Below are 108020 nucleotides of genomic sequence, written 5' to 3'. Positions count from 1 at the left end.
AAAAGTTCATAAAGGGAAACATTCTGAATAGGTTTGATGAGTATTATACTAAATATAATGCCTCTAGTTGTTCCAAAGATTTTTTAAGATTCGACCTAGTGACCTAGTTTTTACTCTTTGTGAACCACTTTTACAAGCTGTCAAGGTTTGATCAAGGGGATCATTCTGACCAAGTTTTAACATAATCTGACCAATCCTTACCATATTTGGTTTGGACAGAAAAAAAATGTGATGGAAGGACGGAATGATAGACAACTCCAACTCATTACCAAAACTTTTTGTTCGCTGGAGGAAAACAAAATGGACAACTCAAAACAATCCAGTGACATATTTACTCTTTTTATTTAATCATTCATTATGACCTTCTTTAAAGACCATTAAACATAGGACACATATGTGTGACACATTGCATATATTAGAATATTGGTAAAAGTTCAAAGTAAAGTCTTCACAGATCTAAAGACAGCAGATACAAATACAAGAAGCATTTTGAAGCGAATTGTATAAAACTTGGATAAGTTGTAAGGATAATTTTCATATTTAAATGATTTGATTGGCTAATATTAATTTTGAATAAATATTGACTAATCAATGAAAAAACTGGCCAACTGTAACCAAACCAAGGACTTAACCATTTGTATACAAAAGAAGAAGTTTAACCATACAAAAGGCCTATCAAACAAATTGTTTGTTTAGGGTAACATCTCCATAATTATTAGGTACGGCTTGTACATGTAGGTATTTGTTTATTACTTTTGTTGGTGAAATATGCTTAATGTTCAGATCGTCAAACCGTGATAGCTTGCATGTTTGGCCACCAGCAGTTTATAGATAATAAAAACACAAAACTATCTCGAATTTGAAGACAAAATAATGTATCTAGTCATTATTTCAGGAGAATATATGCATCATAGTCTGGTTGAAAATCAGAAATTGAATATAATCACTGGGGTCTGCGGCTTTGTTAGGTAAGGTAGGGCTACCCTTAACAAACATTTCTTTGTAAGTCCTGACTTTTAATGATTGCAGTAATGTATAGAATAGTATTTAATTTTGATTGGTTGATCATAATACACATATAAATCACAAATGCATTCAGTTGAAGACATGAGTGGCACTGATTCAGAAAGAACACGTGTGTTTGTAAGAAACATACATCTGTATATGTGTATAACATAAATGTATATGTGGCCAATTGCAGAAGTATTATTGCAAAATGCAAAAAAAAAGAGATTTGTTATGACAGCTCATGAAAAGGTTATTAATACAATATTTCTATTGATCTTACAAACAGATAAACAATATACAGGAGAACTTTCTTAAATGGTTACATATTTAAGGATCAGAAGGAACATACATTGTTTTGGCTGTAATGAGTTGTAATAATAAGTATTTGATGATTTCTGATGGTTGATTGAAAAATAACAGTGAAATATATCCTGATTAACTAGTAGTATGAAACAGTGCGTAATATAAAACTAAAGCAAATTTCACTGTTTCTCTCATTTGAGCCCGCTTAACTGTAAAAGTGAATGTAATACACACAGAGCAGAAGTAAAATAAATTTTGTCATTTGCAGCTATTTCACGATAGTTCAATTAAATATCAATTACGGTAATTATTTTTTGATAAATCTTAAGCAAGGAATAAAAAGAAAAAGTGTTTGCCTGAGTGTAAAATTACAATATATTTAATTTTCTTACTCATGGCAAAGCCACTTGTTAAATATAGCTTTTGGTGCTTGGTTAAATATATTGCTATCTTACACTGAGACAAAGAATTCCTCTCTTTGATTCAGTTAAATACCATGGTAACCATGAGAAATAAAGTCACAAAACTTATTACAATATTTTTTTACTAAAATAATTGTTGAGAATGTGGAATATATTTTATTAAGTTTAAAACTTAAAAAAATGCTTTTGTATATTCGTTAGCAGGATGGTAATCGATCAACCTTTAGATATGGTGAAATCAGTGAAAGAAAAAGTTAGAACACTTTAAATTTGAGGTAAAAGTACACCTTCAACTCAAAGTATTAACTGTGACAGGGTAATTTAATGAGTAAAAATAGGAAAGTGTATATAAGAGTTATTTTAAAAGCAGGCAAAAAAATAAATATCTCTTGCATAATATATATGCATTTTGTACAATTTAACATAGTAACATTTGGTAAAATATCACAATAGAATTTATATTTACAAAACAACTCACACTTAATGCTATATACTTACAATGTATATACATTTATTAATTGAGGAGTTTAAGAGCATTTAAACTGAAAAAGTGTCAAAAAGACATATATGAGACAAATTAATTGCATTTTAGCAAATTAACAATAAACATGCACATAGTATGTACATGTATTAATGATTCCAATAGCAATCACTATGTAAAAATGAGACCATGCATTAATTATCATACACATGGTATGTACATGTATTAATGATTCCAATAGTAATCACTATGTAAAAATGAGACCATGCGTTAACTATCATACACATGGATTTTTGCAAGCTTGAATAATACATGAAAAACATTGCATTACAGCCATGCTATTCTGTTTAAAATACAAAAAGTTGATGAAATAAATACAAATGAGTTAATCTTTAATTTGTAAATCTCATAATATCATTGCAAAATACTATCTCTATTTTTGACATTTCAAACAAACTTGGACAGAAATAAATATCACTTCTTCCATTATAATTTTGATGTCAAAATAAAGATATTTTTTAATTATATTTTTGTTCAATCAAGAATCAAGAAGAGTAACATAATCATGGGGGCCGTTTTTTAATACTCCAAGGATCAATTTTGCACCTCGGAAGGATTTAAAACATTGCAGTACTACTGTTGAAAATATCTCCTAGGACTCTGCTTGCTCCTTGGTTTCTTGACAAAATTATACCCAAGTTTCTTCACACAATTTTCCGATGTAAATGTTATCGATTTGATGGCAACCATAAGAAATTATGCAGACAAACAGCCATAAAATTATATAACATCATTTTTATCTAATGTTTCACTTCTGCCTATAAATATTCTCAGTTCAACCACCTAAATTATGCTTCACTACCAAACTTAGATGATAAATTAAATGACTTGAAGTTCAAAGTAGCCAACATGGACCGAGGCCGTGGGCGTTCCTCCAACTCCAATCTACGGGGACGTGAGACCCCGCCCTGGAGCTCGCTAGAAGGGGTCTGGGACCTAGAGGGTGTATCTGGACTTGACTCCTGGCTCCCTGACTTTCCCGTGAGGAGGGAGACGGACGATCGACTGGCACGAATTATCTCCATGATCATTGACTTGCAATCACAGCATATACTCATCTGAGGGCCTGGTATAAAGAAAATACAGAAAATTTATTCACCTTAGCAACAATAGATAGTTTGTCTGGCCTTAGCAGACGGACACACAAATACCGGTATACCTGTGACCCAAAGGTTTTTCAGCCTTTGTAGTGGTCATCATTCTTTATTTCTTTTTTCATTGGCAAGAAAGTAAAAGACACACACACACACACACACACACACACACACACACAAAACTACTACCCTGCCCTCAAAATGTGGGTCTTTGAAGGCCAAACAAATAAATTCTTAATTGTGGTCTTCTGCAACATTTTTACATGAAATACGTTAGTGCCTTGCCCATTCTGCTTGATAAATGTTTATGCAGCTCAATTTTATTTAGGTTTTTAAGAGAAGGTAGCAAGTGGATTCCTTTTACCCACTTACATTGTACAAAGATGTTTACCTCTACAAATAAATTATCCAGAGAAATGGAATTACTGCATGTATACATCTATAAACATATCAGCATTGTTGACCAGAATAATAAGTTCCATGCAAATTATATCTTAGATTCTTTCTTAGCTATTGCCAAGGTTTATATACTTTATGTGGTCTGTCAACATCCTGCCACCCACCTTTCAGTAACGCCCTATTTGGCGGGGGTCTAGAGCCGACCCCAATGGTGTGTGACCTCTGTAGACTCCTCCTACGGGCAGGGCGGTCCTCCCCCTCTGCCCCTGGGGTAGTAACGTCATCCTCAGGGCCCCTGCTGGGAGGTCGTTCAACAGCACTTGTCTTTCTAGTCTGGACGGGGCTGTGAGGAACTGAGCCAGTACTGCAAGATGAACGACACTTGAAAAACTATTGAATTTTTAAATGTCTGAATTTTGAAAGCAAACAATTTGTGTGAAATGAAAACAGAATACTTGATTCAATGGTAAGTATCATTGAAGGTTCAATTTTGAATTATTTCAAGCTTGGCAACATTTGAAATTGACTAGTTTTACAAACAACATTTTGAAACTGGCAGATATTCAACATTATTTTGTAAATCAAAGTCTGAAAGAATTCAATTTTCAATAGTGCTATTAACATAAAATCAGAATTAGCTGCACACATATCTTCCTTAGTGTTGAGGGGAATGTCCTTATACTAGAATAAGTGAGTGAACCGTTAAAAAACACATAATATAACCAATTAATGGCAAAATGGAAATATGGACTTGTTTTTGTCAGAGACTTTCTAACTAATTAAAGCAGAATGTGTCCAGCGATCCCATTGGCTAAGACATGAGCATAACACCAATGGAAATTTATCTTTTACTTAAATGCTCTACCTGAAGTCAAATTTACATAATCATCATGAGCCATTGTGCCATTACAGAATTTTTTACACTAAATCTTATATATGTTTACAACATGTAGATGACAATGCTTAATATGAATTCAAGTTATGAATAAATTATATGAAGGTTTGTTATCAATTACATGCATAAATTAATATCTTTAAAAATAACCCTGCATACAAAAATACAAAGAAATGTTTTAAAAACAGATCATATCTCAACATAAAAGAATATGCCCTGATTTCTTATTCAAGTCATAAATTAATATCTCCACTTAAACAGTCTTCAGTGTTTAAACCACTCAAGGTCTTACTATTTTTAGTAAAGACTGTTTGGTGATATTTCACAAAAAAACAACGTTTCTTTATCATTCACTTGTGACTTGGCTTTTTTTTTAATTTGCAGTCTGGCTTGATTTTAAAGTGATTATTGGCTATGCAGGATTATGAAATGTTTTTTATGTATAACAAAACGCAGTAGAAGGAAAATTATGACTAAAATCGCAAAAACTGTTGGAAATGGCTGGACAAAGGCAGTAAGATCCTTGACTCTGTAGCTGGTCTGTTACATCCAAATTTTGCCTGGCCATGCTCCTGACTAGTGCAACAAACAAGAGTGATATGGAGAAAACGCCAGCGGTTGTTTATAGTTGGTTAGTTAAATAAGGGGCACAACTCAAAAAAAAAAAAATGGGGAGTTAATGGACCTACTTTACTTGGGTGTTTTGTCTTTGGCATTATGATCATCAAGTTTATGGTTTATGGTTTTATATTTACACCTCAACTTCCATTCCCTAAATGAACTGCCTTTCGGCAATTGTGTTAATCAATCGATGAACGCAACATCTTCGGATATGTTCTGATCGCAATTCATCACATAACAATATACATGAACATTTTTTATCTTGTTATTGTTTGTATTGTGTCAGCAGGTGCCGTAAAATATACATTAACATTTTAGTGTTAAATTACGATTTGTTAAATGTATCGTTGCCGTAAGTGTTTCAATTTTACGTTTTTAAGTGATTTCAAGTGGTTTATCTTTTCCTGCTTTATTGTGATGTCAATTGATAAAACGTTTCTGGTTACAGTCGGGTCATTCTATTTACAGGATGGGTATTAAAGAAAGGATTACTGAAAGGTTTTCTTAAATGAAATAAAGCATTTTTTTAACAATTCTTGAATAAAATAATGAACTATTGGTGTAAATATAAGTAATGAATTGCGGGATTGATGTCATTATCGGGGATATGAACGCAATTTGGCTGGTCAAAGAACGCTTGGAGTCCTATGGACTCCACACACTTTGACCAGCCCAAATGCATTCGTACCCCGATAATGACATCAATCCCGCAATTCATTCCTTAAAACACAGACTATGGCAATACCTTAACTGTCTTATTCTTAAACAAAGAGCAGAAAATGTGAGTGATCCTGTAAGAAGCCAATCAAGCTGTAATGAATGTGTTCAGACTAAACCTGACCTTTCATAGACCTTGAGAGCCTCTAGCACTTCTGGGCTCAAGGGCACCGGGCTTAGTGTGTACACAGGGATCTTCTCAAAATGCTCAGTGGGTACATTCATCTGAAATAGTTTGGTACAGTTTGGTACAGATATCATAAAATCATGTAAGGACCAACCGAGTAAAAATTAAAACTGAAATTATTTTTTCCGAATATACTCATGTAGGTTTTGTTTCAGAGATGACTGGGTTTGAATTACACATCTAACAGTTTACATACTTTAGTTTTAAAATATATTGTGCACAAATCTACTGTCTAGGTGTTACCTTTCTAAGACAGTAGTTACAGATGGTGCGTCCACAGAACTTGCACTTTGTCCCCCACTGGCCGAATATTGTAAACTTGGTCTTCTTACACGTGAAACACAGCTGCAATGCAACAGAATCATTGCTTATTTAGGCTGCAAAAGTAAATGAATTATTGAATATCAAGCCAACAATTTACAACTTTACATGAATGTCACTGGATTGACCCTGTGACTCTGCTTTCAAGTTAGGTTATCTTCCATTTAACTCATAGACTCTAACCACCATATATGTTTCTATCATGACATGAAGCTATTATGCATATGTTTTCAAGAAATAAAATTCAAATAAGGTATTCAAACAACAGTATTCTTGTAATCTCACAAATCTGTAAATAGTTGAAAGTAAATGCTTAAATGAAATTTAAGTCTCAACTTTGTATACAAATGTAGGAGAATAAAAGTTTTTAATTTTTGCTTATATGTTAATCAGCTAAGTGCTGAAGATGCCAAAGAATACACAAACTGTTAATTATTACTACCAAAACATGCATTAAATAGTGAATTGATAGTAAATGTAGGCCATTTACATTTCATCCTTAAATCTTTGTACACATTATAATCTATATGAAGTACAAGCACAAAAGTAAAGTCAATGCAAGCATACCTTTCCCTTGGCAACCTGTGTATAGAGGTCGTGGTCGGGGATGAGGGATTCGAGCTCTGCACGTGTGAGTACCGTCCGTATGTGTGTGACCTCCTCTAGGGTCAAGGACAGGCACTCAATAGGGTTCTGCCATTTGTGCTAGAAAACGGGGAGAGGGGAGGTTACTCAAAATGTCATTTCCATAAAATAATTGGATTTTGAGCTTAAGTTGTTAAGTTTAAGCTCAACAAAGTAAAGTTGAGCTTAGTAGGGTTATGTAAACAAAAGAAATAAGTTTCAACAAAAAATTGAGAATACAGTACAACTTTTAATCAATCAACTCAAAACTGCTATATATTATTTACATTTAAAAGTACATGCTCAAATCTACACAATATTGACCAATATTTCATTACTTAATCAAACTATATTTAATGAAAAAAACACTTCTGCAAGTAACTAAAACTAAAATAAACTATACATTACAGAAAACAAACTGAAGGAATGCAACAAAATGCACATGAAATAATATTAATAGGTACAGAATGTCAAATGAGGTGTGATATTTTAGGGATATACATGTACAACTGCCATAGCCCCTTTTACCAAGAAAAAAGAATTAAACAAATCTTTCTCTAATACAGACAGAACACACTGTGCCAAGAAAATACTAGGTCTGTGGTACAGAAAAAGATGAAATTTGAAACTAACTAAAGAAAATAACTCCATATATAATTTTTTTATATACATGTATGTAACATTTTCCGAATGAATCTTATATCAGCTATATTTACACTTCTTTTTTATTCATAAAGCAGACAAAAATGCTTTAATAAATGAAATTAAAAATTTCAAAACTTTTGAAATCGACCTACATGTGTACATTCACTAGAAAATTCATTTCTGCTTATTGAAACAAGATTCATGGAAAGTAAAGACCAGAGAAAATAGTTTTAAGATTCTCATTCGGATGTTTGAAAATAATATAGGTGATATATATCAATTTTGGTGATGTTTTGACAAATTTCGCGGAGGCTGATTTTTAAAAACCATAAAATCTCAAAACAGTTGAACCTGTTTTTTTTTACATATGCGGAAAGGTATAAGAATCTAGAAATTATTTTCTCCAGTCTAATGTAGGAAAAGCTGATGATACTCACAGACGCTGGAATGCTGAAGAGAGAGCTGGAGGAGGGAGGGGTGTTAGTATCGAGGTCGGGGGAGGAGCCAAGCCCCCAACTTACATGCAGCAGGTCCGCAACCTTAAACTCTGCCTTGCTGGTCTTAATCACTTCCGGAATCTCACAGGGCTCATGTTGCACACCGTCTGTTGTTTCAACACCATTAATTGTGTTGTTAGAGCCCGAGTGATGTGCATCGACTGGGTCGCGGAATTCAGGGGGTGGAATTATGACAAGCTGGTTTGGAATTTCATTTAAATGGTGGTTTTCGAGGTCAACTGGCAAGTTATGTGAGCCTTTCAAAGGTTTAACTTCTGGCCTCAGTCTCACTTCTGAACTTGAGCGGATTACTCTCCTAACTTGCTTGAATTCATGCCTGGCAGCAGATCTGACTCTTTCCTTTGCTGCGTTGTCTTTTTGGCTTTCCTCTACATCATTCTTTGGTACAGTTTGTTTTGGCAATGTTTCTTTGACTTGGGAATGTTGTGGCTCGGAATTTGAATTATTTTCATCACTCATAGAGTCTGTCTTAGCTACAACACCTACTCTTCTAAGCCTTGTTTCCTTTGGTTTTGCTTCCGAATCTGACTCATCAGAAACTGGCTTTGTAGGAATTTTCAAACGTATATCCGACCTCTCCGTTCTGATAGCAGACTGTCTAGAAAGCCTGACAGTCTTTTTGGCCATATCTTTATCACCTTCAACTCTATCAACAACACCACTTTGTCTTTCAGAAGCAGCTTTTACACCATCTTTCATAGTTTGCAGCTCCCCTGTAGAATGTCTTGAAATTATGGGAGCTCTTTGACCAGATCTGGCTCTTATAATGTGTTCTCTCATTCTTGATTGCCTGTTAAAGTCCAGTTCAGTAGCTGGCCTCTCTCTCTCAGATCTCCTTGCCATACCTAGCTCACTGGCTGGCCGCTCTCTGTGGGACTCAGTTCTAGACAATGCAGAGTCAGTCTTTTCACCTTTCCTTACACTTTCAATTTTTCTGAAAAACTTCTCCTCTTCCTGTTTTATCAACAAACGTCTTGACTTAGTATTGCTGATTTCTGGCCTTGACCTGGCTCGTATGATACCAATTCTGGACTTTGGCACAGAATTCTCTTCGGAACTTTCCACTTTTTCTTCAGAACTTATCTCTTTGGCACTCTGAGATTCCTGCAATTTAGAAACAGCTGGTTTCCTACTTTCCGTTACCGACTTACTTTCTATTACTGGCCTACTTTCTTTAACTGACCTACTTTCATCCTTGCTTTCAGACTTATTTACAGAAACAGCTGTAGACATTTTACTTGAATCATTTTTTGTTTTCTCAATATTTTTTGTAGCTCCAATATGTAATTCAGATCTAAATTTTTCTTCGTGATCACTATTAGAATCATTATCAACAGTTTCCGACCATGCAAGTTTACTATGTTTGGGATCACGACGAACATGCTTTGCCCGTGCAGTACTAGCATCGCCTGCTACGCTGGCATGTCTTTGCATATGTTTTACGCGAGCATGGAGTTCACGTGGAAGAGCACGAGAATTATGCACAACACTGGGTTTAGGGTCACTTACAACAACAGCATGCTCGAATGGTCTATCACTTACAATACCAGCATGCGAATGTAGTCTATCTTTGTTAACATCAGCATGAGAGTGTGGTCTATCATTAACAACATCAGCATGTGAGTGTGGTCTATCAATAACAACCCCTGCATGGGATTGTGGTCTTCGGTGTCTATGTTGGTGCCGATTTTGGGATGATACTTCACTTGAACTGTCCCTGACATGCACTGACTGTGTACATACACTTTCACTAGAAGCACATGACTGACGAGCTTTGACAACATTTTGAGTGGAATATCTACGAGAACGTTCACTGGGAATATTAGTGTCTTTAGTGCTATCAACACTGTGGGTCTGCGCAACCTGGATGGAATGTCGTCTGGGAGATTCAGCCCTCAAGTTGGTTTCGCTCTCACTTCTTGGTGGCGGGAAGGAATCATTGCGTTTCAGGGAGCGTGTCTGAGGGGAATCACAACGTGTTGCTATGTGTGTTTCATTACGTAGACAAGACCGGGATTTACGAGGAATACTACATGTAAATGTCTGTGATCGGGACAGGGATAGTCGTCGGGCGGGTGACTCAGACCTGCCTGAGGACATGTGGGGTGACTGAGATCTTGGTGGATGGCCTGCAGGAGAGTAACTTCTGTGCGGATCTGAAATGGCCGCAACACTGACAGATCGGGATATACGTGAAGGTTCACTGTACAACATACCATGCATATCATCGTGCACCGTTACAGATCCATCAATCAGGTTGCCATGCGATTTTGACAGAACACTATGGCCTGCATGCATTAAATGAGATTTGTGTCGAGATTTTGTGCAAGAATGTGCCGATACATGTGGTTGACAGTCTTCACTAGATTGAAGCCTGTCTCCCGAGTGTTTTTGGCGGTACGACACAAGTTTAGATCTCGATGGTCTCCGGCATGCACTGTCACGATTAAAACCGCTAGAAGTGACAGTTTCTTCCTCCTCGTCTTCCTCTGCAACTGATGCATGCTGGGACGGTGCAGATACCTTTTGGCCGTTCTTCGTGTCACATGACCCGATGGTGTGCCGTCTGTGTAGAGACTGCTGACTAGGGCTATGCTGAATGAGATCCTTCGCCACTGAAATGACATGAAAAATTACAGTACAAAAAAAACTAAATAAATACTTCAAAACTGAACCTTGTACTCCATACTTGTAACTAAATCACGCCAGTCATAGATCTTCGAATAATAGAAAATCTTGAGGATTTCTTGAAACAACATGGCTGTTTGTCTTAAAGATGCCAACAGTATGTGCTCAAGACCTATTGGATGAGAGGTGGACAAATGTACCATCATCTTACCAGCTTTCTTCCATGTTCTTAAATATATATTTACGTTTATACTGTTTCACACAGCTTAAGCTTAGATCCAGGTGCAATCTTCCGGGGGTATAATGTGGCCACAATTGGACCTTACAGATCTCTAAGCATAATTGTCTGGCAGGAATAACTGGGCCTAAACAGGTCTTACCAGCTGCTCTCATTGTGCGATAGTCAGGTGGGGTTAACAGAGACATAACTGGTCCTAAACAGGTTTTACCAGCTCCTCTCCATGCATGATAGTCTGGGGGAATAATGGGGCCTAAACAGGTCTTACCTGCTGCTCTCAAAGCGCAATTGTCAGGTAGGGTTAAAAGAGACATAACTGGTCATTAACAGGTTTTACCAGCTCCTCTCCAGGCATGATTGTCTGGGGGAATAATGGGGACATAATGAGGCCTAAACAGGTCTTACCAGCTCCTCTCCAAGCATGATTGTCTAGCGGGAATAATGGGTATATAACTGGTCCTAAACAGGTCTTACCAGCTCCTCTCCAAGCATGATTGTCTAGCAGGAATAATGGGTATATAACTGGTTCTAAACAGGTCTTACCAGCTCTCTCCAAGCATAATTGTCTAGCGGGAATAATGGGTATATAACTGGGCCTAAACAGGTCTTACCAGCTCCTCTCCAAGCGTGATTGTCTAGCGGGAATAATGGGTATATAACTGGTCCTAAACAGGTCTTACCAGCTCCTCTCCAAGCATGATTGTCTAGCAGGAATAATGGGTATATAGCTGGTCCTAAACAGGTCTTACCAGCTCTCTCCAAGCATAATTGTCTAGCGGGAATAATGGGTATATAACTGGTCCTAAACAGCTCTTACCAGCTCCTCTCCAAGCATGATTGTCTGGCAGGGATAATGGGTATATAACTGGTCCTAAACAGGTCTTACCAGCTCCTCTCCAAGCATGATTGTCTAGCAGGAATAATGGGTATATAACTGGTCCTAAACAGGTCTTACCAGCTCTCTCCAAGCATAATTGTCTAGCGGGAATAATGGGTATATAACTGGGCCTAAACAGGTCTTACCAGCTCCTCTCCAAGCGTGATTGTCTAGCGGGAATAATGGGTATATAACTGGTTCTAAACAGGTCTTACCAGCTCCTCTCCAAGCATGATTGTCTAGCAGGAATAATGGGTATATAGCTGGTCCTAAACAGGTCTTACCAGCTCTCTCCAAGCATAATTGTCTAGTGGGAATAATGGGTATATAACTGGTCCTAAACAGCTCTTACCAGCTCCTCTCCAAGCATGATTGACTGGCAGGGATAATGGGTATATAACTGGTCCTAAACAGGTCTTACCAGCTCCTCTCCAAGCATGATAGTCTAGCAGGAATAATGGGTATATAACTGGTCCTAAACAGGTCTTACCAGCTCTCTCCAAGCATTATCGTCTGGCAGGGATAATGGGTATATAACTGGTTCTAAACAGGTCTTACCAGCTCCTCTCCAAGCATGATTGTCTAGCGGGAATAATGGGTATATAACTGGTCCTAAACAGGTCTTACCAGCTCCTCTCCAAGCATGATTGTCTAGCAGGAATAATGGGTATATAACTGGTTCTAAACAGGTCTTACCAGCTCTCTCCAAGCATAATTGTCTAGCGGGAATAATGGGTATATAACTGGGCCTAAACAGGTCTTACCAGCTCCTCTCCAAGCGTGATTGTCTAGCGGGAATAATGGGTATATAACTGGTCCTAAACAGGTCTTACCAGCTCCTCTCCAAGCATGATTGTCTAGCAGGAATAATGGGTATATAGCTGGTCCTAAACAGGTCTTACCAGCTCTCTCCAAGCATAATTGTCTAGCGGGAATAATGGGTATATAACTGGTCCTAAACAGCTCTTACCAGCTCCTCTCCAAGCATGATTGTCTGGCAGGGATAATGGGTATATAACTGGTCCTAAACAGGTCTTACCAGCTCCTCTCCAAGCATGATTGTCTAGCAGGAATAATGGGTATATAACTGGTCCTAAACAGGTCTTACCAGCTCTCTCCAAGCATAATTGTCTAGCGGGAATAATGGGTATATAACTGGGCCTAAACAGGTCTTACCAGCTCCTCTCCAAGCGTGATTGTCTAGCGGGAATAATGGGTATATAACTGGTTCTAAACAGGTCTTACCAGCTCCTCTCCAAGCATGATTGTCTAGCAGGAATAATGGGTATATAGCTGGTCCTAAACAGGTCTTACCAGCTCTCTCCAAGCATAATTGTCTAGTGGGAATAATGGGTATATAACTGGTCCTAAACAGCTCTTACCAGCTCCTCTCCAAGCATGATTGACTGGCAGGGATAATGGGTATATAACTGGTCCTAAACAGGTCTTACCAGCTCCTCTCCAAGCATGATAGTCTAGCAGGAATAATGGGTATATAACTGGTCCTAAACAGGTCTTACCAGCTCTCTCCAAGCATTATCGTCTGGCAGGGATAATGGGTATATAACTGGTTCTAAACAGGTCTTACCAGCTCTCTCCAAGCATAATTGTCTAGCGGGAATAATGGGTATATAACTGGTCCTAAACAGGTCTTACCAGCTCTCTCCAAGCATAATTGTCTGGCAGGGATAATGGGTATATAACTGGTTCTAAACAGGTCTTACCAGCTCCTCTCCAAGCATGATTGTGTAGCGGGAATAATGGGTATATAACTGGTCCTAAACAGGTCTTACCAGCTCTCTCCAAGCATAATTGTCTGGCGGGGATAATGGGTATATAACTGGTTCTAAACAGGTCTTACCAGCTCTCTCCAAGCATAATTGTCTAGCGGGAATAATGGGTATATAACTGGTCCTAAACAGGTCTTACCAGCTCTCTCCAAGCATAATTGTCTGGCAGGGATAATGGGTATATAACTGGTCCTAAACAGGTCTTACCAGCTCTCTCCATGCATGATTGTCTGGCAGGGATAATGGGTATATAACTGGTCCTAAACAGGTCTTACCAGCTCTCTCCAAGCATAATTGTCTGGCAGGGATAATGGGTATATAACTGGTCCTAAACAGGTCTTACCAGCTCTCTCCAAGCATAATTGTCTGGCAGGGATAATGGGTATATAACTGGTCCTAAACAGGTCTTACCAGCTCTCTCCAAGCATAATTGTCTGGCAGGGATAATGGGTATATAACTGGTCCTAAACAGGTCTTACCAGCTCTCTCCAAGCATAATTGTCTGGCAGGGATAATGGGTATATAACTGGTCCTAAACAGGTCTTACCAGCTGCTCTCATAGCATAATTGTCTGGCAGGGATAATGGGTATATAACTGGTCCTAAACAGGTCTTACCAGCTGCTCTCATAGCACGATTGTCTGGCAGGGATAATGGGTATATAACTGGTCCTAAACAGGTCTTACCAGCTCTCTCCATGCATGATTGTCTGGCAGGGATAATGGGTATATAACTGGTCCTAAACAGGTCTTACCAGCTGCTCTCATAGCACGATTGTCTGGCAGGGATAATGGGTATATAACTGGTCCTAAACAGGTCTTACCAGCTCTCTCCATGCATGATTGTCTGGCAGGGATAATGGGTATATAACTGGTCCTAAACAGGTCTTACCAGCTGCTCTCATAGCACGATTGTCTGGCATGGATAATGGGTATATAACTGGTCCTAAACAGGTCTTACCAGCTGCTCTCATAGCACGATTGTCAGGTGGGGTTAACGGAGACATATTGGGGCCACTGATATGTCGTCTGCCATCCTCATCTGTCTCCGATATGTACGAATCTGAGTCATCTGTTGACACCTGGAACATGACAAAGAATGGCCTGAATGGCTGCTCAATAATCTCCAAATGTTTGTTGGTGGTTCTCCGTCCAAGACCTTTTCAGTGGGATGCATGGTCGAGGTAAGTCTTATCAACATGACTGTATAGATTGCGTGAAGACTTACATCAGAGGTAATAAACATTAAATTAACTCATATTCGGGTTTTTAATGTGTCGATGGGCGGACAGCATACAAACAATATTATAAAGATGACCTAGGTTCACGTTTCTTGTTTGATAAATAGATATCTTAATTTTGACTCGTGACTTAGCTCAAGATTTTTCGTGATTATTTGATGAAGAAAAACTCCAAAGATAAGTATGATATATTGTATTTTTATAGTTATTTTCTGGAATTTTTGGATTAAAATGTTTTGTAAACAATTATTAGTTTCATTAACAAAACTACTTGTAGATGTCTATAAAATTTCATTTATTTTGGAAAATCTATATCTAAATCTGTGGTTCTAAATTAGATCTGAAAAGATTTCCCATTTAATAAATCAATTTACACTAGAACAAGAATGCCACAGAGTGGATGCCAACACCAGTCTGTAGTCTTTGAGGTGAAAAAGGGGCAATACTAAAAAATAAAAATAAAGCCAGAGTAATCGGCCTTGCTGTACTAGTGTGTAATTGTCCCTGGCAACATGTGACCCATTTCAATGAAATATTTTAAACAATTTTAGAGTTATGGCCAAGGTTAAAAGATTTGCATGCTGACACCACCATAAAGAACTTTGAAGCTATGACAATAACTTGACTAAATTTCTCCATAAAAAATAGGAGCTACAAAGAAAGTACTACAGATGTTTCAAGTCATCAGAATGCTTAAACAGATACCACAACTTTGAGTCATGTGATACAATGTAAGGCAAAAAGGTATCAACCCCTGCCAGGCTGTGTCTGTTGTATGATTGGTTTGATTGGTTACAGGTTATAAAACAGCACTAAGAAGGTTATTCTTTCAATCTACTACAGAAAAATATTAATCAGAATATAACACTGATGTCATCATTCACTCAATATTTCCTTGAACAAGAGCACTACAAGTGGATTCCAGACAAGATTAAAACACCTTACTACATGGGTAGGTAGCTGTATGAAAGAAAGGGTACGCATACAGTCAAATCCTGTGGGGTTGAATTCACTTGGCTTGATTTAATCGTTGACTCAAACTCGATTTAAAGGAATGATTATTTTTCTATTGAAGGTAAGTATTCCTTCTTGGCTCAAATTTTCCGAGGCTGGGAGATCAAGCCAACAGGATTTGACTGTACTATGAAATCATTTATTTTTTAACAGAATTTCATATCATTTCTGGTTTTCTTTTCATATTAAATTCAGACTTCCAAAACCCAAAAGGATGTCACTCATTCAACTTTTACTTTAGATACCATTGACGTACTTTTTTTAAAGTACCGAGTATCTCTTAAATATATAAAATCCACAAATAAAATAAATGACTTCACATTTGTTTTACAAATAAACATCTAGTAGCACCCTGATTTTCTAAAACTTACCATCTCACTTCCGTCATGCACCTAAAGGGTCCAAACATACAGATTTCAGTACTACATTTCTCATCATTAATTAACATTATGGCTTATCAGACAAGGCATTCCTTATACCATGCATTTTACAGAACACCGGTATACAATAAAACACATGGAAAATAGGCAGCACATAAAGGCTTGGACACAAAACTTGCAGTTAACAAGCAGACGACACATTTAAGAAGTTTTGCACATGCCAACTGAGTACATTAAATACCAAAACGTAAGAACAATAAAGCAGAAAGGCACACAATGTGACATTGTACGGCACATTCAGACAAGCCCCAAAACTCAAGCCAATTGTATAAAACTGCACTCTTTCTTGTGTTACTTTTGCATGTTAAAACCATTTAAATAGTAAATGGTACTAAAGGTTTCATTTCCAAATTTAATGTTTAATTGATAACCTATATTAACACTTAAGTTTAATGCTGGCAGAAATTCTTCATCTTCTGAAAAAACATCTCCCTTCGAGAAAAGATCTCAATAAATAAAAAAATAATGGTATGTTATGTCTAAATTTTAGCCAATCTATAAAAGGGGTTTGGTTTTCTGTATTCATGTCTAATAGCCAGTTTTATACAAATGCTTGTAAACCAGTCTACAACTCTGTTTGTACCTGGAAAGCAGCAACTGGTTTAATGACTATTCTGGCCGGAGGTGGGCTGCTCTCATCTGACGAGTCATCGTCATCACCTAACCATGTTGGCTTACGAACTGAAATAAACAGTAGAATTAATGAACTATACATATTATAATTACACGTATTATAAATATTTCTCAATGCAACTGATTTTTTTCCCCAAAATTGAAGCTCCGGATTTTGGACCAAAATTTCTCTGACACTTACATTAGTTTAAGTGTTGGTCAGTAATGGCGGAATTATTTTTTTAAATAAAATTATTATTAAATATATAATTACTTTCAATTTTCAACCTCCTGACCATTACATACACCTGTGTATGACGGTTAAGTTGGGAGGTACATGTCATTGGTAGTTAGGTATTCCAATATCCAACTACCAAATATTGGTTGTTCAAATATTAAACTACTTGCTTGTTGCCAGTTGAGTATTCGAATAATTAACTACAGAGTAATAAGATTATCAGATGATGTTGATATCATGCTACTCCACCATTTCCAGTTTGTTATTTGCGAATATCTAACTACCAACCAGTTGGTATATAGAGCAAATAACCAATTGGCAATTTTCAAATATCCAACTGGCGAATGAAGAAAAAATACTTAAATACAACAATTCTCAATTTCTCAGGAAGATACATCTGTGTACATGCATAACAAATTTGGAAAAAACTTCTGACTGGAAAAATACACAATCCGGCTAAATAGATATTATAAAGAATGGCAATATATGTGTCTTTGTTTTTCAAGAAATACAATGTTATTTTATTCATTCGCAGAAACTGTGTCTTAACAAATTGGGAAAATACTATACATTTGGGGGGAAAATGGACACATTTTCAGGGCAAAACAGCCTTTAATTGCACCAAGAAAACTCACTGACAGTTTGTTTATTACAGACAGACGATAATGTTTATGATACATTTACTTTTTTTCTGAAACATTATAGTGCATTTCACAGAAACATGCAATCTCAGAGGTTAACTAACCAAGTTTTCAGGTTCAGTTACAGACTACAGCATATAAAACAGAACCATTCACCAGATGTCCATCATAGAAGTTCATTACACAGGCATCCAATGAAAGGGAGATAACTTCCAAGATATAAGTTTAAAGGTGCACTCTTACTCCCAAATAAGATTTACCAGAATTAATACAATTGTTTATCATACCAAAAAGGATGAATAAATGTCAAAAACCATGATTCTTATGAAGGATACCGAGTTTAGTTTGAAAGAAAAGTGAAGAAAACATGTTACTTCTACCTTATGAGACGGTAGTAGATCACAGTAAATCTTTTAGCACTCACCAATCATTTAATATTTTTGCATTTTCAGATATTAAATACACAACCTTGTTATCAGTAATTAATATTTTCTATAAATGCATTATTTAGTAAGTAGTTAACGGTTTATCACTCAAATTTTACGTTTGTTATACATGTGTATGTATTAATTTTGAATAAGAGTGTCACTTTAAGGATTTCATTTCTTCAACCCTAAAGTTGTTAGAGAGATTAAGTCCCACATACCAACGACTTTACCCTTCTTGACCGGCCGAAGTTTTATATCCATTTTGCATATTTCTTCCATCAACTTTTCCCGCGTATCCATCTCGCGGACTGGTTTTTCCTTCAGTTGCCGACGTGTTGCCTATAGAAATACAGTAAACACATAAAACTCAATAATATAACCTGTTATATATATGTTTTCGCTAATTCAGAAATAGTACACACAACAGAGGACCTCCTTGCATTATACTGACTGACCAATCAGCCCACAAGTCTTCAGTCTGTTAAGCTTAAGAAAATTTGAGAAATCAGGGCCTGGACTATTTCTTATACTATACCATACTTTATTGCTTGGAACTTAATTTTTATTTCTTCTCTTCAACAAGGAGACATCGATTTCCTTCTGTTAATCATGGAAATTTTAATTCAGAGAACAGTTTTGTTTCAAAAGGAAATTGAAAAATATTTCCAGGCACTATTTTTGTTGTAAGGCCTGATTAATGACATGGTGAAAATTATACTGTTTACAGTTTTTACTGACACTTATACAAGTATAGAAAAGCATAATTATGTATATAGGTATAATATACCCACTTAAAATAGTTGTAAGCTGTATTCTTCAAGAGTAATAAATGCTTATGATACTTTACGTTGGCAAAAAAGATCCACCAAAAAATGAAATGTTCACACAATGAACCTACAATATATGTACAGTAAAAACCCTATATGCGACCACCCCATTTTCAAGCCAACCATGCTAATGAGACCAATTTTGTTCAGATCGATCTTTTTCCTCTATAATTAGATGGTTGTAAACCCTAAAAAAAAGGCGAACTGTTTTTCAGTAATACAACCACTTAATCCAGTTTTTTTTTTTAATTAATCACATGTTAAATATGCAACCGCAGGCAATATCAAATTGAACTCAGTTCATTGAATTTTAGAAAAACTAGAACTTTAAATTACCAAGGTCAGACTAGAAAGAAAGAAAAAAATCCACATTTGATTAAAACTAATTATTTTGTAGACACAGTTTTTAGGAACAATACTAATTACTAAGTCCTAGAGTATTGTGTTTTGCCCTTCTAAACACTCAGACACTCATGCTATGAGATATAACAAAAAAGATAATCAGTCTGCCACAAATGATTATTAATCAGAACCATCATACATGTGTACCTCAGAAAGATGATGTTGCTGAAATGTGTAGCAATTCTAAGCAGCTTTTTACAACATCCAGAGAAACAGACACACAGAAAAAATGCTTATCACCACAAAAAAACATGTGCAGAATAGAGTTTAACTTTCCAATGTACACCACAAAAAATCATCACAGATTTTCACTTTCCCATGTATATGTTACTAGATTTTAAAGACACAATCTTATTTAATTACAATTAGTTTAAAACCAAGTACAAAATACAAATTATAACAACTTCAAGGCAATTATGTTAGCATCAGTTCATCTTTTTTTACTTTCAAAAAGGAGGTATCCAAAAAATTCAATGTTTTCTCCTGGAAATGTAAAACAAAATCCCACAATTTCTTGTAGCGAATGCACGGTATATTGCTGCACATGTGCACGCATGCTTCCTCACATTGCAATGCACCTATAGCAGCTCACACAAACACAAATTCTATAATCTCAAACCATCATCAGTTGTTGTTTTTTATTGCCTAATTTACAACCCTGCAGGATGTACCTTTACCTTTGTTTTAATGGAATCGGACAATTCTTATCATAACATCCTGAAAAACAGTAATGATCCTTCACTTTTCAGAAAAAATAAAAATCTGTTCCTCATGCCACAAATACCTGCTGTAATTAGGACTAGTAATCTCCCTTTGTTACACAAATGCCATAAGTATTGGTGAAGGAATGCTCAATTAATTCCTTACAGACTTTAAAGTCAGTCTCAAACATTACTCCAAATCTTGGTTTGTTAAGTTATCACTCAAACTTCAATCTATTTCTCTTTACTCCTTTTACAACAACTTTGTAAATTTAACAGAACTTATTCATTAGTTTATACCAATTTAATTTAGATTAATTGATATGAAGCACTCTGGAGTCCGTTTCCTGAGTAGAAACCAGTACTGATGTCCTTTATAAGAGGTCATGAGAAAGCTACCTATGCTACTAGATGTGGATACCTATGCTACTAGATGTGGACACCTATGCTACTAGATGTGGACACCTATGCTACTAGATGTGGACACCTATGCTACTAGATGTGGACACCTATGCTACTAGATGTGGACAACTATGCTACTAGATGTGGACACCTATGCTACTAGATGTGGACACCTATGCTACTAGATGTGGACACCTATGCTACTAGATGTGGACAACTATGCTACTAGATGTGGACAACTATGCTACTAGATGTGGACACCTATGCTACTAGATGTGGACACCTATGCTACTAGATGTGGACACCTATGCTACTAGATGTGGACAACTATGCTACTAGATGTGGACACCTATGCTACTAGATGTGGACAACTATGCTACTAGATGTGGACACCTATGCTACTAGATGTGGACACCTATGCTACTAGATGTGGACACCTATGCTACTAGATGTGGACACCTATGCTACTAGATGTGGACACCTATGCTACTAGATGTGGACACCTATGCTACTAGATGTGGACACCTATGCTACTAGATGTGGACACCTATGCTACTAGATGTGGACAACTATGCTACTAGATGTGGACACCTATGCTACTAGATGTGGACACCTATGCTACTAGATGTGGACACCTATGCTACTAGATGTGGACAACTATGCTACTAGATGTGGACACCTATGCTACTAGATGTGGACACCTATGCTACTAGATGTGGACAACTATGCTACTAGATGTGGACACCTATGCTACTAGATGTGGACACCTATGCTACTAGATGTGGACAACTATGCTACTAGATGTGGACAACTATGCTACTAGATGTGGACAACTATGCTACTAGATGTGGACACCTATGCTACTAGATGTGGACACCTATGCTACTAGATGTGGACAACTATGCTACTAGATGTGGACACCTATGCTACTAGATGTGGACACCTATGCTACTAGATGTGGACACCTATGCTACTAGATGTGGACAACTATGCTACTAGATGTGGACACCTATGCTACTAGATGTGGACACCTATGCTACTAGATGTGGACACCTATGCTACTAGATGTGGACACCTATGCTACTAGATGTGGACACCTATGCTACTAGATGTGGACAACTATGCTACTAGATGTGGACACCTATGCTACTAGATGTGGACACCTATGCTACTAGATGTGGACACCTATGCTACTAGATGTGGACAACTATGCTACTAGATGTGGACACCTATGCTACTAGATGTGGACACCTATGCTACTAGATGTGGACAACTATGCTACTAGATGTGGACAACTATGCTACTAGATGTGGACACCTATGCTACTAGATGTGGACACCTATGCTACTAGATGTGGACAACTATGCTACTAGATGTGGACAACTATGCTACTAGATGTGGACAACTATGCTACTAGATGTGGACAACTATGCTACTAGATGTGGACAACTATGCTACTAGATGTGGACAACTATGCTACTAGATGTGGACAACTATGCTACTAGATGTGGACAACTATGCTACTAGATGTGGACAACTATGCTACTAGATGTGGACAACTATGCTACTAGATGTGGACAACTATGCTACTAGATGTGGACACCTATGCTACTAGATGTGGACAACTATGCTACTAGATGTGGACACCTATGCTACTAGATGTGGACACCTATGCTACTAGATGTGGACACCTATGCTACTAGATGTGGACAACTATGCTACTAGATGTGGACACCTATGCTACTAGATGTGGACACCTATGCTACTAGATGTGGACAACTATGCTACTAGATGTGGACAACTATGCTACTAGATGTGGACACCTATGCTACTAGATGTGGACACCTATGCTACTAGATGTGGACACCTATGCTACTAGATGTGGACACCTATGCTACTAGATGCGGATACCTATGCTACTAGATGTGGACACCTATGCTACTAGATGTGGACAACTATGCTACTAGATGTGGACAACTATGCTACTAGATGTGGACACCTATGCTACTAGATGCGGACACCTATGCTACTAGATGTGGACACCTATGCTACTAGATGCGGATACCTATGCTACTAGATGTGGACACCTATGCTACTAGATGTGGACACCTATGCTACTAGATGCGGACACCTATGCTACTAGATGCGGACACCTATGCTACTAGATGTGGACACCTATGCTACTAGATGCGGACAACTATGCTACTAGATGTGGACAACTATGCTACTAGATGTGGACACCTATGCTACTAGATGTGGACACCTATGCTACTAGATGTGGACACCTATGCTACTAGATGTGGACACCTATGCTACTAGATGTGGACACCTATGCTACTAGATGTGGACACCTATGCTACTAGATGTGGACACCTATGCTACTAGATGTGGACACCTATGCTACTAGATGTGGACACCTATGCTACTAGATGTGGACACCTATGCTACTAGATGTGGACACCTATGCTACTAGATGTGGACACCTATGCTACTAGATGTGGACACCTATGCTACTAGATGTGGACACCTATGCTACTAGATGTGGACACCTATGCTACTAGATGCGGATACCTATGCTACTAGATGTGGACACCTATGCTACTAGATGTGGACAACTATGCTACTAGATGTGGACACCTATGCTATTAGATGTGGACACCTATGCTACTAGATGTGGACACCTATGCTACTAGATGTGGACACCTATGCTACTAGATGTGGACACCTATGCTTTTAGACCACTCGCACCTTGATGGGGATTGAACCCACAAACACTTTGGTGAGAGGTGGACACCTATGCTATTAGACCACTCGCACCTTGATGGGGATTGAACCCACAAACGCTTTGGTGAGAGGCAGACACCTATATCACTAGACCACTCTCACCCTAGTGGGGATCTAACTGTCAACCTTTTGAGAAGATACCACTCTCACCCTTAAAATCATACAGTACATTGTAAAAATGGAATTACATTGTTTAAGCATTCAATCACAAGCTATAAAGCTAAGGGTACTGATACCTGTGACAAACCATTTAGGTCAAATGTCAACCCAGAAAGACAACAGTTAAATTATTACAAAATGGAATACCATCTCTGAATTTGATATGCCACATATCTATAGGTGCACTTCTTCAAAGGTGCACTTCTTCAAAAGAGGTATGTATACCTCTAAATAATTATGCAGATGTGTATGAAGATACCATTGACCTAAAAATGGTACATCATAAATACATACCGGTTTGAGTGGAGGTCGGGAACGTATAAAATCAAGTATCACAGCATGCGCATCATTCTTGAGTTTCGGCGGAATGTCTCCATTCACCTGAAGGGGAACATGCAAATGAGGGGTCAATCAGGGGAGGGCAGCCAGCAAAAAATAGTCAAGTTAGTTTTGGAGTTTTCTCCCTTTTCCTATTTGAGTTCACTGCCTGAAATCTTGTCTGGTGAAAAAAAATGTCCATGTATAAAATCAACCCATGCTTTATGTAAATAAAGTGGTTTTCCAAGCATAAAATCAAACCTATATTTTATAAAAATTAATTGTTTTTTTTTTGTCTTCAGATAGGATCTAATATTGTTCCAGTTCAAGAATCAAGTCCAGACTATAATTGATACTTGAAGCTGGTTGTTTATGTTTGAAGGTTGAAAATGTGAAAAATAAAATAAATTGATCTATGTTTTGCAAATGTAATTTCTAATTCCTAAGATTGAAATCAGTATAAAACCTACAATCTCGTTAATCAACATAATTTTTGCACCCCATAATGTAATAAATTAAAAACCTGGGAATATAAATGCAAATGCAATATGTATAAAATTGAACATCAAACCAGCCAGCGTAATGATAAACAAGTGTGTCACGAATTCAATGCTGATGCTCGTCTGTTCTTATTTTGTCAGTCAAAAGGGGGCGTAACTCAATGACAACCAAAGCTAGAGTGGGGGGGCGTAACTCAATGACAATCAAAGCTAGAGTTATGCACCTTGCTACACATCTCCATATTGTCTCTGGCAACAAGTGCATGAAGTTTCTTTTGAATATCTTGAACTGGTACGGTCAAGGTTAATGTTTTTTAAGTTTCAAAAAACTGACAAGATAAAAATAAGGTAAATAATTTATTGTAATCTAGAACCTGATAAACAGGTATTTTGGCAGCTTTTTTCGTCAATTTTTCATGACTTCAAAGTGCAACTTGACTCTATCGTGCACTTTATTATAATGTAAGAAGCTGTTAAAATGTAAAAACATCCTTTTAATATTCTACCAGTAGTTAAACCACATGCTTAGGTTACAAAAGAATTCAAGCATGCCCATTAATTATAAATTTTATAATGCACATCTTATACAGATATGAAAAAGATGGGGGAGAAAGATTAAATTTTAAGACTAAATGCAAATTTTCCTCATATTGTGCACTACATGACAAGCATAAAACTCAAACAGAAAGATTCATTAAATTTCCCGTCAAGTGACGAAAATATTTAATGTTAATTTGCTTGTTTTTCGCATAATTGTTTATGAATTTTCTGTCTGATGATTTAGAGACGTACTTCTCAACAATATGCTAAAAACCACAATTTCAGTATTCACAAAACATGCTAGAGCCATTCATCTTTGACGAAAGAATATATGATAGATGGCAAAAGAAGAAGCCAAGCCATAGGATCAATCTTGCATGGGCAGACATGGTAATCTTCCTTGTTTTTTATGTTGTTTTTGTTTTTGTTTTGTGCATAAACAGAATTGCAAGGGTTGATTAAACTGGAAGATTCTGGTGCGCGTGATAGGGGTTCATGGCATCTTTGACATGTTTGCAAGAAAAAAACATTATTCATCGAAATGTTAATGAGTTTGATAATACAAAGTGATGTTTTTGATAAAGGTCTGTCTGGGGATAAGTATTTGTCTGAATTTTTTATTTAATAACTTGCCTGTTATGATCGATCATATCTTAGACATGATGTCTGCCCAAACAAGATCAATTCTATAGTTTTGTACACATATCTCTAAAAAACATATTTTTAACAGCAATTTTAAAGCTAAAATTTGTTTTTTTTTGTTCAGTGTAATAAACAAGAGTGCTGCCAAGCAAATGCAAAAGCTCCTCTGTTTTTTGTTGTTGTTATTTTAGTTGAACAAGATGCATAACTTCATAATTTTTAAAGTCATAGTAAATGATCTTGCTGTATGTTTGTCTGAAATTTTGTTGAATATCTTGATTGCTTTTTAAGCTAAGGCTAAGTTTGAGATTTTGCACTATGACAATGCTGACAACACCAACAATGCCAAGGCTATCATAGATCGGACATTTTTTCTTCGAAGACATATCTTAGAGATGATCACGGTAAAATGCGTCATGTAGGTTCGTTTCCTTTATGAAGTCATACATACAATAACAACTCACAGGAAGTTACGTTATGTTAGTATAAATACATTTCGCGTGTTATGTCAGTACATCACGTAACGTTATGTCGCGCCAAAATCCCAACACCATACAAGCTAAGAAGGAAAACCGTTGCAGAAAATGTAAGGGATTTCTTCAATCTTATTCTCATCCTTATCAGACAGACTTAATGATTATTTATAGTGTGTTGGCCATTTTTTACCGTCTAATGAAAACACTCAGATTTTAGTCTTAACTTTTAGGCTGAATCTGATAAAAGTGTATCGCTAAGCCAAGGAAATTCCTAAATAGTTATACCGTTATCCTATTGAGCTTAAATCTGCCCAGCCGAATATCTTCTAGGAGAATCTCGAAGGGGGTCAATTCAAACTCCACAGGGGGTAGATGGACCTGCTCAACCTTTTTCAACCTGACCCCGTGTCTTAGCTGTCGCATTATCTGTACCCACAGTCGCGCCTGTAATGAGGAAGAAAAACTTGTGGTTCAGGAACAAGTAGAATAATCTTTGAGATGTACTGTCTACAAGGGCATACCTAGACATACTCCAGTTCGCCCACACATACATATCAATTTTGGTCACCCCAAAACGACAAGTGCTCATATCTTATCTTGAAATCAGGAAGAAAACAATAAGCTGGTGTATATACAAGTAACATTTCACTGTTACAATTTGAAAGACTTTCACGTGTGGACACCTCTGTAAAGTGTACAAGCATTCAGCTTAAAATGCTTTAGGAAGTCCTGGGTCAATCAAAACAGCAAAATCATCAATAATCCTACTAATTTAAAAATAAATGGGCACTGACTTTATTTTCTCACAAGAATGTGTTTCTGTTCTTTGTGTATTGCCTTTCATTCAAATGATTTGGGGTTTTTTCAATAAAAATATAAAATAAAATGCAGATTCATATAAAACAAGAGATGTTTGTCAAACATTATGCCCCCTGAGCGCCAAGTTGCCAGAAATATTTGGACAATTGAATGAAATATGCATGGACTGAAATGACAGCTGATTTGTCATTGGATGCATATGAGGCAGGTCATCTACTGGTCATACCTAATCTTCATGTCAAGTTTGATGACCATAGGTCCGGGAATTGTTGAGTTATCACTCGGACAAGCTTTGGTCTTCCAACAGACCGACCGACATGTGCAAAGCAATTATATAACCCCTCTGCTTCGAAGGGGGGCATAATTAAACTAGATGTTCACTGAAAACTGATACTTCAACTCATGCATTTAGTGACATATAAATTTCTACTGTCTACTATATAAGAAAATAAAATATGGACAATCAGAAAACCTTTTTTCAGCTTACAGTCACACTGACCTTGACCTTTGACCCACTGACCTCAAAATCAATAGGGTTCATCTGCTGGTCATGACCAATAAGCCTACCTAGTATGAGGTCCCTGGGTCAAAGCGTTCTCAAGTTATTGATCGGAAACCGTTTTTCATGTTAAGGTCACACTGACCTTGACCTTTGACCCACTGACCTCAAAATCAATAGGGTTCATCTGCTGGTCATGACCAATACACCTACCAAGTATGAGGTTCCTGGGTCAAAGCGTTCTCAAGTTATTGATCGGAAACCGTTTTTCATGTAAAGGTCACACTGACCTTGACCTTTGACCCACTGACCTCAAAATCAATAGGGTTCATCTGCTGGCCATGACCAATACACCTACCAATGAGGTCCCTAGGTCAAAGCGCTCTGAAGTTATTGATCGGAAACCATTTGGTATTCCGACCGACCGACAGACAGACAGACCGACCGACCGACCGACCGACCGACCGACAGGTGCAAAACAATATACCCCACTTTTTTCAAAAGGGGGCATAAATATGGACAATCAGAAAACCTTTTTTCAGCTTACAGTCACACTGACCTTGACCTTTGACCCACTGACCTCAAAATCAATAGGGTTCATCTGCTGGTCATGACCAATAAGCCTACCTAGTATGAGGTCCCTGGGTCAAAGCGTTCTCAAGTTATTGATCGGAAACCGTTTTTCATGTTAAGGTCACACTGACCTTGACCTTTGACCTCAAAATCAATAGGGTTCATCTGCTGGTCATGACCAATACACCTACCAAGTATGAGGTTCCTGGGTCAAAGCGTTCTCAAGTTATTGATCGGAAACCGTTTTTCATGTAAAGGTCACACTGACCTTGACCTTTGACCCACTGACCTCAAAATCAATAGGGTTCATCTGCTGGTCATGACCAATAAGCCTACCTAGTATGAGGTCCCTGGGTCAAAGCGTTCTCAAGTTATTGATCGGAAACCGTTTTTCATGTAAAGGTCACACTGACCTTGACCTTTGACCCACTGACCTCAAAATCAATAGGGTTCATCTGCTGGTCATGACCAATACACCTACCAAGTATGAGGTTCCTGGGTCAAAGCGTTCTCAAGTTATTGATCGGAAACCGTTTTTCATGTAAAGGTCACACTGACCTTGACCTTTGACCCACTGACCTCAAAATCAATAGGGTTCATCTGCTGGTGATGACCAATACACATACCAAGTATGAGGTCCCTCGGTCAAAGCGTTCTCAAGTTATTGATCGGAAACCATTTGGTATTCCGACCGACCGACCGACAGACAGACCGACCGACCGACCGACCGACCGACCGACATGTGCAAAACAATATACCCCACTTTTTTCAAAAGGGGGCATAAAAATCATATATCATCAAATTTGTATCACATTCAATTATTAAATTTACTTTTATTTGATCTTACACAAGTACGATGCCATAAATCATCGTTCAAAATTAAATCCAAGGACAAGGATAAGTTACCCAATCGTTTCTCTCCAAGTCATCCACTGAGGGCTGGTCGTCGCCCGTTGATGCCAGACGCTGAAATATACAACAGAGTCGGCATGTTGTACGAAATAAAACTCACCCACTGCAATAATGTAATTATGTCATTAACACGAGGTTTGATCTAGTAATTGTTAGCCTGGTTTACAGGGAGATCACATGGTTTACTTAACTTCACATGATAAAAACATCCTAATTGCATAATGAACACCAGTGTCAAAATCCCGGTCATTAGGTTGTTGTTATTTTTATTGTACCACTTCATTAGGACACGAAAAACATGGGTTCCAAATGTCGTATGGGGGTTTGGATTTTTTTCTGCGCTACTTTTTTCTACCATCTTGTCGTTAAATGTACTCTTGGACAATTAAGTGTGTGGGGGGGGAGGGAATAGTTAATGTATTCATTATCATTTCTGCAATGTGAGTTCTGGGCATACATAACCATGCATACCTTTTTTTTTCACTGATATTCAGATTATATGTGACATGATGATATCAATCATTTCTGTATTGCTGAATTTTTGAATTTTTTTGAAACATGATCATCAATTTTAGGGAAAAACAAGAGCTGTCACAGTATGTGACGAATGCCCCCGATTGTGACATTGACCTATGAACAAGGTCAGTACATGAAAAGTTGATCTTGCCTTTGCATGTCAAATACATATGGCAAGTTATTTTAAATTGCCTCTAAACATAAAAAAATACCACCCATAGTTGACAACCGACACTGTTATGTCCTTATATATGCAGCATTCCATTGTGAATAAACACCCAAGTGTGACCTTGACCTTTGAGATAGGGACACGGGTCTGTCATGCGACACGTCGTCTTGGTAAGTGGAACACATGTGGCAAGTTATTTTAAAATCTGTCCATATAAGGGAAAGTTACAGCCCGGACACGACAACTTATACTCTATGTCCTTATATGCAGCACTCTGTTGTGAATAAACACCTAAGTGTGACCTTGACCTTAGATGTAGGGACACTGGTCTTGCACGCGACCATCATCTTGGTATGTGGAACACATGTGGCAAGTTATTTTAAAATCTGTCCATACAAGGGAAAGTTACAGCCCGGACACGACAACCTATACTCTATGTCCTTATATGCAGCACTCCATTGTGAATAAACACTTAGTGTGACCTTGACCTTAGAGGTAGGGACACGGGTCGTTCACGCGACACATTGTTTTGGTATGTGGAACACATGTGGCAAGTTATTTTAAAATCTGTCCATACATGGGAAAGTTACAGCCCGGACACGACAACCTATACTCTATGTCCTTATATGCAGCACTCCATTGTGAATAAACACTAAGTGTGACCTTGACCTTTGAGGTAGGGGCACGGGTCTTGCAAGCGACACGTCGTCTTGGCATGTGGAACACATGTGGCAAGTTATTTAAAAATCTGTCTATACAAGGGAAAGTTACAGCCCGGACACGACAACCTATACTCTATGTCCTTATATGCAGCACTCCATTGCGAATAAAGACTAAGTGTGACCTTGACCTTTGAGGAAGGGGCACGGGTCTTGCACGCGACACGTCGTCTTGGTATGTGGAACACATGTGGCAAGTTATTTTAAAATCTGTCTATACAAGGGCAAGTTACAGCCCGGACACGACAACCTATACTCTATGTCCTATATGCAGCACTCCATTGTGAATAAAGACTAAGTGTGACCTTGACCTTTGAGGTAGGGGCACGGGTCTTGCAAGCGACACGTTGTCTTGGTATGTGGAACACATGTGGCAAGTTATTTTAAAATCTGTCCATACAAGGGAAAGATACAGCCCGGACACGAGTTATTGAGCAGGACACACGGATGGACGGAAGGACGGACGGTGCGATTTTAATATGCCCACCTTCGGGGGCATAATAAAACACTGGCAAAATAAAGACAATCCACTGTATATACTTATGTAACATCAAGGGAGCTTGGGCTGAATACATGTGTAGGTCAATTCTTTGATAACAATGACTCATTTACATGAATACCATTAATATTTTAAAGATCAATTTTTTTCTAAGTGAACATATGCTGATTTTTTTCCAAATTGAGACTAACTTTGGACATTAATTCCCGTTATACTAGCATTCATTCACACATCTGTTATGGGTATCTTTCCTACCTCATGTCCACGCGCAATGTTGTCAAGGAAGGTAGACAACTCCGAAGATTCGGTAGCAAGGGCACGACACACTGCCCGGTAGTGCATCTGGGCATTCTGCTGGCTGGACAGGCGACGTACACACATCTGAAAAGAGGATAAAAAAAAATTGATTTACATTGTAAGTGCAAGATAAAAAAAAAAAACCAAAATGTTTCTATGTTCACAAATGTGCATCTAGAAGGAACAAATCATTGTTCCGCAGGTGGTAACTTTATCATTATGCTATATATAAAGTTAGCTTAACAGTTGACTGTATAATGCTGATATATATGGAATATCTGCATAAGCTAAGATACACAAGAAATGAGTCGATAGGCTGTGTTTGTTACATAAGCAAGAGCCATTATTTTCTCCATTCTCCATAAATGTGTAGTGGGAAATGAAATTCTAGGTGCACATCTTCATAACCTATATAATATTCCGCCAAAGTTTGTTGACTGAGAGAAACAGTTCTGGAATTTTTACCATAATGCCACTTGTTGCTTATTCAAGGGCCATAATTCTGGTGCAGCGGTAAACAAAACCGGAGGTACACAACATCACCCCGTTAACTTTCCATTAAACTTTCATGAATCAAGGTTATATAAAGTGTATAGAGTTTTGTGCAACACAAGTTCACATAATAATTACGGAATCATGGACTCACGGACAGACGCTCCAACATTTCTTCAGAATGTGTTTTTTTCTTCTTTAAAAGTAGCCCCTAAAACATGTGTTTTTTTTAATAGAAAAAAAAATCCAAATAAACTCATAAATACTAACCCAAAAAGGAAACACCCCCTAAATAACACTAGGTTGGCCCGCACACTGACCTGAGGGATGTACAGACAGACAAGGGCAAATCTTATAATACACCCCTCATTTTTGTGGGGGCATAAATAATACAGGTCATATCAAAAGTTCCAAATTGCCCCCTGTAATTGTTGATAAAATTAAACATAAGAGAGGAAGGGAAAACATTTACACAATTAATGATACCCATCTAAATCTGATCAAAAGCATGGTCTATAAAATTATGTTCTATACACTGGGACCCAATGACACGTTTTAATAATGATGGCAATGATATTTTTAAACCGTCATGAAATTTATTATTTTTAATTTTATTTTAATATGTTCTTTTATGAAGCCACACCAAACAGCAATTAACTGGCAACTATGTACTTATATTTTGAGATGAATTTGGTAAAATCAGGCATCAAATTACACAATATTCAATAGCACTTACTATCACAAACAGAGCTTTTTCTGTCACACTTTTTATAAATTATTTACAATATAGCTTGTACTTTTATTTTTGATGATATTTTATTATTGACGTAAGCATTTTGTTCACACACATTCGAAATAAAAAAAAATCAGACCTTATAAAACATGAATGAGACACTTTAAAGTGATATGATAAGGTCATTTTTTAAAATATTTAAATTTATTTTAACCTTATATGATTATTTTTTGATAAGGTGTTATGACATATGTTGAAGATATTTGAAGATGCATGGAATTTGGTACAAACCTATATCTTAAGTAAACAATTAAGTGAAAAAGTCAAATACAGGTTTTATCAAGCGCCCAAGTTTTAGTGCAAACAAGATCCGTGAACAGCCCTCGAGGACACCATAAATATGCTCAAGTGTGTACAAAATATACCCGTATCTTGTAGTACCTGTTTAAACGACTCTTAAGGTAATCAGACCAAATTACATATCAAGCAAATAAATAGTCTAATGCGAACTTGTTTTTTTTTTTAGAAACAGGAACCTTAATATTGAGAATGTCCTTTCCAGTATATTTAGTACTCTTGAAATTGAGATTTATAGACATATCACTTGGAAGGGATTTTATGGGTTGAGTGGGCACAATTTACCTCCTGATTATGTTTTTTGAACAAGCATGTTTTGTTATGTTCATAGAGAAAAAATATCCTCAAATACACCCCCCCCCCCCCAATAAAATTAAATCCTGGGACTTCCTTGCAAGTTAAATGAAAGTAAATCCTGGGACTTCCTTGCAAGTTAAATGAAAGTAAGTATTAGCTGCCATATAGTAAGGAAATTAATACTTCAACTTCCCCAAAATCAAAATGTCATTCAAACAACGGCTTTAACTCAAGCAACATTTACAATGCGTATGATGTATAAAGTAAGCAACTGTAACAGTATCTTCCACTTAAAATCCAAGGACAGTTACTCCTGATTCCGAAATAAGTTTCGACTCAAAGGAAGGGGCAAATTTCAAAGGTAATATGTCCGTCTGATTCACCCCTGGATTACTAATGGAAATAATGCAAATGTGGGATTATTATTTGTACAAGATGATTCAATGTAGTTGTAAATGTATAAAAATACTTTTTACATCACATAATTGTCAGAATATGTGTAATGAATGTAAACAATACAATGGTTTAACATACTTTGCACACAACAAAGTAAAGTATTATTTATTCCTAAAAATCCTCGCCTGTTGATTTTTATTCGGAATGTTACGGGAATACAACATTTCTTTTGTTCGGCCTTATAAAATTTGCACTACTATCTTCATTTGTAGTCTGAAAACTTAACAGACAACTGACTCCTACTGTCCTTCAAGTGAACTTAATAAATTAGAGGTGTTGAAGAAAAACCAGTCAACAAATTCAAAAACCAGTCAACAATTTAGAATGATTTACAGATAGGAGATGAAATATGAGTAATTAATTATAAACCCTAAAAGTACCCTCCATTCAAATATGTTTAAACTATCAAAATGGTGCGTTCATTAAGATGCGTTTTGAGAAGATCCTTGTTGGGTATTGACAGTATCAACAATGACATCTTTTTAAGTCAGGTTTCATGCACTTTTCACTTTTTTTATGTTCTATGTGAATACGAAAAGCTGAAATCTTGGGTCGGAATTTCATGAGGAAAAGACATATGGTTTACACAGAAAAGTCATGATATTAAAGAAATAGACTTTCAATTTTTAGCAAACTTGAAAAGAAAAAAAGAAAAGCATAATATTGTACTTTTTTATGAAATCCTTTGTAATTTACATAGCAGGTTAATTGTCAGCTAGTTATAAGATGGTCTGGGTGCGCTATCTTCATAAAGCCTTTTCACAGTCTTAACAGTTTTCGAAAAGATGAAGTTTTCTATGAAAAGATTGTGCTTATAAATGAATTAACAGGAAAACGAAAATACACAGTTTCTTTGAAAGAGTCAGCTCTTTGTCAAAAATAAGAAGCCATTTTCAACCAAAAAAACACAGCTTTTCAGGGAAAAGCTCAGCATTCAATAAAGAAATCGCAGCTTTAAAAAAAAAAAACATTCATCTTTTGCAAATTGTAGTAAGGCACGGCTTTTAAAATGAAGGTTTCAAAAAGCACAGGATGTACAAAGAAAAAGCTGCGTTTATATTTAGCAGAGGATTTAAGGAGACATTTGCCCCAACAACTTACAAAGTAAATATGTATTCACTTTACCATTTAGTTTTGCTAAGCAAAAAAAAAGACCATCAATTTAAATGAACTTGACGTCTTTCAAGGACACTGAGCAATAAAGTAATTCTGAAATTTTCATTTTTTTGTTGCAGTATGATTCAAATTTAAGTTACAACTCGTTGCAAATACTTCGTAGGAAATGATGCATGGCATGGATTTGCTTCATCAAAACTATCGAAGTATTTTCCCACCATTTATACAGCTATTTAAATGTTGTATTGCTTATGCATGCGCATGATGTGCAAAATTATTAGTATAATTACATATGCCCAATCTCCCGACAATATGATTAAAATTGTTACATGCATACTGTAATATATCCCATCGTCGGATACCCCCCCCCCCCCCCCCCCCCGGATACAAACTATGCTATGCTTCGTTGTGTTTCGTGGGCAATTTGGCTAGGAAAATCTCGTAATCATGAATAATTAATGAGGCAGTTTTATTGGTTCCGCAAAGTACCAGATGCTTTACAGTTGAAAAATATTCCAGCGATTGCCGGATTTGAACAGATTCCACCTTCTCAGTTCAATTATATTTGGCAGCAGTCAAGACCACACGGCCATGGAGGCTACTGGCACTGTAATATGTTATTGATCAATATTTGAGTGAAACATGTAAATCATTGGAAGGAGAGTTGTCTCTCCTGACTCATGTATTAATTATAATTCATTAAAACAAGATTTTTTCAGTCAATTGTCCCAGGGTATGTATGAAGTGTCACGGAAAAAAGTACCGTGGCTGCTGACACTGAATATAACCCACACATAAAACTATATTCAATGTTGTTAATAAACATATGTAGATATATCACTTGCATTTGACTAATATAATTTTTTTGCATTTTTTGTTAATTTATTATTTGTCCTCATTCTTTATGATTTGCCATAGATCATTGTGAAATATTCAGTGTTTTTTCCACATTTTTGTGAATGGTACAGGCCTTACGATAATTGTGAAAGCGGCAAGAAAGGCTTAAAATTTTGAATTTACCAAAGTATTTATTTCAATAAAAAACAAAACAAAGCAAAGTCCTCTTGGAGACCCTGGATTATAATGGAAGAATTTTGAGAGAATTAGACAGCATTTAAACTTATCTGTACCGATTTTACTTATAAAGTGTTAAAAACAAAAGGTTTGTGAACTTTGAGTCGATTTTTTTTGGGGGAAAAAATATACTTTTAGGGATTTTGAAAGGAGCCCAATTTCAGTACCATTTTTAGTTCTGAAAAATAAAAACAAAAAATAAAAACGAAAAATGTTGTAAAAAGTGTAATTTCTATACGTACATTGGTACATATTTTTAAATAAACGGTTGATGACACCTGTTTCTGTCCCCATAAAAACTGAGCTGACTTTTACATCAAAATTAATAAATCAATGTTTAAAATGCAATGCAATAACTGGATATGTTTTGCTTGATATATTAAAATTTAAATTCATGAAATGTCACACTCCACGATATAATACAATGATACTACCGGTATATCAAATAAAGAATAATACAATGACTCACAGGAAACATTTGTTATCAGAAAACAGTTTATCACCATTTTATGTAACTTTTAATGTGTTTGTTTACTGGCTATGTAATACAAAAAAAACACAAACAGACAAAAAATTGTTTACAAACGTTTGTTCACAATTTTAAAGCTAAATGAGTCTGAAGGAGTGCTTGAATGTCTTGTTTATTATTAATGCAGAAATTAGCGTTGCAATTTGCACAATATTTGTACTTTACACTGGTGGATTTAGAGGGTAAGGGAGTGCATACTGAACCCCACATCACACTGAACCCATTCTCATTTTCACTGAAGCCATTCTTGTTTTCAGGTTCCAGGGGTGGGGGGTTATTGCCAAAGTGACTTGGCACCCCCTTATATAAACCCTGTTTAAACCATAGATGGCAGTATCAGTCTCAGATGATGAATTTTTTTTTGGATATAATTATTTATATATATCACGCCTCCAACATCAATGACACATCGCCATTGGTCTAGGACTGGTCATGCAGCGACCTCATATTTTTACATATTCGGTCACTTAATCTTCATATCGTACCAGAATTGAATCCATTTTCTGATTCAGTTCAATAAATGAAAATTTTACCAGAAAGCGTTGGCATCTTGATCAATGTAAACAAGTTGTCGACATGATATACATGTTAATGGGTGAGTAAAGGTGACCCGATATGGGATATACGAGGTGCAAAAAAACATATTTGGGTTCAAGCTTCTCTCTCACCCGATATGGTTTCCTTTGCCCCATTTATATCCCATATCAACTTGCCTACTAACCCTGCAATATTTTCACCATCTCTGACTGATACTACAGCCTACCATGGTTTAAACCATATATTAAACAAAATTAAACTTCTTCTAGCAGGCTTCAAATCCACTGTCATCGAAAAAATGCTGAATGGTCACTTAATTCTCAGGCAAATTCTGCCTGGTATGGTTCGCTTTACAGCCAACAAAGATAAAAGAAGCCAGAATCTATCTAAGTATTGATCTCTGATAGTTGAATTGCCTGCGTAATGTCACTAAACATCTTTTTTGTACAATTATAGAAAATCAATCTAATACTGGCTCTTGGAAGAATTACCAGAAAAACAAAGAGTTCAGCAAAATAGAAAAAAACAGCCAATGCTGCATCTGTGAAAATACTTTGTTCAAGTTATGCATTTCTACAGTTAATGGTGGCCAAATTATTCCATGAGAACTGTTTGATATGAAACACAACATTGGTTCCAGTTCAAAAGCAACTATACAGCAGTTTAACGTACACATACTGTACAGACTAATTAGTGCATTTGGCAGGATAGAACCCACAACCTCTCACACCACAGTCAGGGTCACTCTACTGTAAAACCCATGACCTCTTACACCACAGTCAGGGACACTCTACTGTAGGACCCATGACCTCTTACACCACAGTCAGGGACACTCTACCGTAGAACCCATGACCTCTCACACCACAGTCAGGGACACTCTACAGTATAACCCATGACCTCTTACACCACAGTCAGGGTCACTCTACTGTAGAACCCACGACCTCTCACACCACAGTCAGGGACACTCTACTGTAGGACCCATGACCTCTCACACCACAGTCAGGGTCACTCTACTGTAGAACCCATGACCTCTTACACCACAGTCAGGGACACTCTACTGTAGAACCCATGACCTCTCATACCACAGTCAGGGACACTCTACAGTATAACCCATGACCTCTCACACCACAGTCAGGGACACTCTACCGTAGAACCCATGAACCTCTAACACCACAGTCAGGGACACTCTACAGTATAACCCATGACCTCTCACACCACAATCAGGGACACTCTACAGTAGAACCCATGACCTCTCACACCACATTCAGGGACACTTTACCGTAGAACCCATGACCTCTCACACCACAGTCAGGGACACTCTACCATAGAACCTATGACCTCTCACACCACAGTCAGGGACATTCTACCGTAGGACCCATGACCTCTCACACCACAGTCAGGGACACTCTACCGTAGAACCCATGACCTCTCACACCACAGTCAGGGACACTCTACAGGAGAACCCATGACCTCTCACACCACAGTCAGGGACACTCTACTGTAGAACCCATGACCTCTCACACCACAGTCAGGGACACTCTACAGTAGAACCCATGACCTCTCACACCACATTCAGGGTCACTCTACTGTAGAACCCATAACCTCTCATACCACAGTCAGGGACACTCTACTGTAGAACCCATGACCTCTCACACCACAGTCAGGGACACTCTACCGTAGGACCAATGACCTCTCACACCACAGTCAGGGACAATCTACCGTAGGACCCATGACCTCTCACACCACAGTCAGGGACATTCTACTGTATAACCCACGACCACTCATACCACAGTCAGGGACATTCTACCGTAGAACCCATGACCTCTCACACCACAGTCAGGAACACTCTACTGTAGATACCATGACCTCTCACACCACAGTCAGGGACACACTACCATAGAACCTATGACCTCTCACACCACAGTCAGGGACATTTTACCTTAGGACCCATGACCTTTTACACCACAGTCAGGGACACTCTACTGTATAACCCACGACCTCTCACACCACAGTCAGAGACACTCTACCATAGAACCCACAACCTCTCATACCACAGTCAGGGACACTCTACTGTAGAACCCATGACCTCTCATACCACAGTCAGGGACACTCTACAGTAGAACCCACAACCTCTCACACCACAGTCAGGGACACTCTACTGTAGAACCCATGACCTCTCATACCACAGTCAGGGACACTCTACCATAGAACCCACAACCTCTCACACCACAGTCAGGGACACTCTACAGTAGAACCCAAGACCTATCACACCAAAGTCAGGGACACTCTACTGTAGAACCCATGACCTCTCACACCACAGTCAGGGACATTCTACTGTAGGACCCATGACCTCTCACACCACAGTCAGGCTCACTTTACTGTAGAACCTCTCACACCACAGTCAGGGACACTCTACTGTAGGACCCACGACCTCTCACACCACATTCAGGGACACTCTTTTGTAGAACCCACGACCTCTCACACCACAGTCAGGGACACTCTACAGTAGAACCCATGACCTCTCACACCACAGTCAGGGACACTCTACTGTAGGACCCATGACCTCTCACACCACAATTAAGGACACTCTATTATATAACCCACGACCTTTCACACCAAAGTCAGGGACACTCTTCTGTAGAACCCATGACCTCTCACACCACAGTCAGGGTCACTCTATTGTAGAACCCAAGACCTCTCACACCACAGTCAGGGACACTCTAATGTAGAACCCATGACCTCTCACACCACATTGTCTTCTGTTCAAATATTTTGAATATTTTTTCAACATTTAGCAGGTTTATTTTGAAAGTGTTCAAATAATGGTGAAGAAACTCAAACATAACATAGATAAAACTACGATTGTTTAGACTATTTAAGTGAATATATAATTATATCAATTTCACAGCTCTGAGGCGAAGGTAAGTGATTTTAAATTGTAAAACTTCAAAGTACTACCTATTAAGTAATAACAAGTAGTAGGTCATTGCCTACACGTTATGAAAAACATAAAAAATAATCGAAATTTGTCATTATAACTGAAGCATGTAGATGATGACATAAGGATAAGCGCAAGAATATGTTGAATTAATGTTCTGATTCATAATTGTTATAAAGTAGCTTAAATGACTTAAACACCAGCAATTTTCAAAATTATTCAATTATAATCTCTTATATAAATACAGAAAATTGGAGACAAGTCAATAAATTGTTAAAAATACTGAAAAGTTTATGTCAAATTCAAATGCTTTTAATTCAACTGAAAATTTTGTCAAGGTCAATCAGGCAATCAAGGTCAATTTAGAGGAAATAAAATGTATACGGTAAAACTATATTTGAAAAAAAAAAACAGTTGAGAAAATGAACTTGAACTTCTTGGTTAAAGAAACAAAAAATTGGTGGCATTGTGCCTGATAGCTAGGCCCCTAAGGCATTTAAACATAACATGTTTGTTTCCGGTCTCCCCTCCCCCCCCCCCCCCCCCCCCCCCCCCAAAAAAAAGGGTAGGCACATTTAGGTCAGCAAATCTTTTTATTTTTGTTTATTAGGCAAATCATTTCTTGAGATTTTTCTGTTACCAATAACTAAAGAGTATCTATACAATCTGTATTAACATCACTGGTATTGTTTAAGGCCAAAAGCACTTCATTTTTCACTTTTAAAGGACAAGAAAATCAAACAAATAATAAAAACAAAATCTAAAGGCAATAAAAAAGATTAAGGGTTGTGGCAAAAAAATAGAGAAGGTGGGGAAGACCGAAAACAAATATTATTATTTTTAAGTCCAAGATTAAATGTGGTAGCATGTCACAGGTCCATGCAGTGAGGGTTAAAATTATGACCTGCTATCATTTGAAAGATTCTCTGCATATTTTGTCTATCAACGAGCATCTTCAGCCATAACCCAATCTGATACACATCTCGACAGGCACGACAAACCAAACTGACATGGGATGTTGAACATTATTTGCCTCATGGATTTCTTATAATTAAATTATATTTTTCGAGAGTAAATTAAGTATCTCCACATATCAACATATCAGACATGCGCCCGCTCTTAATTTGCCCATGTATTTTTTTTTTTAAATATAACATGATAGAATACACAAATAAACACCATTTTAGTTTAATATTAGCCATACTTTTGTTTGGGGAGGACCCTCTTAACCCTTAAACCACATTCAACGCCCAAATTTTTCGCCCTATATAGGGGGAGAGGGGGAGCTCTTTGAGTTGCGCCCCGAAGTTACGCCCTCTCTTAAGTCAAATCCTGGATCTACCCCTAACCCAGTAATGTTACTGATGTCTTCAAATTAAACTAAATAGATTTATAATACATTATTATAAAACATTAAATTATTTAGAACCTCGATCATTTCACTAGCATAAAATGCTACTGCTCAGAACAATGGAAATTCAGTTTGTACCATTTCTTGAACCATGACCATTTCACACAGTCTGCATTTTGTTTAACCCTGGATGAGGTTACATTTCTTAATATGGGTTTCAAATATATCAAAGAATAAATGAAGTTGTTTTTTCGATAAGTGGTCATTTTCAAAATATTTACGCGAGGTCAATAGGTTAAATGTATTGAACATCATGCACTTTTTATTCTGGAATGCAAAATTACACGTAATTACACGTTATTGGACTGGTTTAAAAACACCTTCATCATTTAAAAGTCCTGTAACCTTTTATCACGATTTCACTGACCCAATAAAAATTTTCAATGAATAACAATTGATGCTGTCAAATCCGGGATTTGTAACCATATCCCCTGGGATTACCTTACCACAACATGAAAATTAATGACAGGTCGACTGTCACCGAAAGGCGTTCGAACGCAGGTAGAAGAATTACGTTTTTATGACATCAGGTATTCACATTGCAACCACATCTTTTCATAACCAACATCCCACGCAATGGTTATCTGTGACTTTGCAAAAGTTAAAATTAAATACTAATTTTGCAAAGAAACTAATACATGTCATTGATATATTACAATTTCACATTGGGCTGAAAGCGAGTGACACTGATTGTTACAGTATTTTGTGGAAAGCATCTCTAAATTACAACATAGCTCGGCTTATTTTAAAGATACACTCTTACTCCCAAATAAGCATTTACCACAATTAATTCAATTGTTTTCATTTACCAAAAAACGATGAATAAATATTGAAAATGATGAATAGAAATAAAAAACAATGGTTCTTATGAATGATACCGTGTTTGATTTGAAAGAAAGGTGCAGAGGCACGATATTTCTACCTTTTGGGACGATACGCGATCAGTGTCAATCTTTAAAGACCCACCAGACATTTAATATTTGTGCATTTTCAGCTATTAAATACACAGTTACAATCTTGTCATCAGTAATTGATAGTTTTCATAAATGAATTCAAACGTAAGTAGTTAAAGGTTTAAATCACTCAAAATATATGTTTGTTATTGTCATGTGTTTGCATTGACTTTAAATATGAGTATCACTCTAACGTTACACACCTGCCAATACTAACTCAGGGGCCATACCTACATCCATTTGCCAATCTTTTTTTACAATAGTTTTTTAACTTCGGCAACTTATATTCGTATGGCTTGCTTAGTAACGCCCCTTCCTATATTGATGGGTGGTAAAACACTTAACAATCACCTTCAAGACCGCCAAACAGTCAATTTTCAATTCAAGTGATATGAAACATAATTGAACCTTCAAAAATAATTAGAAGTCGTAAGCATTTCAAGTTTACTTTATAGTCAAGAGGTAAGGAACGCATGAAAACTTTACAAGAAAGCAAAGAGACCCATCCCCGTTTTCGTTGTAACCAAGGTATCAAAATGTTGTTTTTTGCCTTGTAAAAGGTCTCAGTAAAGCAATTAACATACAAACAAAGTGAGTCACGATATTTACAAAGTCATAGACCAGAAATACATTGCATGTGAAGTTGATGTGGCAGCTATAATAACAATGCTTCGGAATGCTAATGCAAAGTATATCCTTACAGGCTGTTTTGTCCCGAGGTTTAAATCAATTATTCTGTAAATAATACAACAGCTTGTAACAAAACGTTCAGTGAAAGACGGTGCATGTTATTCCAGTAGACCCGCAAACATGACCTTATTTAAAGAAATATCTCAAGTAATGTCAAACATACCATCACGGCATGCAACAAAGTTTCATTCATACAAATTTCTGTTCCTTTTCTTGAGTCAAAAAACATGTTTTTGTGAATGTGGAGGGAGGGTGAGAGAGAGGGAGCGAGTATGAGGGAGAAGGGGTTATATGTGAGGATAGGACGGCACATTATGATGAAAAAGCTAGTATTGGTATTTTGTAGGCTGTATTCGATGTTCTGAATCTGCAAAATTTGGTCTGCAGGATTCTGATTACCGGTATTCGGTATGCAACCTTACACCCTTAAAATCAGCATTGGATAAAATGGGAGACTTGCTCCACCTAGTCACTTTTTCAAAGTAATCCATTTCAATTTACAACCATTCACTTTTATTTATTGATGATATACAATTCCTTTGACGGTCAAGTGAATGGTTGAATGAATGCCAGGGTCATGTTAATTCACCAGTACCTGTATAACATCCTGGAAGATAGACTGTTCCCGCCCTTGACTGTCCTGGTCCGTATCGTGATCACAGTCTCGCTCAATATCAATCCCTTCATCATCGTCCGCGGGCTGGGCAATAAGAAGGTCAATGAGGGCCTCAAGGTCTGGGCTCAGGTGGGGCTCCTCGTGTTCGCTGAGCCCATAGTCCAGGGCCTTGTAGATTGCTGTGCCAAGAGCCTGGGTAGCCTGCAATGACAGTAACATTGTTTTTGCTGGGTTATTTTTACCCGAGTACTCTAAATTCTATGTTGATTCAAGTTAAGCGTTAATCTTACTATTAGTGAGCATGTCTTTTTAAAACTAGAGCATCGCAATTATAGATGCAAACATTTCTCAGTTTTTTCTCCATTAATCAGTTAAAGGGGGCCAGGCATAATTCAAGTTTCATATCTATATATTTTGAATGGTCTGTGAAAGTATGTTCAATATTATTGATTTGGCATGATTGATGACACCTTCAAGACTAATATGATAAAAACAAGCAAATTTGTTGAATTGATATCCTCTGCCTGATTAGACATAGTAGATGGAATGGAAATTAAGTGTTGGTAAAATATTCCAACTAAAGCAATACAGCTGTAGAGTGATGGATGTTTGATATGAGATATGAGTTTGTTTACCATTGTTTGAAATAAAAGAATATTGTATACACATGTAGGTAACATTTAGATTTAACCTAGTAACTTAGTTTTTTACCCCACATGACCCAGTTTCAAACTAATGTAATAAAATATTTAATCTAGGCAAACATTTTGATTAAGCTTTGGAATAGATTATAATTGCCTCTGTTTATTCCAAAGATTTCTCTAAGATTTGACCTAATGACCTAGTTTTTAACCCCATGTGACCCTACTTTCAAAGTCTACTAAGATTATGATTACACCAAAGGGAACATTCTGACCACAATTTAAACAAAATCAGACCATTATTTGATTCTAGACCTGATTTTTCAAAGATTTGACCTCATGACCAAGTTCCTGGTGTGTCCACATGTGACCCTATTTGTACCAGAGTTAATTAAAGCGAAACATTCTAATTAAGTTTGAAGAAAAGTGGACTAAATATAAATATATAATGCGATCAATCCCAACCAAGATGAGGTTATGGACAGAAACAAGCGTGACAGACTGACGGAAAGACAGACATACAGAAAGACAGACAAGGCCAAAACAATATCCCCTCCCGTAACATTCAGTTCTGTGGAGGATAATTGTTTTCTTTTGATTAAAAATTATAGTGTTTAACATCAACAATGATGAAAAAAGTACGGCCTTTAGGAAATATGGCCATTGATTGTTTAATTCATCGATATTCCCCAGACACAAGCGCTGACTGCCCACACTCACAAACTGCGCATCTGGGCAAAATAGCAGCCAAAATAAGTGTGTACTTTCCATATAGATTGCTATCTTCAGGGGAACGAATGACTGCCAATAAGACTTTAAATAACGATTTTTTTTCTGAGGATTTTCAATTTTGACACGTTGATAAGTTAATAGTCCGCCAATTTTTAATAATACAGCTATACGTTTTGTAACTTGCTGACAGTAATTTTAATCAATTTCATTGATCTTTTTGTTTAATTTTAAATAAAATCAGCCTTCCAAAATTCAAAGGGAAAGCCTCCTTTATTTCAATGGATATATTTAATTTCAAAACCATAAAACAGTTTTAAGTCAAATAACAGACCAATAAAACAGATTACGGTTATATATCTGATATAAAAACCACATAACATCGCAATTCAGTGTGAAATTCAAATAAAAAGAAGCTTTTTAGTTTAATAAAACTAATATAAACATACTTTTATATTTATACTTATGCTTTAATGATATGTGAAAATGTGAAATATAAGCATAAAAATTCCTTTTATTAAACTCCCCATGCAGCTGTGCTGCATATAGAAATATAAAACATTAAAGCTGCACTCTCACAGATGGACTGTTTCGACCACTTTTTTATTTTTTTGTCTTGGAATGAACCAATTTCTGTGTTAATGTCTGAAAACCAGTGAAGTAAGACGGCTGACAAATGATCGGATCGCCATTTTCCTTATTTACGTTCAAAAATGGATATTTTATGGCTAAAAGAACGCTTTAATTAAGAAAAAGGAATTTTTCATCTTTTTTTTTGACATTTTAGACATGTTCTTTCGTGAGTTATTTTATATTCATGACTGAATTGAATGCAAAGATGCCAAAATCAGCTCAGATTCTGAGACAAAAAATAAAAGTAAATACTGTCAATCTGTAAGAGTGCAGCTTTAAGTAATAGTTTTATACCAAATTAATTCAACTATTCAATTACCTCATACTTATTATGTCTGACCTAGTATTTTTTCATTCATTTTAACATTCCTGTATAAGTAAGTATTCATTAAGCATTCATCACGGGGTAATAGATGCAGTGACACTCATTATAAAGCCATTTACACCTAGCCAGAGATTGTTTGAATAATTCATCTCCTTTTGTAAGACCTTAATGGGGTATCTTTAAGAGAAATTATTACATCCTGCTGTTCTTAAGGAATGAGGAAAAATATCTGAGAAGTTTTGGGTTGTTAAGTAGTTCTCACAACCTAAAACACAAGTGGGTTAAGAGGGGGATGCACCCAACATTTGCCCCTTTCCCCCCCCCCCCCCCCCCCCTAAAATTCTCCTAGTGATTTTTTATATGTCAGTATTGAAGAAAAAATAACATACACAAGAATGCACAATTTGATACTAAATTAGTCAATAAAGTTTTGGGGGAGAGCCCCTAGCCCCCACACCCTGCTAACAAGATTTAAAAAATATAATTTTTCAGTTTTTTTGGAGGGGGTGCATCTCCAAAGCTGTGCCCCCTACGACAACTAATCCATGAACCGCCCCTGTACAGTATATTCACCATCTACAGCATTAAAAATTCAATAAGAGCAATGCCAGTACTTGATAAGTAACCCACAAGCAACCCTTCTCCACACCATTTAAAAGGGGCATTCAGATAACTCAAACAATGTATTTTGCTTGAGTTATAGAACTTGGTAAACATTTGCATGTATGATTATTGTTAACATTTGTAACAAGTTTCTTGTTATACCATAATTGTAAAGGCTTTTGATTAGTTATGACCATTACAAATCTACGCACTAATTAACTGACCAAGTGACATTGAATAACCAAGCAAGTTTGAATGACAACACCACGGCAATTTGCCGGAGACTTTTTTCTTTGAAAGAAACAGACAGGCTTAAAATAAATTACTGCAATTAATATATATCATTTCCCCGTTATCTGTCTACCTAAAAATAATAAAATGTAAAAATGTTAATTATTATAAATTGCTTGGGAATTAATTTTATTGCTATTAATTATCCGCTAAGATTTAAATAGCAAATTCATCTCACGAGGGACACATGATATCAATATAAATCTTCTTAATTTGACAAATAAAAGTAGTCACTAAACATTATGAAATAATATATCTTACGAAATGAAAAATTGCAAAAAATCAATAAAACATATAAAGGTATTTATTTTATAAGGAAATATGATTTTAACATTAAGATATACTTACGTCAGTTTCAGAGATGACAGATTTGAATTCTTTGCTCATGGAAAAGGAACTTCTTTTGTCTGAAAGAGATGACATATTTGTAAAAAGTCATTGCTCATGAAAAAGGAAAAAAAAAACATTAAGGAAAATACAGAAAGGTTGCGGTGTTTTTCTGACAAATTTGGACTCATAATTTTATTTATTTTACATTTTGGGGCCCATTAAAATTTATTTATTTTATTATTAGATTTATTTTTTGTAACTAATTTCATGATCAACAAGTTGGACCCTAACAACATTTGCATGGTGGAGTTTGTGTATCTTTTAAGAAAAAACTTTATCACATCTTTTAAATCTTTTCTGTGCAAAGTGTTGAACGCCTGGATTATTAATTTCAAATTATATGAAATTATATATGTATATACACGACCCTAAAAATGGCATTAGCGAAGTCGTTCAAATTGACTTATGTTGAAATGTAAGAAAATATTTATTCACAAAGTTTGAACTCTCGGACAAAATCTAATAAAGAAATAAAGCTACAGATGTTTGCTAATGAATTTAAGTGATACAACTATTCCTGTTTGGTAAAGTTGTCCAAATATTTGTCAGACTCAACAGGAAATTTATGATATAATATTTCTAACACCCCAAACAATCACTTTAAAATTCTACATTTGACCTTTACACTTCTAAATTTTAAAAAGACTTTGGTCCATCTCAATAGATATCAATAGATATCCTAGACAATATATTCGTAAGTTGTAAATTAATTCTTAGAGTAATAAGTTTGTTTTATAGCTACATAATTATGCAAATTTAACATATATATGTCATTTATATTAAAAATTAGTAAACATATAGGTGAGAAATGAAAAAAAAAATAATAAAAATCTCACATTTGTGATGTTTTGATCATTTAACTAACTTATGACTTTTTAAGATCCTTTACTTAAAAGGGCCCCAGGTTTTTGCGGAGAAAAAAGTGCCAATGTTTGGCCTAAATATTCATAAATGATCCCAGATTGTTAAGGCATAATTTGAAATGATGGAGTTAAAAACAAAGATATTAGTTTCTGGGGTAGTTTATTCAATATTATACTTAAGTCATACATCATTGACTTATCATTCACTCTATTGGTCACTTATGAATAACCAGTTATCCGATTAGCTACATCATTCTTATAGATCCAATTAAGAACAGTATTGAATACCACCCCTGCTGGTCTTAAATCTTCCTTGACCACATTTATAGTTTTATAAATAAGGTAAACATCATACAGAGTATTAGTCAAAGCTTGTACATTCAAACATGTATCTGTCATAAAAAAAATCAAATGCGTGTTCACGATTCCTTGAATCAAAGTTGTCTGTACATTTCACTTCCTGGATGACTTACATGCCAATAAAAGAACATACAATTTTACGTGACAAAAGCATAATTTAATAACAATACAACATCTAACAACAAAGAATCTGTACAGCGTTTCGACATGGAACTTGACAGCGTTAAAATTTTAAAGAAGAAAAGCAATGAGACAATTCCATTTTCAGTCTGGCTTAAAAAAAGACAACAGTTGTCTGACTCGACCCTACGTACGAAATTGGCGTTGACCCTACCGTTTTTATACCTATAGTCTGTTTGTAAAAAAAAAATGTATAAATATTTTTATTTTTTTTTAAATATGTTTTTTATAATTATGTAGTTTAAAAACTTAAAGGCTTTATTCGGAAAATAACATAATTAACATCATTCTCCAGTGATGTAAATAATGTTTTTATACAAAGCATAAAAAAAAAAAAAAAAAAAAAAAGCCTACCTAGCCTACCTGTTTTTGGAAAGGATGTAACCCTAACCAAACCATTTTATTTTTTTGGGCCTTATAAAAGCAGCTTAATTAACGCAACATAATATTTTAGCCAGAGTTACTGTACTTGCTATGCACTATACACAATCATGACTGTGTTTTGTTTCATGCTATCTGGACTCAAGGCTTAAGCTTTTGCATGACACTGGTGCTGTCAACAATACCAAATCAACATGTTTGACAATACCATAACTTTTTTCATCGAAATGTAGACAAGCAAAAAATCAACACGTCATTACAACATGGAAAAATCTGTACTGTCTTTTCCTAGTACTGCAGTGGGAGGGTGTGGGAAAATACTGATTGTGGTTATGATCATATTAAGTCAACCGTTGATCTTCTGAACATGAGAAACCATATTAAGTCATTCGGCAAATATTTATAAATACCTGTAATTTTTGTACCATTGTATTCAACTACTCTGTCTCGTCAAAACTATGAAACTAAAACAAATCGATTACATATTTCTATAAAAATCTCATGTTAAAACATTTCTTATGTTCAACAAAAAATCACGATTTCTTATCAGATATTAAAATGCATGTCATATTTTATTCTTTTTATAGCTCCTTATTGATCACTCGACCAATTTTTGGAATGTCAAATGAGTAATTTTGCCCACTCAAGGAAAAAAGATATATCCATTTGTCAATATTTAAAAAGCAAATCAATTCGGAGAGATATAAGACAAATTTAGTGATAAAGCTATCGTCCTTGTTTGATATGGGTTTAAAAAATTTCAAACTTTAAACTGTGTAGAAGCATAAATACGTTTAAACATTTACAGAAATTCTTTTTCAAAACTTCCTGCAGTAAATTGAACGAACCATTATAGAAAATTAAGCATGAGAAAATTGTAAAACTTCTCAAACTTCTCTGAGGAAGGTGTAATTATTAAGAAGTTGTCTGTACAAGCTAATGAAATGCAGTCCAAATGCTTAAAAAAACGTACTAATGGTCCTTAACAGAAAATGTAGTTCTTATGCACTAGTCAATTGTAACCACGGCACCGCCACGTTCGGAGAACAGAGGTGGACTTTGACTTTCGGTCTATTCAATCCCATGTAAAATCTTCATCCTGAGCGGGAAAAACTGCTGGTAAAATCACCGCAAAATGCCCCCACACCCCAGGAACATCCTAGCCTAGGTAAGGCCCATTTCCTGCTATTTTCAGCACAAAAACAAAAACACCACACGCACTCGGCACTACAGGGCCACCTACATGTAGAGGTAAAACCATGACTCATTTCCCCCACCATCCCTCGTATACCCCCGGACTTGGGTCTACATAGTGGAAGAGTGGTTCTTTTATCAAATCTAGTTCTTATGGAAGAGCTAAGACCATAATATTAATGAAAGTGTAGTTCTAATAATCAGTGTAGTCATAATTAAGCAGTAGTTAATATATAGTGTATATATTTTTTGTTTATGAAGTTAAGTCCCTACAAAGGTGTAGTGTAGTCCCTATGAGAGTGTAGTCCCTATGAAGATGTATAGTCTCTATGAAAAAGTAGTCCCTATGAAGATGTAGTCCCTATGAGTGTGTAGTCCTTATGAAGTTGTAGTCCCTATGAAGATGTAGTCCCTATGAAGATTAAGTCCCTATGAAAGTTAAGTCCCTATGAAAGGTAGTCCCTATGAAGATGTAATCCCTATGAGAGTGTAGTCCCTATAAAGATGTAGTCCCTATGAAGATGTAGTTCCTATAAAGATATAGTCCCCATGGAAGTGTAGTCCCTAGGAAAGTGTTGTCCCTATGAAAGTGTAGTCCCTATGAAAGTGTAGTCCCTGAAAGGGTAGATCCTATGAAAGTGTAGTCCCTATGAAAGTGTAGTCCCTAGGCCTAAAAAAAAATACATTTGGTTCGGGTTACCCGACCCTACCTACGGAATAGGCGCTGACCCTAACGTTTTTATAGTCAGTTTGAAAAAAAAAATGAAAAACTAAAAAAAAAAAAAAAAAAAAATTTGCTTTTTTTTTTTTGCTTTTCAATATGTAGTTTAAAACCTTAATTGCTTATATAGAAGATAACTTTAACACCATTCTCCAATGATGAAAATGACATTCTTATATAAAGCCTAATAAAAAAAATAAATAAAAAAATAAAAAAGCCTACCTACCCTACCTATTTTTGAAAAGGATGTAACCCTAACCAAACAATTTTATTTTTTAGGCCCTATGAGAGTGTAGTCCCTATGAAGATGTAGTCCCTATAAAGATGTAGTCCCTATGAAGATGTAGTCCCCATGGAAGTTTAGTCCCCATTAAAGTGTAGTCCCTATGAAAGTGTAGTCCCTATGAAAGTTTAGTCCCTATGAGAGTGTAGTCCCTATGAAGATGTAGTCCCTATATAGATGTAGTCCCCATGGAAGTTTAGTCCTTATGAAAGTGTAGTCCCTATGAAAGTGTAGTCCCTGAAAGGGTAGATCCTTTGAAAGTATAGTCCCTATGAAAGTGTAGTCCCTATGAGAGTGTAGTCCCTATGAAGATGTAGTCCCTATAAAGATGGAAGTTTCGTCCCCATTAAAGTGTAGTCCCTGTGAAAGTGTAGTCCCTATGAAAGTATAGTCCCTATGAAAGTGTAGTCCTTATGAAGTCAGGACAGGTGACAGCAAACAGGTGATTAAAAATAAAGAACCTCTGAATAACTGAACCAGGGGAGGATCAACTTCTGGAGAGGAACTTCAAACTTCTACATGGGGAACCAGACCTGTGCTGTGCTATAGAAACCAAAGTCTGGGCAAGCTGATAGTAACAGTCAAGTAACCTTCCAAAGTACAGCCAGACACTGTGATGAGCAGCGGAAGATGGTGTGGGACCAAAAGGCAGGCATTTAAAGATTTAGAGGTGGATCAAAGAAAAAACACACACACAAAAACACAAGAATGTCAGAAGACTCTAATGGCGGCTTACTATCTATAAGGACTACTAAGGCCAATATGGCAACTATAAACTAGATAAGTTGTTTATCCAAGGTTCAGAATTAATTTCTCTGCAAAGCGCTGAAGAGAATAGGGTGGTGCAAAAGCCTTCTTTTCAGGAGATAAAAGCTGTTTGTGTTTCCTTTATTGTTTGGAGAGAAAGTCTTATTGACTTTGGTGTTATTCCAAAATATTAATAACCATGTACAGGGCTTAAAGTGTGGAAATTCTGTCTTTTAATAATTCTACATTCATCAGAGATTTAAATCTTTATAGCTTATGCTAGTGTCAACAGTGGTCGAAGTTAGCACAAGCCCGGAAGCTCTGCACAAGTAAAAAGCTTTTCGGTCGGCTTGCTCAAATCCGGAATTTCATATAGCAGAGCTTTTCAAAAACTGTTGATGCAAAGCACTAGAAAAAGAATTTGGGTTTGTTCATCCAAAAATAAATTTTTGATCACTGTATCGATCAACAGCAGTCCAGTTTCACTCATCAAGCTCCTCAGATTAAAAATGATCCAGAATATTCATACGGTCAAACCTGGTCAGACGGTCATGGTCAAGTGTCCTGTTATATCCCAGCTGTATGTTTTTACTTTATTAATTAAGTGCATGCATTAAGCGGTTAACTGTCTAACACCACCGACTCTGGTCACAAGACCACTATCATCGTCTTAATAAATATAATAAAATTATATAAAAAAAAAATCACTGATTCTTAAGGTTTTTTGTCTTAATAATAATAAAAATTTCTCCTAGTTTTATTAATTCATTACATCACATCCAATTTAATCTTCTGGGCTGTCAATGGAATGTTAATATGTATAAAATTGACCAGGGATTACATTCTGTAAATATTGAAAGTGCGATAAGATTAACTTGATTAAGACTTGATTACATTATTATTCTAAAACTTATATAAATAGCAGACCACAGTCTTTTTGTATACCTATAAGAAATCACAGTTTTGGTTTAAGAATTAAGTGAATAAATAAATAACAGTATTAAACATGTACTTGATCTGTGAGGGTTATTTTAGCTTTTATTCTGTTCATTCGTTCTAAAGTTTCGTACTTGAAAGTGTCACAGATAATGTTTAGTTTCGAGATGTATATGAAAAGAAAAAGCCTAATATTATATCCATCAAAGAGAATGTATTTCCACCCCCCATCCCCTCCCTCCCTCCTCGCATGCTAACAATCAATAAATTTGTACCAGAACCATGTGTACCTAAACTTATAAAAAAAAAGAGAGTTCATAACTATAAAGTACCAAACCGGTTCAACACTATCGTTTTCTTCATTTCTGCATTCTGAATATCTTGTGAGTACCAAAAAAGGCTCAGTTGAATACCATATACCAAAACAGGAGTTTCATATGACATTGTGGATTCAAATACTGGATGCATCCAAAATAATAATTATATTATACTTATATAATGTAAGTATAAAAATACATTTAACATACCATATGCACTTACTTTAAATATCAAACTGTACCCTATAATTTTAGCGATTTCTTCATAATCTGATTGCACTTTTTAACAAACTTTTCAACCACATGTTAATCATAATAGGTAGCACTAGGATAGAGTGGCTGTTTGATCCATTATTATGAATATTTGCTCAGCAGAATGTAAATATTTTCCTAATAAAGAACTTTTTAATATTTAGCTGGCGAAACAGGTTAACTATTCATCAAAAATCTATCCAAATTAGCGGGAGAATGTTCATATCCAAATGCAAATTATAGTTTAATTTCTATGTTTCAATACAAACAGTAGTTTGAAGTGGAGGGCTGGTTGAAAAAGGCAGTAATCGATCACTCAGCAAATTTAGGCTTTTTTAATAACCCCAGAGAGTCAGGTAGATAAAGCATTCTGATGGGTGAAATTTAAAAGGTTCTAAAGGACATTAAATATAGAAGGAGATAGGCACCTTCTTGCCTTCCGACCCAAATTTTGTCCCTTTGAAGTTGAGCCCTTGGGTCAGTGGGGTAAATCATCCCAAATAATCTTCCAACAATGGGTTTTAGCATCATCGGATTAGCTGTTATTCAAATATTGTATCATTTTTTTTAGTTTGGCATGAATAGGTAAAAGATAACTAAAGATGTCACCTAGAAATCACATAACTGGGTTTTCCCATGCTGGTACAAATGGGAATTGGCCATATTTTTACCTTTCAGGTGGCCCTGCAGTGCCGTGTGAATACGATGGGGTTTCATTTTTTTGAAATCTTAGGGAAAGGTCACAGATTTGATGTAAAAGTGGGCGCACTTTAGCAGCAGAACTTTGGGCATGCATCCCGGGAAATCACAAGGAACTCCCAAAAAGTAAGTCCTGAACATGGTTAAAGGGGTTTTGGGGTCATCCCCAATGAGGAAAATGGCTAATTTTAGCAAATTAAAACGGAAAATTTTGGAGTAATTTATGCATATTTCTTCTACCATATTTACATCTAATAAATGCTGTACTCTAATATATTTGACATACATATACTGTAAAGGTACACATGTTACAGAAAAAAATCCAATCATCAGTTTTTGTAACAAAAGAATGCGGCAATTAAAAACAGTGAAACGAGAGAATACAATGTTTAAATTGTGCTGCGAACACAATAAAAATGCAGATTACATTTGACAATCGTGTCGCAATTTCCTGTGAACAGCTCAACACAGCATCTGTGTGACATGCATTTAAATTCAAAAGAATTCATAATTTATACTGCTGAAAAGTCGAAAATGTTATACTTATAGTTTTTTGGTATAATTATAGCTATACTGGCTTTAAAAAGTCTTTTAGAAGTAATATTTAGTTACACACATTAAAACATCTACCGTTTCACATTATATTTTAACGTTAACAATTATTACACAACTATAAAAATGACACAATTATTGAAGAAAAGTCTTCTAATTTACACCTGTCTTTGTTGAAAAATAATACCCTTTTATAAATTACAAAAAAAGGAATAATAATTATGCATCCATTATTATGATCAGATACATGATCTTTTCAGGGTTTTTTTTCATTCTGAATTTGCATTTTTTTGTGCTTTTTTGCACAACAACATTTATAGTGAGACTGTTTCCCCTGACAATTTTTTTAGCAAAATGTGAGAAAAGTATTTTTAGAAAAGAGTCAAATGGTGTATAATATGCAATTTTCTTAAAATCAGATATTTGCACAGGCAAATGACTTTTTCCGAAAAATCAGATTTAAACACATGAACAAATTAAGGGGTGGTCAGGTCAGGGCTTTTCAGTGTAAACTGGGAAGATGCGTGGGAATTTTTAATGTGCAAACCCTTCAAATAGGGAAAATGAAATGCGTAAACACTTCAAGCTCGAATTCATTAAAAAAAAGATTGACAATTTTAAAAAACCCAACACAAACACAAATACATTAAACATCAGCACAAACAATGGTTCCATGAATTTATTAGATTTTTTTTAAACTAATTTTTGGAAAAATTGGGGGCAAAAATATAAAAAAAATATTTGGAATTAGGCGAAGTTTGACCTGTTTTTGAAGGTGAAAAAGCCCTGCAGGCCTTCAATTATCAAATTGAACTTGGCTGATAATTGACAATAAAAGCATGATCTTACATTGTCTGCCTATGTTCTAATTACCTGCCATATCTGGCGACTCTTCTTCAATCAATTACTTAATTATTTACTGACTCAAATACATACCATTGAAATAGTCGACAAGATTATTTTATGACAAATAATGTCGGAACAATATAGTAATTGCAGTAATTACAATCGCTTGTCATTTAGATATGAAAATTATTGTTCAAATGGCAATTTGACATGACCAACAAGACTTTTATGTCAACAATTGAAGGAGCCGATAATTTATATTAAAAGCTGGATGATATATCAAATATTTCCCTTCATCATGGTAAACATATAAATCTGAAAGGTAAAAATTGATAAACACACAATTTCATACATAAAATGCGATGTCAGGACATGCAAAAACAGAAATACGGCCATGTGATTGATTACCAGCCAAATCTTCCAATCAATTCAGAAGAATCATTGAAGAAAATTCTCATTCCCTGCCTCAGCATTCAATTTGAATTGATTTCCAATATTTCTTAGAACAACATTGAACGATGGCATACAAATGAAATTAACTGCTGTGTCAGCAATTCCTGAAGTATAAACAAGGACAAATTGAAACCTTAATATAGCTTAGACCAAGGACGGGTGGGTAAATTTCGGTGGGTGGGGATTTTGGTTGGTGGGGGTTTTGGATTGTGGGGGTTTGGGTGCTTGGGGGTTTGGGTTGGTGGGTGTTTGGGTGCTTGGGGGTTTTGGTGGGTGGGGATTTGGTGGGTAGTGATTTTGGTGGTTTCGGTTGGTCATGGGGATTTTGTTCTACACTCACAAGTACAACAATGTTTTTTCTATTTTTGTATTTTCAGTCAAACAAATCATTGAAATAAAAACATTTTAATACACTCCAGGATATTATTTTTTCTATGTTTAAGATGTAAATGTAACTTAGATGTTTGCCTTAGATGTGATATTTCACTGCAGCAAAATGAAAATAGATTAACAATGCTTGATAGCATCCTATCTTAGTTGACATCTAACAAGACAAATGATCGCTTTTGATCGTTTCACACCTCCAATTCTTCCCATTGAATATCTTCAGTCAGGATTGCCATCCAAACAAATCAACATTGTCCTTACAAACAGATAAACCAATGGATACTGTTACAATTAGACATTGTGACACTAAAATAACAAAAGCTTTGTCGATCAAAAGAGACACTTAGCACCAGAAATGCAGAAATATGTCTAAATTTTCAGGTGGCCAAATCTCAAAAATTGTGTAATATTACGCATGGTTATATATCGTAACAAAGTCTTTTGGAGTTAGTTGATACATTATATTTCTCCATTTCTGAATGAATTTGACCTGGAAGACCAACATGCTTATAGCCCTGAGATGTTCGGATATAAATTAAAGCCTTTGTATGTTATTCCTTTGATTAAAAGGCAAATCTTACAAGGACACTGGGTTTGAAAAGTTTTGAATCACACAGAATATTTGATAAAGTATACTGATTAAAATCTAGTGACAATTATTCAATGTATATTGATTTCCTGTACAATATATTTGTCCCCAAAAGACCATTTCATTAACCAAATTATTGTAGAAATTTAGAAACAGATTCCATATTCCGTGTTGTACAGTGCATGTTAGGATAAAAGTAATGAGATAATTATTCAAGCTTTTTGGTTTCGTATGAAAACAAATTAATGACTTTAATATGAATGGCCATGCAAATTGCTTAAGAGCAAATATTCAGTTTTGATGAATTCAGTGTCATTGAATAGAACTAGTAGAATATTACTTACAAAGTTTGCGGCCTGATTATTAATAATGCACTAGTCAATTGTAATCATGCCCCCCCCCCCTCCAGGTCCGGGGAATAGCGGGAACTTTGACTTTCGGTCCAGCCAATCCTTGGTAAAATCCCCGCCCTGCGAGAACATACTGCTGGTAAAATCCCCGCAAAATGCCCCCGATCCCCCAGATAACCTAGGTAAGGCTTAGTCCCTGCTATTTTCAGCGCGAAAACAAAACCACCGTATTCATGCGGCACTGGGGGCCACCTGGAAGGTAAAAACACGGCCCATTTCGGTATACCCCCGGATCTGGGGAGGCCGTGGTTACAATTGACTGGGGCATAATGGTATCTATAACCATTGGAACCCCCTAGCTGCTAGCAAGTGAGCCTCACCATGCTTTACCAACTGAGTTTAACAGGTCCAAGTCTCTCACATACTCTCAGACTTTTTTTACATATGTACATTTGTTGTGCTTAGTCAATTATTACTCGATCCAGCTGCTAAAATATGACTTCAAAACAAGAGCTCACGGAGCAAACAGGAACGCTCATCTGTTATTTTACAGTCAAAAGGGGGCATGGAACAACAATCATTAAAGCAAGAGATATGGGCCTTTTGAGTGTACTGTCACTGGTAACATGTGTACAAAGTTTTATTGAAATATCTTTAATTGTTTTTGAGGTATGACCAAGGTAACAGTTTTTGCACAACGAAGACGCTGCTGCCACCAACAACACCACACACTTCACAATATCTCAACCTTTTCTCCGATAAAATAAAGATGAGCTAATATTGCATCAATGTCAGGCAAACATACACCACTGTGTAAGATCTTACAGGTAACCATAATATTAAATGATTTAAGAGATCAGGGACATAATCATCAAAGCTGGGTGTTCTTCAGCACTGAAGTCCGATAAAGCGGTGAGAACGGCATTACCTGTCTTAATTACAGTGCACACTTCCATTATCACCAGTGATTACAGGTAATAAAAGCTTCTGACCAGAGCAATGAGAGGGTATTGACAACCTTCAAGAGATTTATGGCCTCACCGATAATAAAATTACAGTTTGTGTCTACGTTATTTAGGAAGATGCTATAGGTAATATAATTATCAGTGAAAGATTAAACAAGGTTGCTCAGAGTGTCTACAAAGGATCACTCTGAAAGGGACTCCAAGTGAAATTATATTTACGTATTAACATGATATGGTTTACTATCAAAATCACTCCAATAAAATGATTATCTCATAGAGCTTTAGTTTGGTATTATGAACTTGTTTTGACATGAGTTTGAAGAATATTTCAAATGTGACATGTATTACAACTCCCAGAAGACCTACTACCCTATTAAAATTCCAACAAGATCTGAATTCCTACATAGTACTTCATACAACATTTCCTCAAAATTTTCAATATGTAAGCTTAGTGCTCAAAATTATATTTTGTCAAATGGGATGGCAGTATTTTTCAAATCCATCCTCCATCATACATTTATTTTGGTAAATCAGCTGTTATTAATTATAATCAGGTGAACCGATAGATCTAAACAGAGAATTGATCAATAGACAAAAAAAATCTCGAACACTAAAGCAATAAAAGGATATAAGTATGTTACGGAAACAAATTATTATACATGTGACAGTGTTTTAAACCATTAGGTTGGAAAGTACATTCTAAAAACCTTTAACAATTACTTAACATAATAAATAATTTTCTATCAAAATTTTATAAAAGTACTTTATCAACATGTTAAATTTCATGTCAACAGTCCAAGGAAACCAAACATACAAGGAACAATTCGGAAGTACTATCAATTGATAGTGAAATCCCCTTATCTGGCAACAAACAGTGGCACGAATATATACCGGATATAATACCAGGGAGAGAGAGTACCTCGGCATTCCAGCGTAAAGACGCAGCAATGTTGACATGTATAATTACCTGACACTGTGCCACCTAATTAACAACACCATGTTACGATATAAACAATACCATCACAGGCGAGCTGTCATATACCTGTTTACAAAGGCATTAGAATTCATGAAGAATAACTCATTTGCGATAAAGGAAATTAATGTTTCTGGTGCTTATTAATTCACGTCATTCTTTAGTCTTAAGCTTGACTTGGCATTCTCCATGTTCATGTTAAATACAAAAACATTAAATACTTAACATTATGATATCACACAAGTCTATTTTAGGGTGAATATGAACCTTTTAATGCAACACAAGTACAGTGTTATGATTTTCATATTGTTGCGATGGAATAGATTTAAGAATAAATTTAATTTTATGAGTGAATTCAAATATTTAAAGTTAATTAAAAACCTTGGATAGCTTTAAAAAACAGCTGCATTCCATGCCAGAAAAGAACATTCTTAAACATTGAAAGGGCATTAAATTCAATGATAGCGGAGTGTAAAATTCTCATCATGGCCTTTTAAACATTCTGACTTTCTTTTAAATGCGATTCGATAGATATGTTGTATTAAATGGGTTTAATTACAGCCCCCTACATCGATGTCAGTGATGGTTGAAATGCCTTCATTTGATAAGTTAAAATATTTGTTGTACTTAAAAAGAAAAATGTTTTTTTTTATTAATATATGAAATCAAACATGAAAAGGCAATTTAACGTATATATGTAATTTATTACACCAATTTCAACATTTCATTGATAAGATTTAAGCTTATAAAAACTGTGAAGTAAAGACCTAAAAAAGCATACATATAAATTTAAACTGTTTTCAAACAACTCATATTAACATCCAGGCTTGAAAATTGGAAAAAGGCTATTCAAATGTAATTTCTTCCCGAGTGTGATAGAATTTATACGATTGACCTAAAATTCTTCTAAAATAAGTGTACATGCAAGAACAATGACAATTTATAAATGTTTTACTGTGTAAATGACCACATGGGTTTTGTTTACATTTCTGATTAAGGAACAATACTTCGTATGAAAGACAGGCATTTAATAATTTGAAAGGGTGTTATCAATATTTATACAAAGGCTAAAACTTTGACAGGGCAACTATATTGAACTAAAATGTACAGCAGACATTTACGTGAACTTCACAGTTTCTGTAAGCTTAAAACTAAGCAAATTATTTAAGTTGTTGTAATAAATTAAATACATGCACAATGCATCTGTGATATACAATATTTTTCAGTGTGATGACTGAAAAGCAGCACATACCGGTAGCACTGACTATTATTCTTGCATGGTATGGTTAAAATTGGAACAAGGCATTTTTTTTAGTCTTGTAAAGATTACTCTCTTTTCTCTTCACAGTGGTTAATCCCGATTTATGGAATTAAAGACATGCTTTCCTAATTAAGCCAAATCCATTTGTAAATACATAGAAGTGGCTAACAATATTTGATTTTTTTTCAATTGCTTAAACAATATCATGATAGCATTTTCATTATAAATATATATATATTAGAACATAACACAACAACATTTGCAAAAAAAATAAGATTAATCCTTGCACTTATTCACACATAGCTTAATTATTAATACTTCAAACGATATCATAATGCAAAGCATGGTGTTCAAAACAGCTATTTGTATTCAGGGAAACAGACTACCACAGAATAAATTATGCTATTTTCTGTTACTTGTATGTTGACCTGATGAATTTATAAACATTCTTTACACAGTTTTTGTATAAAGAAAACACATATAAATATTGTTAAAACTGCATAATTTGAAAATCAATCTATTTAAACTGTTTTATTTTGAATTTTTAAATTAAAAAATATATACAATCCCGAAATGGATAAAAAAAATAATTTGGAAATTCATAATAAAATCTACCTGGTGAAGGCGGTCCCTTGCCACTCCCTTGACTGAAATCTACTTTCACTTTCAAGTCCCCATCTTTAGAAATCCTAATTGCAGCAATTCCATAATAATATATATCCCTGAAACACTCCTGACTGGGATTTTGTGAAAAATACTGGGCACACTGATAGCACACTGCCCATGCTTGCTCCTCATTGATACTATTATTGAATGAGTGCAACACATCTTTCAAACAAACGAATTCCTGACTTGAATTGTAAATCCCAACCTCACTCTTGTGTGCCATGTTTTCATTTGATTACATTATGCCATTTTTTGTCAACAAGGGAGGTAACATCATTGTAATCAAGGGAAGTAAACGTGTCGATTGAAATCTGGCTACATCCAACTATTTTTTCTCTTCATCTGAGATTTTCTTTAGGTTTATAAAACCAGTCTGAACAATGGATGCCGCCAGGTAGAAAATTGTTAAAACTGACTCTAATTTCTTTTCGGATTTATTTAATAAATCGACTTAAAAGAACATTACTATATATGTTTTTGTAATATTTGAGAGTTGTTTTACACATTTCGAGTGTTGACAAATCAGTGCTAAATATGGATGACACGAAATCTCCTACTTCATCGATGGAGTCGACCGGGGATACAAGTCGGCTCTTGAAAGAGCTGATAGATCTCCAGAAATCAAGTGGTAAGATGTGCTCAACATGAATTGGTTTTCGTTTAAACATATTTCATTAAGTAAAAGTACACATCTTAACAAGATAATTACATATTCAATATCCAGTGGTGACGGAACATGCATAACTTTGTCACTGTATCTTGTGTATATAATCAAATATCTGTCAATGTTTTTCATTGGTTGATTTTACCTTGCATTTGGTGACACCTGGCTGATTTATAAGGAAATCAAACTTTGAATCAAGGCTAACATCAAAATTAAACCCGCTGGTGCTCGGCATTTTAAAAGTGTAGTGCTCACCACAGACGTCAGAATGTATGAATATGATTCAGATTCACGTTTTAGGCTGTTTATCACATATTGGGACATAATTTAACTTATTAAGATTCCAAGACAACATTTTGACATACTAGCAAAGCTAAATATTATCTAGGGTTATAATATGTACATGATATGCGCCAGTCAATTGTAACCACGGTCCCCCCAGGTCCGTGGATAGCTGGTGAAATGGGCAGTGTTAATACCTTCCAGGTGGCCCCGCAGTGCCAAGTAAATATGGTTGTTTGTTTTCATGCGGAAAATAGCGCAGAATGGGCCTTACCTAGGATGGCCCCGGTTTGCGGTGAGATTTGGTGGGGATTTTACCAGCAGTTTGTTCCCACAGGCTTGGGAATTTTCCTGGGATTGGCTGGGCCAAAAGTCAAAGTCTCTGCTATTCCCCAGACCTGGGGGCCTTGCAGTGCGTTCAGTAAGGCGAACGTTTACAAAACGCTAGCAAACTTTTTGTTTTGTATCCATGTTGCAATGCAGCGCATACATTGCAAGCCAGGAACCAAACAGCAAACGTTCGCCGCAAACATGGTTACTGAACGCATGGCTGGTTACAATTGACTGGTGCATAAGAAATCTTTACATTTAATGAATAATGTCAATACCAGGTTCAAACTTGATAACTCGGCTCTTTCACAAAGTACTATATCCCGAGCTTCCCAAAGATGGCGGCATATCATCTAGACAATTTTTGTATCTTTAAAATCATTAATTTTTGGTCGTGGCGACTCACAGTATCCATACACCCTGTAATTAACTAGTGACTGGTCCCTTCGTGTCTTTCTCGGGCAACAGATTTATGCTAGATTGTTGGTAGGAGTAACCCAGTCCTTTCATAAATCTGAAGAAAAAATATAAACTGGTTAAATGTCGCTAAAAATTACAGGTCATATGACACTAGAGCAGTAGTTTATTCCCTTCAAATGACTGTGCAAGTGACAACAGTTTTGATTGTTACCCAAATAACCATAAAATTACTGATTTATTACTTGATCAAAAGTTTATCAAAAAAGAGAGGAAAAGACTGTTTTGTTACCTGCTTTTATTTGAACAAGGTGTTAAAAACATTTAAAATAATTAATGATATGCGGTCTAAATATAAAATTTGGAAAATCCAATGGCCTAAAATTGCAAGAGGGAAAAAGTTAGTACTGTTGACCAGGACAAGACAAATTGATAGCTTTCATGTAAAACAGCAGAAATAAAAGATGATTTTAATAACATAAGGGCTGTTTCAAAAAAAATGGTACCAGAGGCAGAAAATATACTCATTTTTTAAAGTGTTTACATCACTTCATTTAACATATCCAAATGATCTACAATTATCAAAGTTTACAAAAATGCAAATGGTTCAGTGAAAACAACCAATATAAATTGTAAGCAGAACTTTTAATGAACTTGATAAATGAAAAACATATGAATTACTAGATCAGCTAGCATATCAAAATTTTGAAAACTACTCAACAAAGTAAACATAGATGGTTTTGAGTTTCATTGGCAAAGAAGTTTTACACAATTTAACACCTTCAAAACAACTGTATGTCCAATTTTGAACTAGAAATATGTTTTTTTATTACAATATTGTGTTGTTTTTTCGCAATGTGTGCACCCAAAAGTTTATGCCTTGGTTAAAATAATAGCCAGATTAAAACATTAATATCCAAAATGTTTAATTGAAAGACAACCTTGAACTTTCTGAAAGTTTCAAAAGAGTTAATCACTGTTTAAATTTTTGATGCCACAATTTATTTACATACCTAAATTGCCAGAAACGTTGCACTCCTGACAAAAAAATGATATGTAAGAAACTGCACTATAACATTTTCTTCATTAAAAGTATGTGCATCAGTTAATATAATGATCTTCCTTAAAAATCAATCATATTTGTTTAAATAGTGTTAAAACAATACATATTATTGTCTTCGCTTTGTATTCTGAAAGCAAATAAATTTTATTGGAATTACGTGAAAAAGTATTCATTCATCATTAATATAAGTTTTGAATTAAACAAAGTGCCATCATATCGTTCTGTAATGATGGTATGCATAATGAAAAAAAAATCCAAAAACATTACACTCAACAACTATTGCTTCTTGAAACTTGGAGAATATCAGTCTATATTTCTTGTAAGCTTTAGCCTTTGTCCTTAGCTTGTTTTACTGTTCTTTTTTCTTTTCATGTAACTGTTGAGCTCTTCTATCAAGTTGTAAATCCATGGTGGAAAATGCCAGCTTCTTCTTAACATTCGACACTTCTTTTCTTGGTCTTCCAACTTCAAGTTCAATACTGACTCCCATTTCTCCTTTCCTTTATCACTGCTTTCTCCTAGCAGCTTGGACCTTGTTCTTCAGGTGGCTTTTTATCAGGTGTCCAATAGTTTTGCCCAAGCTCTTCGACTTGGGTGTTTTGCTCAGCTCTCTTTCTTATACTTAATCTATTTGCTGCTTTAAAGACTAGACTTTTGGTTTTCATTGGAAGTCTTAAAGGTGTGTATTGGTGTCAGTTTTTTAGTCTTTTCTTCTGTTTTAGCTTTCCCTTTGCAGCTTACTTACTGCCATCATCTGATATCTGACAATGCTTTTGCATCATAAGCAGGATTCAATAGTCTTTTTTGGTTTATTTCTTCTTTATACTTTGGTTTTTCTCTTCGTTTCTGTCTCATTTTCTTAAGGTTTTCACTGTTGCCTCTCAGTTTATCTCGGAATCTCTTGGATCTCTCTGTTGAGGCATTTACTTGTATGGTGGAATGTGTATTTTAGTTTTATTTGTGATCTCCTTATGACAGGTAAATCAACAATAAGTCTCTCCATTATTTACAGTCAAAATAGTTCTTCAAATAACACTAGAGTCACTGCAAAATATAATTACTGTGTGTCTTTTTTAATAAAACTTTTGGTTTCATTCTATAAAATTTTGTCAGGAGTGTAAAAAGTTAAGCTGTGTTAATTTTCAAAAAAATGGAATGAATCTTTCTTTAAAATTCAACTTAAATGTTTGTTCTAAACCCTACTACATTTACTTTGATGTTATTCATTAGTAAGGTTTTATTTTTAAATGTCCATAATTATATTTTTCATGTTTCTGTTTCAATAAAATTTGAAATATGGATTTAATACGTAAACCAATTTTATCATTTAAAACTCATTTCAATACCAGTTTTTCATTTCAATTCATTTCAAATACATCTTTTATATGTCTACTTTGAAAAAACAAACAAAATGTAAGTCCTAGCAACAAATTCATATTTTCCTATCGGTCAAAACAGCATATCATATAAATGCTTCAAAAAGCGTTGCACTCCTGACATGCAGTTATAAGCCTAATGCTGATAGTGAGTGCATCAAGTACAGTTATTAGTGCTGAAATCTGAAAGTATTGATCAAATACTTCCTGGAAATGCAACTTCACCTGTTTTTAAATGAACCATTAAAATTTACACACCACTAAGTAGTAAATGTTGTACTCCTGACAAACTCCGGTTGTCATCATATAGTGTCAGATATTGGAGGAATAGTAGTTCACAATGTACATTTTTTGGCCTGAACTCAAAGATTACATGTATTGCTTCACAATTAGCATTTTAAATCTAAAGAAAAATACTTGCACCAGAAGTTTAAGACTTCCTTTGAAAAGTTTCCCTAATTATTTGTGCGATTATTTTTTCGTAGTATGTTTGTTCATTGCCATGGTTTTACAAGATAACTACAATTACTAGCATTCTGAGGAAAACCGGCTTAAGTTAAGATATTGAACTAATGAACAAAGTTGGATTTTAACTGATAAATGAAGTATTTTCTTAATGAGAGCCATTCAAATTATCCATGTTATTGTAACTGTCCCAAAAATCTGTTGCACTTCTGACATGTTTTTTTTTTCAAATAACTTTTTTTGGTCTGACATATTCTAATCAAACTTTGCAAAGTAGTGCAAAAAGTTGGTACATTTACTGAAATACAGCGAATTGTGCATATTGCTTATCAAGAAATAATTATACAATAGAAAAACTTAATGGTACCATTTTTTTTGAAACAGCCCATAAGCTTTCATGTAAAACAGCAGAAATAACAGATGATTTTAATAACATATCAGGTAATAACAGAAACTAAATTTAAATCGCTACATTTTATTGACACTATGGCTCAATGTTTCTTAAGAAAACAACAACATTAAGATAAAATGATAGTAATCCTATGATGAGGTTTACCTACCTTGTGTTACCAATGAAGTGAATTTTTGTAACAAATTGTAAAAATCATACAGAATTTTCAGTTTTGACAAGTCATGATTACCTGAAATACTCTTTTTTAAATGATTTTGGAAATTTTCCCAAATTAAGATGATACATTGAATGTCATACCTTGTTTATGCTTGAAATTCAGCTTCATCTATGGCCAGTATAGACAGATCCATAAATGTACAAGAAAGGTTGGTATTTTTTATTATATTTTTTTCATGAACTATGTATTAATCAAATTAAATTGAAGTTAATCCACACTGGCTGCTATTAAAAGATAAAAAAGGCATTTTAATATTTTAGTAAGTTTTGGAAGCAAAAACATTTCATTAAAAGAAAGAACATCGATCAGCTCATACTATATATCTCATTATCTGTGAGCTTGGGTAACATAGAAAACCTGTGTATGATAATGTTTTAATTTCATTGTTTCATAATTTTCATTGATAAGATCAATCAAAACTTTTCTCTGTTTCAGCCATGAAGTACTGCAGACCATTTCTGGAATGGCGCAAACATCGGGTGATGGGACAGACCCCACCCTCACAGAGCTCATGAAGACCATGTATGATGGAAACTCGGCCAGGCAACTCATGTACGTTGATAAAAAACTCAGGATAAACTCTCTAACATTACACTTTCACTAATTGTTTGTGACAAAATAGCTAATGTTATTCACGGGTGTTGACCTTTTCAATTAATTTTTAATAATTTATTTGGAGCAACACTATGTACAGTACTCAAACATAAGATGTTAGAGTGCTAATGTAATGTAGATCAATCTTAAATCACGAAATATTATTTTATTTTTTCTAGCACTCTCCAAGGCACAGACACAGCGAACAGTTTCAGTGTGTTTGGGCAGGAAGTGGATATCGTCTCCAGCAAGCAGCTCAACAAGTCCCAGTCACTGGCCGGATCCACTGGATCTAACAAGGTATGGAATTGAAGCTCTAGGGTTGATGATTATCAACTCAACTCAACTATACTCAACTATACTTTATTGTAAATAAAGGCCTCCGGCCCAGAATACAACATAACATTGTAAATAGTATATAATTGCCCCCATGCTATCTCGATTATCTATCTGTTTTCAATAGCAATCATTATTTTTGAAACATAGTATGCTACTTGCTTTAAAGTGTATGCATCTTGGGTACTCGTTAAGTTAATAAATGTTGACTGACATGTCTGACCATTGAACCAATTAAAAAGGTAATTTATTCTCATTTTCCCGTATTGAGGACACTCAAAAAAGGCATGATACTCATTTTCAATTATCTGTACGTTCAGACGTGTGAGACAATAAAAACAGATGTGATCATTACGCTGAACATTATAATGTCTGCCTAATTCTATATTTAGTTTATGGTTAGAGCATCTTAATCGCACTAGTGATCGCCTTATCTGAAATGGTATGTCAATGAATAAGTACGTTTCAGGATTCAATAACGATTTAAAGCATTTATAAGTATCGCAGCGTGAAGAGCTATCGATATCGTTATATCCTCATTAGTTAATGTCCATAATTTACAAAAATATGTTTTTTTCTTTTATTTATTAAACCAACTCAAGCTTTCCTTGATAGCATTTGTATGAATGAAGTTTTTTTATTCTGATGAGTTGAACATACATATAATACTCGACTCTACTCTAGAGTACTGAAGTACTCTTGTATGCCGACAGTAATTTCACTCTACATAAAAGATGCTGAAATTAGGCTTCCTTCTAAGCTCTGGATAAGGTGTGTAATTGTGTAAATACAATGTTTGGACGAAAGTAAAAGCCTTTGTCTAGTTTCGATGTATTTTCTTGTTCTTCTAGGTGAAGATCACTCCAGTGGTAAACTATGATTGGGAGAACAGGCGCTATGTTGGGAACCTTGTCGCAGTTCACAGGGGCAATATCTTTGTTGCTTATGTGTTGAAAGGTATGTCAGCTTCTTATTTTGGTGTTGATGATCTGTCTGCCCCCAGATGGCTGCATTGTACCCGCCACGTCCTGTGTATGCTGATCGCTAAGAGAGAAATTTACCCCCACATCTTGGTGGGGTATACACCCTTGAGGTTCTTTCAAAACTGTGGAAGACGTTATTAATGAGATCTTGATGGTCCCACAGCGCTGTCTTGACTCATATTTCTATGAAAACTATAAATAATAATCTTAACCAATAAAAACATATTTATCTATTTTAATATCATCCAGGCACTTTCAGTGATGGTTGATTTGACCACATAGGCAAAAGGCTTTCCAATTTCCATGATATTCCAACAGGCAAGACAGGAGGCGTTGTCAGGATCACCAACAGGAAGACCGCTGAACGCCACCTTCTCAAGGACTTTGTGGGCCGAGTGATAGACCTTGCTTTTGCCCACACAGACGATGTCATGTTGGCCGTGGTGGATGAAATAGGCAACCTGTGTGTGTACGAGATACACCAGGCTGATGACAGGAAAATATCGTATCCTTTAAACTGGTTTAAATTTGCTGCTTAAAATTTGTTATGGACCTTATAGGCCAGTTATCTTAGGGAAATCATGGACTTGTGATACTGATACAATGCCTATTAGTCTATTCAAAAGAAATCATTTACAGAATTACAATAGTTTGACCAGAACATCATGCAAAATTGTAAATCACTTGATATTGGCAAGGTCCACAACTCCAGTACAACTAACTTAAGAAGTATAAATTGTTAAGCCTTATCTTCAGTAATGTTTATATCTGACTACAGTTTATAGAAAAATATGTTTCCTTATTATTAATAATAAATGGTGATTCTTAGAACATAATCAAAAGTCACTTTCATGTCTCAGGCTTAAATATTCCTTGAATTATGCCTCTTATCTGAGAAAAACTTACAGGACTTGGCAAGTTAATAGTGTTTTTAAATAATTTTGAGTGTCAATAGAAATTTTTTGAATGGTTCTATCTATTAACCTTAACACTGGTCCCAGTTCAACTCGAATGCTGCATGTGCAGCGTCCCCAGACGTCGTTAGTAAGTGAGTACCATCGCGTGATCTGGTGTCCGTACATCCCCGATGAGGTGGATGAAACTGCCACATCTGACTGCAGCACGCCAGACTCCGCCAGTCGTATGCTGGTTCTCACCAATGACCAGCAGGTCTGTACATACAGCCACATGTTTCTGGAACATATCTTTGTTTTTCTTTTAACTTAAAGCTTCTTAGTTGTCATTGTCAATACATTCAGAAAGAGTTCAAAATTAAAGCAAATCTTTGTTTGATTCAAACATTATTGATAAGTGCAATAATGTAAGAACCAAAAGATAAATCACTATGTTTGGACAGCAAATGATGATTCTGGATCGAGAAGTCTGAACTCCGAAATAACTGTTCCGGTTTATAAAATGAAATAAGTATTGATTATTATAACCTTTGAACAACCTCGTCAATATCAACCACCATTATTATGTAATTTCAGGCTGAGATCTGGAGTGTGGATATGGTCACCCGTGAGTACGGTGATGGACCGATGTTCCCACAAGATGTCGAGATTGGCCTTATCACCATCGACTCACATTCAAAGGTACAAAATGACTTTGCAGTTAGATGAGATGTGGGCTCAGTACATCTGCCATCAGTGAGCTTCCAAACCGGTTTTGTGTTTTGTGTCTCTGGATTGTAAAAATAAGGTAGAGGTATTGGCATGGCCATGTTTTTTTTTTATCACAATGTTTATTGTTATTCTTTGTCATGTATTGTTTTAATGATAGCTCATAACAGGTGTTGATGAACTCGTCAATCAGGCTGTTAAGACGGAGATATGATATGTTTTGTGACTAGGCAAACATGTACATGTAATTGTTGTATTGTTTTTTCAGCCAATCACAGATGCAGCCTTCTCCCCAGATGGTACAGCACTGGCCACTGCCAGCCTGGATGGAGAGGTGATGTTCTTCCAGGTGCACATGTACTCACAGGACATGACTTCACCTAGGTAACAAGCCCTTGCAATAGTTTTTGTTTTAACCTTATCCATTTTTCAAATGCAAACTGTCAATGTATTGTCAGCCTTGGTGTAGTAGGCGTGGTTAGTTATTCATAATGGGCAGAAAATGAAATATTAGCTGGAAATCATTAGCCTTCTGAGATATTCACATGAAACCCGGTATGTATATTAAATGTTAGATTATGCTAAAAAAAATGTTTTATTTTTTCCCTTGCTCAACTCAAAAGAACAGATGAGGATGGGTATCTGTTTGGATTGATTTATTTATTTTAGATTTATTTCCCTTGTTTTATCACTGGTACTTCATACCTTCAGGTGCCTTCACCAGTGGAAGCCCCACAACGGGAAGCCCATGTCCTGCCTCTTCTTCCTGGACGACCACAAAAACTGCAGCCCAGAGTGAGTAAATGAATACACATACAATGTGATGTGCAATAATGGTGACAGTTCAAACTTGACAGTCGCAAATGTTTTCAGATTTTCAGAGTAATTATGCAGGGCTGTCATTTTATTTCGGGAGAAAAGTGGCTAAAATCTTTCATTAGGGAATTTGAGCAATTGGGGGTAATGTTAATGAAATAGTTTGAAACTAAAATCAAGGAATCATCCTCAAAAGAAAGACTGAGGCCCATGGCTGATGATTGAGTTACTTTTTTTTGTAACTCCATTAGACTCTCAAATTCAGCTTTTTTTTGGAATTGAGGTAAATTTATGATCCTGAAGTATGAATATTTGGAATTCTTTTTTAAAATTGCCTTTTGTTATGCCATTCCATTGAATGCCTGTGCCTTATTCAGTATGTTGAGATATGTTCTATTTAATGATACCTGTTGCCTGTTTCAGTGCACTTTTCTGGAAGTTTGCGGTGACGGGGGCAGACAACAACCAGGAGATTAAGATCTGGAGCTGTGACTCCTGGAATTGTCTACAGACCATCAGGTCAGTGATGGCAAATTTCCAACCTATTCTGTCAGTGGATTGTTGTATAATATAAATAGTTCCAGAATTAAATCTAAAGTGATTTAGCAAATCTACTTAACATTTAAAAGCTATTCACAGAACAGAAATTAGTTCATTGCGATTATCCTTTTGGTTGTTTTGCTTAAGAAGCATGATGTGTTTGGGAATCAATGTTAATGGTTTTGTATATAATTGATAGGTTCTTAAGCCCTCCTGGTGTGCCGTCTAACTTCACGTACGAGCCGTGTATGAAGGCATCACTAGACATGAGTGCAAGATTCCTTATTCTGTCTGACATCAGGAAGAATGTGAGTTTCTTCTACCATGTTGGAAGGGAAAACATTTAGTTTATGGGGTTTTATGTCCAAAGTGTGTTCTATTGTTTATGTTTTATTTTATAACACGACTGAAAAGTTTTGAATTCTTGTTATTAATTAAAAATGATATGCATCTCTTCATGTATACCTATTAATTTTGTAGCTGTCAGTACACTGAATTGTGTCAAGCTACATTTCTTTTGATATTGCCACTTTTTGTAGACTTTACATTGCATACAAACGTTTCTTCACCCAGGTGTTGTATGTGTTGCAAATTCACCATGCCGGTGACCAGTCTAGCGTGCACGTAAGCTCCGTGTCAGAGTTCACCCTTGCCCAACCGTGTCTCTCATTCGCAATCCTTGATGCGGGCACCAAAAGGTTCAAGATATCCAAGGGGGATGACTCTCATTTGGATGAGATCACTACAGGTTAGAATGACTCATGTGAAAAGTGAATAAATCAGAGGCTTACATGTAGTTCTGTATATGTATGTATGATATTTGTGAACGAAATAAGACTGACTATGTTGATGGATTTACATTTATTTAAAGCATATTATAAATTTGACTATATGTATATGAGTTGTATACATCTTGACTGATAACCAGGCAATCAATTTTCTCGATCAGTCAACAATCTTAAATCTCTTATAACAGAATCAAGCTAAGCTATTTTTGTTTTGGTATAATTTGTGTAATATTCTCATTTTGATGTGTTCTGAGACTGTAAAAGTATCTTCATGATCATCATGATAAAATATAAAAAGTTGTAAAATGAAGTTTAAGTAAGTAAATAATTTGCTTAATTGAACAAAGATACCTAAGCTTGTTAACCTTAAGATATTCCGAGAAATTGTGGCCAGTGCTTACACAATCATCTTCAAAGCTCTAAGCAAAGATCAAATGAAAGATTCCCTGATACAGAGTTTTCCCTACCTCAGCCATGCCATCAGTGACATGATTGTCTTTACTGAATTCCCTATTTGTTCATCAATATAGGTGACATAGTGCCAGACGATGGTGAGGAGGATGAGAAGAGGTCGGACACGGGGGCATCCAGTCTCGGGGTGCAGATAAAGTTGTACACTGTACACCCAAAGTAAGTGAACAATAGCTTAGCTAGATGTGCATGCTCATCATGTATAAACGCTATTGATTGGAAAATATTTCCTTTACTTTATTAAGGTATTCAGCATGAAGCTTGACACTAATCTACGGACTGTCAATGAAAATGTGAGCAAAAAATCCAATTGCTCGTAAATGAAGGTCAAACGGTCATTACTTGTTGATAGCATTGGTATTTTCCTGTGTGATGCTTTTGACTATTTTTTGGTTATTATGCCCCCACAAAGTGGCGGCATATAGGGTTGCCCTTGTCCGTAAGTACGTCTGTCCGTACGTACGTACATACGTAAGTACGTACGTCCCGAAGATTGTTTCCGATCTAATTCTTGAAAACCGTTTGTCCAATCCTCACCAAACTTTAAACACATGTTTGTGACCATAATATCTTGATCAAGTTCGATAGTCATGGAAATCGCTTTAGTCATTTAGGAGTTACAGCCCTTTTTTGCCAAAAGTACGTCCCGAAGATTGTTTCCGATCTAATTCTTGTTTTAATTTTTTTCCAAAATTTCCCAGGGCACTGCAGGAGTTGCTTATCCGGTTCAAGCCAGAGTCATCGGCTCCTGTCCCTCCCGCACCATCAGTGAGCTCCGTATCCCAAAGTGAAGCTGGTGTGGTGGATGGACTGTCCGATATGAGTATGAGTGTGGATGGCAGCGGGGAGCACGACAAGAGCGACTCGTTCTCCACTCCACTTGCCGAGTCCACCCACACTGGTCAGCACATCCTGTTGACTCCTGATGCATTTGTATCCTCGAGTCCAAGGTATGAAAGGGTCCACTTGCATATTGAGACCAAAATTATATAGTTTGTTATTTCTGGAGGAAAGATTACTTTGATAATTTTGTTGTTTTTCTTTTTTTTTCATGGGTTGTGGTGCATAAATGATAAAGGTTGTAAGGGCAGTGGTAAGTGCACTCGCTTCTCACCTAGGTGACCTGGGTTCGTTTTCTGGCCTGGGGGCATGTGAGTTCGGTCTATGGTTGCCAAGCAGGAAAAGGGGGTTTCCTCTGGGTACTCTGGCGCTCGCACATCACAAGACAACTCTCTAGCATAAACAGTTGTTGTAAAATCCATAAGATTTAACTAAAATGAATTATAAAAACTGCCAGTTAACTGAGGATTTGTTGAAGAACCAATGTTGTTAATCAGTGGCTCAAGTTAATTAACCATTCTCCTGCCTTCTGTCCCCAGAAAACTGCAGGCAGCTGTCTACACAGATGAGAGCATTCTAGATAATAGTACCGCGAAGAGCAGCACCAGTAGCTTTACACAAGTGTCTGCCATGAACGATGACTTCCTGTCCCCTCGGAGCAGCTCCAACAGCACTATCACGCAGACACCCACCACCCCCAAAGCAGAGAACCTTTCCCCTGGGTTGGGGTTGGCCATTGAGGTGACCCCCTCCTCGGTACCCCTACCCCCTATTACCTCTATTGAGGAAACAGACTTGGCCACGCCCACTTCCTCTGGGAGTCGGGACCTGAGAGTTGGGGATGCAACCCCAACCCCTGAGGAGACCCAAGAGGTGGATAACTTCTTTCAGCAGAGTGGGGAAAGAAAAAGAGATTTGCAGGTCAGTGTGCATTAGACTGTGTTATTTTTCATGGCAGACATGTTCCTTAAAGGTGCATCTCTCAAAAATTCTTTAGTGACATAACTACCATATTATACTGTGTGTAGGATGCTAGCATAGATAGGCTGCAAGCAAAAAAAAAATATCGGTAAAAAAGCTTAAAACCTGTAATGTAAAAATAAGCCAGTATTATTTGTTGTGACGAAGACATATAGGTATATAGGAGCATTTGTCCGTATTCTCAAAAGTCTATCATTTTGAAATCTGAGGATGGCTTGAAAAAGATTTATTTTATTGCAATTAACTTACATTTTGTCTATAACATGTATCTTTGTCAATATCTTTTGCCTTTATACCCAGATGGTATCACTGGACAGCACAGAGAGTACGGGGATGTTTGAGGCAGTGGCTAGTGGTGTGAGCTCGGTGGAGGTGTCACGTGTAAAGAAGTCACAGAGCTCCTATGATGAGAATGACGAAGAGGTAGCGGATGTTCTCGGGGATGATACTATAGGAGATTCCACTCCCATGGGCACACAGCCATTTGATGGGTTTCAGGTATTGATGGAAGAAATATCAACTATATTTTATTTGCAGCTATGGCCAATATAAATTTATCGCTAGATTTTCATACAATTTGTTTTTATTGTGACATTTTCTTTTTCTTAGAGGACTAAATGAACAACAAACAGGATCTTAATAATTGACAGTACAGTACTGGACTGATATGGAAATACAGAGCCTAGTTAAACATTTTTATTTGAGGCAATAAAAGTTTATGGGCGATGGACAAAAGAGGGGGTGGGCGGGGGATGAAATCTAGCAATTGATTTATAGTCGCCTTAGAGGAAGAAAATTGAAGTATAGTCTTAGCCTTTGTCTCAGTGGTGTTTCATATTTATGCAATCAGTTGTTATGGGAGCCACACATTGAATACCATTAGTTTAAACATATTTATTTTACAACGATTGTGAAACAACTTATTTCACGATTATATTAATCACTCTCGTTGGCCCGATTTCACGCGAGAGTGTGGTCTTGTGTTGTGGGGGAAACCGGAGAACCCGGAGGAAACGCACTTGTCTGGCTTGGTGACCACGAACCAAACACACATGCGCCTGAGCCTCTAATTCAACCGGGTTCGGCTAGGTGCGCTTACCACTGCGCTAACCGGACAACGGACTGCGCTAACCGGACAACCAACCATTAAATACCGATTGAATACCATTAAAGATTGCGATTAGCAGAAAACTTCCTTAATTATGACGATGTTAGGAAGTTCCAATATTATTGATTGTTGTTCTCCTTGATGTCAATTGAGAAGTCCTTTTAAGGGGAAGGGGATTTAATTCTTGTGTGTTGATGATCAGTCTCATTTGTTATTGTTCAAGATGTTGATCTAAATTACCTGTAATATCTGTGACAAAATAATGACACCTACATATATGTAAGCACTGCCTTATATCAGGGGTGACATTAATTTTTTTTTTTTACTTTTTAGCTTTCAGTCCTTGTTATGTTAAGCAGTTATGTTAAGACTCTACTTTCCTTGCAAAAAAATGCGAGTGTCTTTCTGTCACTTTTCATTATTTATTCCACTCTTGAAATGATTAAACTCTCTGCTGCAGGATGGTAGTCAGCTGGGGGAGAGTGGGGAGTCCAGCATCCGAGCTTGGCCGAAACCACCCAAGATGAGCAAGGGCGAGTCAGACCCAGCCCTTCAGGCGGGGCAGGGAGACAGCCACATGTAAGGATTGATTTTGTCTTATAGTTGTTCAGAACTTTGGCATTTGGGAATTTAGCACTTGAAGTTGAGGTTGGCTTTAACCCCTGTAAATGGGTCAAAGCCAAGACCTGCCTGCAGAATGGGCAAGAAGAATGATGCTAGTGAATGATATTAACTGTACATTTGTGAAATTGATTTTGATATCCTTTTGTTTGTAATGATGATATAACCTACTTTTCCAGTTCCTTGGACGAAGGAGATGACAATGAAGCAGATGAAGATGAGGAGGAGGAGGAGAATGAGGACAATGATGAAGACGATGGTGATGATGGAGGAGAGGACGATGCTGATGTTGTTGTGGAGGAGGAGGAGACAGAGGGAGAGGCACAGGAAGAGGAGGAGGAGATTGTTGAAGAAATAGAAGAAGAGCAGGAACCATCTGATGAGAGGTAGGAAAAATAGGGAGATGAGTTGAAGAGATCAAAGCAGAGAGAGCAGTAAGAGGGAGGGGAAGAGCTTAGGAGGGAGGGAGAGAAAGGTGGAATAGGTGAGGGGAGAGGGTTGTCTGAGAAGTGAAAGAGAAGAGGAAAGGTAAATGAAGGCTAGAGGGGGCTTAGAGATTAGAGGAGGGGGAGATGAGGTGGAGAGGGAGAAGGAAGAAGTCGGGGAGGGAGGTGAGGAGGATGTAGAGCTGTTGTAGGGAGGAGGGATAAAGATAGGTTTGCAAAATGGTTAGGATATCAGTCTATTAATATTATTAAAGCTTTGAAAGAGAAATGAACTTTCATGATCAATAACATCTTCATTTAAATTATTTGTATGCTGTTTTGTTTTATTTAAGCCTTGACAGCAAGAGAGGTCCCATGCCTGCACCCGTAGCTGGTGCTGGATTTAGTCAATCTCCAAGGTATGTTTAAACAATAACAATGGTTAGATTATTTGGTTTTGTAAAAGGCTTGGGTGTTCACATTATTAAGCCATGATATTGCTCATAGGTTTATGTAGCTTGTGTTGTATTAAATGGTATACTTGTGTAAAATCCTATATGTCTAAGATTGTTGTACTTAAAAAGGACTGTATAAAACTAATGAAGTATAAAACATTGTCTTGTCAATGAATTAGCCCACTGTGCCATGTTACAGGGAGCCCCGACCAGTTGAAGTGAGAGAAATTCATAAAGAAACCGTCCGAGAAGTCCTGGATACAAAGGAAATGAAAAAGGTAGTTATGATCTTCTCTTATTAATGACTTTTCGCCCTTATGATAAACAAATTAAGCTACTTCAATCTAAGGCCAGAGGGAAGTCTCAGGGGTTAGAAAATTCTGTTCACAGATTTCGGGGAATGGTCTATCTATTGGACAAATAATGCACAAAAATCTCTTACAAACCAATACAAATATGTTTAAATGCTGTCTTAAGGTCTTATAATGCATTGAACCCAGGAGCATGTTTAAATGCTGTCTTAAGGTCTTATAATGCATTGAACTCAGGAGCTGAAATGTGGCTTTGCCCACTGTGACCCCACCAAAGTGTTGCCCTGGACCCATCAAGGGCCTTAGATTGAAGTAGCTTAAACTCTGCCAATAGGCATAAAGTTCAGGGGTTTTAACTTTCAACCATTCTCATCCCTTTACCTATCAGGAAATAAATTTAAATGCAATGGATTTGTTGATATTGGATGTGTAATTTTCTAGACATTATTTTCTCTGGTCCGTAGTATGTCTTATACATTTCCAACAAAGGTCATTATGATATAGATAAACAGTCTTGGTAATTGACATTGTGCTTCTTATGTCCCACAATACAACTCTGCTTAGGGCCCCAATTTCTCTAAAATTTTGAGTCCGTTATATCGGGATCAAGAGAAGGTCACTTTTTATTTTAATATCAGAGTTTAAGACTTGTTTCGGTTTATAAAATTGAGTTAAAGCAAGTACTTTTACTAAATTAAATATTACACTTTACCTATTATGCTTAAAATATTTTGAGAAAAAGGGGACAACTTGTTTATATATTTTCTTTGGCATACCACTTCAATTACCTACTCATTATTCCACTTGGCAGCTGCACACAGGCCTCGAGTGTGTGTTACAGGCCATGGAGAGGCAGCAGCAGCAGCTGGACCTGCTTCGACGGGATATCACAGAACAACAAGACAACTTCCTAGAGGTGGGCAATTTACTCAGTAGTTCAAGTTTCTTTTATGCATTTTGGTAAAATATCATGGTATTTTTACTGCTGTTATTGCAGTGAAAATATCAATTTTAAAGCTCTTACACGTTACACTCTTTGCTTAATAAAAGTATGGTAGCTTTCATGAGGCTGAGTTTACCAAATTTTTGAATGACTTAACTAAATAACATCATGACATTATTTTCCTCACTTGATTTTCAAATTAGTGCCAATTAAATTGATTTTTTTCTTAAAAAACACAAAAGAAACAAATTTTTGTCAAACTTCTGTGTGAGATCATATTGCTTGCTCCTGAATTACCGGAATTTTTTAAATTTTATTTTTGACCAACATAAATCATGGCAGTATTCACTGCTGAAGACCAAACATTCACATTATCAAACCATGCTAGACCTTTAACGTAGTTAAGTCAATTTTACTGAGTTATGCAATAAAGGCATGAAACCTGGGACGGCTTTACAGAAAGAAAAGTGCATTCCTCTTGTGCATATTACACATATTTATCACTCAAAATACTTACTAAAGTTTTTCATTGTTACCCAGCTTCAAAGACGTCAACATGAGCAGGAACAGTTGAGGACAGTACCAGATGGGAACCAGCCAAGTATTGAAGAGCACCTTGGGAAACTGGAAAACATTGTTACCTCCAGAGTGGAGAGGCTCTTTAATCAGCACTCTCAAAAAGAAGGTAGGAAAGTATACCTCTTGTTCAACTACAATATAACCTTTAAAATGTGCTGTTATTGTCAACTGTGTCTTATACAAACCATGTTTTCTGTAAGAATTTGAAACTGATCAAAATTGTTACTGCAGGAAAATTAATAACTTTAAATGACATTATAATTAATAATTAATCAATTTTCTTTTCTACTTCAAGCAGACTATGGACTTTTCTGTTTATCTTCTTCCCACATCCTGTAGAGTTTAGGACATACTGAGGCAGTAAGATTGCCGTTATGAGAAGAAAAATAAAGGCATTAGGCTCTCTCAACCCCTGTAAACAAGCTACAGTTTATTTCTGTCTGGCCTTTCACAGCCTGGAGAGTACATGACTTATTGAGACAGTCTGAAGCTCATGACGAGAGGAAACATGAGAATCTGTGTAGCTATGTCTCTCTTCCTGTAACCAAGCTATGATTAATTTCTGTCTCATTTTTTATTGCCAAGAGAGTACTGGACGTATTGAGAAAGTCACATAAGCGGAAACTTGAACGCACATGTAGCTCGGTCATAAAGACCATCTTAACCAGAACCCCTGTGAACAAGCTATGTTTGATTTTTGTCCACAGCCAATAAAGTACAGGACATATTCAAACAGTCAGACCTGCATGAAAAGCAGAAATTTGAATGTGGATGTAAGTCCGTCATAAAGACCATCATAACCAGAACCCTTGTGAACAAGCTATGTTTGATTTTTGTCCACAGCCCAGAGAGTACAGGACATACTAAGACAGTCAGACGCACGTGATGAGCGGAAACATGAACGTCTGTGCAGCTCAGTCACACAGACCATATCAGCTTCTGTCAACACACAACTCGACAAACTGGTCCGCAGTCAACTTGTTCCTAGTGAGTCATTTTCTCTTGATGTTTAGAACCCTAGAGGTTGTTAATGTTGTTTTCTAGTGTAAGAATGAGTTTGATATTTTTTCATACTTTTTTTCTACTAACTTTCTTGTTATAAAGATGCTTTTAATTGATTTTCTATTCTATGATTTTAAAAGCATTCAATTGACTTATAAAACATGTTCATCTAAGGTTTGCTTTGTATCCAAATGGTCGGAAGCTTATTACAGCATAAGAGTTGTATCAGCTGTTAAAACTTTAAATGATTCATGATTTGTAAAATACTCATTTTAAACCATGGCTAGCCTAGTGTAACAAACTCTTGATCAGAGGGGTTCAATTCCCAGCAGGAGTTTGGTCAATGATGAATACTGGTTATCACCCAGAAATGGAAAATGGTTCTCAATCACTTTATTATAGCTGATTTTAAAAATGTTCATACATGTACATGTACGTTTGTCACTTTGAAAACATTGAGACACATGTACTTGTTTTTCTCTGTAAGGTCAAATAAATTACCTCTCTCAATTTTCACAACAGACATGACAAAAGTGTTAGAGCCAATTAAAGAACAGATGCACCACGACATGGCCCAGAAACTAACTGCTACCGATTCCCTTCTGAAAGACAACATTGCCAAGATGGTCAGGTCCAGGGTAGGTGATTGAAGTTCTTTGTTCAAAATGATATGGCTGTGTATTTGTGTGACCGAATTGACCAAGTGGAGTTCCTCTACATACTATATTTTGCCCAACAACACAAAGTCCACACTCATGGGCAACATTGCCAAGATGGTCCGGTCCAGGGCAGGTGATTGAAGTTCTTTGTTCAAAATGATATGGCTGTGTATTTGGATCACAGGATCACACAAGTTGAGTTCCTTCACGTAGTCTTTTTTCCCCAAAGGCATAAAGACCAGATTCAAGGGCAACATCATGTTAATGACAGTGATTGATATTATGTTGTAATAACTTGTTTCACAATTGTTAAGAAATTAAGAAGTTAGAAATTTAGAAATTATCTACCATAAATAACATAGTCATTTTTATTTTTCAGCCCACAGTGGAGGCCATGGGTGTGGCTGCGGGTAATGCAATACAAGCACCGATCCAGGCTGCATACAGGGAAGCATTTCAGAACTTTGTGATTCCCACTTTCGAGCGAACCACACAGAATATGTACCAGCAAGTCTCTGAAACATTCCAGCGAGGAACAAAGGAGTGTATGCAACAGCACCTTTTGCCAATGTCCATTTGTCCAAGAAAATTAAAGCTTGTGAAAAAAGTTTGAAATATCTCAATGTAACTATGTTCTCATATTGAAAGCAACTAACAGAGAGTAAAAGCAGCTGCAATATACAAGCTGCAAGTTGACAATTATCTGTAATAAATTACCCTTGATTTAATTTATGACAGATTAATATCAACTTGCCCTGCCTTTGAAGCCATAATTTGATTGGGCTAATCAACGAAGATATTTTAATTTTCTATTTTTTTTATTTTTGTCAAGCAAGTTTTCTTTGTCCTGTCAGCAATCATAATGGTGACGTTGTTACTTAAAATATATCTTGGCATCATTATCAGAACATGTCTATTTTAGACACTCGACAGCTGGAGTCTCACCTGGAGGGCGTACGTCAGCGTCACCAGGAGGGGCGTGACCCGGTCGTCATGGAGATGAGAAGGCTCTCAGATAGCTTCCAGGCATCAGCCGAACAGATGCAGGCTCATGTGCTTGCTTCCATACAGACACAGCTCAGCTCAGAGATCAGCAAAACAATGACCAGGTAACATGCGTGTATTTAAGGTGAGATAGGTAACTAAGGCTATATGTATATATTTCAAATATGTTCTGTTCAAGTTCAGACTAGAGAATTTTGTCAAGATGGCTTATTATTGTTTATGATGATTTGATTCTTAGCATGAGTATCTTTCTATTGTCTCTCAAGTAGGAGAACAGTAATATTGGTACCAATAGTTCTTGTAAGGCAGCACCTCCAAAACAACATTTCTCAACATTTCTAGTTTCTATGCATTAAGTAGCATGTTCATATTGAAGCCACTGTCTTCTGAGTTAAGTCATGCGTTTACATTTTACTTTATACATGTACTAGTTTCTTTTATCTCAATTGTGATGAAAGCTCATTGCTTTTAGAATCAATTTCAAGCCTGTTGAAGGGTAAAAATCAGTACTGATGTCCATTTTGAGACCATGAGAAAGTACCTCTGGTGATTATCGAGGTGTACACCTCTTGGGTGAGAGGTGGACAACTTTACCACTGGACCACTCTCACCCAGGTGGGGATATCACCCACAACCTGTTTGGGTGAGAGACAGACAACTATACCACTAGACCACCCTCACCCTTTCTCACTGCCATTTCAGGTTACAAGAATCTCTAGGAGAGCATGTACATGCAGCAGTACGGGAGGAGGTCGGCAAGGCAATGAAGGAACAAGGAAGCACAATCAGTGACAACGTTCTTCTTGCCATGAGGTCAGGGGCCGTAACTCCGGCGAGAGTCACGCCAGACCCCCAGATAGAGAAAACTCATATTCTTAACTTATTGAGGCAGGGCCAGTTGAATGCAGCTTTCCAACAGGTAAAATATACAGGGTTTTAGATAAATATTTCGGGTTATCCTGTGGGTTGCCTGATGTCCTGCTCCATTTTCTGGAAACAGAACAGCCTTAAGTACCTCTTTTCAATAAGCCAAAAATGCATTCTTAAATGTGATTTTGATAAATGAAAAATGGTCAATTGTAACATAACGATAGTTCCTTTTTAAAGTCTAAAAAATTCTTAAATAAGTGAATATAACATAAACAATAGAAAAACAAAAATAGTGAGCTTAGCTTAAACCTGTTATAAGAGACTTTAAGAAATTTTGAGAATTTGGGGCAGAAGATAATCAAATTTTTATTACAAATTCCTTTTGTACTAAAACCTTTTGAGAAGCGGGAAAATAGCCTTAGACATATATATTTATTGAGAAACTAATATCTGAAACATGGGAAGAATATATATATTTTCAAAAACTTGTAGATAGCACTACGGATTATTTATACATATAGATGCTGCTCTTTACTTACAGGCATTGTCAGCTGCCAATCTTGAGCTGGTTATAGCCCTGTGTGAAGCAGTCAACCCAAATCAGGTGTTCAACCAGTCACCCTGCCCTCTTCAGCAGCCTGTCCTCCTCTCCCTCATACAACAGCTCTCGGCTGACCTGGAGAACCACACAGAACTCAAACACAAGTAGGTTTCCATACACCTGTTAATGGCTTTTAATTTTGATGAACTTTTGTGATACAAGACATAGTGCATCATTAAAATTTCTTTCAACTCTTATAGACATTTGTAAATGCTCAATTTGATGACTTTGAAGAATGTATCGGTTTTTGAAATTTTGGTATAGTAAAGTTTATCTACACTCAGAAAATAGAGTTTAGAAAAGTGACACATGCAGAAATGAATATAGATCATAATGAAATACAGCATTATGGTTGTATTTGTTAGTTATATATGTTTATCACAAGAATCTAGAGAAGGAGATTGTAACATTGTTTTAAGCAACATAACATTGAGATAATGTGATCACCCTCCTGTTTCATTATAACAGATACCTAGAGGAGGCGGTCATGAATCTTGACATCCACGACTCCATCACACAGGAACATATGAGGGGGGTGCTGTTATCGCTCAACCAGAAACTCCGTGTCTACATCCCAGCCCACCCCAACCTCAAAATCACAAGATCACTCCGTATGCTCCTTATGGCGTCAGAGTCCCTCATCAAGTAGACGCGCTGTAACACTTGTTGGAATCAAGAAAGGGTTCTTGTGTGACATGTTGGAATCAAGAAGAGGTTCTTTCGTAGCATGTTGGAATCAAGAAGAGGTTCTTTTGTAACATGTTTGAATCAAGAAGAGGTTCTGGCATAACGTGTTGGTTGCTCTGTGCAGCCTTTCGACTTTGTGATACATTTCCACTCATTTTAGTTCTGCATTTAAGTACCCATACCCAAGAAGACACTATATATATATTTTAGTGATGGAGATCTGATCAATAGTGTATTTTGTGCTTAAGTTACCACAAGTTTTAAGGCGTGTTAGAGCTTGATAAGCTGCAGCTAGATTTAGGAAGGGTTTTTTACCGTTGACTCATTGTGAATATACATACAGTATGCATAATACAAGTCGCTGTTGAAAAATAACATTCAAAAACACAGTTTAAGCATTTTAACTGTTTAGTCAACATTTAGCTGTGATTTCTTGTAAATAATAGTGCCCACATTTACTAACGTCTTGTGTCTATGGTTAAGACTTGCCCTCAGCTTAAACAAATTTCTAAATATTAAAAAAATACCTTCAATGTAGTTATTTTTGACAAAGAATGTTAATAAAGCATATTGCAGTGGTCATTTAGTACAGATTTCATGAAGAGTGTTCTAAAACGGATAAAAGTGAGCATAGTTTGATTAATTGTATGTTTGAATGACCAATGAGTTTGATAGTCTTTTTATGTCATAAATAATATGTTGATGTTTTACAGCGCTAATTACTTTAAACATAGCGAGCAAAGTTGAAATCTCTTCATTTATGATGTCGCATCAAAAGTTATTACATTAGCAATATATAAGAAATAAATGATTTCATGATTGCAGTATCATTTATTATACCAAGCATGTTGTTTATAACATGTATAGCAATATTAACCATTTTTACATGATCTATAAATAAATCATCCATGATTGGACGAAAAGTAATTTTCATAGAAAAAATAAAACACAATATCGACCTGTCTTTTTATAGACTGGAAACAGTTTATCATATGAAATCATAATAATGTTGCAAAAATCACTTCAAATCGCAATATTGACATGTCTGTTTAATGACCACCAACAGTTAATCATATGATATCGTAGTATATCAATCAGTATCGTGTAATAAAAGAGTTATTTACTATTAGCTGTAAAATACGTAGTTCATATCGCAATAGGTCAATATTAAAGGATTTTTTCTTGACAGCATATTTCCAAGTTCAAAATTAAATAATTAACCATAAGTGTTCCACAAATAGCAATCTGACACCTGGACTCAAGATGCTAGTGAAGATGTACCCCGGCTGCAGAAATGCAGTGTTTATTGTCAATGGCCTTGTGCATCGTACACGGGGAGAAACCGTAGTAAATGAAGATGTACCTGGTAGTTACTTTCTGTTTTTTAGTTTCCTTCATGAGAGGCAGTGTTTTAAACGTATTATACTGTTTAGTATTTTGTTATTGTGCTTAGCCAAAAAGCTAATTTATAATAAAACTGTACAAAACATTTTGTTTTTTGGTTCCTTTTATGTCAGTTTAAGAAGCAGTCTTTATATGGTTGTCCAAAATGGCTGACTGGTGTATCAGTCATCGAAATTAGACTTTTGGATGAACAAGCCCAAATGCTTATACTATTGCTTGGCATCAACTTTTGAACAAGCCCTGATATATAAAATTCAGAATTTGGGCAAGCCCGAAAGACATTTTACCAGTGCAGGGCTTGCGGGCTTGTGCGGGTGTATTTTCTGTGGCCTTTTCGATATTTAACTGGCAGGCAAGGCTGAACATAGTCATTCCAATCCTTTCTGGTGTACATGTATATCATGTGTTCATATATGCAGTTTTGTTTATGGTCTTTTGTCATTCTCCCGGAAAAAAGTTTCAAATGTTGGCCATGAAACGGCGTAAAATATTATGTGCAAGTTTTCATCCAATCTGGACCATTGAGTTTGCGTTGTATTAAGCTGAGAGAAAAAAGTAATGGCTAATAAGAGAAGCCTTTATTAGTATTGACAACATTGGCTCATTACTGTTGGAGCTTGTGTCTTGACAAAAATGTATATTTTAGTTCCTCAATGTATTCCTTCTTGAAACACACAGACTTTTTGAGCCGTGATTCCAGTCTGAAAATGCCTTTGTAAAATCTGTAGTATACTGTTCAAACATTGATATAGGCACTTTCAACAGCAATGGGAATCTGGGAGTAGACGTGACCTGATGTGGCAATACTTGTAGATTGTGCTGTTGCAAATATTCTGTAACCATTAAGTGGGATTTGCACATAAATCATTGTTCAACAACACAATGATTGGAGCGAATTGTAACTACCGGAGAAGCTTAAAAAAAAATTGAGTGACAGGTATAATGATTATGTCGGTGATCAACGCTGCACGCCCGGGTTCGTAAGCACTTGGTATTATAGAGGTCAATAATAGCAGAGAGATTATGATCCCTAAAAAATGCCTTTTCACATGCGTGGCTCAGGTATTGGGACTACTGTTGGCTACAATTCTGTTGCTGTCAAACATAGTGTACATAATCCATATGACACCCGTGCTACTCCTAGCTATCTCAGGAGTTTCACCCAACCACATTTTTTTTTCAGGCGGGTTCATGAAATTGAGACATGATTCAACACCTGTTTTCATAAGTTTTTGTTTTTTTAATCAAAAGCACCACTGACAAAACAATCCCTTATATGTTCCCCATCTCTTCCATTGTAAGACAGGCATATAACAAGTATCAGAGCCTGCCGAAATCTGCTGACCAGGTTGGGGCTCAACCACTCTTCCTTTATACAAGGATACCCATCTTTCAACAGTACGCTATGGAAGAGCCTTTTCCTAAAAACACATCATCTTAGTCTGTTTCAATATCTAAAGCGATTTCATCGAGTAAGTCGCGAATCTTACACTATGCTCTTTGCTCTTCTCAGAGAAGGTTATAGGAAAATCAAAACCCTATATAATATTTCCTAATATAACCATTGATCAATTGTTGTCCAGCATTTATTTATTCTCCCTGAAATAAAAATAAAAATAACACACAGAAAAATGTGACATTTGGCAATTTATTCATCCCTTTCCAGATCAAACATGCTTCTTTGCAAGTTTCAACATATAGTTATACAAAATAAAACTGTCAAGAAAACATGAAATAAGAATTGGCAAGATACCTCCTGTATCTCTTTGGGTTACTAAATTAATTACGGTAAACTCTTTAAAATAACAAATCATATTATCAAACATTAAAAATTAAAATATTTCATAAAATAAGCCCTCTTTTTTCTTGCCAGTATATTTGTTTACTTCTACAAATATAGGAAAAAAGCAGGTTGAAACAGGCCTCATGAAAGCTTCTAATTGCAATACTACCTCATAACAAACACTGTCAACGAAAATGATACTTATTAACACAAAAATAAACAATAACACTAAACATTGAAATAATGACAAACTTTGTTCTAACATTGACAAAAATTCAATAATCACCTTGATATGTTCTTCAAAATGTTCAGAAAAATATAAGATTGAACAACATTAAAAGAGCCACTTATACCTGGATAAGCCTTTAATTGTTACCTAATCTTAAAGCAGCATTTTCTATGCCAGCTTAAATATATATATTAACAATTAAATAAATAAACTACATGTTAGATTAATCTCGAACGTCTCTGATTACCCTACTACCTAAAGCAAAAACTGTTGACAGAAATGATACCTTAATGCCATGTTTCTACATACGAATCAACTGTTAATGTTTATTTAATATTGTAAATTGAACATGTAAAAGCAAATTTAAGGTTTCGAATAAAGTCTAGTAAATTTTATTTATAAAGTCAAGATTACAACATTTAACACATCTCTGAAGAGCTTTTAAAGCTCACTCTATTACCTCCAAACTTAACACAATTTGAAGATATTTTGAAATTAATTATATATAAGTAAAAAGAATTAAAAAAACCCAAAAACATTCATACTTTAGAAATGATAAAACATTGAATACTAAACAAAAATCAATACTTGAGAATCAAAGGCTTGAAAAAATAAACCTAATTTGATCAAGAAAATTTACATGAAAATACAGCACAACAAGGTCACTTTCAACTGTAAAATTTAAGCCTCCATTATTACTGTTGGCAAATAATCTTTGCAAAACATACCTATCAATCATTATTTAAGCACTTCAAAAGTCTTGTTTGTAATTGGTCTGTCCATGTGCATGTAATTAAAGCTTCACTTTTATTGGTTGATTGAAATGAAATCAATGCAACTGCGGGATGTTTATGCATGGATTCTTTCTAGGATAGGAGACAAATCTTCGGTAGTAAGTTCCAAGTGATACTTTAAGGTATATGCCAAATCACTGTACCTAAAGTTGGTTTCTTCGATTTCGGAAGTCAATTGACAAACTATAAAAGTTGCACCTGATTTGAAATTTCCACTATTGATAAGGGCAGATTTAATGCCACGCTCGTTCAATTCTTAAAAACCTTGAAATGCAAAGTTCATTTGCAAACAATAGTAACTCTATTGAAGGTTAGGTATAGAATATTTATAACACCAAGAAAAGTACCTATAAATAAATACATTTTAATATAAAACAAAATTGTATGTAACGCATGCATAGCATATATACGAGAAAATAATAAAACAAGAAAGCCTTTTTGGCCTTGAAAAATATGCAAAATAGGTAATAACACGTCTGATTTTAGTTGAAATAAAGAACAAAACTACATACTTAAATAGATTCATGGTTAAATGCAGTTTTAATTATTTATATAAGATATTAGAAATAAGTAGTCCATACCCTTTCAAAAAATACCAAAATTATACAGGGTCACATAACATCATTCAATCATTCTGTAAAACTACAACACTAAACAATACGGATCTTGAAACGTCATTGAAATAAGCTTATATCAGTTACATTCATGACAATCTAATGAGTATACTACAAGATTCCCGGGTCACAGCGCTTCAGAGTAACTGCCAACACCTGTCACTTGTCTCTTGTTGATTTTTTTGCAGTCAAAAATTAATTAAAGCCAGAGTAATGGGCCTTGCTGAACATGAGTGTTAATTGTCTCTGGCAACATGTGTACCAAGTTTCATTTGAATATCTTAACAAAGTTTGAGTCATGGCAAAGGGTCATGATTTTGCACAATAACATCAATGAAAATGATGACAACAAAGCTATGATAAATCCTCAACCTTTTTATGTCAAAAACCTGGTGAGCTATACGGTAATTGGCATATATCAGATATGTACAAACTTTTTCCTTTATCCTGACTATTTGATATCATCAGAGATTAAAGAGTGAAATTTCGAAGACAGGAGATATTATAAAATTACACACTTTTAATTCATGAAAACCTATAATAATGATCATCCAACTTCACGGAACCATGATAAACTAAGTTTAAATATAATTTGAAATGCAACTTTTTGAAAGCAAATTCACAATTCTATTAACCATCCTGCACCATTTGTTTTTGTTATGACTTACTCATCACTAATTCACCTTAACATTGAATCAATGTTTGAAACACAAATTTCAGATTTAAAACTCCCACCAATTTCTCACAATATCCACTTTTCTATGCTGATGATGATTTTGCACACTTTAAGTGTTTTATTTACATTTTATCATGTTAGCGATTGAGTTCAGTTTTTTTCAGCGTAAAAAACGCCCCATCGTTGGTCCTGTGTTCTTCCAACTTTGTCTTTCCATCCATTCACTATGTAGTCAAAGTCATCTTGTGAAAACTCCTGAAATTACAAAAAAAGATTGTACACTTTTGGAAAGCGCTTTTTTTATTTTCGTACATTCTATAATTATCACATTAGTAACCAATCGGTAGAGCTCTTACCATGCAATAAGTAGCATCTTGATAAATTACAATGATATTTATTATTGAACTCCTTGATAGAATATGGTATAAAACAGGTATGGTACACAGTGATTTTTTTTGGAGCAATTTACTGCCTTCTAAAGTCTGTTTCACCTTGCGAAAAAATGTCCATTTTTCCCAAAAATTCATAATTTTTTCTCAATTTGATAATTGCAGATTACGTTAATAAATAAAAAAGCAATATATTTTTTAAAAAAAAATCCTCGACAAAGCTTACTCTTTTACAAGATAATATATGCATTTAAAAGTGAAAACATATATATTTGCCATTATATTAGCTAGTTTACTCTGATTTTGAATTTTTCCCAAAGTCAACTATTTTCCCAGTTTGCAAGATACAGGCTTCAAAAATAATTCCAAAAAAAATCACTAGTGTATAACTATGTCCATTCCCCTCTTGACTTGTGCTTCCCTCACATGTATAATTTGAATTACTCAGGCAGTGGGTGCAGTTCCTCTAACATAGTACATATGTTGTATTTTTACTGTTTTCAATTAAAGCATTCTTTAAATGGCCTTTGTTTTTCGACAGAATTACTATCAATTACATCTCACATACATAGAATATAATTTGGAAAATCATCTTGCCAGTTGTTGTTTATTAGATCTAGCAAAGAATAAAGTTTTCACACAATCAAAACACTGACGCAGATGATGACACCAAAGCTCTTACAGTGCTTCAATTTCTTTTTCCAAACAAAACAAAAGCCAAAAGAACTAAACCTTGAGGCCATTTTAAAAATCCAAGAAGCAGTTTTGTACTTCGGAGATATTTTTTTACAGTAGTACTACACTGTGCTGTCGAAAATCTGGCCTAGTCACAAAATCGCTTCTAGTATTTTTTGATAAAATATTTTCCCCAGTCAAACCCACCTTGACGAAGTCTTCCCGTATATCCTCAGCAACAATAAGCTCCTTCTCAAGGCTCTGTACAAACAAATCTGTTCTGTCCTGGGCATCCACGCGGGTAAAACCAGCCTCCTCTAGCACCTGTACAGAGTAGGCAATGGTTGATAATATATATCAATACCATCTTCATCAACATGTTATATTTTTCTCTCAGGGCCATAATTAGCATTATATGCAAAAAAGAGTTATCTAACTTAATTAATGATGTAGACTGCATAGTTGGGAACACGTGTCAAGTTTCAATGCAATACATGATGTATTTGCTGAGATTATTGACTAAATGTGGTTACATGGTTTATTCAAAACCTTCACCAGAATTTTTAAGTTCAATAATAAAAGGCCTTAATTTTGACAATTGATGAATACCCCTTAATGAGGTAAAAATTCCCCACAAAGCCTTTAAGAAATATGGCATGTATGACTTTGCTGTTTTCGTTGGGAATGAAAATAGAACCAGTAACATTTCACAAACACATCAAAACAGTCACTGTGACCTTCATGGGTTCAAGAGTAAAGCTACAATAAACAGTTTTTAAATCATGAACTAGCGCAAACCATAAGCAATACCTTGCCATATCTGGTGGGAGAAAGGAGATTGTAGCTATTATTTTATGGGTTCAACAGTACGCCTCAAAAAACAACTTCTTATATCCAAAACTAGCCCAGAACGTAAGCTATACCTTGCCATATCTGGCAGGAGACAGGAGATTGTAGCCTCGCTGTTTCACGTAATCCTTGAACTGGTCGCTGTGGTCTCCATCGCTACAGCAGTAATCGGAGATAAACAACTTCCCGCCGGGCTTCAACCATTTCTGCAACACAAGAATAATATAATGGGCTGAATGTTCAGAACTTTGTAATAGTTAACAATGTGATAAATGACATCCTTGATCACTTTTAAATGTAAAATACTTTATGATGTTCTGGAATAGTTGTCTCAAATTTTGGTAGAATTATGGCAGATAAAAAATTAACACTAATGACTTTAACAACATTGTTAATTTTAAAGACATCTGTGCAATTGGCCCAATGATTGAAACTCTTAAAAGGAGAGATGCATAAAGTAGTAAATACATGTATTGCCCACTCACAAAGAACTGTTTGAAAAGCGCCAGTTTGTCTGGAATGTGTAGTATTGTGTCCCGACTGTATATCACGTCAAACGTGTTGGGCTCGTACTCCCGTTTTGTTGCATCAGCGATCTCAAACTGGACCTCCTGAAACCATGAGATAATATACAAACTTGTCTCAAACTGGACCTCCTGAAACCATGAGATAATATACAAACTTATCTCAAACTGGACCTCCTGAAACCATGAGATAATATACAAACTTATCTCAAACTGGACCTCCTGAAACCATGAGATAATATACAAACTGGACCTCCTGAAACCATGAGATAATATACAAACTTATCTCAAACTGGACCTCCTGAAACCATGAGATAATATACAAACTTATCTCAAACTGGACCTCCTGAAACCATGAGATAATATACAAACTTATCTCAAACTGGACCTCCTGAAATCATGAGATAATATACAAACTGGACCTCCTGAAACCATGAGATAATATACAAACTTATCTCAAACTGGACCTCCTGAAACCATGAGATAATATACAAACTTGTCATCATGAAAATCATGAAATCACAAGTGATGATTGTTAGTACACACAAAATTCCTTAAGACAAAATTCCCCCTGGATAAATTCCCCCAGACAAAATTTCCCATGGACAAAATCCCCCCCCCCCCCCCAATTTTTGCAAAGACAAATACAATCCTCCCAATGTATTTAATCTATGATTTATGTTGTTACTTAGTAGAACTTTTGTAAAATATAATAAAAATAATATATTATACACTTTGTGCAATAGATATGGTAAATAATATATATGGAGGATATTTTGTCCACCTATGCAAAAATTGATGGGGAGAAGGAGTTTGTCCATCTCCAAGGGAATGTATATCATCATAGTATAAGTGTGACATCAATTTAGTAGGGAAAGCTAATAAATATTCAGTCTCAGTCATGTATATGCAACTTACATGACACGAGTGGGAGGCTCGATCGGCCAGGTCACTTGTCAGATGTTGTTTGTAAGAAATGGTCAAAACAATCAACTGCATCAAACTACCATTTGCTGTTATTTATTCCAGAAAAACAATCCCACTATCGATTAATTAAATTGTTGAATAACAACCAGCATTGTGTTATTTAAAAAAAATCCATCTCAACAGATTTGTTTTTAATTTGAAAGCCAAGGTTTTTGATGCATTTAATTACAACTAGTAAAATATGACACGTAATTCGAATAATTTTTCAATGACAAAAGACTGCAAAAAGTACACATACATCTTCATTGATGTCCATCTCCCTCGCTCGGTCCATCCCAATATTGATCATGTTGGCCGACAGGTCGATAGCGACCACCTTCACTCCAAACTCCTGAACAAATACATGTATGTTTCAGTAATGTATACAACAGTATTTTAGTTAACAGAAAAGTACCTTGAAATAAATAGAAATCAATGTATGGTAGCTCAACTCGCTTGTTTAGTTCCAATGTTGAACTTGTTAGAAATTTGATATTAACGGATATGTTTAAATTCTTCAGGGTCTTAATTATAATAATATCATGTTTCTTGATGTTTCATTTTGAAGATGTATGTAATCTTGAGACAAGAGAATGATTTTAACCCGAGCTCAAGATGACCAAATTCAATCTCTTTTTTTTTCTAAAAATACATCATAGAATTAATAATCGGACTTCACAATGGAATATAGAAAGAAACTTGTCTGGTTTCATCCATAGATTGATTTATTGATGATTTTTTTTATTCAGGTTTAAATTCTTTCAAAATACATAATGTAATACATAATACAGTACATTAAATGTGAACATTAGAGTTTAGCTTCTAGTAAACCAAAATATATATTGCATATGTGATTTTGATGTTAACTCTTTTCTTTAATGAACAGACTAGATAAACATTAAATAAACCATCTGTAAAACAACTTTAGCCAGTAGCCTGTAGAGTCATTCATACCTTGACCATATAAAAGGCACTGCCGCCAATACCACACCCGATGTCCAACACGACCTGACCTGGCTGTAGGTCCAGCCGAGATACAAAGTCCTGGAAACAACAAAAAATTTAGGTATGTGAAATGCCACAGGACTTTTATAGATTATACAAAACTGGTTGAGTTTTAAGATTTTACAAATTCCTGGAAACAACGATAAGAAATTGAATACATGAAATGCTAAAATACGTTTAAAGATTATACAAAAGTTTTGTTGAGTTTTTAGATTTCACTTCAGGCCCCAGTTTCTTGAAAATCTTAAGAATAACAAGCTTAAGTAGCCACATTCAATTATTTACTTACACTTGATTTTACAAAATAAAAAATAGTTTACCGGTATCTTTATTAACACAAAGATCCTGTTAAATTACCCTAACTCCTTAAGATGAAAATATTACATTTTTTTATATGTTTAACCCTTTCTTTCATAAATCACATAAAAACAATATTTGGCCAATATTTTATAGAAATATAATAAATATGTACTTTAGTCCAATTTTATTATTTTTAAGTTATCACTATGTTGAAATCTAGAACTTAATCACTGAAACAGACCAGATATTGTTTATTTCTGGTTTGTTTTGGAAACACACATATATAATTTTTTCGGGAACTTTCACATTGTCTTTTTTCCATCAATTTTGGAATTTTTAATAAATACTTATGTGAGCTGAATATACTTGAATACTCCATAGCCATCTATTTGTGGGAATTTATAACACCAACAATAATAAACTACAGTTTTTAGGACTGCTTCAACTGATTTTATATATTTTTAGAATTTTTATTGAACATTTGGGAAAACAGATTTTGCTATTGGGAAACAGAATTGGCTATACATAAGTAAAAAAACAACAACATTAGACCACAGGGGCAGGTTGCGTTGTTTTAACACACCACGCCCCCGTCCGTTTTTTTTTATCAATTTCTAAAATTTGATAAAAAAAATTTGATAAAAAAAAAAAAAAAAAAAAAACGGACGGGGGCGTGGTGTGTCAAAACAACGCAACCTGCCCCTGTGCATTAGACCATATATACTTATATATTTCTTATATAAAAGTGTTTCTTTTCTTTAGACCTTTGTTCTAATCTTCTTTCGAAAATATTTGCCAAATAAGCATATAGCATTTAACCTACACATACTTTACACATGCTTAATTTAATTTCAATAATTTCAAAAAAGTAAGTCTCAATAAATCTACATAAATGTAAATTCAACCTTTGTGGTATCTATTCCTCCGGTGCTGACAAAAGTTCTGCCGAAGATCTTCTCGTATCTCAGGATGCCATTGAGTGAGTATTGTTGGTTATCGAGAAACTCCTGGAAAGTCTTGTAGCCGTTGTTGATGGTGCTCGCCTTGCGACGCAACTTCTGCAGAAGCCATACCACCTGGTTTGGGTTGTGTTTCATCTGGAATGAGAGAAAAACTTTCACTACCTGAACTGTCAGGGATTTAAAAATGACTCAATAGGTTAAACAAAAAAGGCCATTAGTGTCGGCCCGAAAGGCTTCTTTTTTGCTTTTCTTTGAAACCTGATTGGGGAGGTCCTTCAAATCCCCAGCTTTTTTCGCAAATTTTGACTACTATCCTGCAACTAACATACAAAGTAAGATCCCATGCTGAACCATAAGGGGTGATGTTGATTTAAATGTAATATTGAAATATGCAAGGGTTTCAATATTTGTGATTTGTTTGTGATTTTGATCACATTCCAAGTTTAAAACATATCAAAATATTCCATTAACTGTTGGTTTCAGTTGATTTAAGTATTGGCAGCTCTAATTTTAAAACTTGGAAAATTGTCCAAAAACCAACACTTGTGGAAAAAGGACCTCACAAAATAAAAAAAATCTACAGTAAACAATTTTCGCTGTTACTAATCAGCTAGGGGAAAAACTCAGTTAATATCTAAGATTTGATCTAAATGAAAGAAGCAAAATCTGAGAGTTCTCATTAGATTAAAGAATCAAGAATAAAATTTATATTGCTAGGGTGATGGGACACAAAATCGCAATGTCATTGTAAATAATTGCGTATCATGTTTCATGGAAATACCTTTTTCAGTTTCAGAGATATATGGCTTTTTTATAATAACAATGACTATTACATAATGATTCTCAGTTTAAATCATATCTGCTTATGAGTACAGAAAATATACTAACGCTATTATTAAACTTATTAGGATTTACCTGGAAGACAACTCTAGTAAATTTCAAAATTAGAAAAGTGCGCAAGAACTGTGAAAGATGCATGTGCCATAAGCAATGTGATACATCAGTCAGTACCGGTAATATTCAATTTGTTGTATACAACAATGGCAATTTTATGTTGGTTTTTGCAATTTTCTTTTTATCTTGCAATTGTATCATCTGGTGTCTAGTCCCTTTAATGTCTCGACGTCAATTTATTTGGAAAAGTAGTTCAGCAGTTACATACATGCCATATGTACCATTACCTTCTAAAAGGGCAAAATGTCAACCTAACTTATCTAAGTATCATAGAGCACCAAAAATTATGTCACATTATCAAATAATGATCGAGTTCACACTGACCTCAAATATGAACTTCTTAAACTAGCTCAGTTATTAACACAAGAGTTCAAAAACCAACTACAAACATTGTGATAAAGAACAGAAGTCTATGTGCAGATATTTAAAGTGCATCATATATTACTGATAGGCACAGTTACACTGAGTTCTATGATTAAAGGGGCTGTACTCTATATGATAAAATGGCGAAAAAAAAAAAATTGTCGAAAACCGACATAAACTTGGCATCAATGTGTACAATGCATTGAAACTTACTAACATAAGTACCACATAGTTTACAATTTATTTAAGTTTAGCAGTAATTTTGTATTTTTCCATTAAAAAAGATTACTGGGTATGTCTACCAGGTAGAATTCATTCCTTATGCGTGATTGGCTAGTCGGTGTTATCACGTGATTTTACCGTGGTAGGTGTATAGCTTAATTATGTCACCCAATTAGAGTATGCCGTCATAGCTCAGTGGATTCGACGCTGGACTGCAATTTTGGTGACACGGGTTGGAACCCGGTCTCTGACACAATTTTTTTTTTACATTTGGTACTTTTTTTACAATTATGATATCAAAGCGTAACACATTCTATAAGATAATTGTCCTGATATTTGTTACAGAAAAAAACTCTTTTTGGTGCCAATCTGATGCACAGTCCCTTTAATTGTAACGATATTGCAGCTTATGAACTTGAAATCATATAATGGCAATCCGCCAGAAATCTTGATAATTATAGCTTTCAAAGGCAGTTAAAACATATGATGTTAAACCTTAATGATAAAGTAGGGCTTGCTTTTACTATGTTTTTTTCTACCTTTATATAATTGGTATTATGTTGAAACTACTGAATATTTATTAGCATCAAACAAACCTTGATATATGATGTCAGAGATCGGGACAGAACAAGCTCAAAGCCAAACACCTCATCCTCATTTTCCGTGGGAATGGTGATCATTGTGAACATCGCCATATAGAGGCTAGGATCGCGGTACTTGGTCGGGTTCACACTTCGTTTCTTGTTTCCTATAATCATAAACAACAACCATTATCATTATGTAAGGCTAGTGGAAAATGGAAATCTATTTTTATCATAAATTGTATTTCCCTATTTATATCTTGAGCCATATCAGAACATGTGTTGCATCAGAGAACTTTAGGTCCAAAGCTGGAAGTCTTTTTTGAAATAAAAAGCAACAAAGTTACTACAAGAATAAATTGAATTATAGAAATATTTATTGTTGAATGACTCCTTTTTTTAAATTCATATCAACGCTGAATTAGATAAAAAAGAAGAAGTTTTTTTGTGTTCTTTTAAAAGCTTTTTTGTACCTAATTTATCAAAAAAATAGATTATTCAGGAAATTCATTACAGTTCATGGCATTTGACAAACAAGATATTCCTGAAATGACTTGAACCAAAAATTAATTCTTTAAATATTTAATACTTCTGAACTTAAGTACAATCATATAATGTACAGTACTTGTTTTTCAATTAAAATGTCATAACATTCAATAGCCTTAACATTCAAATACCATGTGTACAGCAGAATTTCTTCAGACTAAAAATAATATCAGCAGATATGCAGCTAATGAAAACATTATCTGTTTCACATTAAATGGCTGCCAAGCGAATAAAAACAATTAGCATCTTTTGACAAACTCTGGCTGATATAAAAGTACATGTTGACATAAGGATTGCATGATCGTGTCCTGAAACTGGGGGCCGGGCCAGTGGAAAGTTTTTCAATGGAAAATTTTCCCAAAATTTTTGAGCGGCCTTCAATTTTATTATCTTTGAATGTATTTTGACCCAAATTATACATATATGTTATGGTTAGTATGTACTGTCTTTATCAGAAAGTGTATATTAAGAAAAGTTTGAATTCCGTAAAATTTTCAACCATTTGCATATCGTGTGACTTTTCATACTTTTTTAGAAAGTAAGTAGATGAGTCATCATAGTGTGAAAGCCTACATTCTCAAGGCCCCTATAGGATCATTCACTGAAAACAGATTTAACAGCCTGTGTCTACCCTTCTGTCACTGGTGGGGTAATCAAATACTGCTAACCATAATGAAATCATCCAAAAGAAACTTTCAATACATGAATGACACACTCACAAACCCACTCATGTTAACTCCACATTAACATTGACTCTATTGAACACACTATATGCCACAAACCTTGTATTGCTTTGTTCTGAACCACAATAGCATGTTCTGAATAATAATTGCATGTTCTTTATTACAAGTCAATGTTCTTAATTACAAGTTAATTTTCTTTAAAAATTACAATTTCTCATTCCAAATTATATTTTCATGCTCTTAACAACAAGTTCATGTTCTTTATAATTACAAGTTCATGTTCTCAAATACAGATTCATGGTCGTAGTTACACTTTCCTGGTAGTGATGTTCTCAATTACAAGTTAATAATCTTTAAAATGACAAGTTCATGGTCTTAATAACAAGTTCAATGTCTTAATAACAAGTGCATGGTCTTATATACAAGTTAATTTATTGTCTTAAATACAAGTTCATGGCCTTCATAGTTACAAGTTCATGTTCTTCATTTCATGTTCATGGTCTCAATGACAACTTAATGATCTTTAAAATGACAAGTTCATGGTCTTATTGAGGTTGTCTTATTAACTAGCTCATGTTCTCAATTACAAGTTCATGGTCTTAATAACAAGTTCATGGTCTAAATTACAAGGTCTTGTAATACCTGTGGACAAAACAAGGAAGCTAGTGCCAGACTTCGCACCATGCCCCATTGATATCTGTTTCAAAAAACAAATCAACAACAAACACTTTAATTACTTACTTAACAAAAACTAAACTTGAAGATTTGTCATAACAATAACTAGCATACTGCAGAAACACTGATACAAAACTAACTATAACTAAACAAGTTCATCAATCAAGTGTCCATCACGCAATAGGTTAACTTCATAAAAGTGATAACTTCACAAAATGTGGAACTATGAAATAAATTGTAGGATCAAATAATTGACCTTACTCAGGTTAGTCAAATAAACAAAATCATGGCTATTGTAACCATGCTTGTTTGTGTTTTCGATCAGGCCTGTCAAGCGAGGTATTATGAATACTGTCCCTGTTTTGGGACAGCAGTGTTAAATTTTGAGTTGTCAGTGTTTCATTTTAATGTTATCTGGTTTAATGTTAATTTCCATCATAAACAAAGCTCCATGTTAACATGTGGGTTCAAGTTTTTGACCTGACATAGTCAGGACAGCTGATTTTCATTAAGAGAAATGTCACAATTGTTTTAAATAGTCTGATTATTAAGGTTGTTTTTCACCAATTTTTCTTTCTTCAATTCATGGCTTAGAACAACGTTATTATAATTATTTTTTCTGTTATCACAGTATATTGATAGATAAGCTAGTATCTAAATTGACACTCCATGCTTTTCAGTAAAGATATTATTAAATTCAAAGCTAATTGCCACTTAAAAAGTTTTAACAATGCCATTTACCATCAGAATATAAAATCTATACATGTACAATGTATCTTTGACATTTATAAATAAAAGGTTACATACATAACCAACAAATCAATAATTTGAGGGCTAAGATGTAGAGTCACAACTCCTTCTATTTCGATATATAGTTACTGCTTTATTGAACTAAGCCCTCAGTTTGTTTTAGATACCATGATTAAAATAACAATGCTCTGCCTGACTTTTTCTGAATGAAAACTTAGTATGGTCTAACAAAACATTAATAAATTGAATGTGGACAATGATTGTAAACAAGGAAAAAAGTTTAAAAAAATATAGGTGTTTAAAAGAGGGAAGTTTTAATGTTTTCAACATGAAATATCCACGTTACAACACAGCACAAGACTTCTTACATAAACTGACTCCTTATATCTGTAGTAAGTTGGTCATACAAGTCGAAACAATGACATACCTGATTGGCCAAAGCAAGACTCACGGGCAAACAGGTACCCGCCCTCTCGTATCCATGACAACTCTTTGTTGATTAGCGAGTGAACTTCTTCATCTTCTAGGTACATCATCAGCCAGTTGGAAAACACCAGGTCACAACTGATTAGAAGAATGGTTAAAAATTAAGTCTGGATGGTCTAATAAGATTGTGGGTTCGAGTCTCACTCAGAGCACGCTCACATGGCTACTTAACCCTTTACTTCATGGTTACGCATTTTAACTTTTCGCTTCATAGATACGGATATTCATGCATTATCAATAGGTTTATAGAAACAGATTTTTACGCACTCTAAATGTAGGGTCATTTATTTTCATACCTGTTGTTTGTTTAATTGCTAAAACTGCATTTTTATGAAGTATAAACATCGATAAATACCATGCACTCTGACTCAAGCTATCACTTTGTTACTATTTTAAGAATTCCGGAAAATCGCGAGGATACCTTGGTTCTTGTTTCACCGAGGCAATAGGGACTCAAGAGTTATTTATATCAGCTTATAAGTGTCCTCACAGTCACGGTAAAATAAATAAGAAGGAAATAGAATAAGTGAAATAATAGAAATATGAACTATCCACATATAAATAATGATCTTTATATAATCAATGAACAAGAGCACCACAAGTGGGCCTCAATGCTTACCTGTTCTCAATTAATCAAATACAGCAAGCAAATTTGAGAAACCAATACAAAATCTTCTATACATGTATGTATATATAAATGTGACATATATGTAATTTATACCTTCCTATCTTTTAAATACATGGTTTTATGAATACATATGAGGGGAACCTGTTGTTTTCCAGGCGTAGTTTCGTGACGTCTTCACATCGGAAATCAATGTTGGGTATGTGGCCATTGGTTTCCTGATTCTTGTTAATGAACTTCTCCATAAAGTCTATGGCTGTGACATGTTTGGCAGTCGCTGCTAATTTCGCTGTGAAGCGCCTGCAAGGACAATTGATTGAGTATACATATAAGGTAAAAAATATTTGGTATGGAAATCTCAAATGACTATTAAAGATGCACTCTTACTCCCAAAAAAGATATACCACAATTAATACAATTTTTTTAATTCACTGAAATGGATGAATTAATATCGAAAACAAAAACCATTATGAGGGATACCGTGTTTACTTTGAAAGAAAGGTGCAGAAAACATGGTATTTCTACATTATGAGTCGATCATTGATCTCCATAAATCTTTTATGACCCAACAGTCATTTAATACTTGGCGTTTTCAGCTATTGAATTCATGGTTACAATCATGTAATCAGTAATTACTATTTTCCATAAATGCATTATTTAGTACCAGTAAGTAGTTAAAGATTTACCAATCAAAAGTTATGTTTGTTAAACATGTGTATGTATTGATTTTCAATATAAGTGTCACTTTAAGTATGCACATAATGTACGGGTACAAAATATTTCATATAAAAATCTCAAACGACTATTAAACGTTTTGTATCAACACTTGCAGAATTCAAAAGATAGTTAATAAACTGACATGAATTTATACCTCGTCAAAGCTTATGAATAAAATATCAATCACCTTACCAATCGTTTCCAAGAGCAATCAAGACCATTTTACATAAATAAACTTAAAATGAACAAGAATACCACAAGCAAATGCCTTACAATTTGTTAGAAATGAGTCTCAATTATGAAGCCTTGATGTACATCTATATATCATGTCTGAAAACATGTGTACCATGTTTCAACTGAATATGTTTAACCATTTTTTAGTTTGAAACAAGGCTTAAGTTTTTGTACATAGAAAACCTGACCCCAACAACAACAACAACACCAACAACGACACCAAGGCAATCATTACATATAGATACTTTCTTTGAAAAACAGTAAAGCTAACAACAGTCCTACCCGATTCCTGCTCCAAGCTCAATTACATCTTTGCTCTCCCAGGACGGGAGATAGGAGAGTATTTCAGGAAGCTCATGTTTCGTTAGCTCCTGTGCATTTGAGTCCAGCATCATCTCTTCAAGAGAAGCCTCCTGTGAGTGTTCCCGCCAGAAATCTGTCATCACCTCACGCACACCTGAATTGGTCAGAACTTTTCTTAGTTAAACTAGAGTATTTTGAAAGTGAGTTGGTATTAAATTAAGTAAAGCGTTATAAACTCCATGTTTAATGTCTTTTGAGTTAACAAAGAAGATAATTTCTTTTCTTGCTAGTGTGTTACTTTTCGTGAAATGCACAAGTTTTTGAGACTTGAAAGAACTTAAAAACAAACAAATCTACATACAATATTTCATAACAAAATAGTTAAAGAATGTCTACATTAAACATCTGTAACCTTTTAAAGATGAGCATTAAGTGAAAATACACTCCCAACAGTCTGACAGGACATTAAAATATGAATAGAAATAAATGAAGCGATTGCAATTTATTTAGGGGGGGGGGGGGTGGGTGAATAACATATCACCAAGTTAATAAACATTAGCTAAATTGAAAATTTATACACATGCAAATTAAGAGTTTGGATTAGTTGTATCAGAAGAATCAACATGAAAATTTTAATTATCAATTCCATATATACATTCATATTATGAACCTTTGCTTAAAAGATACATGCAAAAAAAATAATATTTAATTTTGCATTTCATAAAAAATAGGCATCAAATTACACAAACTAATATAATAAAAATATTAATGCAATTGCTTCTTGAAATATATATATATTAAAAATCCTGTCAATGACATAAAATATAAATAATGAAAATACATAATAATTCATATATTATTATAATGTATGATTGACCTCACCTGCATTATAACGACACCAAGCCATGCCTGATTGTGATTCCTTCTCCAAACAGTAACAATGTTCAGTGTAATGCTTTCAGCTGTGATTGTTTTTATACTGTTACATTTAAAAATACTTCAGCTTTTTATGTCATCAATTTACTCTTTTCAGCATCCAGTCTATACTAGTCAAAACTAGTAAAACATCATTCAATTACAATCAAAATATGCATGAAATAAACATGAAATAAACAGCTGACTTTGTTCTAATTTTAGAATTCCAATTCTGCTCCTATTTCTTGTACTGCTTTCATTACAGTATTTATAATCCAACAATATTGACTCTGTATTATTCCATTACTTTATTTAACCTGGGATCAATACAGAGTTAAATCTGCAGAGTTGAGTACAATTTTGAGGCAATGTTTTGTTGATATTCAGTGAATGTTTAAATAATACCTTAAGGCCATCCCAAATAGGTTCTATATTTAGCATGAGGTTCTAATTTCAAAACCTACCTACCAGGCAGGAAAAAACCTAAGTGCCATAGGAAAAATATTATTCTCTATACAACAAATGCTCATCCTCACCAATAAACATCCAATTATAAAAAAGAAAGCAAGATATATTATACATTTGGAGATCCAACCATCTATAAAATTCTCCTTTTATATTATATATATTGCTAGACTAAGGACATTATTATTTTAATTATTTCTTTTATAAACTCATATTTATTTTCATATATCTTTGCTTAAATAGATTTTACTAAATGTAAAACCTACAAGCCTAATGATGATACCGGTAAACACAATGTAATGGTAAAAGATTGTTAAGCTTTATTACTATTTATTATGATTTTATCCTAAAATATTCATAACGAAACATTTATTTTGCATAACCATACATTTTGTGTTAGAACATACTATAAATCTTTAAGCTCTATAGTGGTCTACATTCTATTATGTTAACCCACTAACTGGGCCAGCCACTGTTTATATCTTCCTCTTCACATGATTAAAAATTAAAAAGGCTGACTGCTGATTTACTGAAATTGGAAAGCTTGAGAAATACTGCCTTGTCATTGGACAAAATATCATGTTGATCACTTAAAATCAATTTGGCATGACCTTATGTTAATAAGAAATATACATTTCCATCTTAAATATCTTAACTGATATTAAGCTTACAGTTAAAACTTAAATGAAATTATAAAAATACTTTTATTCTAACACTATTATATATTAAAACTAATAAAACTACTTGACAAAATACAGTAAATAAAGTCCATTCACCCATTTCAAACTTTAGTAAAATACAGGTACAATAAAACCCCAGATGCACAGAAAAAAAAGTAACAGTATACTGTTTTAATAATTATATGTAATGTTATCCAAATATCCCCGTACACTGCATAAGAAATGTTAACAAGCATCTGAGGAATTTAGGAAACAGGATAGATAAAATATAATCGTATGCTAAGCCATGTAACAGCTTCAGTCTAAACTGAAATGATGAAATGTTGCATCAGTGAAGTTATATGAATGTTGCTGTGACATTTTATGTACTAGTATATGATCTTAAAATAACTAAATGAGAATATGAGCCCTGACCCCCCAATAATTTTGGTTCTGAGGGATGGGCACAAGACAAAGGTTACACCCCTAAGTTATGCCCCTTCTAACTTCAAATCCTGGATCTGAACATGTGTAAGCATCTGTTACTATCATAAAAACATAATACTTCTTATACAGTGTCCTTGTCAAAGGCAGATTACAAAACATAAAATTAAACAAATAAGTGATTGATGATGTGGTACAATTCATTTCAGGATATACATTGAAATTTACTTTTTGAAGAAACAACATCCATGAAGGAGTTAACAAAGATATAATTTTTCAACCAATATTTAAAAAATATACAATTTCTTCAATCCTTTGGCATAATTTTATAATAAAAACAGAGGTGGTTTGAGTTATCAGTTAGGTCAGAATATAGCTACAATAATGAGCGATCAGGGATACTTTTTTATCATTTTGACATTTCATGTGTATCCCTGTCACCAGTCTGCCATAATCTAAAAATTGTCAAAATACTGGCTGACGGCCATTTAGGTGGACTAGGTCAGAATAATGAGAATTATTATTTTTCATCAAAGTGTCTTTATTAATTGTTTCAATGCAATTATGATTATTTTCGTTTTGTTAGCATAAAAATGTCAGTAACCTATGATAGTCCATTTTTATTGAAAAAAAATTCTAATACCTAAAATTGTTTTTACTATATGCCAACAATATCCGAAAAAAATCAATATCCGAAAGGCAGGGCAAAATAGTTTAACATATTGTTAGTTTTAAAGCGGTATCTAAGCCAATATCATGCATTATAATGCCTTTTATAATTATATTATAAACACTTTTAAAATCCTTGGGTTTAATTTCTATTCAGCTCAATTTTGTATATTTAAGTTTGAAGTCAACACTGTCAGCATCAGCAGCTGATATTTTAACCCAAAGACAACAATGACAGCAAAGAAAATGAAACGCAATCAATTTCTATATTTAAATAGACAGCTTGACATGTACAAAAAGAAATAGTTTTATTTTATGTAATAATGATAGAACATCGATAAAACAAAAACATATTGTTCAACTATTGATTTATTGAAAATACATGAAAAATAAACTTCTATCATAATGCATCGTTATATAACCACATTCATTCGTCAAAGATATACAGTACAGTATCTTTTTAACATTTGGACATTCATTATGATCCCCTTAAATCCGAAACGTAGAGTCGCCAGAACAAAACTCGTCAAAGACTTTGAAGCGGCTGTTTATATGGACTTATCACCGTTGGTAATCTAATCGTAACTTAAATTATCTTAAATCTGTATAAACGAAACAAATGGTTATCGGCATCGATTATTTTTATATCTTCAACTTCCCGTTCATGTTCAATGTTGGCTCAAGTTCAATTTACACAAATATGCAGCAAAATAATGAAACTATGGCACTAAGATATGCACCAAGGCATAAGGATGTGGTGCATGGCTGAGAATGGGCTCATTTTTATTATTATTATTATTATTATTATTATTATTATTATTATTATTATTATTATTATTATTATTATTATTATTATTATTATTATTATTTAAATTCTATACGGCGTAGCAAAAAGCTTTTTCCATGTTTCTGTATTTTTTTGTATTTTTTACATGTTTTTGGGTTCATTTTATAGGTAAATCCTTGATTCGAAAAGATGCTTAAATTTATTGTTTTTACAGAGCGCTGTGGTAAACGTAAATCCAGAGGCCATTTGATGACAATGAGGCGTAAAAAAGTGTTCCTTCTTAACACACTGAATATACGTAAATCACATTATTTGATTTCGCTTAAAAAATATCATAATTTACCAAAGTTTAGAACAATATTTTAAACACATGTATAAATACGTAGGCTAGTAGCCATAGATAGATAGATAGATAGATAGATTTATTCGTGCATATATATGTCATTGTAACAAACCAAATATCTCATAAAGTTATAACACAGACTGATTAACAAAGTATTAGTGATGATATCTATACTAAAGCACAACATCATTAGAATGCTTTGGATACATACGTGCGTTAAGCCATCACTTCAATTATTATACTGTTGGTATTTTAATTGCATATATGATTTGTGAGTAAAAACAAAAACACACATTGGATACTACCAGTGAGATATTGGCTGAAACACGCTAGTACTACATGTACACATTTACATTGATGATCATATATTAATTCCAGGAAGGTCTTGAACACATTTATCCCTCTTATATCAGACATACACGGAGTTTTAAATAATAATGTTTGTAAAAATTAACCTTTTTCGGATCTTGAATCATCGTCAGATGGAAAATAAATAAACCATGCTAAAGAGAGAAGGATACCAAAGATCCCTAAAACAATTATTGTCCAAAACCCCATAATTAGAGCTGTTGGTATATTAAAAATAAATTAATTAATTAATTGCTATAGCATCATCTAGTTTTTGTTTAAAAAGATTACGTGTCTTTTAAAGATATACGTATATTCAAGGGTGAACAGTTTAACCTTATACTGGAGCTGTGACAATATGCATTTGAAGCGCTTCAGAGCCCGTATAGAGCTGTACCAATATGCATTTGAAGCGCTTCAGAGCCCGTATAGAGATGTGCCAATATGCATTTGAAGCGCTTTGAACAGAGCCCGTATTGTATTTTTGCGATATATTGCAATATATTGTCATTAATTAATTGAACATAAAATCATTTTTATCCCTCATAATTTGTATTTAAGATAAAGTTCCATCATAGAGAATAAAAAAGAAGATTTAAATAAAGAAAATCAAAATTGAATCCCTAAAAATGAAATATACTTATTGTTTGTAACAGCCTAAGAAAAACTTAACAGTAATAACGCTAGTGATTCACTTAGTTAATTGATCGTTGTGAAAGCAAGTTTCACCGACTTGAAATGAATGGTGTAAAGACTTTTAAGTGAACTGAAAAATCGTTGACGACGACGACGACGACGACGATGACGACGACGACGACGACGACGATGATGATGATGATGATGATGATGATGATGATGATGATGATGATGATGATGATGCAGAAGGGAAGAAGAGCATGCTGATCGTGGTGGAAGTTGTGGTGAAAAGTTTGAAAACGAATTAAATCTACCTTTGCCGTAGTCAGCCTCGGACTGGGTCCGGGAACTATGCCCTTGCATGAAAGCTCCAATGTCCCCCATTGTTATCAATGTTTTAACTCCTCCGTTTGAACTAAAAACTTCCAAAAGATGTTTACGGCTCGTGGGGATCCAATCCTTATATACGGCCAGCAGTAGATGAGCTTGATACGCAACCGCGATAACACCATCAGGACACATGAATGGACGAATAACCAAGCGAAAGGTGCAGTTTTGTCGTTTAATGTAAGAGAAACATTTATGTTAAAGCTCGGTTCATGGTTTAATAACTACATTTATAATGTTAAAGTTCTGTTCATGGTTTGATGGGAATCGAATAGGATGTGTCGCTTAATGTAGGGGAGACAGTTATGTTAAAGTTCTGTTCATGGTCCAATAGGAATCGAATAATATGTTTCGTTTAATGTAGGGGAGACAGTTATGTAAAGTTCGGTTCATGGTCCAATAGGAATCGAATAATATGTTTCGTTTAATGTAGGGGAGACAGTTATGTTAAAGTTCTGTTCATGGTCCAATAGGAATCGAATAATATGTTTCGTTTAATGTAGGGGAGACAGTTATGTAAAGTTCGGTTCATGGTCCAATAGGAATCGAATAATATGTGTCGTTTAATGTAGGGGAGACAGTTATGTTAAAGTTCTGTTCATGGTCCAATAGGAA

General features: G+C 35.3%; 3 protein-coding genes across 8 annotated transcripts; 1 reads left to right on the top strand and 2 right to left on the bottom strand.

Annotated features, from left to right (window-relative positions):
- Positions 1 to 326: 326 nt before the first annotated feature.
- On the bottom strand, positions 327 to 61229 carry LOC128243175 (uncharacterized). Of its 3 annotated transcripts, none has more exons than XM_052960769.1 (16): positions 60930 to 61229; positions 46964 to 47022; positions 43373 to 43594; positions 31153 to 31278; positions 28989 to 29048; positions 26477 to 26635; positions 24010 to 24096; positions 18659 to 18779; positions 17105 to 17202; positions 14788 to 14908; positions 8215 to 10910; positions 7076 to 7213; positions 6431 to 6532; positions 6125 to 6225; positions 3932 to 4131; positions 327 to 3340 (listed from the first exon to the last, which is right to left on the bottom strand). In XM_052960769.1, exons 1-16 carry the CDS (start codon positions 61201 to 61203, stop codon positions 3063 to 3065), a joined length of 4842 nt encoding a protein of 1613 aa, XP_052816729.1. In that variant the 5' UTR covers positions 61204 to 61229; the 3' UTR covers positions 327 to 3062. The 3 variants fall into 3 exon arrangements, with proteins under 3 accessions (XP_052816729.1, XP_052816730.1, XP_052816731.1); XM_052960770.1 differs by having other exon boundaries at positions 8299 to 10910; XM_052960771.1 differs by lacking the exon at positions 24010 to 24096.
- Positions 61230 to 61363: 134 nt separating this feature from the next.
- LOC128243394 (enhancer of mRNA-decapping protein 4-like) lies at positions 61364 to 84932 on the top strand. The gene is made up of 30 exons (XM_052961152.1): positions 61364 to 61608; positions 66309 to 66354; positions 66642 to 66758; positions 66980 to 67100; positions 67988 to 68093; positions 68438 to 68624; positions 69121 to 69289; positions 69610 to 69714; positions 70010 to 70125; positions 70453 to 70536; positions 70981 to 71076; positions 71297 to 71405; positions 71671 to 71845; positions 72416 to 72515; positions 73058 to 73306; positions 73736 to 74117; positions 74478 to 74675; positions 75746 to 75864; positions 76086 to 76292; positions 76685 to 76750; positions 76986 to 77064; positions 77909 to 78013; positions 78581 to 78725; positions 79463 to 79606; positions 80144 to 80259; positions 80660 to 80825; positions 81203 to 81389; positions 81988 to 82204; positions 82697 to 82860; positions 83225 to 84932. Exons 1-30 carry the CDS (start codon positions 61515 to 61517, stop codon positions 83403 to 83405), a joined length of 4350 nt encoding a protein of 1449 aa, XP_052817112.1. The 5' UTR covers positions 61364 to 61514; the 3' UTR covers positions 83406 to 84932.
- A 1544-nt stretch (positions 84933 to 86476) lies between these two features.
- LOC128244694 (uncharacterized) lies at positions 86477 to 107431 on the bottom strand. Of its 4 annotated transcripts, none has more exons than XM_052962733.1 (13): positions 105030 to 105120; positions 102635 to 102808; positions 101732 to 101906; positions 100643 to 100798; positions 99815 to 99951; positions 96749 to 96900; positions 94557 to 94748; positions 93301 to 93390; positions 92606 to 92698; positions 91342 to 91467; positions 90931 to 91062; positions 90215 to 90331; positions 86477 to 89198 (listed from the first exon to the last, which is right to left on the bottom strand). In XM_052962733.1, the coding sequence occupies exons 2-13, from the start codon at positions 102657 to 102659 to the stop codon at positions 89094 to 89096; spliced, it is 1500 nt and encodes a 499-aa protein (XP_052818693.1). In that variant the 5' UTR covers positions 102660 to 102808; positions 105030 to 105120; the 3' UTR covers positions 86477 to 89093. The 4 variants fall into 4 exon arrangements, with proteins under 4 accessions (XP_052818693.1, XP_052818692.1, XP_052818694.1 ...); XM_052962732.1 differs by having other exon boundaries at positions 103909 to 105104; XM_052962734.1 differs by having other exon boundaries at positions 102635 to 102984; positions 105030 to 105079.
- Positions 107432 to 108020: the final 589 nt, after the last annotated feature.

This window comes from Mya arenaria, chromosome 8 (assembly GCF_026914265.1).
Source record: "Mya arenaria isolate MELC-2E11 chromosome 8, ASM2691426v1".
Classification (NCBI taxonomy): Eukaryota; Metazoa; Mollusca; class Bivalvia; order Myida; family Myidae; genus Mya; species Mya arenaria.
This window is presented reverse-complemented; position numbering and strand designations above follow the sequence as displayed.

Bases quoted from the DNA above. Each gene is read 5' to 3' on its own strand.
- LOC128244694 (XM_052962731.1), bottom strand. From the start codon at position 107,402: ATGGGGGACATTGGAGCTTTCATGCAAGGGCATAGTTCCCGGACCCAG. The intron at 94,749-96,748 runs GTTTGTTTGATG...CTCTCATTCCAG, and splicing joins CTCTGACATCATATATCAAG to ATGAAACACAACCCAAACCA. The intron at 91,063-91,341 runs GTGAGTGGGCAA...CTTGTGTTGCAG, and splicing joins CGCTTTTCAAACAGTTCTTT to AAATGGTTGAAGCCCGGCGG.
- LOC128243394 (XM_052961152.1), top strand. From the start codon at position 61,515: ATGGATGACACGAAATCTCCTACTTCATCGATGGAGTCGACCGGGGAT. The intron at 68,625-69,120 runs GTATCCTTTAAA...CACTGGTCCCAG, and splicing joins GCTGATGACAGGAAAATATC to TTCAACTCGAATGCTGCATG. The intron at 74,118-74,477 runs GTCAGTGTGCAT...CTTTATACCCAG, and splicing joins AAAGAAAAAGAGATTTGCAG to ATGGTATCACTGGACAGCAC.
- LOC128243175 (XM_052960769.1), bottom strand. From the start codon at position 61,203: ATGGCACACAAGAGTGAGGTTGGGATTTACAATTCAAGTCAGGAATTC. The intron at 47,023-60,929 runs GTAGATTTTATT...CATCTCTTTCAG, and splicing joins CAAGGGACCGCCTTCACCAG to ACAAAAGAAGTTCCTTTTCC. The intron at 17,203-18,658 runs GTATGTGGGACT...TGTTTATTTCAG, and splicing joins CAAGAAGGGTAAAGTCGTTG to TTCGTAAGCCAACATGGTTA.